The following is a 144179-nucleotide window of genomic DNA, read 5'->3' as shown; positions in this document are numbered from 1 at the left end:
TTAGAGTGAGAGGAAAAACAGCTATGTGAAAAATTAATAGCATTTCATTTTCTTCATTTGTTTGTTTTTGATGCGGAAATTATGAAGAGTAGGAAATTCACTAGATACTTGAGGAATGAAAATATATGACAGAGTACCTCAGAGAAGAGTCTTAGGTAAAAGAGGCTTCTGATGACAGTGGAAAAACAGAATTAATGAATCTGGTCCTATTATCTTAAGGATGCATATCTTTAAAGGCAACAAGGGAAAGCCACAGCACATTAGAACAGACTTAATTCTTCTGTTTACTACATCTAGCTGGTTTGAGGCTCACTTTAGGAATAGACAGAATAGGTTCTGTGCAGCATAGATATTATGGTATATGCTACAGAAAAGCCTTCTTCCATGTCAGCGTTGCTTTGCCAGAAAGAATTTATAAAGTGGAGTCTTTCCATCTTGGCCCTTAATAAGATCTGATGGTCATGATTACATATCTAAAAAAAAAAAAAAACAACCTGAAGTGAATCACAATTTTAAAGAATCTTTATAAAACCCGGGAGACAAAGTCACACCTACATTTTCACTAGACAAATAACACTTACTTTCTTTAAATATTTTCACAGAATCACAGAATCACAGAATTGTATGGGTTGGAAGGGACCTCCAGAGATCATCGAGTTCAACCCCCCTGCCAAAGCAGGTTCCCTACAGCAGGTTGCACAGGTAGGCATCCAGGCAGGTCTTGAACATCTCCAGAGAAGGAGACTCCACCACCTCCCTGGGCAGCCTGTTCCAGTACTCCGTCACCTCACTGTAAAGAAGTTCTTGCACACATTTGTGCAGAACTTCCTATGCTCCAGTTTCTGGCCTTTTCCCCTTGTCCTGTCTCCACTCACCACTGAAAAGAGTCCGCCCTCGCCATTCTGCCCCCCACACCTTAGATATGTATAGACCTGGATCAGGTCCCCTCTCAGCCTTCTTTTCTCAAGGCTGAATGGACCCAGTTCACTCAGCCTTTCCTCATAGGGGAGATGCTCCAGGCCCTTTACCATCTTTGTGGCCCTCCGCTGGACTCTTTCCAAGAGATCCCTGTCTTTTTTGTACTGTAGTCTCTCTATGCTCTTAGATAATTTGTGCATTCTTTCCTCAGAAACTACATTTCCTGGAATATACTTCATAACAGCCATCTCTCTGCACATCTCTTAGGAGAAGTTGGGGAAAAAAAATAATTGGGCTTTATAAAAAATATGCACAATGTTAATATTAATATTAATAATTAATAAATATTATTAATTATAAACAAAAAAATAAACAAAGACATACTGTGAATTCTTGAATTCTTGGAAACTTTTACTCCCATCATTCCTGTATTTCATCCCTACAGGGAGAACTGAACTGAACATAACAGATATAATGTCATCATTTTCAACCTCTATATTTTCTAAATGAACTAAATAAAGAGTGATGTTTATTTCATTAAGAGAGCAAAGAACACAAAGAATAGCATGGTCCTTGCCTCCTTGCCTGTGTTTTTGTTCCACTAAGACCTTTTGATCTAAAGGACAAAAAAAAAAAAAAAAAGAAAAACAACAAAGAAGACCAAATAATATGGCCTCATGGTTATACCCTGGTTGTTTCCATGATGAAAAATCTTCATTTTTTTATTAAATGGACAATTGAATACAACTATTTGGATGGTTTCTTAAAAGGTATAAAGATCCTTTTAGAAAGCAGATTTGAATGGTTATAACAGTGATTATTGTAAGAACTGGTTAACAAAACAAGGGAAAAAGTAGATATATACTAGGAGAAAATATAAACTCAGTACATTTGTGCCAATTTTGTCCCAGCATAAGAGATAAAAGACTATCTGGAAACAAATTGAAACACCTGTTAAGTAATCTAATAAGCTGGAAATACACACACACAAAAATAATAATTGTCAATTATTACTTTGCCAAGTTTGTGTTATGAGACAGTCTCTTCCAAGTCTCTTTTTTGCCTCCATATATTACTGTGTTATAAATACGTTGGAATGCAATGTGTTTTTTAAAAAAATTAGATGCCTCAGAAATCAACCCATGTTATATGAATGGTATCACGTGTATTCTTACATTGCTTGTATGAAAACATATTACTTTCATATTGAAAAATTGCAGTTATTCAATAGGGTGTGACTATGTAACAAGATAATAAAATGTGTTATTATACATTCAATTCCTTGCATAATCTCTTTCTTTTCCAATATGTTGTTTTTCCACCAAGATATTATCACCTTAGAAGTTGTTAAAACTAAGCTTTTAAAAGTAATATTTATTTAGTTTATTGCATGTCTATCTTTTTGTAGTATAAAATAAAATTCCACATGCATTGAAATTCAAAGAAATAGTCATGTCCATTGCTGATTTTTCTGTTCATGTTTAAAATCTCACTGATTTTTCTAAAAAGTTGCTAAGCAGAGATATAGGATTATGAAATAAGGAGACAATTGTTTCACACAGAATTACTTGTACAAATATAACCTGATAACGTAGTATTATATTTTTCTTCATTATTGGAACTCAGACAAGTTTGCATGCAACCTGGATAGAATAATACATTATACCATTATTTATCATAAGTATGAATCTGCAAGGATAAAGCTTGTCTACTCAGCTGAAAGCAATGACAATAGACTGCTGTCCTCAAGCTTTCCAGTCTAGGCTCCCTAAACAATCAATAGACATAAAGAAATTGTTTCAAGGCATGATGCATCTCCCTGCTACAGTAAACAGAATAAGTTTTGAGCTGATTTCTCTAGCCTTTCTCCCAAAAGACATAATGACCTGGAGATAAAATACTAATGATTCTGTTTGCAGTACAGATAGGATCATATTATATTATGTACAAACGGACTCTCGAAGAGATCATCTGACACACTCAAAGCCAATAAGATTCAGCTTATATGAGAAGAGTTTTTTTTTTTTTTTTTTTTCCTGGCAGAATCATAAGTTAACCAGGTTGGCCTGTCAACACCTAGTATGCTAAAAACCTGATTTTATTCCAGAGCATTCTGGTATAACCTGGGCAGCTTTCCCAAGGTGCCAGGTGGAAGAGATTGAGAAACATGGGTGTTGGAAGATTATAAGCCAAATTGTGTCAAATGCTTCTTTTTGTAAATTTTTGTCTGGGGAGCTCTAAAGCTTAAATGGAACTTTCTTGATTTAAAAATAAACAAATAGATGCTGAACACCATGATTTTTCTCTAGGAAGCATATATGTAATTCTTAAAATCTAGTAAACATCAGAGAGTGGAAAACAGACAATATTTCCTGCTGCTTAAATGCTTTCAAATGCTTTTTAATGATGAACTGAAAAATCTCAGTGCTTCTCCTACCTCCATCTAATTCCCAGTCCTCACAAAGTTAACAGATCTAGATCATCAGAGTTACTTTCACATAGATCACTTTTCTATTTGTACTTGAAAACAGAAAACAGGAAAAGATTGCTGTAAAAGTATGAGAGATTGTTGCAAAAGTAATGCCTCCTATTTTATTACGTTGACTCACTATGTCAGAGATGGATGTTGGTACAACAGTAGAGGTTGAACCTTTCCATCAGTATTCTGATACATTTTGTTGCAGTGAAACAAATGGCAGAAAAGGCAGTCTGATTAAATACTGTCTGACATGGAAGTGCATATGAAGCAAAGGAGTGTAACTGAATTCCTCCGTGTAGATATAATTGCACCCACTGACACTCAGCATTTACAGAAGACTTATGGAGGTGAAACAGTGGATGTTAGTGGAGTGAGGTGATGGATTTTGTGTTTCAACAGTGGCAACAGCAACATGGAAGATGTCCATGTTCCGGATGGCAAAGCAGATTTTCACGAATGTGGCATGCAGACTCTTGTTCATCACAGGTGAAAATACAGAGCCATCTCTATTGCTCCAGTGAAATATTATACAAAATATTTAGGTCTTAAAACTTACCATAATATGTGATGTTTAGATATACAGACTGTGAGGACACTGGAAGAAACTGAGCCCACATGAAGCTGATCACACAATGGAATCATAACTAAATAACTGATAAGTGTACCAAATTCAATATCTATAAATAGAGAAGTCTTTCAAATTTTAAATTTATTTCTATTTTTATTGGTAATTTTATTCACTAAATCTCTAATCTGAAATCTACTGAAGTCTAGGACCATGATCTTGTTCAGGTGAAATTGTTTGCATTAAGCCAAAGAATATCTGCCATCTAAAATATTTGCAGATCCCAAAATGAGATCTTAACATAAATATAAAAAGATATCTTTAGATCCTAAATTCTAGAGAAATATTAATTACTGCTTTTGAAACTCTTACACTAAATTCCATTGTCACCTCTGTGAAATTTCCTGTCTTTAATAATTAATTAATATCATATAACCCATATTATTTAAATTTCAGTTTATTACAAAGATAATCTATTTATCATAATATAATAACCTTTTATTCACATTTTTATAAGTGCAGCTAATTAAGTACTCTAACTTTTAATGCAAATATGATCTTATATATTGATCAACTTCATAGTTGCTTTTCAAAAAAATTTTCTTACAATTTTGCATGAACAAATTGCATTTTGTGCAGGGTCTCCATAAATGTGCACCTGCTTGATTAGTAGAGTGAAATGATGAGTATACAAATCTGTACTTACTGGCAGTTATTTATGATTTTTTTAATTTATTTATTTAATTATAAGAAGATTTTTAATGATTTCAATATAATATTCATATGCAAAATAGACTTGACATAATTATCACACTTTTAAACTAGATTAAAAATTAAAATTTATTTATCTGCTGTTAATTTCAGTTATCACTTAGGAGAACTGAGATATATTTTTACTGCAGAGTAAACTAAAATGTAGAAGTTACATTTCAATGTTAACCGACTGTTACATGACAAGTAAACAAGTTTAATCGTGTTATTCACCTCATTGACTTTAATGATTCAATAATAGATGTAATAGGCACCTCAGGACCAGATGGCTTAGGGAGAAAAAGTCCCCATGAACTAGTATTTTTTCATCTCAAGTATCTGATAAATATGTTAACTCCCTGTGCTGTGATGACAGCTGGGATTTCTCACCAGCTGGCCACTGGCTCTGCACAGTGGGCGATATCATCCTCAGCCAAATGTTGAGTACTCAGCTGTGTAGTAAGGTCAAGACTCCTGTTTTGTTGCTGTAGTTTTAAATGAAAACAACACTGTTTCTACTGATTTCATATAAACATAAGAATTGTCAAAAAGAAGAAAAAAGTGAATAAGTTTTTCCCAGGTAGAGGAGTTAAGACTATTCACTGAGGAGCTCTCCTTACAAATGTTCTTGTCAATCACATGCATTAGCAGCATGGTTTGAATGTGCAAAGATATACTGGGGCTGCAGCGATTTACCTCTCATCAAGTTATTTTACTACCCAGTCTTTTGCACAGTAATGTGCCATCTCAGGCAGAGTCTGGATATGATCATGCTTGGCAGACATTTTAAGCATGAAAGCATTGCTTATTTCTAGCCGTCATCTGTGTTGCTATAAGAAAAGTGCCAAAGAACCCCCTTACTTTTCCCAAAAATGTCAACAAAGTGGACAAGTTGATTATCTACAGCTTGTATAAGCCAACACTGTTCAGATCCGAGGCTGCAGATAGACTAAAGTCTACCACTATTCTTTAGTTTCAGCCATGTTTTTTTGTAACATTCTTATTCTTTTATAATTTAATACTCATTTTTTTCTGCCTCTGGCAGTTCAAAAAATAACAATGGTAGAGCCTATCAAGAAAAAAGGATGCCTGTAAGAGATTATTCTTTTACATCATTGTGTCAAAGCTTGCTGGGTACACAGATGAATAAGTCCAAGCAAGTCCTGGGCAAGGGTTGAGAAATCCTTTGTCTGGAGAACACTAATGGAGAAGTCCTGGGCAAAGGTTGCAAAATACTTTGAGGGACACAGATGGACAAGGCCAGGGGCAACAAAAGAGAGAGATAAGCCACAGATTAATGGCCGTGAAGCAGTCTTTTGTGTGGGCTTATCTCGAGGAAGATGGCCATCTCAGGAGTGCTGCACATGACTCTTACCCAAGTGCCCAGGAATGCCACAATGACAGAAGAAGGAGGATAAAAAGCGGACCTACAACCATGAGGTTTAAGTTTTCTGACAACAGATTCCTAGTGAAGAAGAGTGATTTCTGTCATGAGAAGCCTCACGACCTGCCTCTCTCCCTCCTGGACTTGCACTCTACTCTACCAGCATGCTGAAGAAGAACAAAGGTGTCTGCCATCAGATTCCTCACTACAGAATGCCTGCATGCTGACAGACTCTCCTAGGCCTGCTACCCGAGTCCTGCGGCTTCTTCCTGCTACCTGCTTGCTGCCCAAGGCTGGCCATGCTGCTGCTGCTCTCCCCCTGTGCTTTTGCCTCGGACCATTGGGACAGTGTGCAACGGGACCGCTGCTGGATCCTGGTGGTGACTATCCCCATTTTATGCAATTCTTGTTTATTTCCCAACTTCTCTATCGCCCTCCTTTCCTTCTCCATTACCCTAACTCATAATAGTGTCTGTCCTCCCCTTCCTCATGTCCATGATTTAGATTTGTAATAAACTGGTCACACCAATATTTGAACCGTTGTTTCTTAATCTCATGCCGGGTATGCAGATATCAAAAAACCTCCTCTCCCTCCCATAAATTGGAGCAAGACAATGTCTTGTGTGTATTCTGTGTGTGTTTGTATGTGTGTGTTCACAAAACGCTTCTCTTTTTTGTTACCTGATTTATGATCTGTCTTTATAAATAAAAACAATACTTGTTCCTGCCATCCAAAAGTGCGGAGTTTTGGACAGGAAGCTGAAATTTGTATAAGCAAATTTATAAGAAAAAAAGAAAATGACTTGCATTAGCCATCTCATCGGTGAGGAAGTGATTCTGAAAAACAGTGTAATTCTGAAAACCTGCTGTTACTTAATTGCATTTCTATTCAAATATGTCTATTAAACAAGTTGTAATTCCTCAACAACTTTAATTACATCCAAGTTATATTAATGTGCTAAAAAATGAAGAATAAATGACATCAAATAGTACTACAAAACTTTATTTTACTATGTTTTTATACACTCTTTACCTCATTGTCATGATTGTATGATGTTTTGTTATCAGTATTCAACATCATAACATCATGCAGTACACTGGGAGTTGAAGAGTTAATGCTCCAGGTCTGGGTACCCGTCCCAAAAGAGAACGACTACATCCCTCAGAGGACTGTTTGCAGTTCTGTTATCATTTCCACTCAGACGGAAAAGATAAAAGGCCTTCGTAGAACACCTAATGGCCCTCTTTTCAATCATCTGGCTTGTCTCTGTTGAGGGTGCTGTCAATTCTAATTATATTGTATTATAGTGTATTATAGTGTGTTATCTTGCATTCTGATATCTTATTTAGTAAATTAGTTTGTTTCTCCTCAGATTGTTGCCACTGTTGTTTTTTAGGCCCATCTCTCCGTCCTTTTCTCTTTTTTTTTTCCCTTTTCCCTTTTCGGGCTGTGGATCTTTTGATTCCCCTGCCCCGCTAGTCGCGGAACTGGTCTGGACCAGCCCGTAAACCATTGATACTCATTTAAATGCACAATAAGTTGTCATTTAGTTGCTATCATAACAATGAAGAATTTACTCTTTTCCTATCATGATAATGTGTTTGTGACTGACTGTATATGAAGGAACTTACATTCTATCACACTACATTCTATCATTCTGAGATGTATTCACACACAACCATAAAAAAGGATGATGCCAATATTCTTCAGTATAAAAATCTCTAAATAAAGAGAAACAGAATATCATTGAAATTATTCTTTGGGGGTTCTTTGCTGTGGATATTCCTCTGTTTGCATCCATTCTTATGAAGCATATTTGCCAAATATATATTTATATGTATAAATAAGAAAAACATATGCTATTATAACAGGAGCATGCTAAAAAATGATAGTCAATATAATAAAGAACAGAAATATAAAGATGTTGGTATTCTCAATACAGCAAAAATCAATGCAAAGGTACACCTCCTGTAGGAAGAGTTGAAAGGAAAAAAAAAGAAAGCAGAATTAGGAAGAAGAGTAATTTAAAATCTCAAAAACAAAAAGACAATATTAATTTATGCCAGAAAGAAATAAGTGTGAGAAATAGTTACTTTTTTATTATTATTTTACATATATATTTAACTTGAATATCAGAAGCTGGAACAACTAGCTAAGATGTTCAGAAAAAGAAGAATCTTCTGCACCCGCCCTCATTAAAGGAGCAAAAATTACCTCAACTCTGATGTATGAACCAGGGTACAAGTGTAACAATTGACATAACAATTAGTATAACAATTGAAATAACAACCCTAATGAGATGATATCAGGTCATACTGAGAATTTATTCTTTGTATCACTTTATAACTGCAAGCTACACACAAAAGTTAAGTGGTGCAGAACTTCTCCAGAAAAGACTGACATTGTTTACAGCAGTTAGCAGTTAACAGATTTCTACAGCACTGTATTGTGTTTCAGTGGTATCCATATTCAATACTTGTGGGGACTTTGGGGGGTGTCATTTTTTTTCCAGTTCAGAGTGTCTTATAGTAGGGCTAGTTTGTGCAGAATAGGTGGTTGCATGAATATCAGAATAACATTCTTACCAAATTAAATGGTTATATGTATTTTATGCTTGTAAATCATTTGGAGTGTTTGGAGATGCTGGCTCTTCTGGGAAAATATTGGAAAATTGCATAGGATGGTAAATGGACATATAAACTGCAATTTTTTTCCATGTGGTCTTTAGGGGCAACTCCTCAGAAACAATAATTTAGAGAACAACCTCTAGGCTTCATTTATACTGAAATGCAAAAATACTTTATGATGTGTCCTATAACCTAGTCTTCCAAATATCTTGATCAAGCATCACACAAAAATGAATTGTAAATCTTCTCTGAAAACTATCTTGTTTCAAGTCCCTTCTGACACACATTTATAATTTCATTTGGAGAATATCAAGGCACAGACTACAGAAAATGAGGGATGTGAATATCCATGTCTTACCCTGATTTTGACTAAAGACATATCTGTGAATCTAAGTAGATTCTGAAATGTTCTTAAGGACTATGTTAGATATCTCTGTCAATCAAACTTATTTCATAAAAACTTCCACTATGATTAGCACTATGGAGCTCAAGATGTTAGCCTTGCTGCTGCCTCATCTGTCTTTTTTACCCTTTAACTTTTTTTTTTTTTTGGTTACACAATGAACTGGGTCAGGAAATCAATGTGAGTTGAAACTCTGTGTGTGCACTTTAGCCTCAGTGATCATGAAATTGCAATCTCAGGGAATAGGGGGAGCACTGTATGGTTCAAACCCCTTCTATTCCAAATATTTAATTACTTAATAGCAATTTTTTTTTTTAAACTTAATTACGTAAGGTTCAAAACTTTTAATCATGTGTATCATGCATAAATTTTTTGAGACAGAAAAAAAGTAACTCATTCTTATTTCACTCCTGTTTGTATTTTCCTTTGTTTCTTTGCAACTTTTTTATATTTAAATTTCACATTCAAGGTTAAATTTGCAGGGGAGTAATTATTTTCAGTTAAAAGTGGAACCAGCCAATGGGAACTGATTTTTCCAGTTGGTGCATCAAAAAAGAGTAATTAGAAGGCATGTACCATTGCACTTGATAAGTAGAAGTAACTATACTTAGATGAATAAACAATGAAATATAGATGTGCTATGATTGGGTGAATGAACATTTCCACACTTAAAATGTGGAAAATTTTGTTGTCCAGCCTTTTCCAGCTACTTTGTGTATGTGCGTGTGTGTGTTCTATGTATTCAAATGCTATTTTGTAGTTCTTTAAATATTGATCGGCTGTGTTTTGTTGGCAATTAACCTCAAAGACAGAGGTTAATTGGTCAATTGTCTTTGGAGAGTCTGATGGGGGAAGTTAGAGCTTGTGAACAACCAGGAAGTGAAAAAGGGCAACTCTCCAAAGTCAATAAAGGAAGCTTCTATTAACATATTTCAATTTTAATTTGACATTGTATACATTTTCTCCTTGTAAAAATACATGCTCCAAAAGCCAAGCTGCAATATCAGATATTGTAAGTTTATACTAATACGCAATATTTCTAGATAGTTATGAGATAAGCTTTTTTACTGTTTCCAGTCATAGCATGTCTGTTTAAAGGAGGAATTTGTTTAAACTCTTGTGAATATATAGTTATGATTACCAGTGGGAGGGAGGTTTAAATTTGTTTTCAGTAATGGAAAAGCTTTCTAAAAATATATAGTTCTGGGTGGTCAAATGTATTCAATATCTCATTGAGTGGTACTATTTCTATTATAACAAACAGCTGAACAGATTTAACGGAAGATGTCCAGAAAGTCAAATAATAGCTTATCTTCTAATCCAGTAGCATTATGTTTTCTAGGTGATGATAGAAAGATCTATGTAACATGAACATAAAAAAGAAAAAGAAAACATAATTTTTCTTTTTTTTACTAAATTTATTTTATTTTATTTTTTCTGAACACGATTAGATTTAAAAGGGAAGATCATTTTTTATTTATAAGGGAACTGACAAATCCAAATATAGGCTGGAATAGTTTTATCATTTACTTCTAGGCGTTAACTCTATTTATGATTTTATAACTCTATTTATGACTCTATTCAAATTAGCGAATTCAAATGACAGCATTTGCTTTTCATGAATGGGTAGAAATGTAACTGAACTACCTCAAAGATCCTAACATAATTAGTTTTTGTATCTATTGTAATCTTGCCAACTTTAAACATAGTCTGTATTTTCCCAAACTGATTTTCTGTAGTTCTGGCTTTACATCTTGCTGTGATTTTATAGAAAGCTGCTATTTAGTAAGAGATTAATTTGAAATTGTTCATTTCTACTCTATTTTATGGTAGCCAACAGATCTAATAATATTGTTAAAGTGGGTCATCAAAGAGTACACTTTTTTGGTTATATTTAATAATGAAAGTGCATTATCCCAAACCTTTTAATTTTGAGACATATCCACAGCATGTAGAAGCCCAATTTAACCTAGACAGTTGAATTCAAAACCCAGAAAGGTAGGAGACTGTATTCCCAATAAAAATACTTTAGATATTGAAAATAAAGTAGGTTAGACATACTCTGTGGAACATTGCCTCCACTTATTTGCTTGGGCAATGGGATTTTCATTTTAATATTTAGAGTAGCAAGAGAAGATAACAGATATGTGCCACAGTTGCCCACCAGTTATCTTTCTCCCTTCATTCTTCCCTGAAGACAAAAGATGAAGCAAGCTATCATATTTCCATCCCATTTTCCCCAAATCCCCAAATCTTCCCTCTGACCCACACCCAGATTCTGAGAAAATTAATTCAGTGCTTGGATGAGAATCCTTGAGCTAGTCCTATCTGTAACACACTAGAGAGAGTCTTCATCTATTAGTTAATAGTAGTTCAAGTAATTTTCCCAGATGCAATTTTCTTCTACTAAAATGAAATATATACTATGTTTCTACTAAAAAGTCATTTTCTGAAATCTATGGATTAGCTGCAAAGGACAGTGGAGTCTAGAATTCTCATTACAGACTCATCTGTACTGTGTCTCTGAGGCATCTTTCTAGAATACAGAGCGCAATACTATGATTATCAAATTATACAAAAGTCATACGCAGCGAACAGGTGGCAGAAAAACTCTAACTGGAAAGAAAAAAAAGGGAAAAAAAAAGAAGAAAAAGAAAATCAGCGGAAGATTGGGGAAAAATATATTAGACATATTTTTAGTGCACAGAATTTTTGATATATGAAGCAGTATATGCAAGGAACTGCTGTGGTATTATTTTTAATTATTTTAATCATAGTTGCAATTATCTGATTCATATTCAGCTGTGCCTTTCTGCTTAGATTCTACAACTGACTTTGCAGAAATATATATGTTTCACTGAAGAAGTAAGCTCCTTCTTCTGCTGGTCCAGATGCTATTACTTTGGTAGAAGTAATTAATCTTGAAAATATTTACAATGAGCCATTGCTTCTATAGAAGGAGAGCAGCAGTTTTTGTGTTACTGTTAGCAGTATCTTTATATTTAAAATGTAGTAAAAAGAATATGGCATATAATTATGCATGCATGGCTGTGTTATCATTCAATAAGATGTGGACAGATTGGAGAACTGGGCAGAGAGGAACCTGATGAGTTTCTACAAAAGCAAGTGTAGAGTCTTTCATCTTGGAGGAATAACTGCACAAAACAGTACAAGTTAGGGGATGATCTGGAAAAAAACCTCTGTGAAGAAGGACCTGGTTGTTCTTGTGGACTACAGATTGGCCATGAGCCAGAAGTGAGCCCTTGTTGCCAAGAAAGCCAATGGTATGCTGGAGTGCATTACAAAGAGTATAACCAGCAGGTCGAGGGAGGTAATCCTTCCCCCCTACTCTGCCCTGGTGAGACACTATTTAGAATATTGTTTGTGGTTTTGGGCTCCCCAGTTCAGAAAAGGCAGGAATCTCATAGAAGTAGAGTGCCACAAGCATGATAAAGAGCCAGGAGAATCTCCTGTTTGTGGAAAGAACTGAGTCTGTTCAGTCAGGGGAAAAGAAAACTGAGGTAGAATGATTATTATTTATAAATATCTAAAGGGAGACGAATGAGGCCAGGTTCTTCTTGAGGCAATAGGACAAGGAGTAATGGCCTGAGACTTGAACATTAGATGTTTCATATAAACATGCAGAAAAAACTCCTTTACAGTAAGAGTGTTGGAACACTGGAACAGGCTGTCCAGAGAGGTGATGGAGTCTCCTTCTATACAGATAATCAAGACCTGCCAGCACACCTACCTGTGCACTCTATTGAAGGATGCCTCCTTTAGAAGGGGAGTTGGACTCGATGATCTCTTGAGGACCCTTCCAACCTCTGCAATTCTGTGATTCTATGATATTTTCAGGTATATAAATATAGATACATTATATGTATATACAAATACCATACAGGCATAAATGAGTTTTTCTTTAAAAACTGATAGGAATATAATATTTTTAATAGTAAGGCACTATAAAATATATTGTGAGAAAACACAATAATTACAATTGTTTAGAGTAAGATTTATGTGACAGTACAAATAATGTTGGGGAGCTTAGGGTCACTTTTCAGCTGAAAAGTGTATGTGAACTTTCTAGAGCAGAGACAACTTGTATAAATATTCATTTGTTGGGTGTTGTAGTAGGCATAAAGACTTTATCGGGATGCGACGCGTCAGGACCTCCACTGCTCTGTGATGGATTTATGACGCATGCTTTAGGGGCATAGACGAAGCACGTAGGGCATATAAACCGCTGTATAGTTGCAATAAACGCCATTTGCTGAATCCCCATAGTGGTGTCTGTGTTGCTAATGGCCCTAGCCATTCGCTAGTCCTAGGAGGCCTGAACCCTTCGAAACGGGCACAACAGTAGGGACATTAATTCATTTGGTTCCTGACCACCTGTTTCCTATTCTGGGTAGGACATTGAAAGTAATGGAAAGATCCTATCAATAAGCGGCACTGGGCTTGCAGACACCGGATGGGGTTCACCTTTTTCAAAGAGGGAAGAGGGTCATTGGGGAAGAACTATCAGGGCTCATTAGCAGGGCTTTAAACTGGGTTAGAAGGCGGGGAGGGGTAATAGCCTGCCCATGATAAGATGTGGGACAGTACAGCTAGGTTAGAGGGACAGGGTACCAGTGGGGACCCTCAGCCTGCTGCCCTGAGATGCTGAAAATACTTCAGCCTATTTGAAATGACAATGAACCAGAAACTACTGAGGCAATATGAGAAGATAACATGGAAACTCAAAATGCTTCAAAGGAATTAAGGAGTTATCCTCCAAGAAAGTGACAAGTTTGGCTGCCCAGTTTAAATGCCAATGCATGCAGGTTGGAAAACAAACAGGAGGAATTGGAAGTCACTATTTTACTAGAAAACCACAACATTTTTTGCCATCATTGAAGCACACTGGGATGATTCCCAGAATTGGAGGGTGGCTATAAATGACAAGCTATTTACAGGGGACAGGGGAACAAGGAGGGGAGGAGGTTTTGCCTCCTATGTCAAGAAAGAAATAGGATGTGAAGAGCTGTCCCTGAAGAATGGCCATGGGGAAGTTGAAAGTCTATTGATGAAAATTAGAGACCAAGGCAAAAAAAGAAGTAGGGAAACCAGCCGCCTCAAGATATGAAGGAAAACAGCATGGTGAGCTACAGGTAATTCAGGAGGTTTCTGTAATACATCAAGGATAACTCCTTGAGCCAAGTAATAGACATTACCACCAGGGGGGGATGCAATGAGACCAATCACTCACCTGTGCAACTGAACTGATTGATGACATCAGGATTGGAGGCCTGGGCTGTAGTGAAAATGGAACAGCAGAGTTCATACTCTAGAGGGATTTGAAACAGAGGAAGACTAAAATGTTAAGAAATCAAACTTTGAGCTTTTCAGGGAGTTAGTAAAATTTCCCTGGGAATCTGTCCTCAGGGACAAGGGAACATAGCAGAGCTGGCAGATCTTTAAGGAAGATTTCCTTAGGGAAAAAGATCTCATGAGGTTCAACAAATCCAAGTGCACAGTCTTGCACCTTGGTCATGGAAACTCCCATTATCAGTACAAGCTGTGGAATGATAGGACAGATCTGACAAGTAGGACTTGGGAATACTGGTGGATGCCAAACTGGGTGTGAGCCAACATGCCCCTGTACATTAGAAAGCCAAACACATCCTGGGCTGCATCAAAAGAAGTGTGGCTGGCAGGCAGATCAAGGGAGGAGATCCTGCCCTTCTATTCTGAGCTGGTGAGATGTCCTCCCAGAGAATGGCCAAAAAATTATCTAAGGGATGGAAAATCTTTTCTACAATGACAGGCTGAGACAATTGATGCCATTCATTCTGGAGAAGAAAAAGTTTAAAGTGGCATGATATCAGCCTTTCTGTATCTAAAGGGAGGCTCTAAGGAAGAAGGGGACAGACTAGCAGATTCTGTTGTGACAAGAGAAGGGGAAATATTTTCAAACTAAAAGAAGGGAGTTTTAGACTGAATATAAACGTGTTTTTTTTTTACAGTAAGGGTGTCGAAGCACTGGGACAGATTGCCCAGAGATGTGGTGGAAGCCCCATTCCTGGAGACTTTCAAGGTCAAACTGGACCAGTCTCTGGGTAACATGATCTAGCTGTAGGTGTCTTTGTTTATTGCAGGAGAGTTGGACTAAATGACTTTCAAGGGTTCTTCCAAAGGGGACTTACAAATCAATGATTTTATAATTCTATGAAACATTGGCTTTTAATAGAACTTACGAATAGTCCTTTGTCCACAATGAATGCAGCAAGTGTATATTTCTGCCTTTGTATCTCCTGTAGTGAACTTTTGTAGACAAACTTGAAAATGACTCAGTTTACTATCTTCCTGGAAGATGTCAGGAAATTTGAACAGTCTTCAGTAGTTTTGAGTTGGCATGTCTCTACTAAAACTACTGTTATTAAATTTGTGCTATAATTCATTGAGTTTTGTTGAAGTACCTTTCAAAGAAGTATCACAAAGAAAAGGAAAATTGTTTTGGATGATCTCATCTTTGCATGATTGCAAATCGGTGAGGTATCAAAGACTTACTTATGCAAATATTTTTTTTTCCAACACAAACAGATATTTGATGCATACCTTCCTCTCCCCATGAACATCAGAGGTCAAACTGTCACAGAAACCAAACACTTATAGTCTACATTTCAATATTTTAAAATTATATTTTATAACACAATATATCACCATAAGACAATCTATCCACAGCATTAAATACTGTAAATTACTGTTAATGGAAGAATATATCACAAAGGGATTCTAGGACTGTAAATCACTGATATTTCCTATCTCCCAAATAAATGTTCTTTTTCTTGAACTCATGATGTAAGAAGACAATTTTATACATATGTAATTCTTCTAATCCACATAGCTGAGTTTAAATGGTCCTGTTATCCAAAAACAGCAGGTATACATGAACATGAACACACAAATATGCATGTGCCCATCATTTTTTATATGAATAAAAAGTGGTTTTCAACTGATGGAAGTAAATCAAAAAGCATATATTATTATTTATATAAATTGGTCTAGGTCATACCTTAAACTAATGAAGAAAGATGTATGAGTAGTTTTAGTAGGTTTTAATGATTTTGTGCTACACCACTAAGCTGAGCTGATATTATTCTCTTCTCTATCATAACATCGTTATCTAAGATTTAAACATTTTTCCAAAGATGTTGGATTTGTAAAATTTTTCTAAGGCTTCCTGTTCTGTCCCACTGAATTGAGACTAAATTTGTCACTGAAAATAAACAGTTTGACATTACAAAATCCTTAAAAAATGCCTCCAAGTTAAATTGATCTAAGGGTGTTGCCCTATTTCCATTGTCACAGTACTGTTGACTTAAGTCCATGTATACTATACACTGATGTAGGCAGTAGCTGACAACACTGCAAACAGACAGAAGCTTCATCCAGAACTGCTCATCAACTCAGGTCAACAACTGATATTAGTTAGGGAACTAGTGGATTAGAACAAAGTATTTGCAAAATGTCAGATCTGTTTGTGTTCAGATAGCAAGAGCTACCTCTGAGGGGGATTAAAGATCAGCTGAGGTCCCGTGAGGGAACAAAAACAGATAATTCAGTGAAGACTGTGCACTACAAATGTAGAGTAAAATATTTTAAAATCAGCACCATCTCAAAGCATCTCAAATTAAGGCAAAAAAAAAAAAAAAAAATACATATAGTTTTTTGGAAGTCAGGAAAGCATGGGACATACCAATCTGGAGTATACAAACAGAGAATTGGACTACGAAGTCTATGCATTTATGTGAACTTGTTGATCTAGCCTTCAGATTAAGTATTACCTTGTGAAGGGCTATTAAATCCTCAGACTGAAGAAGTATTTCTAGCAAGGTGCCTAACTTTCCAAGGCTAAGAATTAACAGGTGAATCTGAACCTTATGACCATCTGCTAACTGTATGACTATCAGGTGATTAATTTCCAGTCCCAGTGGAAATGTATCGTACCATCCTGCGCTTGAAATAACATGCTAGACTGTTCAAATAAACATAAATTAGACATTTCAACAAATTCTTCCACCTTAATCTAGCATAGATGAAATCTCAGCTGAGTAACTTTGAACTTTGAGTCAGATATTGGTCTTCACATTTAAACAAAGTTTTGGAATGATGAAAGAATAATTATATAGAATTCTAGAATTACATAGAATTCTAGAAAATTACTCTGTTCAAGAGAAGTCTGAGGAATTTAGCTAGATTAATCTCAAGAGCAGAGATCCAAAGAGAGACAAACTAACAGCTTTCAAATATACAGAGGATTATTGCAAAACAGAAGAAATAAATCCTTCTTCAAGGGGAAAGGAAAAAGGAAATGAATAAAATATCACTGAAAGTGATCTAAAATAGACATCAGGAAAAAAGCTTTCTAGCTGTGAGTCTACTTAAGCAACATAATAGATTGCTCTGGCAGGATGTGGACTATCTTTAGAGGCTTATAAGAACAGGTTAGATAAACATCTGTCAGGAATAATTAAGATATAGTAACCCTCTATTCAGCAGGTTATGCAATAAACAAATTCCCGAAGTGATTGGGAAGTTTTTCAGCTTTATTTTCTATTACTCCATACATCTCAAAAAAGTATGTGTAATTAACTTACAAATTAATTTACAAACAACAGCAAAACACATGGATCTATTATTCAGTCATTAGTTGCATTCTTTTTAGAGGGTTTTTTTTTTCCCCTTCTCTCTGCTTCTTATGGCCAGATAATCCTCCCCTTGTTTAACAAATACCACCTTCAAGAGGCAAAGAGATGCACATAACTGTAAGACAGAACAAGGACCAACTATTTGCAGATGGTAATTCTCAATTATTATTGTATAGTACAGTTATTTCAAATTGGAAGAGGGAAAGGGTATCACTGACAAAAAAAAAAAATTAACCTTAATCCAATCAATGGAATAGCTGAAATTTTTAAAAGGTACAGAAGTTTAAGAATATTTGAAATATTTGATATCATTGTAATCCTATGTGTTCCAGGTTTATTCATATAGTAAAAGCCTGGACTATCTGCCTTATAAATTATTCTTGTTAATTTATATCCTGTTTAAATGTGTGGTTACGCTAGAATATTGGGTGAAGAAGCCATACTTTTATGACTAATGCTAACTAAGAACACATACAAAAATATTTATCAACAGATCTGCTTTGACACTTGATAAGGTCTACTCATCTTTTTTTTTTTTTTTCCTAATGTATATTTGTATAAACATACTTTAATTTATAAAATATGGCAGTTCTGCATAGCCTTGAAAATGAAAAAGGTATTTTATTCAGCTGATGAGGAATGGTTTCTTTTCCCAAAAGAGAATGTTATTTATACATAATGTTCTCCATTTCCAAATCTAAGTATTCAAAAAAGAAAAGTGAAAAAATAAAAGACAGAGATTTTTTTCTTGATGTTCAGAAGTGTTTTTTGTAAGATATATATATATGTATAATTTAAGCACAGTTTAACTAGTAAGTTATTCTCATCATAGTACTCTACAAAAAAAATCACCAGCAAAGGAAAGCTAAAGATAAATTTATCTTTCAAACAGTAGCAGGTCTATTACTGTCTTTACAGTAAAAGTTTCATGCAGTAAAACCCATAGCTATTATTCTTAAATACTTCTGTATTAATCAGTAAAAGTAAACCAGTCAGAATGATTTCAAAATTCTCTCTGGGCTGGAAGACAAATGTTTATAATTGGTCATCTTATTATGCATTTTTCCAATTGTTTCTCCAGAGGAGTTAGTTGAGATTCTTTGGTTTTAGGCAAGGAAAATTCAAGTCTGAATGATGTTCCACGTTTTACAAAGCATTTCTATTACAACATTGTCTTAACAAGAAGTTTGTGGAGTCTGGAGAAAAGGGCAGTTCAGTATAGAAAACAGCAACAATCAACAGCTACAATGCTGGTTAGATGAATGTTGAATAATATTTTATTCTGAAAAGAAAGTTGAGGAGTAGCTTACACGGAGACTGCTTTCTCCTTAGTAGCAGTGACATTTTACAATTTACAATTTTCCAGGATTAACTACTATATTCATCAGCACTTGTCTTATGATTTTACAAACATTCTTGTAAGATTATTCAAATGTACCAAAAAAAAAAAAAAAAAAAAAAGTAAGAAAGTAAGAAATCCATGGAAAATGAATGGTAGTATGGTGATTACTTTTTGTGTCAGTTACTTAGCAATTTCACTCCTTGACAAAAACAAAACTAAAATTATATAAGATTACCAGAATATTTCATGATAAAGTCAAAATAAGCCTCAACAGAGTATTTTAATTTTCTAATTGTAGTTGAATAAAACCATTAAACAAACACAGACTTTCCTGCTTCAAAAAAAAAAAAAAAAAAAATTAACTAAAAACAATAAATAAGTATTAAATATATAAAAGTTTTAGTAGTTATTCTTCTGAAAAAAAAATACAAATTTTAAGGATAGAATTAAGTTAGGGACTGCTTTTGATGTTTTTTACATTGCATTAAAGTGTTTTTTTGTTTGTTTGTTTGTTTGTTTTTACTTCACATTAGTCTAGGGAAAATTTTAAAATAAAAATAACAAAACCACTTTCTACATACCTACCTATGAAGAACATTAGTTGTCCTGCGTATGTAAAACAATGCAAGGATAAGCCAAAAATAGGGCACTTTTTTTTCGCAGTTTTATCTAACAGTGTTATCTACATTTTTCTGGAGAAGTCAAGTGTGCTAGTCATGTTAAGAAGTCAAGTTATATATTTATTATAATTGGTCCAAAAAGTCCCATGAAAATATTTTTACAGAATATTAGATTTCAGATCCAGATTTTAGGTATTCACACCCAAAAATATCTGAAGTGTTTCAGTTTCCTACAGGAAATGTTAACTCTTTTAAGATGGAAAATTTTCATCTACAAAAATATGGATATTTCATGAGTATTTTAGCTTATTGTTACTGTATCTGTCAAACTGAAAAAAACAGTGCTTTTTCATAGTGCTTAATTTTGTCTACTGACTTGTAACAGCAACTTGTTTATCTAATCAGAATTCATATTGTGGTACCTGAACCACTTATGAGTCCTAATAATCTAAATATGTAAGGATATTCACATGGATGTATTCTAAACTTATTAAGCTCAATGCATTCCAATCATGTAAGATACAACATGTGGGTTTCTTTTCTCTAACCTTATGAACACTTGCACATGTTCAGGAAAGCCCACTGGATAAAATTTATGTATTGTTAATGTTTTTTATTAGTGTGACCTGAAGTGGTGGCAAAATGCCCAGAAATTAGAAAGAATCCTGGTGTTGCTTAGAAGTCAGAACAAGGAGCCATAAAAATAGAAAGGGCTAGATGGAAGTTTGAATGCATTCTAACTAAGTAGAACTGAAGCAGTCTGTTTTATGTAGCCTTTTGTCATCCCACCTAAGGCATTTTTTGCAGAAGTTATCCTAACTCCACTTATTAAACAATTAGGTAAATATTTTTCAGTTCAAATCATCCCTTAATTTCTTGGGGGAGCTGAAGAGGAAGATCCATATTAGCCTAAACTGAGAAGGAAGTAAAAAACCTATAGCTCCACTGTATTTATTTCTTCCTGTGAGAGCATTTGGAAATCTCTTCACTGGAACTCACTATCTTAAGTATGTTAAAAGTTGGGACAGGAAGCATACTGTTGGAATTGAGGAAAGACAGCTTTCTGCAACATAGTCAGCACTGGGTGACTGACGAAACTATGCAGGTGTTTGTTCAAAAGTTAATATTGCTTCAAAAAGCAGAAAACATTAAATTTTCCTTTCTGCACTTGCAGCTGTACAGCTGAGAAGGAAGAGTCAACTAACAGTAGCCTGTTTTCTATAAAAGCTAATCTGACAATGGGATGAAACCAGTAGCTATGTGAAGGCACCAAAGAACCTTTGTAGTCTCTAAAGACCCACAGACCCATAGTGAAAAGTTAGTATCTTTTTCCCCTTTTCCTGGATAACATCATATTTTTTTTCTGGAAAATTTTTCTGACCCTCCAATGGAGTACGAGGAGAAAGACAGGCATATTTCCCTGGCAGCAATAAGTAAATCTCAGTGATAAAATCCCAAGGATAAAATCACTGAATCACTGAATCATAAAGTCATCTAGGTAGGAAAAGATCGTTAAGATCATCAACCTGACCTACCCAATCTCACTACTATATCATGACCCTTGCTGCTACATCCACAAATCTCTTAAATATCTCCCAGACTGTAACTCTACTTCTTCTCTTGTTCAGTCCATTTCAGAGCTTCACCACCCTCTCCATAAAAGAATTCTTTCTAATATAAACAGTTCCTTGTCACAACTTAAGGACCAGTCCTTACTTCCTATCATTTGTGACCTGAGAAAGAGAGACTGACAACTTCCTTGCTGCAACTACTTTTCAGGTGGTTTAGAATATGATGAGGTCTCCCCTCAGCCTCCTTTTTTTCCAGACTAAGTAATCCCAGTTCTATCAGTTACTCCTCATAGGTCATGTTTCACGGTCCCTTCATCAGTTTCAACGTTCATTGCACATGCTTAGGCAACTCAATATCCTTCTTGTAGTGTGGGATCCAAATCTGAACAGTATTCAAGGTGTAGTCACAGTAGTGCCATATCCAAAGGAGAAATTATTTCCCTAGTCATGCTGGTCACATTTTTTCAGACACAGGCCAAGATACCACTGGCCTTCTTGGACACCTGGGCACGTTGTTGGCTTATGTTCAGGAAAATTCAAAATTCATATAGAAACAAACAAATAAACAAACAAGCAAACAAAAAAACCCACAACCATAAAGAATCTCCATCATCCTTCGAGAGTCCTGGTAACTCAGGATGTCCTGGTGGACTGGAGACTGGCAAATGTGAAGTCTGTCTTCAAAAAGGGCCAGAAAGATGATCCTGCTAGTTTCAGATCTATCAGTCTCACATCAGTGCCAGAGAAAGTTATGGAATGGATAATCTCAGGAGTCATCATGTTTCAATTAAAGGTCCGTCAAGGGATCAGTCCAGGTCAGCATAGATTTATGAATGGTAGATTCTGTTTGGCAAACCTGACTTCATTCTATGAAGTCACAAGGTGACTTGCTTAGTGGATGAAAGTAAGGCTGTCTATGTTGTCTACCTGAGCTTTGGTAATGACTTTGACACTGTCTCCCAAAAGATCCTTGTGGAGAAGCTGGCTGCCCATGTTTTGGATGGGTATACACTCTGCTGAGTGAAACACTGGCTGGATCACAGAATCACAGAATCACAGAATCACAGAATTGTAGAGGTTGGAAGGGACCTCCAGAGATCATCGAGTCCAACCCCCCTGCCAAAGCATGGATGGCTGAGCCCAAAGAGTTTTGGTCAGTGGAGTTAAATCCAGTTGGCAGCCAGTCATGAGTTGTGCCCCCCAGGGTTTGGTACTGGGCCCACTCTTATTTAACATCTCTATCAGTGATCTTGATGACTCTCAGTAAGTCTGTAGAGAACAGCAAGTCGGGAGGGAGTGTTGATCTGCCTGAGGGGGAAAGGCACTACAGAGGGACCTGGATAGACTGGATTGATGGCCCAAGGTTAACTGTATGAATTTCAATAGGGCCAAGTGTTGGGTGCTGCATTTTGGTCGAAACAGTCCCAGGCAACCCTACAGGCTCAGGGAAGAGTGGCTAGAAAGCTGCTTGATGGAAAGGGACCTTGGTGTACTGGTGGACAGTCAGCTGAATATGAGCCAGCAGTGTGCTCAAGTGGCCAAGAAGGCCAATGGCATCTTGGTTTGTATCAGGTATGATTGTTATGGCTTTATGATTTTTGGTTATCAGTATTCCACATCATAACATCATGCAGTGCACAGGGAGTTGAAGTGTTCATGCTCCAGTTCCGGGCACCTGTCCAGAAGAGAAGAAGAACTACATTCCCCAGGGGACTTTGCAGTCACAGAGAGGAGATAGAACTCTTGGCAAGGTCACCTGATGGGCTCTTCCTCGTCTCCCTGCTGCTCATCCAGACTGCGCATCTCACCTCAGTGTTATGGTGAGGCCTATCCACCTTTTGGACACTCTCATTATATTTGTTTTATTGGCTTCAATTCTAATTATATTGTATTATGGTGTGTTATCTTGCATTCCGGAACCATATTTAGTAAATTAGTTTGTTTCTCCTCAGATTGTTGCTGCTTTTTTTTATTATTTTGGGGTCCCCTGTTTCCCTTTTCTGGAGGTGCAGATCTGTGGATCCCTCCGCTCCACTAGTTATGGAACTGGGCAGAACCAGCCTGTAAACCGTTGACAATGATGTGATGCATAGGACTAGGGAAGTAATCCTGCCCCTGTACTCAGCATTGGTGAGGCCTCACCTCAAGTACTGCATTCCCTTTTGGGGACCTCAATACTGAAAGGACATTGAGGTGCTGTAACAGGTCCAAAGAAAGGCAACAGGGCTTGTGAATGGCTTGGAGAATATGTCATACAAGGAGAGACTGAAGAAACTGGGGCTTTTCATTCTGGCGAAGAGGAGGCTGAGGCAAGAGCTTATTGCTCTCTTGAAATACCTTAAATGTGCTTACAATGAAAGCAGAGTTGGTCTCTTCTCTCTTGAAATACTTCTCTCTTGAAATACTTCTCACAGGACAAGTGGAAATGGCCTCAAGTTGCACCAGGGTAAGTTTAGGTTGGCTATCAAGAAAATCTTCCTACAGAAAGGGTTATTGAGCACTGGAGTAGGTTCCCCAGGGAGGTGGTTGAGTCAGCATCCCTGAATGTATTTAAAAACCTTCGGGATGTGGTACTCAGGGATGCAATTTAGTGGAGGGTTGTTAGATTCAGGGTAGTATGGTTAGGTTGTAGTTGGACTTGATGATCTTTAAGGTCTTTTCCAACCTGAGTAATTTTATGATTCTGTTAAAGATAAATAGGAAGGCATCATCAGAAAAAATAGATAAATAATAAGTTTGCTAGGCAAATCTATAAAAATAATCCAGTCTTAAGCCAGACATACATATTTAAAAGAGATTTTTTTTTTTTTCTGTAATACATGAGGAAGAGATTTTATTTAATTGCATTTCAAAGATAAGGAAAGACTGAAGAGTCAGGTGACATCTATACTGTCTACATGTACCACAAAATAGACTAAAAAAATTGGATATTTGCAATGTGGTTTCTTTTGTTTGTTCGTTTTGTTTTTGTTTTTGTTTTTTACATAAAAGGGAGTTGCATTCTTACTTCACAGTGGAAATGCTGTATAGGTTCACAGAAACATACATATTCTATGTTCTAGTATTACAAGTGAAATAAAAATATTTTCCTTTAATAATGGTTTCTTTTTCATCTGTACAAGTAGTAGTGGATTTCATTACTGCAGAAAGTGTGAGTATATACTGCTCAGTCCTTAATTTTCTTTATAAGAAGTCAAGAGTACACAACTCATTTAATCAATTATAAAACTTGTATTTAGAAAGAAAATGAACTGCAAGTCAGATGTTCTTGTTTCTAACTATTGTTATGAAAATAATCCTTAGATTTCTAACTTGATGATTCTAACAGCTCCAAACGTAACTACGATTTCAGTATTCATAATTCTCAGCATTTTAGACTAAATTATTTTTATAAAAAATGCAATAATTTTCCATTTAAAATGAAACAATTACAGTTTGTGTATGATACATTACTGTGAAATTAAAATGAAAAGTAATTCTTTATAGCTTGAAGAAATTGTAGACAATAATTAAATTTGGCTCAATGTTATTTCATTCAACACTTTGATATAAAGAAAGCAATGGAAGAAGAATTAATATTATCTTAGAAAATGTACTTATTTAGAAGGGTATATTAAATATTTTTAGGCAGAGATCACATCTGCTCAACCATTAAATCCAATATATAAAGCTATAAGAATAATGTGAAAGATCAAAAAGGTTCTTCAGAGTATAAAGATCTTTAAACTAAGTTTTGGCTTGTATCATGGGCTCTTAATAAAACAATAATAATTATCAATATAATTATTATTAAATACCATTTATATTAATTAATATTAATAAAATCCCTCTAAGATTATTAAATTCTATTATTTACAGACTTAAATATATCAGTATAATATGAGCTTGAAACAAAGATAACAGTAAGTGGCAAGACAAGAACTAATTTTGGTATTCAAATACACAGTTAGAGATCCTGGAGTTTATGTTTGTGATATTACTTCCCTTTTTAGCATGCTGCCTTGTTCCTAGATCATAATTTTAGCTACTTGGTTCCTATTAACACTTATTTAAATCTGACACACTTGTTTTATTTTATGTTTATGTAATTTTCCTCAAGTGTTTATTCTGTCTGATCTTTTTCATATAATACGAATATTTTTTTTTCTCTTTAGTTTCTTTTAAAGAGAAGAAAGATATTTGCAAAACTGAATTTTTAGTCAATTCACCTGTTAAAATACTTGGTTCTCTCATTGCTGTCCCTTTTTATTTCTTTCTCCAGCAGACTTTTGTCTAAATTTGATGAAATTTCTAATAGTTTAGCAACAAGACCTTTCCCATGGTTTTATTCACAACATAAATCAATTAAAATGATGACAGAATAGTCACAGATAAATACAGTGAAGAAAATAGGCATGGTATTTATCCCAATAGAAAAGTGTGCTCCTGAGAATTGGAAAAGATCACTCTGCTTGTTTCAGTAAAACATACAGAGTCGTCATGATCTGAGTACAGCTTAAGGAAGTGTCTTGATTTACTTCAACAGTTATTCAAGAAAAAAGAAAAACGTGTTTTAAATACAAATTGCCTTCTTTCAGACTTTGAAGTTATACAGTCTAACTATGATAGATAATATGATATTTTTATTAGAAGTACTGGACCATATATAATTATTTGGTATAGTAAGGGGCATACTGAGAGGTATACTTAGCAATTTTTTTTATTAATTGCATCTTTTTACTTTGAAAAAAAGACGGAATTCTCCTGGGAAAATTAAAAGTTGTCAAAATTAAGTCATTGTAATATACTAATAAAGAATCATTACAACGTCATTCTTGGCTTCTTCATCCTTTCTCAGAAAATTTCCAGCTTACCAGAAAAGATAAAAATATGCAAAAAGCTATAGACAGTGGAATATTAAATAGATTTTGGAAGAAAGAAAAAAAAAAGGAAGGGAGGAAAGAAGAAAGGAGGAAAAGGAGGGAGGACAGAAGGAAGGACAAAGGCAAGAAAGGGAGGAAGGATGGAAAGAATTCAAGCATTTTGGTTATATTCAAATGGTAAATACTTGTATTTAAAATGATATAGTTATGTTTACATTATGCATAAATACTGTGTAATCAAAATTTATTTTAATATCTTTTTTGTGCATGCAGTGGAGGGATGGAGATACCTACTTCTAAACTTACAAAAAAAATAAAAGAAAAAAACCACTTTATTTTGAAGTTCACAATCTTTTTCCTTCTCCTCCTTATATGGATCAGCTGTCCATTTCCGTTAGAGTTCTAGTACAGAAAATTGTATGTAGAATCACAGTTCCATAGAGTTTGTAGTGTTAAGTTCACCTAGGTTAAAAAAAATAATAATAAATTTAAAAATACAGCCAATGTATTGGTAATCAGCAATATAGGGGCAGATGTTGGATATGGTAGTAGAGGTTGCACATCCCCACCAATATTCCATTAAATTTTGTTGCAGTGTGATAGATAGCAGCATAGGGACAGTCTGACAAAATAGAATAGACACGGAAGTGAGTATGAAGCAAAGGTATGACAATGAAATTCCTCCATGTGGAAGAAGTAGCATCCACTGACATTCATCAGCTCTTGCTGAAGACGAAACAGTGAAAATGAGCGCAGAGAGGCAGTGGGTGGACTATTTCAGCAGTGGCAACAGCAATGTGAAAGACAAGCTATGTTCTGAACGACCATGTACAGCTATTACATAATGAATTGAACATCTGAGCTTTTCTCCTGCATGACAGAACTTGATGTCAATTTTCTTGATCTGAAGCAGGGTAGAAGAAAAAATATCTTACACATGTCCATGTCTTGAAAATTTTTGAGTAGATTCAGATCAAATAGTGTAAAACTGGTACACTAAATTGAGAGCCTGAGGGACTGGACATTTCCCAACTATGAATAATAATTTGCTAATTTTAATTTGTATGCGTAGATGACCACTATCCTTGCAAAATATTGATAACTTGTCATTCATGTGCAATGTTCCTGCAAGCTAGCTTTAGCCTATCAATATTATTCACTTTCTGGATAAAAGGATCTGAAATAATGTGTTTGGTACTGCTGTCTAATTATACTGTAGATATATTTGTTTTTGTTTTTGTTTTTTTTATTTACCTTCTGGATATCACATACTTATTGAACACAAAGCTTTCATGGCACTGAAGATGTCATATACAGTTTCTAGCTACAGGCAGGGGCACATTTTAAATGTTGTAAAGAATTTTCCCCTACATCATCAAACAGTAAGATTATGACCAGACCAGGAAGTTACAATTTTAGAGTCTTTTTTATCTGCTTGAGATATTTAAAGGATCAGAATTTTACTATTGTACAGGGGGCTGTCAATGATTAGGAAACTAAATCCACTAAGATATTTCACTCCTCAAGATCTGGGGAAAAAAAATAAAAATAGAAAAAGTAGAAATAGGGAGATTCTCCCTTTAACAAAAATCTTTTTGATTGAGATTACTACTAGGTAAGTTTTTCTTTACGGTATCTCCTTATCAGGCTGCTTTATACATTCTCTAATGGCTCTCATCATGAGGAAACACAAGCAGGCAGTTGACCAAATATGGTGACATGAAGGAAGATTTGCTCACAAAAACAAACAAAACAAAACAAAAAAACATTGAGGTAATATAGTCTTAAAGTGTATTAAAGTATAAAGGTATTAGAGTATTAAAGGTGGCTTTAATAAAGAATTCTCTTTATACTGGAGAATATTTTTTCAGATTTATGTCCTGTATACTACGATGACAACTCAATAATGATTGCACCAGACCCTTTTAGTAATAAGATTTAATATGGCGATGTTTCCAGAAATGTGTTTTTTGAAATGTTATGAGTCAAAGACTGGTCTTCTGAAGCTGAATCTTGTCTCGTTTATGAGCTTGAATTCAAATAATTATATATGGTATGCAAGAAAAGAAGAAAAAAAAAGTAAATTGGTGAACTAGTTATTACATAGAGCAGATATACGATCACTATGCCCTATTCATGCTAGGGAAGTAGATTATTGGAAAAAAAAAAACCCTCCTTTTATAAATCTTTTGAAGTTTGCACTTGTGTGTGTGTGTTAAGAACAATAAAATCTATTCTGTGTGCAGATGTATTACATTGTAAATGTCTGAAGTTTTGCCTTGAAGTACCAACTATTCTAGAAATGATTGCAAAGCTAGAAAATTCTAAATTGGCATTTACATAATTGTTCATTACCACTTAGAATCTTAGGATGGGAAGTACTGTTTATTTTGCTAAACACAATAGGAACAGAATTGATTATTTTTAACTTGTGTTCATCAAAAAGCTTAAAAAATAGTTTGAGAATTGTATACAAGAAATATTTTTATATTATTATTCAGTTTTTATTGTCATGTTATACAATTAATTAATTAAACAATTAATTTGCAAGGACAAAAGTATTATTCTGGTTGTGGAAAAAGGTTAATTCATTATAACTTGTCAGCACCAATTCACAACTTGAAATGCACAAAGTGTTCAAAAAAACAAGCCTGGAATCTAAACTCACAGCTCTATTGGATAGTAAAACAGGGTTTCACACAACAGAATATCTTTAAAGCACAGTATTCTCTCTCTCTTTTTCTTTTTTTTTTTTTCTCCCATATCCATCTTCAGCGGAAAAAATATCACAAATGAGATAAAACCTAGACAGTTGTATCTTTCCTTACCAATATTTCTTTCTACTCCACTGTAGTATCCTCTTATGTTGAATAAATTGGCACAATTAAACTTAGAACTATTATTCTTAATTTGTATTTAGATAGTATATTGTCAATTCCATTTCAGATCTAAATAAATGCTCTCAAAATTAAAAAGAAATAAAAATTTAAAAAAAAAGTCAATTTTTCTAGTAGCATCAGGTTTTCTAATCAAAGATGTCAATTTTTCGTAACTTTAATTTTATTTGGAAAACAAGTAGAGCTATAAACACCATTAATTTCCCCGTACTGCATGTATAGAGCATTAATAAGAGCCTTTGTGAAAATGAACAAGCAAACAAACAAACAAACAAACAAGCAAAAACAGCATAAATGATTCAATTGGCACACCAATTGAACACTCAGAAAACAGAATCTTAGAATCATAGAATCACCAAGGTTGGAAAAGACCCACAAGATCACTCAGTCCAACCATCCACCTATCACCAACAGTTCTCACTAAACCATGTCCCTCAACACAAAATCCAAACATTTCTTAAACATTTCCAGGGTCAATGACTCCACCACCCCCTGGGCAGCCCATTCCAGTGCCTGACCACTCATTCAGAGAAGTAGTATTTCCTAACATCCAGCCTGATCCTTTCCTGGCACAGCTTGAAGAAATTCCCTCTAGTCCGATCACTAGATAAACAAGAGAAGAGGCCAACCCACAGCTCACTACAACCTGCCTTCAGGTGTAGATATATAGATGTATATAGGTATATATAGAGAGAGCAATAAGGTCTCCCATGAGCCTCCTCTTCTTCAGACTGAACATTCCCAGCTCCTTCAGCCACTCATCATAAAGACCTGTGCTCCAGACCCCTCACCAGCTTTGTTGCCCTTCTTTGAACACACTCCAGGGCTTCAATGTCTTTCTTGCAGTGAGGGGCCCAAAACTGGATGCAGTACTCGAAGGGCAGCCTTACCAGTGAGGAGTACAGGGGGACAATTACTTCCCTGTTCCTGCTGGCAACGCTGTTTCTGATGCAAGCCAGGATGCCATTGGCCTTCTTGGACACCTGGGCACACTGTCGGCTCATGTTCAGCTGAGCATCAATCAGTACCCCCAGGTCCATTTCCTCTACACAATCTTCCAGCCACTCTGCCCCAAGTCAGTAGTGTTACCTGATATAGAAGTGCATACGTACATGTTTTTGCGTCTAAATAGAACTGTTTCCCATTTTCCTAACACAGAAGCATGCTCAAATGTTTGTTTGTTTGTTTGTTTTAAGATATTTTCTGTATGTAAAAGTAGAAATAGTGATTACTGGTTATTAGTTGTCACGGTTTTGTGGTTTGTTCTACATCATAATACCATATAATGCACTGGGAGTTAAAGAGTTAATGCTGCAACTCTGGCTTTGTTGATAGTTCCGGTTACCTGGTCCCAAAAAAGAATAACAAACTACAACTCCGAGAAGACTTCATTGTTCCATTTCCATTTTCCTGTTGGAGGGAATGATAAAACTTACTGGGATTCATGAGACTACCTCATTTTGCCCATTTTGCTCTATGTGCTCCCTGACCATCTCACCCCCAGCATTAGAGTAAGAACTTCAGTTTTGGACCCGCTCATTTTATTTGATTTATTAACTTCAGTTCCAATTATATTTTATTACCTCATATTCTGCTATTATATTCAATAAGTTTTTTTCCTTAAGCTCACCGCCGCTGTTTTTCTCATTTGGAACCATCTCTCTACCATTTCCCTTCCCCCCTTTTTCCTTCCCCAGGGTGTAAGAACCCCACTTAAGTGCCTGTACACTTATACATGGAGCATGAGGAGCAAACAAGAAGAGTTACAGGTGTGCATGTGCCTACTTGGCTATGATGTCATTGACATTGTTGAGACATGGTGGGTTGGCTGTCAAGACTGGAATGTAGGAATAGACAGGTACAAACATTAGGAAAGACAGGCAGGGTAGAAGGATATATGTATGGCCTTCTAGATTAATAGCTAGCTGGAATCCATGGAGGTTCATTCAGGAATGGATGAGCGACTGACTGAGAGCTTTAGGTGAGGGTTAAAGACAAGGCAGGGGAAAGAGACATCATAGCAGGGGTATTCTACAGGCTGCCAGACATGGAAGACTGAGTGGATAAGGGCCTCTACAAACAGATAGGAGCAGTTTCACATTCACAAAAAATGGTCCTCATGGCGCCTTCAACCACTAAAAAATCTGCTAGGACAAGAGAACAGGTTGACCAGAAAGGCTGTGGATGCGCCATTCCTGGAGGTATTCAAGGCAAGGTTGGTTGTGGCTCTGGGCAGCCTGGTCTAGTGGTTGTCAACCCTACCCACATCAGGCTGTTTGAAACTAGATGATCTCCAAATCTATTTTCAAACCAAGCCATTCTATGATTCTATGATTCTACAACAACAGCAGGACACCAGCAATTAAAGAGGTTCCTGAAATGTGTTGATGGTGACTTCCTCTTCCAAGTGACATAGGAACCCATGAGAGAAGGTGATATGCCGGTCTTTCTCCTCGCCAATGGGAAAGGAGGGGATAATAAGTAAGGAGAAGCTCAAGTCAGCCTTTGCTGCAGTGAACATGAAAAGGTGGAATTCAAGATCCTTAGGGTGTCAAAAAGGGTGCACAGCAAGCTTGCTATTCTGGGCTTCAGGAGAGAAAATGTTGACCTCTTCAGGGAAGTGTTAAGCAGTGTGACATGGAATAAAGTGATGGAGGGAAGAGGGGCTCGAGAAAGCCAGTATTTAAGGACTATCTACTCCAAGTCCAGGAGCAACATGTCCTGAGAAAAAAGGAAAGCAAGCAGGAATGCCAGGTGGCCTCTATGGATCAACAAGTTGTTCATGGACTTATGTAGGTATGAAAATAAATTCATAGAAAGAAATATCAGGACTGGAAGCAGGAATGGGTTACTGAGGACTAAAGAAGTTGTCCGAGCAAACAGGGATCAGGTTAGGAAAGCTAAAACCCAGACTGAATTAAATCTATCCAGGAACATAAAAGGGAACAAGCAAAAAATTCTACAGATATATCAGTGATAATAAGAAGGTCAGGGAGGATGTGAGCCCACACTGGAAAGAAACTGGAGACAGGGTCACAAAGGGATAAGGAGAAAGCTGAAGTGCTCAATGACTTCTTCATCTCCTTCTTCACCAATAAGGGCTCTAGCCACATTGTCCAAGCTGCAGAAAGCTAAAGTAAGAACATGTAGAAGGTAAACATGCCTGCTGCAAGTGAAGGTCTGTTTTCAGACCATCTAAAAGAATGTGAAGATGCACAAGTCCATGGGACCTGACAAGATCCATTCACAGGTTCTGAGGAAAATGGTGGATGAAGTTGCCAAGCTACTACCAATCAAATTTGAAAGGTCATGTCAGTCTGGTGAAGTTCCCACTGCTTGAAAAAGGGAACAGATAACCCCCATTTTCAAGAAGGGAAAAAAGAATGTCTAGGGAACTACAGCCCAGTCAGTCTCACCTTTGTGCCTGGCAAGATGATAGAGAAGGTCCTGCTGAAGGCCCTACTAAGACACATGGAAAATAAAGATCAGATGATAACAAACATAGTTTCACCAATGGTAAGTCATGCTGACAAACTTGGTGGTTTTGTATGATGGAGTTACAGCATCATTGGATAAAAGAAGAGCAAATGATATCACCTACCTGGACTCACGCAAAGTTTTGACACTGTCTAGCATGACATCCTGGTCCCCAAATTGGAGAATAACGGATTTGATGGATGGACCTCTTGCAAGATAAGGAGCTGAATGGATGGTTACACTGCAAGAGTTGTGGTCAATGGCTCAATGTCCAAGTGGAGACCAGTGATGAGTGGCATTTTTCAGGGATCAGTGTTGGAACCAGTGTTATTCAACATCTCTGTAGGTGACATGGAAAGTGGGATTGAGTGCAGCCCAGAAGGCCAACCATATCCTGGGTTGCTTCTAGAGAAGTGTGACCAGCAGGTGAAGGGACTGGCCACTCTACTCCACTCTCATGAGATTCCACTTGGAGTACTGCATCCAGTTCTGGGATTTTTGACACAAGGAGGGCATGGAGCTGTTGGAGCAGGTCCAGAGGAGGGCCATAAAGATCATCAGGGGACTATAGTTCATCCCCCATGGGGACAGTCTGAGACAGTTGGTGCATTTCAGCCTGGAGAAGAGAAAGCTCTGGGAGGATCTTATAGAAGCCTTCCAGTACCCGAAGAATCATAGAATCATAGAATCACCAAGGTTGGAAAAGACCTAAAAGATCATCCAGTCCAACCGTTCACCTATTCCCAATAGCTCCCACTAAACCATGTCCCTCAACACAACATCCAGTCTTTCCTTGAACACCCCCAGGGTCGGTGACTTCCTGGGCAGTCCATTCCAGTGCCTGACCACCCTTTCTGAAAAGTAATACTTCCTAATGTCCAGCCTGAATCTCCCCTGCCGTAGCTTGAAACCATTCCCTCTGGTCCTATCACTAATGACACGAGAGAAGAGGCCGACCCCTAGCTCACTACAACCTCCCTTCAGGAAGTTATAGAGAGCAATGAGGTCTCCCCTGAGCCTCCTCTTCTCCAGGCTGAACATTCCCAGCTCCTTCAGCCTCTCCTCATATGGCCTGTGTTCCAGACCCCTCACCAGCTTTGTTGCCCTCCTTTGAACACGTTCAAAGAAGACCTGCATGAAAGCTTGGGAGGCACCTTCTATATGGGTGTGTAGTGACAGAACAAGCAGAAATAGTTTTAAACTAGAAGAGGGTAGATTTGGACTAGATATTATAAAGAAATTCTTCACTGTGAGGGTGGTGAGATGATGGTACAGGTTGCCCATAGGGGTTGTGGATGCCCCCTCCCTGGAGGCATTCAAGGCCAGGCTGGACAGGTTTTGAGCAACCTGGTCAAGCGGGAGGTGTCCCCGCCTATTAGAGGGGGTTGGAATTAGTTGATCCCTTCCAACCCATACTATTCCATGATTCTGTGATTCTCCTTGGCTCTCTTATTGTGAAGATACTTCTGAAAACCTCTTTTTTATCTTTTACAATGGTAGCCAGTTTAAATTCTATCTGGTCTTTCACTTTTCTGATTTTCTCTCTGCATATTATGGAAATGTCTTTGCTCTCTTCTCATATGCTTGCCCCTTCTTCCAAAGACAGCAAAGTAGCAAAGATAGGGTTTTCTTAGTTATTGTATTGTATTGAACTGTATTGTATTGTATTTATTTATTTATTTTAACCTCAGGTCTCAGAAAAATCTTCCTATTCATTCAGGCTGGTATTTTTCCCTGTTAGGTCTTCTTTCCTTTCTTGCCTTTCAAGAATCTCTCCCAAGCGACTCTTCCAGCCAATGTTCCAAATAGTTCAAATCTGCCCTCTGGTATTCCAAGGTAGCAATTTTACTTATTCCAGTTCTGACTTCAATAAGAATTGAGAACTCTCAGATTTTGTGGTCACTGTACTGAAAACAGCTCATGATCACTCCTCCGATTCCTCACCTTCCTCCTCAAGGTGACCTAACACCAACTCCCGAGCCCTCCTCCAACATTGCTCCTCCATTCCCACTGCTTTAAGAGCTCTTTCTAAACTTCCCAAGGTAGCAGCGATATCCACCGCTCCTTTTGTTTCCAGCTTAACCTCCTCCCACAACTCCTCTGCAGCCTTATCTAAATTCCTATGGGATATGCACTCCGTAGGAGTATTCCCATAACCACGGTGCTGAACCCAATTAATCAACACCGTGAGGGATTTTGATGATAGCAAAACCCCTGCCTGCTTTCTCAGCACCTTCAGCATACTTACACTTACTGCACAGAAGCCATAATGTGAGCTGCTATCCCCTCATCTGTGTGCGTACACCTGATCACGTCGGGGTCACCAATTGTTGCAAACCTCCACGCAATTCCAGCCCAGTCCACAACACCGTATCAATACCTGTCCCATCTGCACCCCTACCCGGCATAGGGACATGAGAGACACACGCCATAGGGTGTAGCTCAAGTGCCAATTTAATGCTGTGCAACAACTACCTATATACCGTGACACGTGACTACCTTGTGAACCTGTGACCCGTTAAGTATTACCCAGAACCACCCCCTGTAACTACCACCCACCGTAGCCCAAGTACCACCCACACCGAGTACCGCCCACACCTGCCATCCACCCAGCCAGTGATAATATCGTAGAAGGCTACTAGGTTGGTCAAGCATGACCTCCCCCTGGTGAACCCGTGCTGACTACTCCTGATAACCTCCTTCTCTTCCAGTTGTCTGGAGATGGCATCCAGCACAAGCTGTTCCATCACCTCTCCAGGGACAGAGGTGAGGCTGACTGGCCTGTAATTACCTGGATCTTCCTTCTTGTCCTTTTTGAAGACTGGAGTGACATTGGCTATCCTCCAGGCTTCAGGCACCTCCCCCATTCTCCAAGACATCTCAAAGATGACAGCAGTTCAGCAATCACTTCCACCAGCTCCCTCAGGCCCTATGGATTTATAAACACTGGTGTTGCCTAGGTGCTCTCGGACTTCCTTTTCTCTGACTAAAGAGAAGTCTTCCATTCCCCAGATCCTTTCACTAACCTCCAGGGTCCAGGATTCCCAAGGGAGAGCTTTTTCACTGAAAACAGAAGCAAAAGAAGGCATTCAGTATCTCCACCTTCTCAGCGTCCCCTGTTACCAGAACACCCCCCTCACTTAGTAGGGCAGCCACATTCTCCCCAGTCTTCCTTTTACTGTTAACATACTTTAAAAAGCCTTTTTTTATTATCCTTTATCACTTTAGCCAGATTCAATTCCAGGCGGGCTTTAGCTTTCCTCGTTGCATCCCTGCAGGTCCTGACAACATTTCTATATTCTTCCCAAGTGGTCAGACTCTTTTTCCATGGTCCATTTCATGGACCTTCTTCCCTTTGAGTTTATGCACGAGCTCCTTGCTCATCCATACAGGTCTCCTGCCACCCTTTCCTGATTTGTTGCTCACAGGGATGCACTGATCCTGAGCTTGGAAGAAGAGCTGTTTAAATACTGACCAGCTCTCACAGGCTCCCTTGCCTTCTAACACCTAGGCCATGGGATAGCTCCAAGCAGGTCCCAGAAGAGATCAAAGTTGGCTCTCCTAAAGTCCAGGGTAGCAATCCTACTTTTTGCTTTGCTTCTTCCACTCAGGATCTTGAACTTCACCATCTCGTGGTCACTACAATCCAAGCTGCCCCCAGCCTTTACTTCCTCAGCAACGTCCCTCCCCTCATCAGTTCCTCCACCACAAGTGGAGGAACACCCCCACAAGTGTCAAGCCATACCAGCCCGCCCCTTGATTCTCACCCACAAGTTCTCCACTGCTACACCACTCTCACCCAATTGGATTTCAATACATTCTAGCTGCTCTCTCACATAAAGAGCAACTCCACCACCCTGTCTCGCCAGCCGATCTTTCCTAAAAAGCACATAGCCCTCCATGACAACAGTGGCCCACACTTTATCCCCTTCCCCCTTCTTACCTAGTTTAAAGACCTTTCAGTGAGTCCTGCCAATTCCTGGGCTAGGATCCTTTTACCCTTTGCAGACAGGTGAGTTCCATCTGCAGCTGTAATGCCAGGAGTTGAGTAAATTGCCCCATGGTCAACAAAAACAAAATTCTTGTGCCTGCACCAACCTCTAAGTCATTTATTTATGAGGAGGGCTTTTTTATCCTCTCAGTGTCCTTCCCCACCTCTGAAGGGATAGAAGAGAAAACCACCTGCACACCTGCTGCATCAAGTACGCTCCCCAGTACCTTGAAATCATTTTTTATAGCCCTCAGGCTTCTCTCAGCAGCATCATCACTGCCGACCTGAACTACCAATAAGGGATAGTAATCAGATGGGCGAATAAGCCCAGGAAGCTTTCTAGAGATATCCCTGACCCGTGCTCTAGGGGGGCAGCACGCTTCCCTCTGGCTGGGGTCAGGCTGACATATCGGGCCCTCAGTTCCTTTTAGAAGGGAGTCACCTATGACTATTACCCTTTCTTTTCTTTCTTTACTGGAGGAGGCAGTCTTCAAGTGTGGAGCTGACCACTTCTCATTAGAAAAGCTTGGAGGCTGTCCCTCCACCTCATTCAAAGCCACCTCACCCTCCAGTTTCAGGGCTTCAAACCTATTACTTAGAGACACCTGAGGAACAGAAGTAGGTTGGGATGGGCACTGCCTGTGTCGCTGAGGTGTGACCTGCTGCCATGTGAGAGCACTGGAACTGACCAGCCTAATCAACCACAGGAGGAACCACAATTGATGTCAGTTGCCCCTGTAAGATGATGGAAAATGAAATGAATCTTGATTCAGTTAGAACAGAAGAAAAAGGAGGAAGAGAAAGTAGAGGAAGCAGTCCCTGTAAGAGAAGAGGAGGAAAGAAGTCCAGAGGAGTGGTTCTGAGATCCAGGAAAAGATATTCCGAGTCCAGGGGAGGGGTCCTCAATAAAATTGCCATCACCAATGCCTAGGAGGGCAACAAGGAGTCCTGAAAGAGTAAGAGGTGAGCAAGATATCATTACCCTTGTTGATCGATCTCTGAAAATGAATGAATTTCGAAGTCTGAGAAAAGACTTCTCACGTCACCCAAATGAGCCTATTGCTACTTGGTTACTTCGATGCTGGGACAATGGGGCCAACAGTGTGTGGCTAGATAGTAGAGATGCTTGCCAACTGGGTGGCATTGCTAAAGACTCTGCTATTGACAACAGCATTAATACTTGACAGAACAAGGCCTTCACCCTCTGGAAGCAGATGTTGTTAGCTGTAAAAGAAAGATACCACTTCAAAGATGATCTGATGCCTGAGAAAAAGAAATGGACTCATATGGAAAAAGGCATCCATTGTTTGAGAGAATATGCTGTGGTGGAAATGCTACGTAGCCCCGATTTCATTCCTGATGAGCCAGACCAAGAACATGATCCTGAGAGAGTCAGGTGTACACCAAATATTCACATTCACAAAGACTGCGCCAGAAAGGTACGCCAGTACATTTGCAGCAATGTATGGCAGAGGGGAAAGAAGACTTCTTATAAATAAACTGATTAAAAAACTTCAAGACTTTGAGTTACACTTAAACCCTGTATGAGCTTGTGTTTCAGCCATTGCAAAAATAGCTGAAAAGCTGAACAGAATGGAGAGCAAACAAGAAGATATAATAGACAAACTGTCTACCATACTTAATGCTGGTGGAACCATGGTGGTATCAGAAGCATCCAATGGGGACCAGAATTTCCAAAACAGCCTACTGGAGGGGCTGATCAACTTGGTTTCCTCCCAGCCAGCATCATTCAATGGCTCAACTATCAAAAGAAGACGTCCTCCTGCTCGAGCAAGTGACAAGACTATAATGCATATGGCATTGTGGCATTACTTTCATGACCATGGAGAAGATATGAAGAAGTGGCATAAAAAACCCATTCCTGCGCTTCAAGCTCAGGTAAAAGAATTAGAAGACAAATCAACCACCAAGTTGCCACTGGATTTTTCAATTATTTTTGGGTACCCTATTTCCCTTTTCTGGAGGCATGGATTTTGCGAAATCCCTCTGCCCCGCTAGTCACGGAACTGGGCCGAACCAGCCCGTAAACCATTGACAGGAAATTAAAACAGTTATATATGTAATTTACTTAGCATCATCAAATTGCTCACTCATTGGAACATCTTAAATACATGTGTGTGAACAGTTTATTGCTAATCTTTAATTCACTCATCATAGAACTAAAAATCCAATATCAGCTTCCTTTCTGTGTATTTTTTTTCCTCTAGGGCATACAAAAATGCTTTAAAGAAGCAATTATTTTTTTTTTATAAGTACTGAGAAATCAATTTGTTAATTAATTTTCAGAAATGCACACTTTGTCAAAGATGAGTTTTTTTGCTTGCTTTATTTTATCCCTTACTAGACACAATCTTTAAAAACAGTCTTCTCAAAAAAAATATTTCAGGAAATGCATTACTTCAGAAACTAGTACCAAGGTGGCTCAAATTTTTTGGTTTTTTACAGAAAATATTGCATTGCAGGTACATTTGAATATCTTTTTGTACAGTTGCAGGACAAAAAATATTCAAGAATATATAGCACTCTACATATAGAAAGTGATTACATTGAGTAATTTGTACAGTGCTTCTTATTATTTCAAGGGGCTTAGAATCAAGTCTGTAACAGAAAATTTTGTCTAAGTCTTAGAAAAAGTCATTTTTTGAATCCTTCCTGAAACTCCAGTGATTTGCAGGAAAGCTGAAAATATCATGAAATGTGACCTTGTGTCTGATGATAATCTGAGAAATTATAAAAGGAATTTGATGCATCTGTTTCAACAGATTTTCATGTTTTGTAAAGCATCATTCATAAGATTTCTGCAGCTCCTTTTTTTCTGCATATGTTTAAAATTCTTGTAGCTTCATCCACAAGTCAGAATTAGTCATACTATAATATTAATAGTGATAGATAGAAAACAACTTCTGATAGACACATGGCTCCAAAATTGGTTTTTGTGTTAATAATACCAGTCCAATATACAGGCACTGAAAACTCAGTATCAATATTTCTTTCTGCTTGTAACTTCACTTTTTTTCTCCCTCCATAGAATCAAAGAATGGCCTGGGTTGAAAAGGACTTCAAAGATCACCCAGTTTCAACCCCCCTGCCCTGGGCGGGGTCGCCAATCACTAGATCAGCCTGCTAGGAGCCACATCCAGCCCTATCTTGAATGCCTCCAGGGATGGGGCATCCACAACTTCTCTGGGCAGCCTGCTCCAACATTTTCCATTTTCTAAATGTTTTCTGAATATTTTCTTTAAAACATATTGGAAATTATTTGCCTAAACATTAGGCACTTATTTTAGGCATCTTATGATGTTCAGCATAGACTGCAGAGAGCCACTGTGTACCCCTAAAGGATATGGAACAGCTATTTGTAACTGATAGCATAGTCTGGAATAAAAACAGAGTACACTGTGGTAGGGAAAAAAAAAAAAATAGTATGAGGAAAAAATATTTAGGGAATTAATCCCCACTTTTTTTTTTTTAAATCCAATATAATTTTATTTTTGAGGGGTTAAAAGAAAAAGAAAAGAAAGGCGAGGCAAGGCAAGGCAAGGCAAGGCAAGGCAAGGCAAGGCAAGGAAAGGAAAGGAAAGAGTAAAAGAGACTGTAAGAGGTTGCCTTTGCTTAACTGAAAATAAAGTAGGATCTGTCAAACTTGTTTCAGTCTGAGAGTATGAGAACGTTTGACTTTGATCCACTGGCTGTCATGCAGAGGGCTGCAGCTGCAGCTGAGAGCCCAACCCAGAACGTGGGGCTGAGCCCCGGGATCATCAACATCTTATTTTTTGTTTTCTTTTACAACTTTGACAATGTATCCATAAATTTTAGATATCATTCTACATGTGTGTTTTAAGCTGATAATACCATGTTAACGTTCAAATAGCACTTAGTTCAACAAGAAGCTGGAACTTCATGCTAGTAATAATCCCACAGAATAATTTTTTCTTATCCTTAAAGAATAGGGTATAGAATAGCTATGTACTTCTCTGTAAAGAATTTCCTTCTTAAATTGGTACTATCTCTACTCGGAAGAATGACCAAGTTTGAGACCTATAGCAAACTAATGCAGTAGATCATATATGATCTTGCATTGCTCTATTGGATGAGGAATGATTTTTCACCATACAAAGTAGAAAAAGCTGTAATATTTGAACAGTTCTACCTCTTCACCATTCAGCATTGAAGCTAAAGCTGCTTTGTTCCCCATCAGCCATCATGCTAATGCACACAAATTCAGTCTATGAAATACACCCCACTGCTGTAAAAAGGGCTTTGAAAAGATGAATGAATCTTCAAAATTTCAGAATAAATCTTAAACATTACGTATTTTAAACTTAGATAAATTGCATACTCCAGGTAAGGATGGGTTGCATGTTTTATTTATTAATTAATGACAGAGCATCCTGAATAAGATATAACATTTTAACATTTAATATATTGCATTTTCTCACTTTGATATTCATACTTCTTTATTCAAATCAAAAGTTATATTTAATAATTGCTAAGGCTCAAAAAAAAAAAAAAAGAAAGAGATTGGTAAATATGACAGGAATACAAGTTCTCTTAAATGTGGAATGCATCTGTGGACAAGGGTGATACACTCTGAGTCGTAACACAGCTCATTTAAGAGATAGAATGCGTTATTACAGTGGAAAACGTTTACTTGAAATGATGTGTTTTGGAGTAATTTATAAAAAAATTCAGATAAGTGGGCAATGAGGGTGTGAAACAAGAGTTCAGAACTACTAAAGAAATGATTTTCCTCTTACATCTGAAGAGACTGAAGGAAAGCCAGTAAAGCACTGGTTCATCTTCAGGTTGTCCTTTCTATAATAAAATGGATACTCCATAGAAGACAAAAGGAAAGCTTAGCAGATAAATTTTTGAAGTTTCAGATGACAGGGAGCGAATCCCTAACCTTGACCAATAATGGATTATATAATGGATGAACAAATGAATTAAAAAATGGAAGGTGGTATAAGAGAGAAGGCACTTTTAATTATTTTGTGATTTACTTTAATTTAAATCAAACTTTAATTTGTTGTCATAGATTAAAGGTTGTCAAGCAATTATAATGAATTCAAGGTGTTTCACAAAAGCTTAACCTGGATTTATTGTTGACATGTGTTTTATTCATCTCCTTGGGTAAGGCTTTTTCTTTTCGTATTTTTTTTCCTTCCCAGAGAAATCAGCAATTTAAAGCAAATTAATAAGAAATAAATAAAAATGAAGCAAACCCCATCTTGACTAGAAGGTTTGTGTTTGTGAGGCTATTTTGAAATAATGCTACGAGCAGCTGTGTCTTATTCCACTTTATTTACTTTTTTTTCTAAATGAGAGAAGAGAAAAACTGTTCTCTACCATAACTCTGATTTGGTCCTAATCTGGAATAACCTTTCTATTAATATCATACTAAAGCTCAGGAAATGATGTCATAGGCCACATATTAGTGCCAAAATACATATGAAGTCAGTTGATTCTATTTATTAAGACCATACAAGGTCTCTGACCCCCTTACAGTAAGCAAACATTAGGCCAGCTGGCTCACAGATATTCTTTTATACTAAATCTGTACACTCGTATCTGTTAGCAACTTTTCATTTCATCACGGCAAAAGGAGTACCAGGACTGTAGCAGTGGTTTATATGGTTATATTTAGACTGCATGACTGGCCAGTAGAAGTACATACTGTGTCATTTTCATGTGTTCATTAGCAGTGGCTGATAACAACCATACTGCTTCTTTCAGGTAGATAAATCATATTAAACTGAGAACCTGGAAATGATCAGATTAGTTAGCTCCGAACACACATCTCACTCTACAGAACAGAAATATTTAGCTTGGCAAGAATTTATCACTGGAAAACTGAGTGTGAAAGCATTTAAGAAAGCATTTGCAAAAGTTTGTATAGGCACAAATCCCTTTTTGAGATGCAAGTATGGGTTAGAGGTGTTACAGATTTCCAAAGAGATTATCTGAATCTGTAATGGAATGGTGCAAAGTAATTTTATTTAGTAGACAGAATCTACATTTCCTGAGCCCATCAGGCTCTGCAAACTGCAAACAAATGCAATCTGTTTATTTTATGAATAGACTGGCTGTTCAAAAGCTCCAAATCTCAAAGTAGACCTAATTCAAAACATTTTGTCACCATTCACATTCCTCCACTAATTCACCAAGCCCACATAAAAAGGCATAGTGTTCCATACTGGGATTGAGTACATATTCCATAGTTATAGTTATGCATTTCCTTTTTATATTGGGTGTAAAAGTCAGGGTTCTAGTAACTGGTCACTGCAGGAGTGCAAGAAGGCAGTGAATTGCCTTGTGCTTATCCTGGTTGGTTCCCAAAGACTCTGAAATGGAACAAAACAATTCATTCCATGGTGGAACTTCAACCCATCAGAGGACTTTATAGTACCTATACTCAAACATATACAAGTAAGAACCGCAGCCTTAAGGGGCAGGAGGCAGCTGGTAACATCACTTTGATGTCATATAGCATGGAATATCCTTGATCCCTGTTTGCTTGGACAACTTCTTTATAGTCCTCAGTAACCCATGCCTGTTTCCAGTCCTGATAGAACAACTTGTTGATCTGCAGAGGCCATCCGGCATTCTTGCTTACTTTCCCTTTTTCTCAGGGCACATTGCTCCTCTGCTTGGAGTAGACGGTCCTTGAATTCTGACCAGCTTTCTTGGGCCCTTCTTCCCACAATGGCTTTCTTCAACATTTATTGGATTCAGTGGAGAGCATTATCACTAATGACGGGAAAAGTCTGAGGAATTCACTGTCATCTGTTTTTCTGTCTTTAATGTTCAGATCAGTTATCCTCAGGATATTCATTATCCAGAGAAGGAGGACTGGATTGAGGAGCAGTTTAAACCCTTCTCACATAATTCAGGAGGAAAACACTAGCAAGCTGTTTTTCAGCATGTATTATCAAAAGTGTACGGAACATGATAGGATCCACCTGAGGGCACTGAGAGAGCTAGTGGAAGTGCTCACCATACATTTTACATCAATTATGAGCAATCCTGGGGAAGCATCTGGGATGGTATGAGACGACTGAAGTCTTGCCAATATGACATCCATCTAAAAGAATGAATGGAAGGAGGATCCAGAAAACTAGAGGCCTGTCAACCTGTTCTAAGTTTTTGGAAAGGTTATAGATCAGATCATCTTGAGTGTGATGAAACAACATAGGCAGGACAATCAGAGGACTGGGTCCAACCACCACAGATTCATGAAAGGCAGCTTATGCCCGACCAACCTCATCTCCTTCTGTGACCAGAAGACCCACCTAGCGGATGAGGGAAAAGATGTTAATGTAGTCTACCTAGGTTTTAATAATGTCAACCCCCCTGATATGTGCAGGTTTGTCAACCATTAGACCGGCTGCCCAGAGCCACATCCAGCCTGGTCTTGAATGCTTCCAGGAATGGGATGTCCACAACCTCTCTGGGTAACCTCTCTGTTCCAGCACCTCAACATTCTGTGTGAAAAACTTCCTCCTAATATCTAACCTAAACCTCCTGTTTAAGACCATTCACCCTTGTCCTATCACTATCAATCCATATAAACAGTCATTCCCCCTCCTGTTTATATGCTCCCTTTAAGTATTGGAAGGCCTGAAGCCTCTCCCTGAAGCCTTCTCTTTTCCAAGCTAAGCAAATTCAGTTCCCTCAGCCTTTCTTCATAGGAGAGGTGCTACAGCCCTCTGATCATCTTAGTGGTCCTCCTCTGGACCTGTTCCAAGATCTCCATGTTTTTCTTGAGCTGGGGGCCACAGGCCTGAACGCAGTGCTCCAGATGGAGCCTCACAAGAACTTTGTAGATATACCCACAGGCATACAGATATAAGCAGCTGCAAAATGCTCTTAATTATCCTATTCTCAGACTGTGATAGGCCGGAAATATAAAATATGTGAAATTCTACAATGCTGGTGCAAAGAATAGAGTGGTATCTACCACTGAAACTTTTTTTCATGCTACAAAGGAAAGGCTGTCCTCCTGACTTGATTCACATTTTTTTTTGGTGTTATACCTTGTGACCACATGTACCATACAGGAAATCTCCCAGTTCTAGAAGAACACAGCATTCTTCAGGTCTGATCCCAATATTTATGAGATGTTTCAGCCTGACTATTAGAAACAGATCATAGAATTATAGAATTATAGAATTGTAGAATCATAGAATCGCTCAGGTTGGAAAAGACCTTAAAGATCATCAAGTCCAACTACAACCTAACCATACTACCCTAAATCGAACAACCCTCCACTAAATTGCATCCCTGAGTACCACATCCCGAAGGTTTTTAAATACATTCGGGGATGCTGACTCAACCACCTCCCTGGGGAACCTACTACAGTGCTCAATAACCCTTTCTTTAGGAAGATTTTCTTGATAGCCAACCTAAACTTACCCTGGTGCAACTTGAGGCCATTTCCACTTGTTCTGTGAGAAGTATTTCAAGAAATAAGTATTTCAAGTGAGAAGAGACCAACTCTGCTTTCATTGTAAGCACATTTAAGGTATTTCAAGAGAGCAATAAGCTCTTGCCTCAGCCTCCTCTTCGCCAGAATGAAAAGCCCCAGTTTCTTCAGTCTCTCCTTGTATGGCATATTCTCCAAGCCCTTCACAAGCCCTGTTGCCTTTCTTTGGACCTGTTACAGCACCTCAATGTCCTTTCAGTATTGAGGTCCCCAAAAGGGAATGCAGTACTTGAGGTGAGACCTCACCATTGCTGAGTACAGGGGCAGGATTACTTCCCTCATCCTGCCCACCACACCATCCCTGATACAAACCAGGATGTCATTGGCCTTCTTGGCCACCTAGGCACACTGCTGGGTCATATTCAGATGACTGTCCATCAGCATACCAAGGTCCCATTCCATCAAGACGCTTTCTAGCCACTCTTCCCTAAGCCTGTAGGATTGCCTGAGGTTGTTGTGACCAAAATGCAGGATCCAACACTTGGCCCTGTTGAAACTCATAGAGTTAACCTTGGGCCATCAATCCAGTCTATCCAGGTCCGTCTGTAGTTGTCTCGCTCCAATTTATAGGAGGGAGATGAGGTTCTTTTAATATCCATATACCCGGCGTGAGATTAAGAAACAACGGTTCATATGTTGTTCCGACCAGTTTATTACAAAACCTAATCAGGGAGACGGGGAAGGGAAGGAAGGCGATAGAAAAGATGGGAAAGAAGCAAGAGTTGTGTAAAGCGGGGAGAGTCACCAGCAGGATCCAGCAACGTCCTGTTGCGCAGCGTTTGAAGGTCCAAGGCAGACACAGCAGGGGGCGAGGAGCAGCAGCAGCGTGGCCGGCCTTGGGCAGCAAGCAGGTAGTGGAGGAAATCGCGGAGCCAATCCTTGAGGAAGCAGCAGCGCTCAGGCAGCAGGCACAGGAGAGTTCGACAACATGCAGGTGTCACCTCACGAGGAATCTGATCGTCACGAATCCTTGATCTTCTTCATGAGGAATCTGTTGCCAGAAACCTCTGTTCTGCTTCATGAGGAATCTGTTGCCAGAAACCTATCCTCATGGTTTTCAGTTCCTCTTTTATCCTCCTTGTTCTCCTGCCTATATGACAAGGATGGGCCTTGAGCAAGAGTCATTCAGTACCCCCTGAGATGGCCATCATCCTGAGATAAGTCCACACAAAGGAGCACTTCTCAGCTATTTAGCTGCAGCTTTTCTTGCTCTTGTTGCCCCTGGCCTTGTCCATCTGCGTCCCCCAGACAAAGGATTTCACAGTCTTTGCCCAGGACTTGCCTGGACTTGTACAAGTCCATCTGTGTCCCCAGCAAGCTTTGAGACACAGATGTTAACAGAATAATTTCTTACAGTAGTGCCTTTCCTCCTCAGGCAGATCAACACTCCCTCCCAACTTGGGGTTGTCTGCAAACTTAATGAGGGTGCACTCGATCCCCTCATCAAGATAATTACTAAAGATGTTAATAGAAGCAGCCTCGGTATCAAGCCCTGAGGAACAACACTCGTGACTGGCTTCCAGCTGTATTTAACTCCAGTGACCACAACTCTGATGTGACGATGAGAAGTCAGCCATCTTATATCACAGAGAGGAACAAAACAGCCCATTGAGCTCTTTTGTGCGGCAGCTGGCTTCACAACAGGATGTCTCCTCATGTAGAGGTACTTCTTGAGGTTATGTCTGCTGCAGAGATCACTTATACATTGATATCAAGAGACTTCTTGCTGATGCAGATCCTTGCTAAGTGACTAACAGTGGGTTAAGCTTTGCAAGCTTCAGTAAGATTATATCTTAGATTGATTGTGCACATATAGTCCTTCAGATATAAACTGTTGTTCAAGTCTGTGCTTATGAGTGGATTCATTCACACCTACAGTGCTCTGAGAAGGAGTTTAGAAGGAAAGTGGATTCATTCTAAACCTCATGAATCAACAGGAGGCTCTTCTTATGAAGTGTCCTCTATGCAGTAATAACCAAGTGTATCTTGTCATCTTGAATCTTGTTAAGTATCAGTCTTGGTTACAGTTAAGCTTTTGAGAAAATTATTTTATATCAATAAATGTATTCTTTCTTCTCTCTTACAAGCAAAGTGTGTAATTCCATCCATGGCACATGCAACTGCTCACTCAATCCTTCCAAGGTGTATGTGGGACAGAATGAATACAGGACAAGAACTTATGGATTCAGGTAAGGACAGATTACATGGTAAAGAAAAAGCTGCATGCAGGTCCTTGGTTAAAATATATATATATAAAATCAACTACTTCCCACTGGAAGGTAGATGTTCAACTACTTCAAGGAGAGCAGGGTAGCAGGGTTCATCATGTCTAATGCTTTCTTGGGAAGACTTGTCACTCCAACTCAGATTGTATTGCTGAGAATGACACTATGTGGTATGAGATGTCCATTTTGTCCATTTCAATCAGCTGGCTTGGCTGTGACCAGGCTGCAACCCCAGCCTCCTCACTGACAAGGCAGTATGAGAAGCAAAAAAGTCCTTGACTCTGTGTAATCCCTGCTCAGCAACAGCTAAATGCCTACTCAGCAATCACCACTATCAAAAATCAAATAAGCAAATAAATGTATCAATCTAAAACACAGTATCATATATGTGCAAAGAAAGTTAACTCTAATCCAGGTAAAACACTTGCCTTTTCAAACATCATCGTCCACACATAAGGGTTATTAGACTATATTATTTTTGAATAAATTGATCTGGCTCTCTCTATTAAAAAAGTAGTAGTTCTTTTCACAGATACAGGCCACAGTAGACAATGACTGAATACATGGAAGCCCTCAAAACCTTCACACTATTAAGATATGTAAAGCAAAGTCATGGATGCTTTTGGCAGGTTTTTTTGTTTGTTTGTTTGTTTGTTTTTCTGCAAAAATAGTAAATACAGTATTATCATTATCCAATAAGAATGTTTTTGCAAGGGATTTATTCTCCAGGCCAAAATGATGACTGGATGACGGTGGATGATGATAACACTCAAACAAACTGAATCAGAAGCCATATAAATGGCTTGTTAACACTCTTGATCCATACCAGCTCTATTCTCTCTCAAGTGGTTTGCAGACTGTATATTAAAATGTTTCCAGTCATGTTCTCTTCCCTGTGGGAGTTACTAACTTGTTATTTATTGATATGGAATATCATACAGTCTCATAAGTGTTTCCCATCCAAATTTATCCTCACAGCTTCATATTTTTATATCAAGATATATTTTCCAGAATCAGATGCTTAATAGAGGAAAGGAGGATGGAGGCCTAGAACATCTCATCCCAATGCTTCTTAGTTCATCTAATACCTTTAAAGAGGCAGAGCTGGTCTGGAGAAATTCCTCTGGCTGCTGCTTAAAATTTGGTTTGGCTGAATGACAATAATTGTAAGAAGACAAGAAACCTGTGCTTGAATACTAATTTCAGTATGAAAGCTGAGTTATCAAGAAAGCCCTTCAAAGAGTGCACAAAAGGGTGGTTGTGTGAACACTGACAAGAAAAGACAAATGCCGTTAATATAATAGAAAAAAACATAGCTAGGTTCAGAAGTGATGTCAGTTTAAAGAGCTACAGACACTCCCATGAGTCTGTAGTTGATGAAACTTGTGAAAGGTAGAGATGAACAAAGGTATCACATACAATCACCTAAGTAAGTTGAAATTCAAAGCCAGATTCATTCTACATATCTTACTTCACTTCATCATTATACACCTTGTCACTATAAATTCTCCCAGTTTCCATAGTTTGCTCTTAAACTCTTGACAAATATCTAAGTACTGGAAGCAGAAATATTAGTTTTGAACATAAAATTATATTTAATAATAAATCAAATAAACATAAAATTAAGAAGTTTGGAAGAGGCTCCTGAATGTCATCTTTTCCACCCTCCCTGCTCAAGTAGTGGTTTTACTCTAGCAGGGAGCTCAACATCACATACCTACTTGCTCAATCCCCCTAGTCATCAACTTGTGCGTTGAGGTTTATTAGGTAAATAAAAGTTCATTAGGTAAATAAAGAACTTTGAATGAAAGCAAAGCAAAACAAGAAAATTATTTAAAAGTTTCCATCAGCAGACAGTTCAGTCACCTCCAGGAAATGATTGAAAGAAAAAGAAAGAAGGAATATCATTGACCTGCATTGATAAGAATTTACTATGACTTCATAGTTCAAAATACATGATACCATGTGTAAAAACTAATGGACTGTCTAATAGATCCTGTTATCTAGGAACATAAAAGAATGACATCAGAAAAGTCATCATAGAATGATGAATGTTCATCACAGAGTAATGAAAAGGCAGATTTGACCTTAAAATGTTTCAGGGAAAGTTTCTGCAGAAGACAGAAGTAGTACTGTTTGCTCATAATACACGTATGAAGTTTCTTCTGGAATACATGTTTTTAGGTCCCTTCTATTCAGAAAACTCAGAGGTAGATATAACTAAAGACATTAGAACGTGGATATTAATAAAGAACTTACATAGTCTGGTTATGCTAAGAATGGCTAGAGATATAAACAGAGATTTAAAAATCTACTTGACATAAGAAAAATATTTGGCTGAGAATAAGCTAGTATGCATTGGTTGTGAACATATTTATGACAGACATTTCAGGTAATTGGAATTATAGGGTTCAGACATGGATTTTCTGTGGGAAGACTGGAGTCAGAAATCTATCTTGTTTGAAGAAAGATCATGATTTCTGTAGTGGAAGGAATATACAGTGTAATTATTCATGGAAAAGAAGCTTGCATCATGAATCATAGAAATTACAAGTTTGGAAAGGACCCACAAGATCATCCAGTCCAACCGTTCACCTACCACCAATAGTTCTCACTTAAGCATGTCTCTTAACATGTCTAATTGTTCCTTGAACATCTCCAGGGTCGGTGACTCCACTACCCCCCTGGGCAGCCCATTCCAGTGCCTTACCACTCTTTCAGAAAAGTATTGTTTCCAAGCATTCAACTCAAATCTCCCCTGGTGCAACTTGAGGCCATTCCCTCTCATCCTTTCACTAATTACACGAGAGAAGCTCACTACAGTCTCCCTTCAGGTAGTTATGAAGAACAGTAAGTCACCCATGAGCCTCCTCTTCTCCAAACTGAACATTCCCAGCTCCTTCAGCCATTCCTCATAAGGCCTGTGCTCCAGACCCCTCATAAGCTTCATTGTCCTTCTCTGGACACACTCTAGGGCCTCAGTGTCTTTCTTGAAGTGAGTGACCCAAAATTGAACACAGTGCTCAAGGTGTGGCTTCACCAGTGCTGAGTACAAAGGGACAATTACTTGCCTGTTCCTGCTGGCAACACTATTTCAGGCACAAGCCAGAATGTCATTGGCCTTCTTGGCCACCTGGACACACCACGGGCTCATGTTCAGCTGAGTATTGATCAATACCACCAGGTCTATTTTCTCTACACAGTCTTCCAGCCACTCTGCCCCAAGCCTGTAGCATTGCCTGGGGTTTTTGTGGCCAAAGTTCAGGACCTGGCAATTCAACTGGCATTCAAATTATGCCAGTAAGCCAGGAGTTTACTTTAAAACACAGCTTTCTAGTCTGAAGTATGACACAAATTTAAAGCATCCTATTATTGTAAAACTGTCTTCTGATGTCATCTTTATTTCCAAACTTCCCCAATTGCTTCGGCAGCATTATAATAGGTTATTCTCCCTGTAAACGAGATTCAAAACCCTAAAAAGTTGTCAATTCTTGAAATGCTTATGAAGGACTTTGCTGAATTAAAAAATAGCACTGTTTCATCATTAAAATTCAGAATCAAGTGACACTTCACACTTTATTCTGTTAATTTTCACAGAATCATGCTGTTATCTTTAAATGTGCAGAACAGAGAATTTTGCACATTCTACAGAAACAAGTATGAGACATCTTAAGCAGGTCTAATCATCTATGATAATCTATCTGCACTTTAATTTTCTTAACATGATATACTGGAATAATTGGTGCTATCATGGAAAATCTACATACACTTCTCTTAAAAAAACTTATTGATATATCCATCGTTCTTCTAAAATCTACTCATCATGAACACGCTAAAACAACGTTGCACTAACAAATTTGCTAAATAAAATAACATTAACCAGAGACTTTGCATATTTCTCGGCTCTTAAAATATCTAATCAGGAGAACTACTAATACATTTTGGCACTAAAGTTATAAATTATGCATAACACAGCATAACATTAAAGCATTTACATAATTTAACAATACCAATCTATCAGTTTCTAAGTCAGATAAATAAAAGTGCTATATCTGAATGTCTTGACTTGATTCCCCTGTTTGCATGTTTATCATTTATAGCAGTAAGAATGTATCTTCACTAATATGGATTTTGACACCTATTATACAGTACAGTTAGTCTAAAACTGGCTGTTTAAGATAGATAATAACACCTAACATCATTTTGATCTTTTTGTTAGTTTATAAATACATGTAACAACTAACATCATCAAAGATACTTCAAATAGTTTAGCAAATGTTCACAAGAAGAAAAGATAGCTTTTATCCACATGACTGTCACTCTCATCATTGAAATCTCAGCTGATTTATTTTTTTTTCCTTTTCAGGTTTCAAGCCAATAATATGGAAAAGGATGTAAACTTAGTGGTTTCCTTGTAGACTTGGAAAGATAGAACTGGCATTAACAAAAGAAATTGTGAACATTCATCTGATCTGTAATATTTACTTATTTTGTGGTGTGATCTAATTTAATCATTAGTTACAAATACAGCACTGGGAAAGACCCTTCTGTTAAATACGTAGACAAGCAAATATGTGCATTACAGGGGTAAGTGATCTCTCAGGGTGTGCAATATCACCTTACAGTGCTATGCTTTTAGACAGAGAACCAGAACAACTGTTATAGTGAAAACAACACAGCATAACAATAAAACAAACAAACAAACTTCCTCTTTTTAAAAATGATAATTAAATGATTTTACTGAAAAGTTCCTTGCTACTGCATGATTGCTTATAATTTTGATGTTATGTGGTGGCAGTGTTCTGTTTTGATGTACGAAGCATATAAAAAAATAAAGCAACAATGTCCAAAATAATCTAAATAAAACTCACTTGATCACATGTGACTTACCATCATTTTCATATCTTTCTACACTTATTTTCTTTTTAAATGAAGGAGAAAACAAAGAGAAAGCCTAAACATTCATAACAGCATTACAATTTGGCTCTTCTTTAACATATTTTACAAAGACAAGAAAAAACAATAAAAAGGTTAGCAGACATCAATTTCTACCAAGATTTTCCTGGAGAAAGCAAATAAAATCATGAACCATATGCAACCAGACTAAGTACTTGCAGTTAACAACTCTGATTTTCATAATCACCGAGAACTTTCAGTTTGCCCACACTGAAGAGTGTAAATTTCAACTTAGCTTCTGCTTGTAGTTCTCTTGGGCACATAATACTCTCTTAAGAGTCTGTCTATAAAAATAATTCAATATTCTTCTATGGGAGTGATTATTTAGCATAACAAAAGGTACTCTCATCAGAGGTACTTTTACCAAATAAGTTCATATTCTTGCTCTAAAGCATTTCAGTATCTTTCATTTAAAACTTTTTTTTTTTTTTAATTCAAGACTGAAGAAAAAGTCTGGTAGAATGTCCACATCAGTATCTGTCATGGTTTCATGATTTTGGTTATGGTATTTCACATCATAACATCATGTAATGCACTGGGGGTTTGACTGCTGATGCTCAAGTTCCGGGTGCCTGTCCAGAGGAGAAGAACTGCATTTCCCCAGGGGGCTTTGCGGTCAGCGAGGAGATATAACTCCTGGCAAGGTCACCTGATTCTCTCTTCTTAGCCTGTGCTTCTCTGTCTGCTCTTCTCCATCTGCTTTTCTTCATTGGCTCAACTGGACTGCACTTCTCACCTCAGCACTGTAGTGAGGCCTATCCACCTTTCAGACACACTCTCTCATTATATTTTGCTGATACTATATTTAGTAAATTAGCTTGTTTCACCTCAGATCATTGCTGCTGTTTTCAATTATTCTGGGGTCCAGTCCCCTATTTCCCTTTTCTGGAGGTCCGGATCTGCGGATACCTCTTGCCCGCTAGTCATGGAACCAGCCCAAACCAGCCCATAAACCGTTGACAGTATCTAATGGTCTTGCTCCTTCCTATTATTGTTTTATGTTGAGTTTGTGACTTTTATATCATTAATAGCATGGTGGGCTAGCTTTTGCAGAAGAGCAACTAAAGGTCTATGCTATGACTCAGATGATGGGTATCAATTTCTTCAAGCAGACGAGGGCACTGAACACAAATCTAACTTGTTGGACAAGTAGTGTAACTCTTGTTACATTATACAACGTAGGCAACACTAGCAGTAAATATGACCACAGAAAATTCTAAATTAAGAATCTCAAGTTCCATTCCAGAGTACTTTTAAAGAAATGGAAACAATCCTCAGGTTCAAAATTTAAGTGTTGAGAATGAAAAGAAATATGTATTTTAGAAAGTAGCTGATTCTCTACACACAGAAAAGATCATGAGTGTCAGTGAAGATGAGGGTGTAGACATATATTTAAGGGGTATAACACAATCCAGAATGAAATGATTTATGGCTGCAAAGTAACATTATTTAATTCTATAATTTTCAAATTTTTGACTACTTTGCTTTCATATATGAAGTTCTAATGAATAAATATAACTAAATATACTTGCACACCAAGATACCAAAGACTTCTGTAAAACTTGCTTACTTACCCTACTGCAAATGCTTCTAATAATAAACTTATTCTTATGATGTTGACTTTCACCCTTGATAAAAAGTCTTTTTTTATTTCCTTGTCAATGAATCAAAGAATATTTAATTAAATTATGAGCTACTGAATTACTGTAAAGGAGGCTTCAAAATGGGCTACTGAATGGAGCATTAGTACAATAAATTTATATCCCTGAAAATAGTTTTCTAGTCATTTATTCATGTCTCCTTTGTATAAAAACTTTGCACAGTGGTATTAATAAGTCATTCAATTGCATTCTCACACCATCTTTTCTCTTTTTAACTTAACTTCTAACTTTATATTCCATTGTAGATTGGGCACAGAAAATACACAAATACTATCAGAGAATTAAATTTGTTTAAATATCCACTATTTCTGAACTGTATTTATTTGTCCTAGTGACTTGTAACAGACAAAAGTTGATCTAACATTGAGTTATAATCAGCTCAGGCTATAGGAAATGAAAGACTCAACAATTAAATAAATTGACGTAGGGACTTATCTCTACTATTTCTGTCATGGTGGCAGTTTCCAATATAACTTGACATATAGTGTATGAAAGCAATTCCAAATATAGTTACATGATTTGGAGTACACTGCTGGGACACTGCAATTCCTATATCTGCCATAGACACCTTTTTGCCTTTTTGTGACCTTTTTGTGTCTTTTTTTTTTTTTTTTTTGATAGCAATGCAATGACCTCTAGTTACACAAATTTTCAATTTCAGTAGTAACTGTATTGATACTAGAGGAACTCCTTTAATATGTAGGAAGGAAGTACCTATCATTGTTCACAGACAGCAAATTACTAAAAAGTCTTAGCTAAGAAAGAACACTGAGACTTGTGTAATCTAAAGCTAAAGTAAAGAGATTTATGGAAAAGGGGAACTGAGAAACTGAAACTGAATAAAATAATCTGTTCCAGTAACCTTCCTACAGACTTCTTTGAGCACTGAAATGAGCTCTCTACTATAGATGTGTTTCAGATACTAGAAGAGTTGAATACATGTACATGTTTTCAGAACTCTTTCAAATCTGATTTACATATATAAGACATGCTGTCATTAATGAAATAAGGTGCATCCTCCTCCTATGCATCCACACTTTAAGAAATAGCTATGAATATTCATGTAAGATTTTTTACAGCTTCATATAAGAATATTGAAATGAGTGAAGGGAAGTAAAATACTAATTAGCACTCTTTCATATCTAGAATTTGATATATGATAATAGAGATCTGAAAATCCTTTCTAACGCTACTACTAATAAATATGTATTTGTAGTAGATATTAAAATAAAATTAGAGAAAAAATAGTGGAAGAAGAACTTCCACAGTTACCATTCTGGTAACTATACCTTCTCATGAAACATTGGCAGCAGTAGCACTACATTAGATGGAAATTAGATTGTGTGAGATTAGATTGTATGAGCATTAGGAAAATGCTCATACAAAATATCATAAATTGTGCCTCAGAATTGAAGTCCCTTACCCCTCATGACGTGCAACCTCATTTTTGTTTTTTTAGTTGCATCTAATATTTTATAGTTTGTTTGACTTTGTGAAAACAGTCAGGTTGCTAATGTGAGAAGTGGGCCAGTATTTGTAGTGATAACTGTCATTCATGGAATTTGAAGTTTCTGAGAGTACTCTTATCTGGAATATTAACTTCTAACAGCCTAAAGGTATAGCCTTCAGGTAATTTTTTTTACAAGATAATTATTCAAGTGTCGTTTGGGTCACTTTCTTAATTTTCTTTGACTTCCTGTGTGCTTTGCAAGTTTTTTGAACATCTCTGTGAAGTTCTTCTCAATGAGAAAATGACATATGTGTAACTTTTGGTTACATTTTACAATAAACTCACGTATATTAAATAGCCATAGTTCCAGTAAAACCAGTCTACCATAGCAGGAAATATTTTCTCAGGTGATACAGCTTTAGATTTTCTAGATCAGCTTTTAAAGCCAGTGGTATATAAAAAAACCACGGCAGGGTTTTGATGCAACATGCCTTTTTAATTTTTAAATCCTAATAACTTCACCTTTGCTGCCCATCAATATTCTGTTATATTTTGTTGCTGTGCGACAGATGGCACCAGCCGGGCAGTCTGACAAAATGCCCTCTGACACAAAAGCAGACATATATGAATACTTACACGTGAAAAAATGGCACCCACTGAAATTGGTGAATGTTTATGAAAAATGAGCAGTGGGTCTGAGCCCAGTGAGGTAGTGGGTGACACGTGATAGTGATAGTGACAGTGAGTCATCTTCACTAGTGCATAGCAGCATGTGAGCTTTTGTTGATCACTGGTGAAAATCATAGAATCATCGAATCATGGAATCACAACGTTGGAAAAGACTTACAAGATCATCTAGTCCAACCATCCTCCCATCACCATTACTACTACAAGCTACTAAATCATATCTTGTAGCTCCTCATCCAGATGCCTCTTGAACACTGCCAGGGATGGCAACTCCATCACCTCCCTGGGCAGGCCATGCCAGTGCCTGACCACTCTCTGAGAGAAAAAGTTTTCCCTTATGTCTAATCTAAATCTTCTCTGGCCATTTCCTTGGGTCCTGTTTGTTACCTGGGAGAAGAGGCCAAACCCCTCTCCTCATCACAACCTCCCGTAAGTAAGTCGTAGAGTCCAATGAGGTCTCCTCTATACTGCATAGCTAGTGGTGGTAACTGTAGTGAAAGAGTGTTTTGTAGCTGACAATTTGCTGTATCAAACACTGTTATTGAGTTCTTTGTAGTTTCTGTGGAAATAAATAGGAGACATTATTTTTTGAGAAATGTATGCATTTAGCATTATTTTGGTTTTGGTTCTTTAATGTCTCATAGTTTACAAGTTTTCTCTATAATTACTTACCTTTTAAGATATGGAACAGTTTTGTAGCCACTGACCTCCAAAACCAGAAACAATTATTTCCAGGTTCAAAACTAATTTGATTTTTTTTTTTTCTCATATACAATCTACCTCAGTCACAAAGTTGTTTTTTTTTGCTTCCTTGTGAAAATTCTATTATATACCTTTTTGTGGAAATATATGTAGATCACTACATGTCATGTCCTCTATTTATTTCTATGGAAATGACAAGAGATAAAAAGAGCACAATAATACCATTTGATAAAGTAAATTCTTAGCTACAAAACAATTTTTCAGTGTAGCCACCACCATTAGATATGTATTTTTGCAAGTAATGAAGTAGAGCCTTCATGCTGTTCTTGTAAATGTTTGAATCAGAAGATGTGACCAACTATATCACAGCTGCTATGATGGCATCATTAATAAGAAAAAGTTGCTCATACACTCTATCTTTCGACAGCTTGAACAGATGGAAGTCAGAAGATGCCAAATCTAGACTGTATGGTGGGTGTGGTAGGACAGTCCAGCCAAGATTAGCAATGTGAACCAGTCTTGTAACTGGTACATGGCCAGGTATTATTATGTTAAAAAGCAGTCTTCTTTGGCCTGACTTTCAAGGATCAAGCTCAATCAGTGTTGTGACGGAATGATAAGAGTTGATGGTTTGTCTGGGTTCTAGGAAATACAGAAGTATCACCTCTTTCCTATCCCAAAAGACAATATTCATCACTTTACGCGCTGAGGGCTACATTCGCCCCGTTCTTAAAGCATCTTCAAGCATAGTGCTGATAGCATTTGCTGAGTATTTTCCTTTTGGGCATGCAAGTAGTTACTACTCTCCTGATTTTGATTTGTTCCAATATTGGGAAAGGAAAAGTTATCCTAAAGGAGGCATTTCTTTCAGAAAAACAATAAGTAAAAATGGTATTTTCAATTATATTGGTGCAGAGTAGAATTAAATCCTTGTTAAATTGAGGGAATTAAATCTAAATTTACATTACAATACTAGAGATAAGTATTTGGCCCAAAATTTCCTGAATCACATCCAGAAATTTGTTTGGCTTCTGAATGTACTATTCAGATAATCCAGATTTCATTGATGAATTATGTTGATGGAAGATGCTAGTAAATTGTTCAGAAAGATAAGCTGAGATATATCCATATGCATTTCACATGTGACACGTAAGACAGCAGAATAGATATTTTATATAATAATAATGTATTTGAAAATAAACATACATTTTATTTCCTGACCTTGATGGGTCAAAAATATTGCTGGCATAATTTCTCCTCTACACTTAATCTTCTGTTCTCAGCTGAAATAATCTCTGAAAAATCTGAAATAAAAAGTAAATAAATAAATGCAAATTATATAATTACCTCAGCAAGTTTTTCATGTTGAGTTAAGTTTCTTTTTCTTTGGTTAGTTGGTATTTAAAACCACATAATATCAGTCACGTATCTGGTAGGTTTGCCTTTTTACTTGAACTTCTGGAACTTTTAAAATCTTATTTTTTGCTTAAACTTTTTTAAACTCTCTCGTTTCTTTCTTTATTATTATTATTATTATTATTATTATTTTGAGAGAGAGAAATATCAGTACCTGTCACATCATACTGTGACATACTGTCACATACTGAAAATATGCATACTGTCCGGGCTCGCAGACTTATACATGTTCTCTCTGGCCAGATGTTCTTGAACTTATTTTGCTTTACCAAGTAGGTATGATTTTACTCCCCCAGCGCCTACCTAGAAGTTCAGGGATGTGAGATATGTGGGAAGCCTGACTGCCAGTGAAGAATGAGGCAAAAATTTTGTTGAGTAACTACACCTTCTCAACTTCTGTTGTTGCCACTTTCCCTTCTCATTTATCTGAGCATGTACGTTCTCTTTGGCCTTTTTTTTCCCTGACCAATGTGCCTGTAGGTATTTTTCACATACCTCACCAAATTCTATGTATACTTTGGCTTTGCTGATCCTATCTCTGCACACTTGGACAACAACTCTGTATTCCGGCCTTGAACATCTCCAGAGAGGAGTCAAGCTTTTTCAGCAGATTAATTCACATGTAATTGCCATTCTTCCTTATGACTGTCTTTTAGATTTCTAAGTTTTCTGGGAAAAACAAACTAACTAACTAAAAAAAATCTAAATAAAACAAAACAATAAAACAAAATAATAATAATAAAAAAAAAACAAAATATAAATTAATAAATAAAAACTCAATAAGATATAGGATTTATTTTATAATTTCTCCGATGTTATTAAGCTATATATGGAAATGCTTTCAAAAACATTTACTTCAGCATTATATCAGGACTTCAATCTGCATTTCAGAATAGCCCCTTCAGCACTACAAAAACAAATTTATTTTATTCCTAAAACTCTAATTTCCATAGCAGGTAATAAATAGCAACCTTGAAATCTAACTGCTATGTTAAGAATTACAGTGAAGTACAGAAAGATAAGTTATTTCCTACGTTATAGTTTAAATGAAGATGTGCAACCACAATATTGCCAAGAAATGCCCGTACAGCTGGACTGATCCAAACTGACATCAGTAGTAGAAGACTCCAATATAATCATTCAAAAAACTAGACATTCTTGGCAATAAAACTAAAACTTGACTAGATATACTAGTTCTGATATAAAATTGGCAATCTTTTCAAAATTTTTAAAGGCATGATCAGCTGAAAGCAATCCAAGTGATGATATGCAAAAAGAGCACCTGCTTTTCTTTGATGAACACATACTGCTAAATATGCAAGTTCCTGGTCTAAGACACACACGTGCTTCTGTAATAGATGTCTGTTTAAGTAATGTCTGGGAAAATAAAGTAATGAATAATCAGGTCAACATTGCTACATTAAAAAGACACTTTCATGCTGAAAATGTATTGAAAGAATATTTTGTCTTGCTATTTTAATCATTGTCAACAATAGCTGTTTCTGAAAGGCTTTCTTCTTCACCTCAACTGCCCCTTGTTCTGTACTATACAACAAGGCTTGATTTGTAAATACTAAAATGATTTGACACTAAACAGATCTATTTATGAAATAAAAATAGAAAACGTTAGCAGTCACATAAATAAAATACTTCTGCATTATATTAACTACATTCCTCTGCCTAGCATGGCCAATTAGATCCTAGACTGAAATAATACCTAAGTATCTAGACTATTAAACAGAATTTGCTATTCAAACTGAGTGAAAAGATTGCACACATTGTAAAAGTTGTCTAGATTTTTTCTGTTCATGAAAAATTCACAAACAATTGAATTTCTGAATCCTATTAAATACATATTGAATATTGAATCACAGAATCACAGTATATGTTAAGATGGAATAGATCCACAAGCGTCGTTGAGTTCAACTCCTGCTCCACACAAAACTACTCAAAGCTCAAACCATATTTCTGAGAGTATTGTCCAAATACTTCTTGAACTCTAGATAAATATTCACTAAAAATACATGAAATGCAATTTCACAAAAAAATACTACTCTTCACAACTGAATCTATTGTGAATATTCACATCTTTTCTGAATATTTTGAACACAGACTTCAAAAATGAAGAAAGGGTGATTAAAAAAATGAAAAAAATATTAATTACACCTTAAAATATTAGCTGAATTTCAATAAATAAACCTAATTTAAAAGAGATAAAATCACAAAAGAGGCAGATATTCTAGAATGGAAAATATGACATTCAAAAAAGCTGTGGTTTAGTATTTGTCAAGTTATCAGTTTTCAATGAACTTGACACAAAAAGGACAAAGAGGTGATTTATGAAAATTCAAAATAAAAATTCAGACCATTAAAATATCTACAGTATTTTCAGTCACTCTGAAAGTAACTCTTCCTACTTATTTCCATGGAAACTACAACAGATACAAAGAGCACAATGACGCTATTTGATAGAACAAATTCTCAATTACAAAACGTTCCTTTTCAACATAGCCACCACAATTAGCCATTAGCCAGTGTGGATGAGCTGATCGTAACTCCCTTTACTCCATGGTATGGCAGCTGTGCATTGCTGTCCAGAACATGACTTGCCTCTTGACTGTCACTACTGCTGAAACACACCACCATCAATGTCACTGGGCTAACAACCACTGTTTGGTCTGCATAAATTTTCAGCAAGTGTTAGGTGTTGCACACCTTAGCTTCATATGCACTTCTCTGTCAGATGCTGTTTTGTGAGATTGCCCTTCTGCTGCCATTTGTCACTCAGCAACAAAATTTAATGGAATATTGGTGGTAAGGTTCAGTCTCTACTATCCTACCACCAACATCTTCTGATGTTATGGGCCAACATAAATAAATAAATTACTTAATAAATAAAGGCATTACTTTCAGAGCAGCCCCCATATAACATCAAAATATCACTATAATATTTATTACAACATCTGGATTGATTAAATGCCTGGATTTAATTATTGTAATATCTTGAATATGGCCATCTTGGTTGTTCATACGCTAAAATATTTAGAAAATGATTTTCAATGCCATTAAAATATTCATTCCTTTCAGTAAAGGGAACTTCAAATGACACATTCTGCTTTTCTATTCTCTTAAAATATAAGTGCAGCCATCACCCATCCATTACCAGTCACTGCCAGACTGTTACTTATAGTTCCTTTTCAAGCAAGTGGAGGTGAACTTAATGAGATTCATCAAAGCCAAGTGCAAAATGTTACACTTGTATTGGGGCATGACTGTGAGAAGAACTCCTTGAGATTAGCTTTGCTGAGAAAGACTCTACTGGTAAAGACTTCACATGCACCAGAAGTATGCACTTGCACAGTATTCTGGGCTGCATCAAAAGAAGGCTGGACAGCAGGGAGAGGGAGATGATTGTCTCCCTCTACTCTGCTCTTGTGAGGCTTCATCTGGAGTTCTGTGTCCAGGTCTGAGGCTCCCTACACAGGAAGGACGTAAAACTTTTAGAGAGAATTCAGAAGAGGACCATGAAGATGATAGATGAATGCAAGCTGAAGGAGCTTGGCTTGTTCAGTGTGGAAAAGAGAAGGCTCAGGGAAGACTTCATTGCAGCCTTCCGTTATTTAAAAAGAAATAAACAGTTGGGAAACCAACTTTTTACATGCATAGATAGTAATAGGATATGGGAGAATAGGTTTTAACCTAATGGAAGGAAGATTTAGATTAGATGTCAGGAGGAAGTTTTTCACATAGAGGGTGGTGAGGCACTGGAACAAGCTGCCCAGAGCTGTTGTCCCGGTACCTGGAGATGTTCAAGGTCAGGCTGGAAGGGGCCCTGAGCAGCCTAATCTAGAGCTTGAACAAGCAGTGTGCATCCCTGCCCATGGCAGGGGTTTGGAACAAGGTGATTTTTGAGATCCCTTCAAAGACAAGCCATTCTATGATTCAGTGACTCTATGATTCTATGATCTTGTATTGTGCTTACTTAGCCAAAAGTCATAGTCTACTTATCTGTAACTTACACCATTCTTTAGGTAATAAGCCTCCTTATGTCACTTACAATAATACCCTCTAGAGTAAATAAAACCAGCATTTTCATAATTATATCTTGCTCCAATTCTTTTCTCTCTCTCCCACACAAACAACAAAATAATAAATAAAAATAAAAAATCGAAGTTCTACTATGTTTCAATAAATAATATTCAGTTGAATATTATTTCAGTTGAAGAAATATTATAGTTTTATAGAAATTAATTCTACTGTGTCTAATCTTATTTTCTACATCATGTCTTTATGTGTGCTAATTCTGTTTGATGCATAACCATCTTGCCAGTTCCAGTTTGCAAACTGATCACAGAAAAGGAATAGCAGAGGGCATGATTGATTCACATTGTCAGTACTGAAAATTTTCTATAGTTTTCTTATGTTCTTATGCACTTTTTCTACATCTTCTCCTTGTCCATCTACATGCTCTCTTATTTTGACTAATGTAGATAAATTTTTAGAAGATATTTATTAGCTATTCCTTTTTTTCCAAAATCTTAATATTCATTAAAATTATCAAGTTGTTACCATAGGCACTATATTATGAAACAAGGATTAAGGTTGTAAGCTGAGTTTGGAAAGTAATCTTTCATTTGAAATGTATTTCTTTTCTTACTCGGGAAGAAAGGAAAAGAAAAGAAAAGAAAAGAAAAGAAAAGAAAAGAAAAGAAAAGAAAAGAAAAGAAAAGAAAAGAAAAGAAAAGAAAAGAAAAGAAAAGAAAAGAAAAGAAAAGAAAAGAAAAGGAATTATAGATTCTAGATTTCCATTTCTTCAGTTTCTACTTCTAAGCTAGTATTTAGACACAGAGTTTCTAATTTAACTTTACCACGTTTTTCTCCTAGGGAAAAAAAAAAAAAAAAGCATCAGATTCCCTTAACTGAACATCAAGATGGACTTTCTAAAAGTCTGAAGTGATTATATTAACTGTTCTCTTTTTCACAGTACAGTACTATTGCTGACAAGCAGAAGATTCCAATGCGGAGGTTGTCAAATGCTTTTGATTGAATATGCTATTTGGGAGCCAAAACACATCATAAATACATATTTCTTTCTTTTTTTTTTTTTTTTTTTTCTTTTTCCTATCCTCTTCCTTTCCTCTCAGAAGGCAGATTTTTCAACACATTTCCATTCAACATATATTTATAGACATGGATAAGTGTTGCAAAGTTGAATTATTTTATTCTTAGTCATTGTATCTAGTGGATTAGAAAGGTACAGAATTATTTTTCTGTGATCCAAAGGAGCTTTTTCACTAACCTCTCTTTTTCTTTTAAACAATACAGTTAGAGGCATTCTTTAGTTTTCCCAATATATAAAGAGATTATTCCAGTCCTATGAAGCAGCAGAGCACACTATCATCACTCCTGTACTCTTCCTAAATAGGAATCTTTTGTACATCAGAGACAAGAACTTCCCCATATTTAGTTTAGTTTAGGTTTTTTTTTTTTTTTTTTTAAGATATCCGCTATTTTTTACCAAACCTTTGCATACACCTCTACAAGATTCTAAGTTAAAATCTGATTACGAAGGAAATGGTTTTGATTTTATTTTTTTTACTATGAATGCCATTTTATATGTTATATAATTGATCATAATACAGAGCAACAATGAAAATTTATCCTTTAAAGTTTTGTTAAATGGTAGACACAACAAGAAATCCACCTTTTCTCATGGAAATTTTGAAGGAAAGTGGTTTGAGGGATCATCCTGCAATATCAACACTCAAACATGGCTAGGTAGAGAAGAAGACGATTAAGAATTATAAGGTTCAGCTCCTGAAAAGCTTGACAGCTCATGTTGTAAAGATGATCTTACTGGTTTTTACAAATTTTATGTATTCATTATATAACACATAAGAAATTTAGAACTGCCTCTTGTCATCAAATAGAGAAAGGTAATACAATCAAATCTAGTTTAATTTTACCTTCTGTATCAGAGTAGCAGGCTATCTTGAGAATTATTCTGTAAAATTTATTGCAGCATTTTCAGCAATCTCTTGTTCAGTTCAACCTTGGAAAATAAATTGAAAGAGTTTAGTATTTAAGAAATCAGGGAAGTATGTATTTTTCAAAACAGGTAAGTGGAATGAGTTCAGATAGCTATGGGCAGATGAAGAAATCCTCATATTATTTTACTTTATTTTTTTCCCTGTATAAAAGAAATCAGAAAGATTTCTTTAAAATCACATACAATTTAATCTCTTGCAATCAGAAAATGAAAACATTTCTTTATTTAAAAAAAATTATTAGTTCATTATCAAATAAGTTATTTATACAGCCCTTTTTGCCCTTTTTTGTCAGAAAAAAAGCCTCTGAAAAGTACAGAGATTTGGATATAATATTTTTCAGAGAGCCACAAACAAAAGATAAGAACAAAAAATTGCTGTAATTCTAACAACAATTTGTTGTAATAAAAATAAAATAGTAAAAATGCACAAAAAAAATCAAATGCTGAGATCTAATTTCAGTATTATGATGAGATACATTTGTATTTCCACTTAGTAAAAAAAAAATGCTTAGTATTTAGTTATGCTACTGCTACAGAGCTGATATATGGTCTGTTGCTTGTGATGCTCTCCTTTGAGCACTTTTCTTTTGGTTAAACATTGTTTTGATATCATTTTAAGGTTTTCAGCGTATATTTCAGTGGATTATTTTTAAAAATTCTGGTGGTAAACTAATAAGAAGAATTAGAGATAATAATATAAATATGAGGATTATGAATTGCTACCACAGATGTTCAAAATATTTATGATAGAAAAAATATGCAAGTGATCATTAAAATGAAAAACCTGAAAGGATAGCTCAGTATCACCATGAAGGACACTGATTTTATCAATGGAACATGCACTAAATAATGCTTTCATCTAAGATCTTTCCATCACTGATATAAGATTGATACTGACCTACTTTATAGTGGGCATAAAACAGGAAAGCCATTTCTACTTTTTAACTAATGCCAAAGATTAAAGAGGTGATTTATCTACCTGGACTGTATCTCTGGAGGACACTAGTTTCAGAATATGGGATATTTATTTATGGACAGTATTATAGAATTCACAAGCCATGTAAATAATTAATACTCACTGCATTAATTGATATTTTTATTATTTTTAAGTTTTTAAATAGCCACAGACTTTTGGGACTGTCCTGCTACGTTCATGTTGCAGTTTTGAAAACTTCCTCTTTTGAGTTTTCAGTGATGACAATGAAGGATTTGCTCAGTGCAAAAGCAATCATTTCAGGAGAGGACAGAGATACAAAACATTTATCAGCCCCACAGGAATTATTTTTGAACAAAAGAAACAGATTAAACTACTCTTTTTCCCACCATTTGTATTGAGTGCTAACTCTACTGTCTTTTTGTATTCCCCTCACTATTAAAATTTCTCCCCAATGGCAATCAACTAAATAACTGCAGCCTTCTACATCAGTTCTGCCAAGTCTTTTATGAATATTTCCTCATTTCAACAAAAGGAAATGCAGCTCTTTCTCAGTCCAGAAATATCCCCAATCTTATGTTGCTTATTCAGAATCTATAATAATTGTTAGGAAAAAAAGTACATAGATAGGAGTTCAACAGTTAATTTTAAAAAATACATTTATAAATTAAAAAAAAAAACAGAAAGCTTATTTAGTATCAAGTTTAAACACAACTGTGACTTTACACAGCAACTGCAACTTGAAAAATATTCAAAAATTATTGATATTTTATTTAAAGAGTAAATATTGAAATAAAGAGAAAAATGCTAAGTAGAGATGGCAATATTTCTCTGTTCCTTAAATTACATTAATGTTAGATGTTTGAGTGGAAATAGTTGCTAATGAAGCACACCTGTAATATACTGGCAGATTCAGATTTCTGAGTTGTTATGCCAGATTCATTTCACATATGTCAGTTTTACATTAAATAGAAATTGCTAAGGAAAGTTCGGTAAGGCCTAATGATAAAGACAGAGGGCTCGAAATATAATACAAGTCTTATAAAGGTTAGCTATCTTGATTTCATTTGCCTTATCAAATGAGAGTAAGAGTATACTTTGTATCAATTCAACTTCATTATTATGACTTTCCTTGGATCTTTAAATTTTTTTTAGAGCTTATCAGTACTATGCAAGGACATGTCACGAACAATATGATGTCTCAAAACTATATTTCTGTTTTATCTTCACATCATAACAGTGGGCAATTCTGAGGTATATTCTGAGACATCCAGAATGTATTTACTATAAGAAGGACAATCAATACATATCAGCTACAGACGTAGGAATACTTGTAATATGCTGACAGCAGTCTTCAGTATTGCTTAGCAAGTCCACTACCTCTCAAGTAATAGCACTACTATTTAATGGCTCAAATACCTTACCTCAAGTCAGCACTGTGTAAGCCATGAAGTGATGTTAAACTTCAATGCGGACTTTATCATTATATGTTCAATAGTTCATAGAGTGATTTTGAACAGCAATATGCTGTACTACATATACTTTCAACTTGCTGTGTTGTTTCTTGGATGCTAATCTGTTCTAGCGTTTCTTTCAGATCCTAGGAGCAACTGTTGAAAACACATATATTTAATACAAAATATTATTTAGCAGATTTGAAGGCTGGATCATTCAGTGGATTAAGAGTTGTTTAGATGGTAGTTGCCAGTGGACTGTGGTCAACAGATCTATGTCCAGGTGGAAGCAAGTCACAAGTGGCATCCCTGAGAGCTCCATCTTGGGACTGGCTTCAAAAATGGGCCCATGTGAACCAAGTGAGGATTGTCAAGGCCAAATGCAAGGTGTTGCACTTGGGTCAGGGTAATCACAGATATGTGTATGCAGAATTCATTGAGAGCAGCCTTTCAGAGTAGGACTTGAGGTTTCTGGTGGACAAAAAGCCAGACATAAACCAGCAGTGTGCACTTGCAGACCAGAAGGCCAGTGTAACCTGAGCTGCAACAAAAGAAGTGTAGCCAGAAGGGAGAGGGAGGTGATTCTTTCCTCTCTAGTCTGTCCTTGTGAGGCCTCATCTGGAGTACTGCATCCAGGTCTGACGCTCCCAACACAGGAAAGATGTGAAACTGAAATTGAAGAGAGTCCAGATGATCAGAGGGCTGGAGCACCTCTTGCACGAAGAAAAGTTGAGGAAGCTGGATTTGTTCAGTCTGGAGAAGAGAAAGGTCCAGGGAGACCTTATTGCAGCCTTTCAGTAGTTGAAAGGAGCTTATAAATAGGAAGGATACCAAGATTTTACAAGATCCGATAGTGATAGAACAAGGAGGAACCATTTTAAATGGCCACCATAACAAAAGAGAAGGTATTACTTTCAGAATGCTGTCTTTGATGAACAGGCACAATTGGAAGCTGTTGCCATCAAAACCTGTCCTCTTTATAATTAAGGCATCAGGAAAAGCTTTGCTGTGTAGCCATGGCTAAGAAGTAAGTGACATCATGAAACATGTCTTATAGTAACAAATTGTAAATTAAGTGCCTGGTGTTAAATATTAAAATCAAATTGTGCATATCCAATCCAGCTTGTGAAATTAGTTTTATGGCTGTATTTCCCTTCTTTTTATGTCAATTTTAGACCTAGAATTTTAGTTCTAGGAGCTGAGCATATTACAATTAAATATATTTTTTTATTATTGTTTAAGTATATTCTCTTATTGTGTAGGTGATTCTCAAAAAAAAAAAAAATCAATTGGAAATAAAAAATACTGAAAGTGTCACAAAAGTAGCTATCAGGTATAATTCACTTGTACAAGGTGATGGAGGAGGAAAAAAATAATGGAAAACATATGAAGAATTTCCGAGGGATTTGAAACAATAGCATGAACAAAAGTGTTTAAATTACTCTTGATGAAGACATAGATTATTCCCACTCCTAAATGTAGCTTACAAAAATGAGGCATTTTCATTAATTATTCTCAAAATAAAAACTGTCACTAGATAATTGAGGACAAAGATGAATTCGAATTTCAAATATTTTCTACTAAGTTTGTTGTAGGACAAGAAAAGAAATTGGGTTGCTAGTTTTGTGAAGTTGATTAAATATCTTTTGGTATTACTTTCTAATATAATGTTCCTATAGGCCCTAAAGTCTTAATTAAGAAATCTTTTTATAATTAGAATCGTTCTTAAGCTGGACTTTATTTTAAGTCATTTCTACTGATCCTGACATACAATTTGAAAGGTTGAACATGCAGACATCTGAATGTATGAAATCCTGTATGAGAAAGAACATATTTACAAAATATTGATGGTCAAGAAAAAGAGACATTGGACTCAAAGTTGTACTTAATTATGTACAGATGATGAACTGTCGTTGAATAAAACACTGTCAACAGTTTATGGGCTGGTTCGGCCCGGTTCTGTGACTAGGGGGGCGGAGGGATCCTCTGGAAAAGGGAAACAGGGGACCCTAAAATAATTAAAGACAGTGGCAATGATCTGAGGAGAAACAAACTAATTTACTAAATATAGTATCAGAATGCAAGATAACACACCATAATACAATAGAATCAGAATTGAAGCTAATGAATCAAATATAATGAGAGAGAGAATGTCCATAAAGGTGGATAGGTCTCACCACATCACTGAGGTGAGATGTGCAGTCCAGTTGAACAGCAGGGAGATGGGAGGAGAGCCGACAAAGAAGAGGTGATGAAGAAGAGCCAGTGAAGAAGAACACATGAAGTAGCACAGATGAAGAAGCACAGACGAAGAGGAGAGTATCAGGTGACCTTGACAGGAGTTCTATCTACTCTCTGTGACTGCAAAATCCCCTGGGGAATGTAGTTTTTCTTCTCTTCCAGACAGGTACCCGGAACTTGAGCATTAACAGTTAAACTCCCAGTGCACTATATGATGTTATGATGTGGAGTACCGATAACTAAAAATCATAAAACCATGAGAAACACCTATCACCAAAATGGCAAAAATCATATGGAAAAATTTGCCACCAGGGCTGAAATAACAAATGTTGTCAATTAGGTAAAAGAACAGGCCATTTTCTAAAGTGAAAAGTAAATGGAGGTGAAAGTGACCTTTTTACCCTGCTTTTCATTTCAGCTTTTCCACCTTAAGAAATGTGTTTGTTTGTTTGTTTGTTTGCTTGTTCTTTTTCCCCCATAAAATGATACTGTATGCAGTACATCACACCTTGATGTGATCATACTTTGTCAAACTGTGTATCATACTTTCCATATATATCATGGAAATAGTATAGATAGACTTCTTTATTCTTTCCGAATGTATTACATACAAGAAGAACTGTGGGGTTTTATTATAAATAATTAGAACATTTATTTCACTTTTTTTTTCCCATTCTATATTAGAATATATATTACATTATAAATTTCCAAACAATTGCATTTATTCATAGAATAAAATAATCTAAATTGTCAACTTTAATGATCTTTTTTTGTATTAGTAGAGTCATTTTGTTTGCATTGCTTCCTATAAATGTAACAGAAATATCAAATTTCATTTATTCATTTTAAATATTCGATTGCAATCTTTCAAAGCAAATGCGTGCTCAGATTTTCACAACTTCATGTGTCTCAAACAAAGTTCTCTTCATTGTTTCTTTTTCTTTTGACCCTTCTATATCCATCTATTTGTATCAACAAATACCTACACAAATACAGATAGATAAATAGATACATTGATAGGTATGATGAGTAAAATCATACTTTAATTATTTCAATGTATCACAGTACATAAATCCTACTGCAGCAGTTATGCATACGATTTCTCTTATTAGCAAGATCTTAAATAAACTGGGGAGAGCTGGTTGGCATTGCACCTAATTAGGAAGAGATGGGTATATGTGAAATATTTTTTCATATACTTCCTCTATGTAAAATCTCATTACTCCCACAGACAGCCACTGTACAAAAACAAGATCTGAGGTTTTTATTTGATGCTAAAATACAATCCACAGCATGTCATAAAAATCTTATTCACTTGGAATATTTTTTTCTATATCCCTATCCAAACAGCTTCGTATTTCTGATACAGAATTCTTGTAACCAAGAATACTTTCACAACTTTTATGTATATTTTAGAAAAACATTCATTTGCGCAATCTACTTCCTGGAAACTTTCTTTCAGTGCAATACAGTTTGATATTGAGGCATAATACCAGAGATCTTGTATGACAGACAACTTATTCTCCTAACAGGCCTTTTTTGTCTCTAATCTCTATGAATCTATGATAGTCAAACTGTTTCAGCACTGTTCTTGCTCTCTTCTGTTATCTTTTCATTTGCATGTATCTATGTATAGATGACGTTTTGCCTAAAACATACCTTGTTTCAACATTTTTACTTGAAACTATGTAATGTTTAGTATTCTGATATTCCGTTCACCCAAAAATTATTCTGCGCATAGACCTTCACATTATAATCATCTTGATACTTCAAATGTTGTCTATTTATTCTTTATTATCTTATCCCTAACTCATACTTGCTTATGTACATGATAAAAAAAACATAAACCTCAAAAAATAAGAATTGCTGCATTTTGAAAAGTGGCAGCAGCTCTAAATAAGTTAATATTCATCTAATGATGAGATATATACATCGAGATAAATGTTAAATATCCTTCTGTTATTAAAATTGACACGGTGGAAATGAAAAAAAATAAACCTATTTATTTATTTATATACATTGGGCTACACAGTTAACAGAATGCTTGTTTAAAACCAAAGAACCCTTCACTACTGTTTACTTTTCTGCTCATTCATCTTATATTTTATCAGCACAAATCAGTTTTCCCTATGGAAAAGGAAGAACAAAAATTAAAAAAGACAAAAACAGGAAAACAACTCAGTCTTCTATCACCCAGATGATACACAAGAAAAACCTCCATATTGTTGGGAAACTCTTATCTGTGACGTACAGAAGCACATAAAATATCAAAATAGAAATGCATCAACATCAATGTCACTGAGAAGTGAAGCACGATCTGCCATTTTAATTAAGAGATGACATGACAAAACTCCTTCCTGAGTGCAGAGAACAAATAAATAACTTTGGCAAAGAAGCAGAGTTGCTGTTTTCTCAAGTAACAATTATAAATTGCTTTGTAATCTTCATTGCACCTCACTCTAATTACACTACAACATATAAAACTGAAGGCTACACTCCTTTATTTATATTTTCTTCATATCAAGTGTACCAGATTTGTTTCAACATAGAAGTGAAGTTAGCTTTCTCCAACTGCTTATGCTCTTCAACTACTTTAGAAAATATATGTGTCGTTTGAAATAATGGACTTGCCAGAACTAGCACGATCATTTTTTGTTTGTCTTCTTCCTTGTTTTATGAAATAATCTGGTACACTCAAATGAGAGATTTCTCCTGTCAGAGTGAGTACTAGTCAGGAACAGAATATGTACTTGAAAACAATGCAAAATCACTGTATTTACACTATTCTTTTAGTATCTTGTCCTTAAAAAAACAGAATTATAAGCCTGTATTATGGTTGTTTATCAATAATAAGAAATAAGGAGAAATGTCAGCAAAACAATACTGTCAGGGAGAGGTAGTCTAGGCCAGTGCCATGGGAAGGAAGCACAGTCCAGATGTCTTTATATTCAACTATTACAAATGATTTAGTATTCTACCCACCTCATCATTTAGTTAGTCCAAGATATTTATTGTTTTCGATAAAATAATTCCCTTAAAACTTAATGAATTATTTTGTTCTTTTGTTCCTACTGCATTTTTCAATAGTTTTGCTTGTTTGTTTGTTGAAAATTGTGCCAATAAAGAACATAGAGGAACAAAATCACTGACAGCTGAGGGATCCAAATATAGGATCAGCACTGGGTACTAGCTGGTGCTGATTGCTAACTGCTCATTATATCATGATCTTGTCATATTTTAAATATGTTTTGCTTCTGGTAAGGAGAGAAACAAGCCATTCATGATTTAATTGTACTTTCCAAAAGTCATGAAACCTAATCCTTTCCTAATTTGTAGTCTTTAAAAATGATATAAAAACTGCCTTTTCTCTTTCCATTCAAAACTGATTGAAAAAAAAACTTGTGACACCTGAGGAGCCCAGCCTGAGTACCCTAACTGGTTTTGCTGCTCTACACATAATAAAAGTCTGCAATAAGGCCTATAAAGAACATGTGGACAATTACCATAGGGATAATTGGATAAATAAAAACATTATACTGCCATTCTTAAAAGGTTTTGAGTAATCTAGTCTTGAAATTGCATGGAATTTATTTTTCAATATATAATTTTATGGAATGCAATGTTTCTCTCTTTTGACTTTATGCTGTAAGATTATTTTCTTACTCATAATTTCTGAAATCTGTTTGGTAGTATGTAATGGCTTAAGACGTTTTTTTTCTTTTCTTTTTCCTTTTAGATGTACGTGTCCTTCCAGTTTATTAACAATTAGTAACTTTGTATTAAAACTCAGTCCCTTAAATATTCATACCTTTTGGTAATTCAACTCTTAATATATTTTACAAGTGTTGAGTGCTACCAGTAATTATATACTGTCTAATGGGCTTTGTGATTGTAGTAATGCCTTAGAGAAACTTGTAAAGTCTGAAATTCTAAAACTATAACTTGAATTCTTCTAAATGTACATACATATGTAATAAACAAAATGGAGAAAACTAAGAGCTTGGAACACCACAGGATAAAATGTAAGGAAATTAATTATTAAGATTCACTGTTATAATTTTCAGTATAATTTTCAACACGAAAAAAGAACAGAGATGAAGAGCAAAATATATCACAAACGTTTTAATTATGGGTAGCAGAACTGGACACAGTACACAATATATATTGAAAACAGCAAAGGATTAATAAATAAATAAATAAATAACGAAATCAAATTTTGGAATATATTGCCATAAAAATGTATTAGTATTAACAGGTTCTAAAATGGGTTATTATGTATAGCAGATACATAAACAGATGTTTAAGTGAGTGCACGAGAAGGAACCTTATATCATCACTATTTTACCAGTTGTAGCTAACAGAGTTTACAAGGGGAATGGATTGTAGTAGCCAGACTGCTACTATGCTGTTCTGAAATGGCATTTCCCACTACCATTATTGGAAGCAGGACTAAGTGGGTAGTTACTCTGATCCCAAGAACATTCTTATTTTAATGTATTTCTATGCAGATCAAGAGTCCATTTTCTTAATGGTTGTATTCTGTAAGTTTGCGATTGAAAGTCATCCTTCTGCAGTTCTTCACGTGAAGACAGACATTTTCACACAATTCACTATCATACCAATAGTAAAAAAAACATTATGGTCTGAGATTGTATCCAGCTCTCACAGAATCACAGAATCATAGGGGTTGGAAGGGACCTCCAGAGATCATCGAGTCTAACCCCCCTGCCAAAGCAGGTTCCCTACATCAGGTTGCACAAGTAGGTGTCCAGACGGGTCTTGAACATCTCCAGAGAAGGAGACTCCACAACCTCCCTGGGCAGCCTGTTCCAGTGCTCTGTCACCCTCACTGTAAAGAAGTTCCTTTGCACATTTGTGTGGAACTTCCTATGCTGCAGTTTCCGGCCATTTCCCCTTGTCCTGTCTCCACTCACCACTGAAAAGAGTCCAGCCTCGCCATTCTGCCCCCCACACCTCAGATATTTATACACCTGGATCAGGTCCCCTCTCAGTCTTCTTTTCTCAAGGCTAAACAGACCCAGTTCACTCAGCCTTTTGTCATGGTTTTGTGATTTTTGGTTTTCTGTATTCCACATCATAACATCTTGTGGGGCACTGGGAGATTAACGATTAATGCTCAAGTTCTGGGTACCTGTCCGAAAGAAAAGAAGAACTACATCATAGACAAAATCATAGAAGGCATCAAAAGAAGACAACATCATAGAAGGCTACCAGGTTGGTCAAGTACAACCTCCCCCTGGTGAACCCATGCTGACTACTCCTGATAACGTCCTTCTCTTCCAGTTGTCTGGAGATATCATCCAGCACTAGCTGTTCCATCACCTTTCCAGGGTCAGAGGTGAGGTTGACTGGCCTGTAATTACCTGGATCTTCCTTCTTGCCCTTTTTGAAGAATGGAGTGACATTGGCTATTTCAGGTTTTCAGCTTCTAGTACTATCCTGTAAGCATGGTGGGCTGGGGAGAAACAAGGAGGTGGAAGGGGACAGAGCCAGGACAACTAGTCCAAACTGTCCAAAGGGATATTCCATGCCATACAACATTGTGTGGAAACAGCAAAACAACAACAACAAAAACTATAAAACTGAGGGGAGCTGGCTAGGGAGTTGGCTAGGTGCTGACCGGTGGGTGGTAAGCAATTACCTTGTGCATCACTTATCATTAGAAGCATGAATAAAATATTAGATCAGGAAATACTGCTAGAACCACAGCCTTAAAATTTAACATTAAAAGCATTTTAGGCATTTTTTAGAAAATACACAGACACAGTCAATAGACCTTGTACTGTTAGAAGATTTTTTAAAGCCAGTGAGTAGATCCATCCATTTTGGTCTCATTGTTTAAAGAAAGCTCTGATGCTACGTTTAATGGTTTCAGAAAATATTATTTCCTTAGAGAATGCAAAGAAACTACTTACTGTTCACCATTTCTATTGTAGAACACATTCCCTTGAGAAAAATATGAATTTATAATATTACTTATATTATTAAAAAATGACTTACAAAGGTTGTTCTTCCATAACCTTGGACAAAAACACAATTTTGTCTTAGAGGGAAAGACATCCAGCAATTCATGAAACTTGCTAATTAGCAAATAAAATAAATAAAGAAACTATTGGAAAAAACATATTTCATTCAGAATATGGCTTGTATGGCATTGCTCATCCCAGCGTTTGATGCATTATTTCAAAACAGGATTGAGTACAATGTTGAGCTATCTAATAATAGGTAGGCTATTTTTAGTCCAGATATGAAGAAAAAATAATGAATATATCTGCTTTCTACCCATAAAAATAGGACTAGAAAAACAAGTTCTGATGTAATATTTTTGGTGATTTAGAACTTAAGATGCCTATCTGAAGATCATCCTCGTGTTCTCTATAGGTGTCATTAAAAGCAAATGACAGATCATTTTTAACTAAGTGCATCATTAATATCTGCAAATATTATACATTTAAAAAGCAGTTGTAGATGGTCAGACATTGATATACAAATCAACTGGTTTTTATTTTCATAGAATCACAGAGTCCTTAGAGATGGAAGGGACCACTGAATCCATTTAGTCCAACTCCCCTGCAGTGAACAGGGACATCAACAGCTAGATCAGGTTGCCTTACCCAGCTTTGCCTTGAAAGTCTCCAAGGGATGAGGCATCAACCACATCACTGAGCAACTTGTTGCAGTGCCTAATCACCCTCACTAGAAAATACTTTCTCCTTATGTCTAACTTAAATCTACCCTCTTTGATCTTGAAACTGTTTCTTCTTGTTCTATAACAACAGCCCCTGCTTAAGAGTTTCTCCCCTTCTTTCCTGTAGCTCCCCTCGAGATACTGAAAGGGCACTCTTAGGTCACCTTGCAGCCTTCTCTTCTCCAGGCTGAGCAGCCCCAGCTCTCTCAGCCTGTACTCATAGGAGAGATGCTCCATTTCATGGATCATTTTTGTGTCCCTCCTCTGGACATGCTCCAACAGGTCTATGTCTCTCCTGTACTCAGGACTCCACATCTGGGAGTAGTAGTCCAGGTGAGACCTCACCAGTGCAGAGTAGAGGGACAGCATCACTTCCCATGACCTTCTGGCCATACTTCTTTTGATGCAGGTCAGGATGCGGGCCTAAAAACTGAAGGGCAATCAGCTCTTTGAAAGAGTTGATAACTGCAGGACAAGGGGAAATGGTTTTAAGTTGAAGGAGGGAAGATTTAGGTTGGATGTCAGGGGGAAATTCTTTACAGAGACAGTGGTGAGGTGCAGGAACAGGCTGCTCAGAGAGGTTGTGGATGCCCCGTTCCTGGAGGTATTCAAGACCAGATTGGATGGGGCCCTGGGCAGCCTGGTCCAGTATTAAATGGGGAGGTTGGTGGCCCTGCCTGTGTCAGGGGGGTTGGTAATTCATGATCCTTGAGGTCCCTTCCAACCCTGGCCATTCTGTAATTCTGTAACACATAATGGATAATGTTTTTCTAGTGTCTGGCTGGAGTTTTCCTTTAGTCAATCGCTTTTTCTCCAAGTAGGATGCATCCCTAGAGAGCCTGGCTCTATTTTTTCAGTATGTTTCCGTTAAGTATCTGAAGTTAAATTAAAATATCTGCTTCTTCTACTCTTCTACAGGTGAAAAAAAAACACCAGCTTTCTTAGTCTCTACTGAGGAAATCCACCACATATTACCGATCTCACAAGTCACCTTGGTTGCCCTCCACTAGACTTCCATGGATGCCAATGTTTTTTTGGGAGCTATAGCCCCAGAACGGGCACGACACTCCAGATGTGATCTCAAAATTGTTGAAGAAAGAAAATTAATCAGTACCTTCACCCTACTGATAACACATGCTGAAATAGACACAGCCGATCTTCTTTGCTGCCAGAACACGCTGTTGAGTCGCATTCATACTGTCCACCAAGACCACAACACTCTGCAGAAGTGCTATCTAGTCAGCCAACTTGGGGTTTCTACATCCCAGATGCAGGACTTTGCATTTTTCTGGGCTAAAGTTAATGATGTCTGCATCAATTCATTTCTTCAGATTTCAGCCCTTAGAATAAGAATTCTAATCCTGTGCACTCCATCGTCTATGTCCATAATAAAAACGTTAAATATTATTCATCTCGGTACCGATCCCAGTGAATACCCATCGTATCCTTTGGAAAGTTGTATCTTTTACTGCTGACCACAACACTGAGCTGTTACTCCTGTTAACAGTCTATGCAGTTCATTTTTCACTCGTTGAAGAGTGCTTTGAACTTAGGTGTATAGGGTCTGGCTGGGATGGAGTTAACTGTGAGAAACCAGTGTATTAGGTTTCTCACTTCTTTGAAAATTTCGTTATGTGCACATACATTGCTCATACACAACAGAATATAATAGATTCAATGTATCTATTTAATGTAATAATATCTATATTTAAAAATAGTTATCATAACCTTCTTCTGGGGGACTGAAGCAAGCTTATCATCCTTTTTGATACCCAACCCATTATCAATGTAGAACAGTATCTTGCTTTTTGAGGTAGGATATCTCATGAAACATATGTATGAGTTTTAGGCTCGTTAATTGCCTCTCACATCTTTTGGCTTAAAGAACATGCATGCATGAAGGTTTTTTATTGTAATGATTTAGCATTGCTAATAGTAGTACCAATCAATGTCTAGATTAAAAAATGAACAATCTCCAAGTTAAAGTTGCAACAAAGACTTCTTTGTTTTGATTATAAAATTATGAAGTAAAACAGTTTGGAAAAAAAAAAACAACACACACACAAAAAAAAAACCCAAAAAAAAAACCAAACCAGACAGGTTAACTCAGCTCCCTTTTAGAAAGAAATACATGAATCTGTGAGAATTCCAGGCTCAAATATATTCCTTAATAGATGAGAAATATGACTTTTCTCATAACTTAGTTGCAAAGTGACTATCTAATAATTTATCAGCCGGAACTAATGAACTCCCACACAGTGTACCATTTCATTCAGGCTAGAAAAATATACACTAAATTCAAAGTCATCTGAACAGTCTATATTCAAAGCACAAGTGAAAGCTTAAATATGAAGCTTATATACAATCTTAACAAACTACATATTTCAATAAGCTGATTATTATAAAGCAGACTGAAAAACACTGAAATTACCACTTCCTTACAGTATTCCATTTGCTTTAATACATTGTCTCAGTACTTCATTGATATAAAGATGTTTGAAAATGATGCATGTAATCTACATTTTTGATCTGTTTAAAGAGCTGCTGGCTTCAGCAGAACATTAATGCAAATCTAATGTACCTGCTGGTATGATTAGCTGAATCAAATGATGGCATTTAAGTAACACCTAAATAATCTTAATTAGAATCTTCAGTTCATCTTAGCACTTGGAACTCTACAGATGGATAGTCTTAATTATCAGCCTTTTGATTAGGATAACAGCTCTAATCAAGATGATGTGGTTCTGATAGACAGCGTATCAGTAAATTAATGACTGTTGTTAAGAGGAAAACATAAGTGAAAAACAAGAGCAGTCTGCTCTCTGGAACATGGTAAAAGAATAAAGTCTACTGTATGTGAAGAAATTAATGTTTTGTAGGAAGAACATAAGTATTCACATTTGGTATGTATGGAATTGAGCCAATAATAATGCCTACTCCCAGTTTTCTCCATTCTACTCCCCCACATCAAATATGGCTATATAAGTTCTCGCACAGTCACAAATCATGAGTAATGAAAATCAGTTTATAAACATTCCTTTTTGACACCCTGTGATTTTATGAAAGTTTAATGGACACAGGGCATTTGAACTAGTGCCAGTGAAAAGGTTTCATACATAAGTAAAATTAACAAATGACTTGTTAGTGGGTGCTGTTCATTTGAAAGGGAGGCTATAAATTTAAAAGTATTGCTAGATCACAAGAAATACAAAACCATATATGAAAATGCAACACTTTCTTGAAGCCAAGCTACAGAGTGTAACTTCCGTTTCTGAGATATTTCATCATTCACTACTGGAAAAAATTATGTAAATGTTGGACTAATTAAGATACCATGATGGAATATAGCAAAGCGTTTGCTATCCAAAATCCAGATATTACAATATGAGTCAAGTGTTTCCAGAAAATGGTTTAATTAATCCTGATGAAGACAATCATATATTTTATTTATATATCATGAACTACATAGACTGCTCTGAAACTAATGCCTCAGATACAAATAGAGATACAGAAACAAAGAGCAAAATAATGCTATTTGATAGAGCAGATTCTCAACTATAAAATTACCTACAAGATCCTGCATAACATGTTCATAAAAATCTGCACCAACAGAGGTGACCCACTGCCTCACTGTCACCACAACTGAAATGCAGCACCAACAGCTTCACTGTGATTAAATCCACTGTTAGGTCTCCATAAACATTCAGCATGCATCAATGAATGTCAGTGGCTGCAATTTTTTCTGCACGGAGGAATTCAATTCAATTACAAACCTTTGCTTCATACGCATTTCCATGTCCGATACTATTTTATCAGACTGTCCCTCTGCTGCCATCTGTTTCATGGCAACAAAATGTATCAGAATAATGGCAGGAGAGTTGCACTTCTACTCTGATACTACAATTAAAATATAGGCCAATTCAATAAAATAGGAGACTTTATTTTCAGAGCTCCTGTATTTCTAGGAGTTATTTTGTATTAGCAAATGAGTAATATTAAATGTCAGCTCTTATGCCTAGTCCAAATAATTATATTGGATGATGTTTCATTTCCTGATGAGTGAGACCTAAGGTGGAAAAAAAATAAAGTTTTCTCTTTAAATGAGAATCTTGGTCTTCTCTTTCAGATGCCTTTCAGTTTCCTTGCGAAATAAACAAACATCAACATTATAGCTTTGGGGGGAAGCAAAAGTGAAATCACAACAAAAGCAAATGTGCACTGAGGGAAAAGTCAAAATGAAAGTGGAATTTATTATCTTGAAATGAGAGATATGTTCTGAGGGAGGAAATAAGGAGGACAAGAAAACTACTTGACTCAAATAGCAAAATTTGTGACAGTGCCTTATATGTGCTGACTTATCAATGTATTATTTTTAGTATTCAAAGTATGTGGTAGTGAGAGAATACTTAGGGATTTGTACTTTTATAGTTTATATTCAGGGAACATTGATAAACCCATTCTACTATGAATTTTGAACAGAAAACAAATACTGTACAGGGAATTACCTATCTTCTGTAATCAAGCTAACATGGCATATCATGACATTTAATGTATTTATCTATAAGATTAAATGACCTGAAAAATACCCAGTTTGGACATATTAAGGGAAAGGCTTTCAGGGGTGACAGTCAAAAATGTGTTTGTGTGTCTCTCAAAGACACTTTAAGGAATTTGAAATTACACTAGCATCAGATGGCACTCTTCCTTAAGTAACCTTTGGAAGAAGTAATAATGAAGACTTATCATGTTCTTGATCAAATGAATCAAACAGTGGAAGACTCCTGCTGAAAATGTAGGAAAGCAATTAGACTAACATAAGAATTCTTAAAGAATGTGAACAATTGTTAAAGAATATAAATGTTTGCTATTGATGTAAGATTGGCATGTTAAATAAACCAAGACTTGACAGAGTTACATGAAACATCAAGTAAAAGAGCTTCATACAAATTGTATACAACTTATTAATTTTATTTACTTTAGATAACTTTATATATATATATGTACATATAATAGTGTGGGTAATTTCATGCACCTGTCCCTCCTCCCTCATAGTACTTTCCCATCCAATCCACAGGGGCTGAAGAGAAACAATGAAAAATAAACATATTTATTCTGTAAGATGGAACACAATCAGAAGTATGTAGTAAACTTCTGACACATACAAACATACTGCAGTTAGTAACTAATTAAAAGGAGCATGAAAGGAAACAAAACTTTTAACCACAGAATACACACATAGGATTTCAGTACAAGAAGTTTTAACTCACTGTTGCAAAACAATTCCTTTCTACTGTCTGCCCATCTGATTATAAGCATGGTACTTTGAACCAGTGCATATATTTTCTAACATTTAAAGTCACAGAGCTGTAAAATCATCTATGTTGGAAAAGATCTTAAAGATCATCAAGTCCTACTATCAGACCTACAAAGTCTCATCACTAAACCATGTCCCTTAGTGTCACATCCACACATCTCTTAAACATCTCCACAGATAGCAACTCTACCACTTTGTTGGGCAGCCAGTTCCAATAACATGCCACCTCTTTTATGACAAAATTCTTTCTTATGTCCAAACTAAACCTATCCTTGCACAATTTCAGGTTTATTTTCCTTGATTTCTATAATTTCCCACCCGAGAAAAGAGACTGACACCATACTGCCTGCAGACTTGATTCAGCTATTTGTTGAGTGCTGAGATCTTCCCACAGCCTTCTCTCTAGACTAAACAAATTCAGTTCCCTCAGTTGCTCCTCACAAGTCATGTTTCCCTTCAACAGTTTCTATGTTCTTCTCTTCACAAGCTCAAGAAACTCAACATCATTTTTTTAGTCAGTAGTCCAAAACGGAACATAATATTCAAGGTGCGGTCTCACTATTGCTGCACACAGAGGAACTATCACCTCCCTAATCCTGCTGGCAACATTATTTCTGTTTGTTGTGGTTTAACACAGCAGGCAGATAAGCATCACACAGTTGCTCACTCCCCCAACTCCCAGTGGAATGGAGTAGAGAACTAAAAAGAAAATAAAGTTGGGGGTTGAGGTAAAACCTATTTACTAAGACAGTAGAGGAAAGGAGAAATAACAGTAATAAAGATTACATGTACATATGTTTACAAAACAAATGATGCATAACACAACTTCTCACCATCAGCCATCTGATGCTCATCCAGTCCCCTAGAAGTGGATGCCTCCCTTCCAACTTCCCAAAGCATTGTAGATTTTACATGATGTCATAAGGCTTTGAATATCCTTCTGGCCAGTTTAGGTCAGGTATCCTGGTTCTATCCTCTCCCAGTTCTGTATATCTCTAGTCTCCTCACTTGGAGGACAGGACAAGAAACTGAAACATCCTTGGCTCTGTGCAGTATTGTTCAATAACAACTAAAATGTAGGTGTGCTGTCAATATTGTTTTTCTCCTAAAGTGAAAACATAACATCACACCAGACACTATGAGGAAAATCAGCTCTGACGCAGATTAAGCCATCATAGTGGTGCAAGAGTGGCCTTCTTGTCCATTTGGGCACACTGGTATCTTGAGTTGGCTGTCGAACAACACCTCAAGTTCTTTTCTTCTGGGAAATTTTCCACTGACTCTTCCACAGTCCTATACCATTGTATGAGGTTGCTATGAATCAAGAGCAGGACCTGACATTAACCCTTGTTGAATATCATACAGGTGGCCCAGGGCCCCATCCAATCTAGCCTGGAACTTACCCAGGGGCATCCACAGCTTCTCTGGGAAACCTGTTCCAGTGTTTCGCCCTCAGAGTAAAGATCTTCCACCTAACATTTAACATAAATCTCTTCTTTTAATTTTAAGTTTCTCCTTGTTCTATCACCGTCTCCTCATGTAAAATGTTGGCTCCCTCCTGTTTATAAGCCCCTCTCTGATACTGAAAGGTATGTCATCTTGTCATAAAAGGAAATCAGTTTAGTCAGGCAGAATCTAACCTTCATAAACTCATGCTGGCTGCATCTGATTACTTAGCTGTCTCATATGTGCCATGTGGTGGGACCACTCAATAAGACCTGATCCAATAACCTTCCCTGGGACAGTTTTCATAATGAAAAGCTCATAATTCATAATTCAGTACTGCTGGTAAATTACTGAAAGCAGCCTGATGAGCACTTCCACTGACTCCTTCAATAAATACCCTCCAGTGAATCCTACCCAGCTCCGTAGATTTGTGAACGTCCAAAGCATGAAGGAGCTCACCGTTTCCCACTGCATTATAAGAGTTTCATCTTGTTCCTTGATCGAGGTCCCCTGAGAGCAAATGATCATGCTAATAAAGAATTAAACAAAAAATGGCATTAAGTACCTAAGCCTAATCCTCAATTTTTCTTATTATATTGAACCTCACATAAAATTTAGTCTTCAGCTTTTAGAAAAAAAAGAATAGAGGAAACAAAAGGATTGTAGTTACCATTTCCTCTTTTTCTTAGGTACATACTTTTATATATATACGTTATATAAAATTAAAATGGGTTATAACCAAGTGAAGAGTATTGAATATACACATTCCTAAAGGGGGTAAGTTAGTAGTTTAAAAATTGAAAATATTTAAGTTAGTTTAGGATTATTTTTTTAAAATAGTTAATAATGTTTTTTAATATCTTGAACAGAATAATCAGAAATCATAGCATTGTACAGATTTAACTCTGCTAGTGATAATATTGGAATAAATATTAATGTCATATTTTTATATGTTATTAAGGTATTTCATAATGTCTTTTCCTAGAAAATAAGTATACTGTAACTATAATACATGGAAGATTTGCTTAAAACTTCTGTACTCGATGATCCAGTATCTTCTTCTAAGCACCCTTAAACACATGGGTCTGGAATATGCTTAAATGAACATTCAAAATATTCTGATCCCAAGACTGCAAGAAAAAAACAAAGTCTGAATATACATTAAAATTCCATGTTGGCTAAATTTCATCAAACTCCTGCTGATTCGCTGCTTTCCTGATACATCTGCTTATCTTTTTTGCTTTGTCTTTTAGGAAGGATGTAAGGATGAATACTAGATACACTGAGAAATTAGTTCAAATTGAAGAGTTTCTCTTCAAGAGCTCAAATAGGCACCAGGCAATTTTTCATGCATCAGTGAGAAAGATTTGTGGTGTTTCCCAGTATGACACACAGTCACATGTTCCTTTGCTATAACTACATACTATGTTATGTAATAATATGTTGTTTTAACATTATGTTGCAACATTATATATGGGCACTGCAATCAGTAGCAACCTTAGGTATGACACTGTAATATTCATGCTATCTTTAGACAGTCGTTTCAGTGTATATCTGGCCAGAAACAATTTTATTTCAGAAGACAAAAATATAATAAAATTTCAAATATTTTTTTCCTTTTTAGCAAAACTAGGTCCTTAATTTAATTTTCTATACATACGCATTACAAGATTATATATAAAAGTTGCTCTTTAATTCCATGGAAACAAAAACAGATACCAAAAGCAAAATAATACTATTTGATAAAGCAAATCTCAGCCACAAAACATTATTTTCCCACATAGTCACCACCATTACCTATGCATGTTTGTCAGTCATTAACAAGAGTTTGTATGGCACACTCAAAAACACGCATGGCCATGTGGAATGTGACTTCTCTTCCACATCTCTGACACCATTGCTGAAATGCACAACTCACCACCTCACTGTGTTCACTTCTACTCTTTGGGCTCCATAAATGTTCAACAAGCATCAATGAAAGTCAAAGGATGTAATTTTTTCTCTTCATAATATGCACTTCTATGATAGGTGCTATTTCATCAGATTGACTTATTCAATTCCTGTGAAACTGAAGTTGCTGGTTTCAATTAATCACCCTTTTCAAACAAAGAAACACTCATAAAACTATGTTAATAAAAATTCATGGATATTGTAACATAGAAAATTTTGTACCTTTAAGAATCGAAGATTCATTAATAATCTCTAATAATAAGTCAAACTACTCATCCAAAACTAATTATAAAATCAACTATTTCATTATAGTTAGAATAATGAGGATAGGCATGATGACTATTGACTTTACATTTGAAAACTAGGAACAGTAATCCTATTCATAAAATTTCAAATTAATAAAATATTTTGTAAAATATATATAGAAAATGTTTTGGTACCCTCAGGGAGACGACATACAATAAAAAAAGACTTTTTTTTTTCCTGTGTCTTTTAACTTGAAATGTAAGAAGTGCCAGTTATATCAGTTTTTATTTAATTTCTCAATTTAAGATCAGTTATATATATATTTATGTTGCCTGCTGTTGTGGTTGATGCCCTGTCCCAGGAGAATTTCAAGGTGAGGCTAAATAAGGCCCTGGACAACTTGATTTCACTGTGGATATCCCTATTCATTGTAGGGAAGTTGGACAATGTGACCTTCAACTGCCTCTTCCAAGTTTAGTATTCTATGATTCTATAGAACTTCTCAGTTTTGACTAAGAAGTCAACTGACTGTTGAACTAGTTTACCAAATTTTTAGCTTGTACAGTGAAAATCAGGTGCTGATTAATTTATAATTAAACCAGAAGAGAAATTAAAAAAAAAAAAGCACAAAAAATAACAACAACAACAACACTTATTTAATACTGAAGAAAGTTTCAGAATAAAATGATTCTGAATTTTAGACATTAGAATATTAATCTTGAGCACATAAGCCTTCACACTTATTGATTACAATGTCTGTGATAACAAACCATTAACAGGGTGGATTTAGAGTGTCAATCATCAAGCAGTCAGTTATTATCAACAACTAAAGGATTCTTCAAGTAAGCTATAGAAGATAATCTGAAGAGGGTTCAGGTTCATTGTTTGCTCGGCTTTTTTGGGGGGAGAACAGAAGAAAGAAGAAGGGAGGCATGTATAGAAAGACATACTAATTGTAAAAAAAAATAAGCTCACATTATTAAAGCCAGGGATTTTATTGTCATTGAATGAAAGCCCACAGCTAATATCAGATACTAAGATGTATGCTTAATATCAAAGAAAGGAGTTAGATAAGTCATTCAGAGACTGGGAGAAATGGAAGCGTAACCTTTCCTGTCTGCAGATGTTCAAAATCAAAAGACTTGAAAGAATGAACAAAACACCAGAAATTACACCTTGTTCTAGAGCCAGCAAGTCACAGCCTGTGGGCCACATGAAGCCCTGGGCAGATAGTGGCCCCATAAGATTGTAAACTTTTAACATTACTATGTGATTTTTAGCAATATTTTTAAGGTGTCATTTTTTACATTGATTCAGGTATGTATGTGACAACAGATCACTATGAAAAGGAGGGCCCACTTTTCTCTCTCTGACTCTCATATCCACCACACATATTCAGTCAAATTAAAACCCATGTGTATTATGTATTACATGTGTTTTTGCTATTTGGTGAGAAAAATACAGTGTTTACCTCTATTTAAATCTACCTACACGTGTGTGCCTGTGAAGATGTGCTTTTAGTTATTAAGCAGACATGTAAGTTTTCTTATGTAATTATTAAACTTGGGCTTGTGTTACTTCATAAAACAATTTACTAAATTAACACAGTCACCGTGGAAGAAATACCCAGAATATTTTTTCAGTGTTGTCAAATTTTGTAATTTTCAGCATCTCAAAATCTGGCAAAGAGTAAAAAATAATTTTCTAATTTAAGAGAGTTAAACAGGCATCTTCAAGGTGAAAATCAGCTTAACTGCTATTTTTTAAACCATAGCAGTGTTTGAAATGAAACTTAATTTATGACAAGCTTAAGTTATGACAAATAATTTTATGCATTTTGATTTGTTGGTTAACCACATTCTTGTGATTAGTGAAAAATACACTTCTTTTTTTTTTTTCCATTTTAATAAAGTGAAATAAAATAAAAAGTAAAATAAAATTAAATTAAAAATTTGAGAGTAGGTTTCAAGATTTCCGAAAAAATGATCAATTGTGTGTGTGTGTGTGTAATTGCATCTCCAATTATGGTTGACATAAATATGTTATCTGCAGATTTTCAAATGGAATGTATAGACTTGTAGTCAGACATTCAATTCAAAGGAAAATTTTGTCATGCCTCTTTATTAGATTTTCATAGGACCTATCTTATTGGAGAAAGATATCCCTTGATTCACAATCATGCCTAATTCTTATTGTCACTTTTTTGGCAGTATGTACCTCTGTGGAAATTTTTTTCAAGGATGAAGCAGAGTAAGCAGAGAAGAGTAATACTAGATTAAAAAATATATCTGATGTGCATTTTGAGAACTCACTAAGAATTACAGCCAATTCCAAAGAAGACACTGAGGTTTCACAGAAACAAGGTCAAATATCCCACTACTTTTTTTGTTCGTTTTTGTTGTCCATATATTTATGAGCATGTATTAAAAAATAAGTTTTGCTTATTAACTATATTTTTTATGTTATACGTGGCCCATAACAATTCCTTTTTACGCAATGCAGCCCAGGCAAGACAAAAGGTTAGACATCCATGGTCTTGAGAGCTACATGGATGCTCAATAAATACAATAGGAGAATACAATGCTTAGGAGAATGAAGAGTAGAATTTTAACTTCCTTTTAGAAAAGAGAGCTTAAGCCACAGTTCTTCCACTAAGGCTAATAAGTACTAGATCTTCTAATCACTTAGGAAAGGAAATCCCATCCCTTCCAGTAATTCATATATTTTGTTATGAGTCCTGTTAGGAGTCTGTGTTAGGAATCTGGCTATAATATTCTGGACATGCTGGTTGTTCTCTTTGTTGCGTTAATGCTCTTCAGAGATGTAGACTGCCCCTTCTGCCACCTGTCTCGTGGCAACAAAATATAATGGAATATTGGTGGGTAGGTTCAGCCTCTTCTGCCATACTACCATCTGCCTCTGGCACTATGGACATGCACAGTCATTACACCACAAAATGAAGAGCATCTCAATAAGCTCATCTGAGCAAGTCACCTAATAGTGGTGACTATGTTGAAAAAGAGTGTTTTGTAGCTGAGAATATACTCTATGAGATCATGTTACTTTTTACATCTGTTGTACTTTCCATAGAAATAAATAGGAGGCATTATTTTTATAGCAAACTTCTTATAGCATGTTTCTGTTAAATGTAAGAATCTACTTTAAAATCAGCTCGTTATCAGTCAGAAATTTTTTTTCAGTAAAGAGATAAGAGAAATAATTTTTTGTCAAAATTACTCACAGCTTATGACCAAAAAACTGAAATTCACTGGGCAATTTATTAATATTCTCTTATGTTTATACCTGATTTAAATAATCCTTTCTTGTTCAGTCTCCCCATTCTAATTGCTATTTTCTCATTCAGATTACAAATATTTTGTAGACAAGTGTTTTGTAAAAGATATGTATGCATGTATTATAATACACTCTATAACAATAATAACGAGTATCTATTTTCTGTAGTTAATTACCTTGCCAAGCTTGCTTATCCAAAGAGAAGATATTATCTTCACAGTGGCAAAGAAAATGGTCAAGGAAAGTAACTGCAAGTCCTGTAGGGAAAGGAGCATCACTATTAAAGGACAATGCAGTTGCTTTGTAGACAAATATTTAAGAAGCTAGGACTTCCTTCATACCTTCTGAAATGTATCCTTTACTTTTTTTTTGCACTCTATTATTCAGTCAATGAGACTACTGCTATTTTGTACAATAACTGAATCAAGTACTCTTGTGAAAACAATATATCATCAAAACAATGTTGTCAGTTTTTATTACTATTTTTGAAAAGAAATCTATCTGCCTTATAATTTAAATCAATCGACATATTTTTCATTTTTTCATGTCTATGCTTATCACTTTCAATAAATATTAATCAAAATTATTTTGTGGGGCTTTTTTTCTGTGAAACACTTTCCCCATAAGAGTGGATGTAGTCTACCACATGAGCTGGACAGCGTTGTCCAACATTTAATTTAGATCAATTTTGTGATACCTTATCACCAACTGTGCAAGAACTGTTAATATTTTTATTAAGATTTTAGTTGCCACACAGCAAGTGCCCTATAATCATTTAGCCACAAATTTTTAGCAATTCCCCTGAGTTTCATTTGATTAATTTTTGGAAAACTCGTTAGATACATATCTCTCTTCTGTACGTAGACCAATAAATCCATACTAGCTGGCAAAAATGTAGTCCAGAAGTATTCCCGTGTTCTATCCATTAATCAAAACTGTCCACCATAACTATAGTATATAATTTAAAGGAGGATGTGTGAAAGATGCAGAAAGCAGTGCAGAACAAAAAATAAATGACTGAAACTGCTGCCAAAGAAATAGAGCAGTGAACGTAATAGGAGTAGTGCTACATCGTATCCTAAATCAGCTTGAATATATTGCATAATTAACCAGATACTTATAACACAGTCCATTTTTTTTGTGTGTCCATTGAATTGTGTCATACTTCTTGCATTTATAAATGGTATATATTGGAAAAGGAAGACAACTATTCCCTTCTGACGTGATTTGTCAAATGGTAGTAGACAGCAGAATATTTCCAATTTATGATCCAAATTGTTATCAAATTTAATCTGTAAAGCTCAAATCACCTAGGAAATAAAGAATATAAAATGCTTGTCTTTAAAATATCCAATAAATAATATTTACAACAATGTTCTTTTCCAAGGTGTAAATAATTTGATTATTTATTACAGAAAATTATTTTATACATTTGAAATTGTACTACATGTCCATACCAGGGTTTTATAGGTGCAACCTGTTGCTCATGAAATGCAAAGTTTTAGCTTAGACTACTGTCAGGAAAAGTCTGGAAAGAGTACATAGTGTAAAGTATCACAGTGTTTTATTATATCATGACATATCTTTAAGATTACACTTCAAATTATTACTAAAATAGTAAAATGTTCCCTGATAAAAGTAGTTCTTACTCAGAAATACCATTTTTACTGCACATATTTAGCTTGAAATATCAATTAGCTTCTTAGAAGAGTTTGTTGTTTCATGTAGTCATTCATTTTATTTCATGATAATGTTTTATTGATGCAACTATTTACTGCAGGCTACCTATATTCATTTTTCAAATAACCAAGTAAATCCATGAAATTATCATAGTTCTACATCTTACAGTTTAGTCATTTATATAGAACAAAATAACAGAATGATTAGAAGGAATCTTTAGAGACTGTCTAGTCCAATGTCTGGCTCAACAATACCAGATACGACAGGTTGTTCATGACCATGTAGACATGTTTTTTGGAGCTTTTGAAGTCACCCAGGAAGGGAAAATCCAAAACCTCTCTAGGAAACCACTGAAAGGGCTATCACCCTTATGATACAGAATTGCTTCCTGATGTTCGGAGGGAACCTTTCATGTTTTTATGTGTGCTCACTGATTCTTGTCCTGTAATTAAGAATTTCTGAAAAGAGCCTAATTCCAATTTCTTTACCCCCTTATCAGGTATTTATGTGCAATGATAAAATCCCTCTGAGCATCCCTTTCTCCAGGTACCCAGCTCTCTCAACCTCCCCTCATACAGCAGGTGCACCAGTCCCTTCATCATTTTTGTGTTACTTCTTTGGAGTCTGTCCAGTAGTTCCATATTTATCGCACTGGAGCCCTGAACTGAACTGAGCAGTACAGATGTGACATCACCAATACTGCCTAAGTAAGGAGGAAAAAATCACCTCCCTTAACCTGCTACCAAAACTCCTAATGCAGCCTAGGATGCTGTAAGCTTTCATTGTCTCAAAGACACATTGCTGCCTTATAGTCTGCTTTTCTCCATCGGGACAAAAGAGGTCCTTCTCTGAAAATCTGTTTTCCATCCAATTGGGATCCTGTGCTTGTAAATGAGATTATTCCTCCTCATGTCCAGGACTTCAGACTTCCCCTTGCTTAAATTTATGAGATCCTGTAAGGTCTATCCAGGAGCTTATCTAGTTTGTTGAAGTATCTCCAAGCAGCAGAACAGTCTTCTGGTATATTAATCACTCCTCATAGCTTCATCATTTGTAAGTTTTTTCTGAGGGTGCACTCTGTTCCATATTCTAGGACTTCCATGAAGAAAGGTTTTATCCAGTATTAATTATTACTCCTGAAAAGAAATCTTACTAGTAAAAACAGAGGAAAATAAGACATCAAGTATCTTGACCTTTTCCATGCATTTTTCTCCAGGTCTTCTGTCCAGCTTAGCTGTAGACCTACATTTTTCCTTAGGCTACCTTTTGATGATAATGCAAATGCCTGTACATGCCTTTTCTGTTGGCCTTCACATTCCTTGCCATATCCAACTCCAGGTAGATTTGACTTTCCTAATCCTATTCCTACATACTTTGAATACTATCTCTCTATTCACCCAGAGACACCTGCCTCTGCTTCCACATCTTGTACATTTCTTTTTTTATGTCTGAGTTTAGTAAGGAGTTCTTTGCTCATGCATGCAGGATTCCTGATGCCTTTGTTTGTTGTAAACTGATTGGGATTGATCATTCTTGAGCTTGGTGCAGGAGACTCTTGAAAATCAGCCATCTCTCTTTTCTTCAGGGCCACATACCATGTGGTTCTTAGAAGCAAATCAGTAGACAGACCAATGTGCTCCCTTAGAACCATAGAATCATAGAATCACAAGGTTGGAAATGACCTATAAGATCATCTAGCCCAACCATCTTCTCATCACCATTGCTACCACAAGCTACTAAACCATATCGCGCAGCTCCTCATCCAGACACCTATTGAACACTGCCAGGGATGGCAACTCCACCACCTCCCTGGGCAGCCATTCCAGTGCCTGACCACTCTCTGAGAGAAAAGTTCTTCCTCATGTGCAATCTAAACCTCCTCTGGTACAACTTGCAACCATTTCCCTGGGTCCTGTTTGTTGCCTGGGAGAAGAGGCCAAATCCTTCCTCACCACAGCCTCCCTTCAGGAAGTTGTAGAGTGCAATGAGGTCTCCTCTGAGCCTCCTCTTCTCCAGACTGAACAATCCCAGCTCCCTCAGCTGCTCCTCATAAGACTTGTGCTCCAGACTCCTCACAGCTTTGTTGCACTTCTCTGGACACGCCCCAGGGCCTCAACATCTTTCCTGTAGTGAGGGGCCCAAAACTGAATACAAGCCTCAAGGTGCGGCCTCACCAGTGCTGAGTAGAGGGGGATGATCACCTCCCTGCTCCTGCTGCCACACTATTTCTAATGCAGGCCAGGATGCTGCTGGCCCTCTTGGCCACCTGGGCACGCTGTCGGCTCATGTTCAGCCAAGCATCAACCAACACCCCCAGGTCCTTCCCTTCTTCAGACTCATCCAGCCACTCATCCCCAAGCCTATAACGCTGCATGGGGTTGTTGTGCCTGTGCCCAAAGTGCAGGACCCAACACTTGGCCTTGCTGAACCTCATTCCATTCACCTCAGCCCAGTGATCCAGCTAAATCCCTCCAAAGGGCCTCCCTACCATCAGGCAGATCCACACCACTTCCCAGCTTGGTGTCATCTGCAAACTTACTGAGGGTGCACTCTATCCCCTCGTCTAGGTCATCAATAAAGATATTAAACAAGATAGGCCTCAGTACAGACCCCTGGGGGACACCACTTGAAACGAGTTGCCAGCTGGACTTAACTCCATTCACCACTACCCGCTGGGCATGGCCCTCTAGCCAGTTTCTTATGTATACCTGTCCAGACCATGGGCAGCCAATTTCTACAGAAGAAGCCTGTGAGAGACCGTGTCAAAGGCTTTGCTGAAGTCTAGGAAGACTACATCAACAGCCCTTCCCTCATCTACCAGTCTGGTCACCCAGTCATAGAAGGAGATGAGGTTGGTCAAGCACGGCCTGCCTTTCACAAACCTGTGCTGGCTGGGCCTGATCCCCTGGACACCATGCAAGTGCCATGTGATCTCACCCAAGATGATTTACTCCATTACTTTCCCCGGTACTGAGGTCAGACTAACAGGCCTTTAGTTCCCTGGATCCTCCTTATAGCCCTTCTTGAAGATAGGAGTCACATCAGCAAGCCTCCAATCCCCTGGGACCTCTCCAGTTAACCAGGAACACTGATAGATGGCCAAGAGCAGCTCAGCAATCACCCCCGCCAGCTCCCTCAGCACCTGAGGGTGTAGCCCATCCGATCCCATGGACTTGTGACAGTCCAGATGGAGAAGGAGCTCTCTGACTGTCTCCACCTGAATCGCTGGGGGCATATTCTGAGCAGCATCCCAGACTTCCAGATGGAGGCATAAAAAGCCCAGAGGATAACTGGTCTGGATATTAAATGCAGATGTTAAGAAGACATTGAGGACCTCAGCCCTCTCCTTGTCCTCAGTGGTCACATTCCCTGCCGCATCAAGTATAGGATGAAAATTATCCTTGATTCTTCTTTTGCTGTTGATATATTTGTAAAAGGATTTTTTATTGTCTTTTACTGCGGTGGCCAATCTGAGTTCAAGTTGGGCGTTTGTCTTCCTAACTTCCTCCCTGCATACCTTAGCTACTTCTTTGGAATCTCCCCAAATAGCCTGTCCTTTCTTCCAGAGGACGTAGACTCTCTTTTTCTCCCTGAGTCTCAACAGTAGTTCCCAGCTCATCCACACCGGTTGTCCACCCCTACTGCTCGCCTTACGGCACTCAGGGACAGCCTGTTCTTGTGCCTTTAAGATTTCTGTCTTGAGGAGCACCCAGGCTTCCTGGGCCCCTTTACCCTTGACCTTTACCCAAGGGACCCGCGCTATATGCGCCCTGAACAGATCAAAGTCCGCCCTCTGGAAGTTCAAGAAGGTAGTTTTGCTGACCACTCTTTTGACATCTCCCAGAATAGAGAATTCTACAATTCCATGGCCACTCCGCCCAACTTTCACTTCTCCCACCAATCCTTCTCTGTTAGTGAAGACCAGGTCCAGCGGGGCACTGCCCCGGTAGGCTTTCCTACCAGTGGCATAAGGAAGCTATCTTCCACATAGTCTAGAAACCTCCTGGACTGCTTCCTCTGTTCTGTATTATATTTCCAACATATATCAGGGAAGTTGAAGTCTCCCATAAGAACAAGTGATTGTGATTGCATGACTTCCGCAAGCTGCTCATAGAATGCCTCATCCAACTCTTCGTCCTGATTAGGCGCTCTATAACAGACCCCCACCAAGATGGTGCCCCTACAGGCCTTCCCCCTGATCCTTACCCATAGACACTCCACTCCATCATTCCCAACCCCAAGCTCTTCAACCTCTAGACAGTCTTTAATATAAAGGGCCACACCACCACCCTTCTTTCCTCATCTATCCCTTCTGAAGAGCTTGTACCCATCTAGCACAGCACTCCAGTCATGGGAGTGGTCCCACCATGTTTTGGTAATAGCAACAAGGTCATAATTAGTCTGACTCACAATCGCTTCCAACTCTTTCTGCTTGTTGCTCATGCTGCATGCATTGGTATAGATGCACTTCAGTCGAGTCATCTACCTCACCATGAGCTTAAGTATTGTTCCCCTAGGCTCATCTCTTGTGAGGCCTGTTTTGTCCTCTTTCCCCTTCAAAGCTAGTTTAAAGCTCTTTCAATAATCCCTGCTAGCTCCTGTGCTTGTATTCGTTGACCCCTTTGAGATAGGTGGGTTCCATGGACAGACAATAGGCCAGGGGCCGAGTAAACTGACCCATGATCAAAGAACCCAAAGTTTCTGACTTGACCCCAGCCTCTGAGCCAATTATTCATTGCTTGTGCTTTCAGATCCCACTCAGAATCCCTCACTGCCCCCCCTGAAGGTATAGAGCAGAAGATCACTTGAGCTCCTTGAACTGCTCGAACTAAATGCCCTAAACCCCTGAAATCTTTTTTCATAGTTCATAGGCTTGTCTGAGCAATTTCATCGCTGCCCACCTGAACTATGAGTAATGGAAAGCAGTCAGATGACCTAACCAGCTTTGGGAGTTTCCTGGTTATGTCCCTGACCCAAGGCCCAGGAAGGCAGCACACTTTCTGACGTCCCGGGTCATGTCTGCACATGGGGCCCTCTGTTCCTCTGAGAAGAGAGTCACCCACCACGACCATCCTTCTTTCTTTCCTGTCAGAGGCAGTCTCAAGGCGTAGGGGTGACCGCCTTGCCCTAGGCTCTCTCCTAAGCAGATCCTCCATCACCTCTCCAGTCACCTCCCCTTCAACTTCCAGCATCCGGAACCTGTTGCTTAGAGGGAGCTGGGGAAGTGAGCTAGGCAGGCAGGGGTGTCTCCTGTGCCACCAAGCAGGGACTCTCTTCCAACCTTCCTCATCAGTCAGGTCTGTCCGACTGTGACAGGGCAGGGGGTCCACCACCTTTCTGGGGGTATTTTCACAGAACCCTTCCCTATGGTAAGCCAGCGAGTCACTCCACCAGTTGATCTCCCACCAGGCTGAGCAGCTTGTCCACCTGCTCACACCTCACACAGGTGGAGTCCCTGCCACTCTCCCCGGGCAGCAGCAGGCTCAGGCACTCCCTGCAGCCAGAGACCTGAACAGCGACATTTCTCAGCAAGCTCTCCGTCTGGGTTGCCACAGTCTTCTTAGAATGAGCCCGCTGTCTAGCGGAGACCATGTCTCAGCCTGTAGTCTCAGAGACTGCCAAGGAAAGCCAGTCTCCTGAGCAAGGAGGGACTAAAGCTTACAATTCTCATCACTAGAGGGAGCTGGGGAATGTCCCACATGCACAGATGTAGCACCCTATAGGAAGTGTGGGCTATGCTCACTCACTGAACCTCCCCTTTCTCAGTGAGCAGAAACAGTGGTTACTCATCTGGTGTTTTTCGTGAAATTGAAGCTATTTAAAGCTTATTATCAGGTATGAAGGTTAAGGGCAGGTGTTTAAACCATGCCGCCAATGTGCCAGCTCCACCCCTGGTGACTCAGGTGCCTGCCCACAAGCTGCCAGCTCCCAGCACGAACGCAGTGCTGTTGCTAGCCTCAAAAACACCTTAAAAAGAGCTTTTTAATTGGCCTTTTTACACCAGATCCCTTGCCAGCGCAGACTTACCTGCTCAGAAGCTCCACAGTAAAATAATGCTTCTGAAGAGCAGAGTTGTACTCTTGCTTTAGCCCAGGTTTCTCTTTGCAGAGCTTAATAATATGAGCAGTCAGTGCTGCCAAAGGTGCTCCTGATATTCCTGTCCGTTCTTGTTTGTAAATATGGATTACAAAACACCTCTTCTCATTTGTTTCTCAGTCAATTCCATTACCAAGTTTTTGACAGTGCTCTCCTGTAACCTCCTCTCTTGCTTCTGCCCTACTTTGTGGAGCTTCATGCAGCTGTCTGAAAAATGAATTATTTACTTTTTCCTGATCAGGAACTTAACACATTGTCATCCATGTTAGTCTTCTTGATTTCAGTTGTCTAATAACCTATTCCTACATGGAACTTCAGCAATCTCTGCTGCTCTTTTATATAAAAAGCATCTTTGCCTTCTCACCTGTCAATATCTTCTATATCATTGCTTTCATTCATCAAATGCCCTGGTGATTACACTATGTATACTAATCACATTCATCAAAGATTTGTCCTCAGGAAAAAATATTTTCCTCTGATTTTTACATAAATGAAAACATCTTAGATATATCTACTTAATTCAAAAATACCATATTGCCTACAGATCATGAGCAAGAAAATTATTAACTTCATTAATTAATTAAATTACACTAATTAAAAATATAAGCCATATAAATCTCAGAATTTTGAATTAATAGAATTCCTAATTATTCATAATACATGTAATTTTGGCTCAAAGTCCTAGCTGTAAAAACCAAAATAGTAACAATGCAACAGTTACCAAACAGAACTACTCCTGTTCTTATCTTCCTCCTAATTGTTTATTCTGAAATTAGCAGTTGTTTCTAATTGTTATTAGTTTTGTTTCTCATTTATTTTGTTTCATTTTTCCAAAATACTTTTATAATGTGAAAGAACAACATTCTTTTGCTCCATACTGCGTATACACTGTTATTTGTATTTATTTTGTCTCATTTTCCATGTGTTTTCATTCTATACGGCTAGAAGCAACCCTGCTGTTCTTGTTATCTCTCAGATTACAAGAGCATTTTAGATACAGTTATTCAGATCGGTAAATGAAATGTCTGATACTGAGGCCTTAGCAGAAGCAATGTAATTTAGAGTCATTCAACCTTTCCTCTGATATAGCATACTCTTGAGAAGAAAATGTAGGGCCAACTTCCACAGATTTACAACATCTTTGCTGCTTTCAAGACTGAAGATATTTTTATGTTATCAGGCAGCTACTTTGTACTGTCCCAGTTCAGCACGTTAAACTCTTCCAAAAGTGTCCATAATGCACAGGGCTGTTGAGTATAAATTGCATATGCTACTTTAAGAATGCATTAACTTTTCTTCTCATCTGACAAATGCAGATCTTATACAACTAAAAATTTATCTGGTACCTAGAGCATAAAGTAATAACTATTTAAATAAGAAATTTCTTTGGCTTTTGGGAAAAATTCATAATCTCTCATTCGTGGTTAAAAATATTTGAATATAACCAGAATATTTGTATCAACCTACACTTGATTTTGATTGTTTAAAATTGAAAAACACTGCTCCTAGCACAGGGCCTGTTAATGTGAATATTCAAATGGTATTATTTTCTTCTACCAGAACTCAATGATTTTGTGAATTTTTCCCTACTTGGAAATAAAATGGTGTAACACAAGAAACCTTTAAGTGGAGATAATAGAAATTATCTGTTAAATTGTTGTTTTTTGTGTTTTTTGTTTGTTTGGTTGGTTGTTGTTGTTGTTGTTTTGTTTCTTAAGCCTTGAACTACAAGAGTTTGTAGCTTTACATCTGTTAGGTTTTGCATTTTAAAGTTCTTGCCTAAGAAAACTTCCTTTTACAGTGATTCAGTCTTTGCTATGTAATGCAGTAGCAGTGTGGAGAAATAAGCTGGAACAAGAACTGGTAGAATTTTTGGTGAACAGAAAAATAAAGAAGAAATGAAAGAAAAAATGTAATTTAATCAACTCTGCTTTTTTCACATATTTCTTTTTTTTTTTTTTTTAAGCAAAGGTGAATCACATACATTTGGCTACTTTTTGAATGCAGTATCAAAATACCATATCTCTGTTATAAGAAACTTGTAACACAGTGATAAATGCATGATCAAAGAAAAAACACAGTAGAGATATTACTTGCTAAATATTACACAGCTGTCTGCTGGCAGAAACCTCCAACAGAACTTTTTTTCCAGGCTTCCAGAATGCTGTTCCATGTTTCCAATTAGACACTGCTGTATTCTCTATGAAGAAAAGTTATATACTTACAAAATGACACACTCCATAGCATCTTTTTGGATGCTTTCTATTAGTATGAGGAAAATCCATTGACTGAATTTAGTGGTTTTTTTTTTTAGTATAAATGCAGATAATCTAAATCACCCCACCCATTCACCAGCTTGCTTTAGAAATACATTGTAGTAGCTGGAATGATACTTTTTTCTTTGCTAAATCTCTTATATTTTTGCATAGAAAAAAAAATGTTGAAGTATAGAATGCAAACCATATATTTTATTATTTTTATAGAATTTATTGTGGATAATGGAAAGCATCTTGAATAAGTAATGCTACCTTATGTCCTACAAACTACTTCTGGAAACTGAAATAATAAATCTCAGAAATTGTATATTAAAATAGTAAACTGCACATTTCTAAGATATTCTCATTTATTTCCATAAAAATCTCCCAAGAAACAGGAGACTGTTTGCTAAGGAGTCAAGCATGTGAGCCCATAAGTTATTGATTTGTCTACTGCTCACCTAAATAGCATCAAACCTATAAAGAATAAAGCCTTGTACTTTAATGTGTTTTAAGGTTTACATTTAATTCATCCTCAACTACTGAGGCAAAAAGGCGTGTGAAGTCAGCTTGGCGCATTCAATTTTATAGGCGAGTATCTGAAATCCTGTTCTAATGTTCTGATGGCATTATCTACTCAAAACTGGGTCATTTTCTGCTAGTAATTAACAAGGCTATGTATTCACAACAGATTTGTATAAAGGAAATAATAAACTATAAAATAGATGATAATTAAAGAGAGAAATGGAGTCTGCTTGTCATAGCTACTGATTTGTCATAGACCAAAGCAGCAATATTGACCACACAAGCCACTTACGCATCTCTTGAATTTACTTTGTAGTAGAGCAAACTTACAGGCATAATGGATGGGAGGAGGGTGTGGAATTTAGGTTTTGAAATGCATTATCCTACATCTCCAATTGCAAGAATGACAGCCCTATATATGTGATGTCTTACCCCATGAACATTACTGGCCATTGCAGTTGTCATACCGTTAATATTGGACAGAAAATTTGGTTTCAGGTCCTTTCCCTGAGACATATATGAAATTTGAATCCATATTCCTCAAAGGAGTTTGGTAAATGTTGCAGATATGCCATAGGAAGCTTCATGAGACTTATATCTCAGTAACAAGAATAGTTTCTTTACTACTCAATTAACTTCAACTACTTCTTAACCTGGACTCATTAACGTTGAAGCAAGAACCTCTAAAATGGAGAAAAATACATAGCTTCAGGTTTACATTTTGCTTTTACATCACGAGATTCAAGTTAGATGACATTGACAGCTGTAGTACTCTGTATTTTGGAATAATACCTATAAGTTGCATATGATATGCAATACTAAAAATTCCAGATTCCATGGACTACTGAAAATCAAGCAAACTTGATGTTCTATAATAAACAAAACCAGTTATCTTTGGTTTCTCATCTGGCCAAAGTTGTGTTAGTTACAGTAGCTTTTTCTTTCAGGCAAAAAAAAAAAAAAAAAAAAAAAAGCAAAATTAAGTTGATCACAAAACAAAACCATCGGTTACTCTGTATTTAAAGCCCTCCAAGTGTAAAATTCATTTCAGTGTGTTTTGTACTGTAACAGTTTTGTGCAATGTAGAGATAAATATTTTATAACTACTTTACATAATTTTACACTTTTTAGAATTTATTGGGTTTGAAATTAGAAAAATTAGAACATTTGGTTTATTTTCTGCCAAGATTTTCCAGAGGTAATAGATTCAATGTCATAAGGATCAGTGAAAATCAAAGAGAGACTTTTAATATGAGCTACAACATGGTCATCTAAATCATGTTCTTGTGTGGATTTTGGCCCTTATTACAAAAAATTTATTTACACAATGAATTGTGATAGAAGCCATTCTTTGAGCACAAATCTTGGATAAAAACTTGCTAAATAAATATTTGCATCACTTTGTATTTAAGAAAACCAAAATCTTGAGGTTTAAAATGTACATGTAGGTATGTACAACACATACTCATGCAGATACATGCATATGGTACGTTTATATATATACATGTAAATGAGATCTTAACTAACTGTTGAGTTATGGATTCCAAGTAAAATCATTCCTGTTGATGACCTAAGCCATGTCTATAAATTTGAAAGAAAGTGAAACAGAGTTGATGAAAAAGTAATCTCTTACACATTTTTACACTCCTTCAATAATTTTATTTATGACAGTTAAGTAACCCATTTTCAGCAAAGCTTTCCAGACTTCTTCTATGAATGCCCACATACTATGGGAAATGTTGTATTGTGGGGAAGCATCGCAGATGGAAATCTGCTGTGTGGAGCCCCACACAAGTTGCAGAGGCCACTGAAGGGAAAGGAGAATCAAGCCAATTTGCAGAGGTAAAGACTGTCCAGCTGGTCTTAGATGTTGCTGGGCGGGAGAGGTGGCCAATGCTCTATCTTTACACTTACTCATGGATGGCAGCAAATGCCTTATGGGGGTGGTTACAGCAGTAGGAGTAAAATAACTGGCAGTGGAGGGGTAAACCTATTTGGGCTGCTGAACTGTGGAAAGATTTTCTGCCCAAATAAAGCATATGGTTGTAAAGGTGCACCATGCAGATGCTCGTGTACCCAAGAGTTGGGCTACTGAAGAAGAGCAAAATAACCATCAGTTAGACTGAGCTGCCAAAATTGAGGCTCAAATAGACCTGAACTGGCAGAAAAAGGGTGAATTATTTCTAGCTCGGTGTGCCCATGAGACCTCAGGTCATCAAGGGAGAGATGCAACATACAAATGGGCTAGAGACTGAGGGGTGGACTTAACCATGGATGCTATTGCACAGGTTATTCATGACTGTGTAACATGTGCCTTAATTAAATAAGCCAAGAGGATGAAACCTCTCTAGGGGGAAAGGGTGATGGCAAAAGTATAAATATGGGGAGGCATGGCAGGTTGATTATATCACCTTGCCACGATCTCGCAATGGTAAGCATTATGTGCTTACTATGGTGGAGGCAACCACTGGGTGGCTCGAAACATATGCAGTACCCCATGCTACTGCCTGAAACACCATACTGGGTCTCGAGAAACAAGTCCTGTGGCGACATGGCACCCCAGAAAGAATTGAATCAGATAATAGGACTCATTTCAAAAATTCTCTTGTAAATACTTGGGCCAAAGATCATGGCATTGAGTGGATTTATCATATCCCCTATCATGCACTAGCTTCTGATAAAATTGAACACTACAGTGGGTTGTTAAAAACCATGTTGAAAGCAATGGGTAGTGGAACACTTAAGCACTGGGAGAAGCATTTGGCAGAAGCCACCTGGTTAGTCAGTACTAGAGGACTGATCAATCGTGATGGTCCTGCTAGCTCCCTACATGCTGTCAAGGGAGATAAGGTCCTTGTAGTGTATGTAAAGAAAATGTTGGGGAAAGCGGTTTGGGTCTTTCCAGATTTTGGGAAGGGCAAACCTCTTTGTGGAACTGTTTTTGCCCAGGGACCTGGGTCCACTTGGTGGGTGATGCAGGGAAACAGGGATGTTCAACATGTACTACAAGGGAATTTGATGTTGGGGGAGTGCAGCCAGTAATTTCATATATATATATAGGTTTTGTGTGGGCATGTTTAATATTTGGTAATTATTGTTTGTATATATTAAGCATGATGTAGTGATGTAGAATAAGAGGCGGAATGTCATCGTTTTGTGATTTTTGGTTTCCGGTATCCCACATCATAACATCATGTGGGGAATTGGGAGTTTAACTGTTAATGCTCAAGTTCTGAGTACCTGCCTGGAAGAGAAAAACCACATTCCCCAGAGACTTTGCGGTCACAGAGAGGAGATAGAACTCCTGGCAAGGTCACTTGATGGGCTCTTTTTCATCTGCTCTTCTTCATCAGCTCTCCTCCTGTCTCCCTGCTGCTCAGCTGGACTGCACATCTCACCTTAGCTTCATGGTGAGTCCTATCCACCTTTTGGACATTCTCTCTCTAATTATATTTGATTTATTAGCTTCAATTCTAATTATATTGCATTAAGGTGTGTTATCTTGCATTCTGATACTATATTTAGTGAATTAGTTTGTTTCTCCTCAGATCATTGCCACTGTTTTTAATTATTTGGGATCCCCTGTTCCCTTTTCTGGAGGAGCGGATTTTGTGAAATCCCTCCACCCTGCTGGTCACGGAACCAGCCCGTAAACCATTGACAATATTTTTACATTGTTTGCTAATGTTCTCAGCTAAAGAGATAAAATAAGTAAATTGCTATCTGTTTGTCATAAAGGTTAGGTGGAAATGCCCATATCAGTACAACTTCGTAGCTGAAGATTATGTTCCTTTAGAAATGTCTTTTCAGATACATTATCTCACATAGTTCAATTACAGAGAAGGATCTTCAGAAATGCAGTCTCTGACATTGTTGAGTCTTGATCATGTGCACTTGCAATGGAGTAAAAAGAAACAGATTATTAATCAGCTTTTTGTTATCAATAAAAACAGAGAAGTTTCTAGAGCAGAGAAGATATTTGTCACATTCGACATGACTGATGATAAAGAAATGTGGGAACGTGAGCAAAGGACGAGCAGAAAATCTAATTGTTGGATTACTTTCAATAAATAATTGGCCAGTTCTTTCCATGCACTGCAATAACTATGTAGGACTGTTCTTTATACAAGCTATTTATAGCTTGTATATAAAGATATTTCATGTTATTTGTTTATGAGTACCAAAAATATTAGAGTATTTGTTCTGAGCCATACCCATGGCCCCTCTGTCTTAGAGTTACATTTCTAAAAGTGGTCAGTAATGGTAGAGTGACAGGGCTCATTTCCCAGTAAACTATTTCAGCTTGTAGAAAATAGAAACAGAATTAGAGCTGAAAGACTACAGCTCATTTCAGATTTTGAACAAAATCCCTTTGGCTCTGTATCCTGCAAGAAAATGCCTGAGGATTTACACTTCAGATAAGAATTTAAAAGGTGCATTTAAAAGCTTGTACTTGACTATACATTGCAATAATTGTACTACTGTACATTTCCACTAATTTTGGCTATCTATCGATCCAGTCAGGTGATATAAGCAATTGTGTCTGATTTTTTTGACCAGTCACAAATATTATAAATGATATATCCTTGGGATAATTAAATCCAGCCATTTTAAGAATGTAAATGAATATTAGCTGAATTAATTTGCATAATGAATACATTCAGGAAAGTTGTGATCACGAGGATGTAGCAAAAAACAAAAAAACAAAAAAACCAACAAATTAAGTTCATTTAATAAATTATTCATTACTTTTTTTCTCCTAATTATTCATTCAATTCTGAATGTAACAAGTAAGAAAACACATGTTCAGCAATTTTATTTGTGCTGTTAAGTCGGTGAATCTCTTTCTCACTTCTGTGTATTGTTGCCTTTGCAATTCATTGTGGGTAGCTCATGCATTTTACTTAAATCCATTCTCAGTGTTTCCTGATGAGACTTTAGTCCTATTTCAGCCTCCAAAACAATGTTTACAAAGGAAGAAATTAGTTCTTTTTCAGGGAAGCCTGAACACTTTCACTAAAATGTATGTAACAGAATCACATATCAAGTTTGTTCTTATGACTAAAATTGTTTAATTTCAGATTATTCCATTAGACTTTTTATAGTGATATCTTGTGTGTCTTTGAATCTAGTTTTGCCCTTAGAGTTATACTATGTGTTTTGTTATGTGCCTTTGTAACAAACATATATGTATGTGCATATTTACATTTGTTACAAAATACTGTAATTAGGAAGAAAGGAAGAAATAGAACACAAATATTGTAATATTTTGTGGGATCCAAATTCCACTTCCAAATTCCTCTACTTTTTATGCCTTTTCAGCATTAACTTCTATTGAAAAGTTTCCTCGGGCATTATTTTAACAGTTGGTTATGAGATTCTTGCTATAAAGTGAGTTGTTTAAGCAAAAGATAGACATAGAAAACATTTCCAGAAATACATCCGTGTGACATTTGCTGCCATGGTACATACCAGCCTATTTTAACTTATTGTAGCTTAGTTCTAAGGATATAAAATTTTATATATAATTCATCTCTTTTGCAACAGTCTTCATCTAATTTACATTATGATCATTTCTAGACTGTTCACTTGCTACAGTGCACATCCACAAATAATGATGTCTATTCACAGCACTCTAGAATTTATTTCACGTTACAATACATATTGTATTGTATAAATCATGAAGTGCTTCCATTATTCCTCTGGAAGTAGCTACAAGGAGTGGGTCACAGATGCCCAACCTTGTTTGGGCTGCATTGAGTGAAAAGAAATTATTGTTGGCTGTATATAAATGCATAATGTAGTTAAAGTATATAAGTATCAAAACATCATTTTTTATATCTTTATTAAAAGTAATAAAAGAGAGAGCAATAAAACATAAAACTAGTGAGATATCTGACCTTATTTTTGTAAAACATCGATGTACTGTTTGATGGAAGTGATTACAATTCTTAGTAAGTTCTCACAGTGCTTGTGAGAGATTTTTGATGAAATTTTATTCCTCCTGTACTTCAACCTTGAAAACAGCTGTTCACAAATGTACCTACTGCCAAAAAACGATGAGAGGAATAAGGTATGATTGTGAAGTGAGGGTTATTTTTCTCTGTTAAGATAGGTCTTATAAAAATCTAGTAGAGAGTCACAATCATTTTTTTCTTTGAATGGAATGTGTGAATGCAACTCTACATTCCATTTGAAAATGTACAGATAATGTATTTATGTTAACTGAAAATGGAGTTGCAAATACACACACACACACACACAAAAAAAAAATTAAGAAATCTTGAAACTTATTCCCAAGTTTTTTATCAAAGTAGAAAGTAACATTGCATATCTTGAGTTAGCACTGCACTGCACCCTCCCCTTTTCTTCCTTTCAGCCCAGACAGTGCTAATCACACACTGATTATCTGGTTGTTGCTATGTTGAGTGTGTACCTGGGGCTGGGCTGGGCAGAGCACGTTGAGAAGAACTAGTGCCAGGATGATGTGGGGCAGGCTGTAATATGAACTGTGCTTAGATGCATTCCTGCACTTTATCAAATCTTCTGAGGATCACTAATAAGCAATACTTCGAAATTTTTCCAAGACACCTGAGAAAATAATATACTGACTGGGCGCTCTATGAGCTTTCTGTATTTATCTCCAAAAGATAAAGTGGCTTAGCAAAACATGAAAATTTCTTGGATAAAGAAAGTAAATAGATAACATAAATAAAATCAAAGTTATATAGAATGAACTAAAATGTTCCTTTTTAAAAAAATATAATCACTTGTATGTTCTCTTTCTAACTTCCAGATAAGAAATTTATTTAGTTATTTTTTGCTACCAACATCCTATCTAATTTCATAGAATTCTAGTTTCAAGAATTTGTCATCCCTCTCGCTGAATACCAAGGAAGCCAGGGCTAATTCTTAAGTATCTAATTATCACCATGCACTCTAGATATCCTTTCCTTCCTATTAGCTACTCCTGTTATTTATCAATTTCTGCTTGATAATTACAGGTACTGTGTAAGCCTACATACAATGCTTGCGTCCGAAGAAACTTTTTATTTCTTCCACCTCTGCATTTGATTTGCCACTTTTGAATAAGCATTCATCACAGAATTGAATTGATTTGCACAAGCCTTTAAAATTTTTGCAGATGCTATACTTTATTTATAATTTTCTCTCAACCATTTTAACATGAATACACAAGATATCATAAAACATAAATTCAGATTTAGGGAGTTGCAAAAATCCAACTTGCTTTTTTTCTGTCAGATACCTCCCTTCCTTCTGAGTGCCAGATTCTTTCAGAGTGGGATGACAGAAATATGGAAATTGAATTTAGCATAATAGATGCTTCAAGATGTCTCACAAAACCACTGTGAGTGTCTTTATCACTGGTGTTATTGGTTAAGAAGAGAGAAGGAGTAGTGTCAAAGTTGCAGGTGTTTTGCATTCTTTCCTTTAGATTTTAATGAGATCTGGAAGGACTTTTAGGTTTTTTGTTGTTTTGTTTTGTTTTGTTTTGTTTTCCTGTACTGTCTGTATTTCTACTTATGCCTTCCTCATAGGATAGTTTTCTTTGTAATCAGAAATATGACAGACAAAATATATGTTAATGTCTGGCTTGCACTGAAACTGTGAAAAATAAAATTATGCTGAAAGTACAGCAATTTGAATAAAATCCTCAGAGGCTGCAGAGTCAAAATGGGAGTCGGAAGTTGCAAAATCAGACCCAAGTATCAGACTGAAACTGAATTTGAAAATTAACTCTAATAAGTATATAACATTTGGAAAGGCTGCATAGCTTTATTTAAGAAAAAAAAAATCTATTATTCTATACAAGTTACAGATTCATTTCAAAATGATAACACCAGCTCACAAGCAACACAAAGTAGAGTAGAGATTCAAACTGTGGTAATGTTACAAAACTCAGATAAAAAGACACAGTTATAAAAACAACTTCTTCTTGAATCTCAGTTCCTCTGTAAGTTCTTTTTTCAATTGACAGTAAAATTCACAGAAGATTCCCGTCCGTCTTCAAATCTGTATTTTGATTTTCAAGAAATTTGTTTTTATTTTGGCAATAGTAGTCTCCTTTCGACCAGTATCAGTGAAAGGCCTGTCTTAGCCTTCAGTTTGGAAGAAATTAATGTCATTGTAGTCTTACAAGATACTCCTGAATACACACTTCTCATCATACAAATTTATTTAAACATGTGATCATACACACTGACAGCAATTCATCTCACTTGCATTTAAAAGCAATAAAGTCCAATATGCTCAAACAGCCTAAGGACCTGCAAATCTGCAGTTGTTCCATAATGTACCGCATATAAGAAAAGAATCTGAATAGTAGTGAAGATGAAGTTTTGTCTTAGTGATAAAAAAAAAAAAAAAAGTAGAAACACAGATCAGTGCCTATTTCCTCCCTATGAGGCTTAGCTACATAAATAAACATCCCAAATATAGGGTAACCACTTAGGAATTTGAAAACTAATGAAATGTTACGCTGAAGGGCAATAAACAGTTCTCTGAAAGATAAGTTGATTATCAAAATTAGATATCCTTTCTTTAGGTAAACTGGAAGCAGACTATGTCAAGCAATGAGTCTTAGCATTTCTGAAGAGAAGTCAAATGCCATTTTTCCTTACTTGTCAAAAGGAAGAAATTATCCTCCACAGCTACACATTACTATCCACCATCTGTGTGACAGCTTCTCATAATTACTTACATACAGAGTCTTTGATAAGCCTTATTCCTAATAAACAGAAAATAAAATTAACTCTCATATTTGATCAGTCACTGCAAAGACTTGGAATAAATATAGTTGAGTTTTATTTTTCTTTTTTCAGAAACCTGACAAGACATCTGCTGAAACACACACTTAGAAATCTTTCTTTAGAAAGAAATTCTAAATGAAGATACAGTCCTTGAAGACTGAATGTGCTACATGGTCAATTGAAAGGAATTGTTCATTTTTTGCTTTATGAAATTGATCAACAACTAAAAGAATATAAGAAAAAGCAGAATTACATGATAGTCAGGAATGTTTTCTTGCATTTTTTGTCACTGAAATTAAAATCAACACCTTGAATAGGCACTAATAATGCATTCAGAGACTTTATTTTAAAAAAAAAAAAGAAAGATAGAAGGGAATGAAATAGATTTGAATAAAAAAAAATAATTATATGTCCATCAACGCTTGTCTGGAATGCTTTTATAGCTCTAATTATTGACTTTTGGTATGCATGTATATCATTTACTGTGACAAGAAATGAATGTTTTCCCCTCGCCAAAGGAAAAAAAGAGAAAAACTATATCATATGTGTATTTGTATATGTTATAGGCATTAAATATTTTACTGAGGACTAACCAATTAGATTAATAGTTACTATTCAGTCTTCAGTTTTGGACCTGAAGATTAAGTCCCTTCATCATTCATTTTAAATAAGTCTTTAGAAAATTTATGATATATAATTATGACATTTATTTTTCACTGAGTGCAAATTTTTTCCACTGAAACTTTCCTGTTGATTTCCAATATCATTTTTCCAGCAATATAATTTAAGCAATTAGAATAATAATTGGTTTAAAACAGACAAGGCCATGGGCCAGAAGTATGTTCTTGTGGCCAATAAGGCCACTGTTATATCCTGGGGTGCATTAAAAAGAGCAAGACCAGCAGGTTGAGGGAGGTGATCTTCCCTCTCAGCCCATTGAGTCCACGTCTGGAGTGCTTTGTCCAGTCCTGGTTTCTTCACTTCAAAAAAAAAAACAAACCAAACCAAAAACAGAAACAAACCAAAACAAACAAACAAGCAAAAACAACAAAAAAACAGGGACTTCTAGAAAGAGTCCAGCAAAGAGCCACAGAGATGATTAGTGATTAGGAACATCTCCCTTATGAGAAAAGGCTGAGAGGTCTGGGATTGTTCAGCCTGGAGAAGACTGAGAGGGAATCTTATCAACACTTATCTTAAGGGTGGATGTCAAAATATGGAGCCAAGCTCTTTTTTGGTGGTGCTCAGCAGTATCTCCTCCAATGTAGAGAAGATATTTGAAGATATTAAGAAAAGAAGCAGCCTGGGCTGCAATGACAAGCCCTGGTTGGGTTTGTGATCTTGACGAACTTGGGCCTGGCAAAGGGTGGAGTCAGAACCCCTCATACAAGAAAGTCATTGGAGACTCTGGAGTGTGTTCAGAGAAGGGCAACTAAACTGGTGAGGAGTCTGAAGCACAATCTCGTAAGTAGTGGCTGTGGGATCTGGGACTGTTCAGTCCAGAGAAAAGGAGGCTCAGGGCTGACCTTATAGTTCTCTACAACTATCTGAAGGAAGGTTGTGATGAAGTAGGAGTCAGCCTCTTTCCCCATGTGACAAGCAATAGGACGAGAAGGAATGGCTTCAAATTACACCAGGGGAGATTCAGGTTGGGTATTAGGAAAGAATTCTTCTCCAAAAGAGTGGCCAGGCTCTGGAATATTTACTAATTTTGCCTTTATTTGTTTAATACATTAATTTCTTTTTTAATCTCTAATGTAATTTTTGGTACCTTTTATAGTTTATTTCTATATTTTCTGTCTTATTCTATGTCTAGAGAAAAAATATATCAATCAAACAAACAAACAAATGAACAAAACAGGCTCTTATAAAATATTCTTAAAGACTTATCTGTTTTTACATTCAGAACTTTACATGTAAACATTTCTCAGCTTGAGAAGATTCTCATACCTTACGACTGTCAGGTTATTCTGCAAGTAGTTTTCTGAAATAAATGTAATTACTTCTAAAGAGAAATACTACTTTTAGTATTATGAAATTATAAATATTTATTCAGAAGTAGATGTTTGCAAACATGAGAATTCCTTATTTTCCTACTGTGTTATGGTCAGTACAATCTTTAATCTTTCAATTTCTTCATAGAAGGCCACCAGATTGGTCAGACATGATGTGCCCTTGGTGAAGGTTTTTCAGATCACCTCATCTCTCATGTGTCTTAACATCTCTTCCAGGATGATCTGCTTAGTGATCTTTACAAGGAATAGACATGAGGCTCACCTGGGTTTTCCTTTCTACCTTTCTTAAAAATAGGAATGATGCTTCCGTTTTCTCAGTCACTGGGGACTTCACTTGACAGCCATGACTTTGAAAATATGATGGAGAGCAGCTTGGCAACCACGTCAGCCATTTCCTTCAGAACTATAGGATGCACGTTGCCTAGCCCGATGCTGACTTTCATTTAAGACCACTCTCCTTAAGATCAAGGTTGTAACTCTATTCTTCGCTAATCCTTCATTCTTCAAGATAAGAAGGCATAGTCACTACAGCCCAGACCACCTCCAATCTCAAATTCTTTAATAATATCCTCTGCACTGGTGAGCACCAGGTCCAGCAGTGCTTCACTTCTGGTTGGTCTGTCTAATACCCGGACCAGAAAGTTGTTATCAATGAAGTCCAGGAGTCTCCTGGATCTTTTGCAGCTTGCCAAATCACTTTTCCAGCAGATATCAGGTGGTTGAAATCTCCCATGAAGATGAGAGCCTATGAGAGTGACACCTCTTGTAACTGAAGCAAAAAGGCCTTGCCTACATGTTCCACTAGATCAAGCAGTCTATAGTAGACTCCAACCACCAGAAAAAACGACTCATGATTATACTGTATACATTTATCTCCCAAACAGGGGATATTAATCTCAGACTACAACAATTAATACACATTCTGATAAGATGTATTCTCAAATAGGCCCTGAAAACATTTAGTTCCAGTTTTCTTATCTACTCTGAAATAGGAAACAAACCAAAAATTCCTAAATGTTTAATAGATTTAATAAGGGAGAGAAAAAGAAAGTATTGGTTTTCAGCTTCTTTCAGCTGTCTTTTTCGTATCTACTACACTTTCTTATGTTGACTGTATGTTTTTGTCCAATCTCATATGGAATATTTATTTTGTGCAAAAGATTATCATGATGCCAATTTGGTGTTTAGGCATTATGTACACATGAAAATATGTCAGTCTAGATAACAGTTCTAAAATCTGTACAAAAAATGTATATTTTTGATCCCCTTTCTCTCACAGTTTTCAGATAAAATTCCTTTTCAGTAATTCATTCAAGTGAAAATAAAACTTTAAAAAGTCAGTTGAAAGTTTTAGCAGAACAACTACAAGAAGTAAAGCTTGATTTTAACTAATATAAGATTAAAATGTCCTCATGAAGACAAGAAATACAAATTATAAAATACAAATTATTGGGTAAAAGCAACCAACATTTGTGTAAATTTACCAAGATAAAGAAGTTCTTCTATATGACTTTTCTATTTTAGAACATTTGACTTAAAGACAAAACTGCGTAAAATTTGAAACTTATTTGTCCACTTAGCAGTAGAGTTCATGAAAGATATTGAATGGAAATCTGTTTTTAGAAAAGTGTACTATATTTAAAGAAAAATACTAGATTAAATGTCATGAATTAGTTTATCTGAGGAGCTAAAAAAAAGTCCCTAGATATTAGATATTATTGGTAATTACTTTTGACTTCTGTTTTGAGTTGTGTAACAAAGGTTAGTCAAGTTTGAGTTCAGCTGAATCTGAAGGGGTTAAACTTTTCGCTTTTCATAAAAGGTGGTTTGCATATGATTGCAAGATACTTGTCAGAGAGGTCCTGTGATTATTTCTCCTACGACGTTCTTTCTGCTTCATACAAGATACTTCACTGTATTCGCTGAGAAAAGTTCTGATCTGTCTGATCACTCACTGGCAACTTTCAAGTCATTCATTTGTGATGCTATTGTTTTTGCTCAGTGACCAATTTTTTTCCAAAGCAGAATCAAAATTAATAGGAAAGAATAAGGAACAGAGTCAATAATTATACAATGGCCACAGGAGTCATGAGATGAAATTATCTAATACATGTAAGACTTTGATCTCAACTTTCTAGTCTCCTTTACCTGGTGACTTGTACACCACCATGTCCAAGACATGAGTAACCAGTTTCTCTAGGATAATAGTGTGGACAACAGTGTCAAAAATTCTTAGTAAAATCAAGGTATAAAACATCCAGAGGCTGTTCTTCATCCATTCTGCAAGTCATCTTGTAATAGAAGGAGACCAATTTAGTTGGGCAGGATCTACCCTTCATAAGCCCATGTGAGCTGCATCGTGCACTGGATAGGATTTATTTACACCCTTGTAACAAACTTCTTACGCTATCTCTTTTTAGCTTCTGCATTAACTTCTAGACTGGGAGAATTGTCTGTACAGTTTGCATCTTTTATTATCTAAATTTTCTTGAAACATAAGAATAATGTTTTGCTACCCAAGATAACTCAGGCTACAGGAAGGTTATTCAAAGAAACATAGTCCAGTGCCTTTGGCGATCATTTTTCAGTAATGGAAATCAATCTGGGTTTCTTTATCATGAGTAGCTTTTTCCTCTATTTCTAGCTAGCTAGATAACTCTCAGTCAGATGTAGTTTTTTTCTAGACTGGAAGAATAGTCACTGGTTATGTCTACAGCATTTTTGTTGTTGTTGTTTGTTGCAGTACGATTGTTTGAATCGGAACACATGGAGTTTTAGAAAGAAATCATACTGGGGATGGATTAAGTAAGGAACAGCCCTTGGGCCATACTAGCAATGAGTTGGGCAGGAATGATCAGCAAGCCCCAGCAGAAGAGATGGCCAGCAGTATCTAGAGTAGCATCAGCAGAAGTGCCTCCAAGAGATTGAGGAAAATTTTTATCTCCTTCTACGCAGCACTCATAAGTAGTGTATCCAGTTTTTTGTCCTTTGGTACAGAAAAGACATAAACACACTGTAGAAAGCACAATGTACAGGCATTAAGGTGATCAGGGCTGGAGTAGCTGCCCTATCTGGAGAGGCTGAGAGACCAGGACATGTACAAATAGGAGCGAAGAAGTCTTTGAGACACCTCAAATCCACCTCCATTTGTAGGGAGGTGACTGTGAGAACACAGTTTTTCTCTTCACGGTAGTGCATGGAAACAGGGATAAGAGGCCCTCACCTAATTTTCAATAAAATGAATGAAATGAAGGAAGTTCATATTGAATACAATTAGAAAGTTTTCTTGTGAGGGCAGTCAGGCAATGAGATACATAGAGAGGTCATGCATCCTCGAAGATTTTGAAGACTCAGATGGATAAAACCTTCAGGATCTAGACTGACACTGCTGTAAGCAAAAGGGTGCAGAGGGATGCTCTGAAAGTAATGCCTCCTATTTTATTATGTTGATTCACAAAATCAGAGGTGGATGTTGGTGGTATGGCACTAAATGCTGAACCTTCCTGCCAATATTCAATTATATTTTTCTGCTGTACAACAGATGGCAGCAGAGGAACAGCCTAACAAAGTGATGTCTGGAATGGAAGTATGTATGAAGCCAAGTGTGCCGCTGATTTTCTCCATGCAGAAAAAAATTCCACATGTTGTCATTCACTGATGCCTTCTGAATGTTCCTGGAGACAGAACAGTGGATGTGAGCATAGCAGGGCAATGGAAGATGCATTTAATCTGTGGCAAAAGGAACACGAAAGACAAGCCACATTCTGGATGGCCATGCACAAGTGATCACAACTCAAAATGAAGAGCTTCTTGATCAGCTCATCTTTGCAAATCAGTTAATGATGATGACTATGTTGAAAATATTTTATGTAGCTGAAAATTTGCTCTACCAAACAGTTTTGTTGTACTCTTTCCATCTATTGTAGTTCCCATGGAAATAAATAAGATGCACTGCTTTTGGAGTGACCTTCAAATATTAACCTATGCTGCTAATGAAGAGAATACAATTGTGGCCACTGGCTCTTGTAGAATAGATGAGAGTCTATTATACTATGTCCGTATAGATGACCTGTAGATTGAGCTGTACTGTCTTTATCATTATTGTAGAATTTCAATTACTTCTATTCACAAGTTAAAAGGAATCCATATTCCAACAGTGGTTACATTCTTTGAATTTCTTCTTGTAAGAACATTTTCATACCTTAAGCTGTGAGTCTTTAATGAAAACTGTAAAAGCCGTCTATATAGTTCCTGATTTGACAGCCAGCAGCTGCTGTATGAGCTAGTACTATATAAAGTATTTTCTCTCTTGCTTGTTTTGCCTTTGGCATCATCAGTTCTTCATCTTGTGCTGGAGTCAAACTATGCAAAATTATTGCTTATTATAGAAAGCTCTAAAATTTTAATGTTTTGCAACTGGACTTAGGTAATTAAACATATTAAACATTCTTAACATACTATTATATCTGTATAACAGCAAAAGCCCAGAATGAGTATTATCCAGTGAAAGTTACAAATAAAAGTATTTTTACAGATGCCTGCAAATAATTTATAGGCAAGTTTTATGAAACTTTTAATGTTATCTTTAAATCTACCTTTACTGTCTTCTTCCTAACAGATGTTGCCTTTTTAAAAGGTTAGAATTAGCATAACTATGTGCAATTTTAAATAAACAACAGCAGCAACAACAAAAAATAAAAACAAGATACAAGAAATATATTTGGTATTGATAAATTATTGTATCAAATTTGGCATAAAAGAATGCATAAAACTTTAAGATCTAGAAATCTCACAATATAGTGCTAACTTTAAAACCATTATTTGGTTCTAGAACTACTCATCAGTAGCTACCTAGTTTTAAAATTAAAATTAAAAATTATAATTAAAATTAAATTAATTCCAGGTAAGATTAGACAGGTCAGATAAAATATATAAGCTTCCTATTTAAGGAATCTTTTGTAAGGATATTGATCTACCAAAACACATTTTGTGATAGACTTATTTGAGCCATCTATTAATACATGACACAAAGTAAGGGGCCTTCAAAACAATATTGTTCTTTTTCACTTTGGATTGTTAAAACATGAAATGTAACAAGAAGATTGTTAAGTTTTTAAAGGAAAAATCCATTCTGTAGTACTGCAGCAAAATTTAAATTAGCTGTAAATTTTGCTTAGGGGCAAGGAGTTTAAAGAACATCTGGAGATTCTGAAATAACCTGCGTTCATTTATGTTATTTAAGTTGTAAAATCATATTCAATCTTGACCCACTCAGGAAATCTAACATAAACGTCCTGCTGATTTTGACAGTCATACAGCAAAAACACCCTCTAATGAGCATTTAATAGTCACCAAAAGTTCTGCATTAAGTACAAAGCCCTTTTGATTACTTATTCCACTAATTTAAAGTAAATGCTTTTACAGATGGCATCTGTTAGGATGCAGAGCGTGTGCTGCATTTATATGTAGCCATCGAAAATAAATTCCAGCTTTGGTATAAGGATTGTACAAAAAAGATCAAACACGAAACACTGAGTAAACATTTACTGGTGATATTTTTAAAGCTCTTCATGAAATCCTTTCCAATACCTGAATACAATAGTCAAAGTATATGATGTAATTGAGAAATATTTTGGCAAATTAGCACCTAAAGAAAAGTGAATGAGCAAAAGAAATTGAGCTCTTCAGTTTTATTTATTTTCTCCCCTGAGGTGCAAAAAATATTATATTTCAGTGTTCCTTCAAACTATATTGGGATTACAGGAAAAAAAAAAAAAAAAGAGAGGCGGGAACACTATTAGTTACCGTATGTTAATTAGAGAACAAAAGTAGATCAGATTTAAATGAACAAAAAACAGGAAGAAAACAGCAGTTAACTGCTGTTTTTGAAGAAAAAGGACTATCAATTATTCTTGTGTCAGTATCAAGAACATAATCAACAAAAGTTTGTTATTTAAAAGTATGCAAATTAACACCAATTTTTATGAAACGTGTCCCAGATGACCAAACGTTAAAGAGCTTACTGTATTTTGACAGAAACACCTCCTGCATATTTTCAAATACTGAGAAATTGATGGCCTACAGATAAATAGCAAAACACTATTTTTAAAGAGAATATCAATATATTTAAATGCAAAGTATGTAGTTTCTTTTTTTTTTTTCCCCAGTAGTTGCTGTTCAGAGCTTTATTACTACTTGCAAGCTATTAAAATTATCATAGTGTTTTTTCTCGTACAAAACATATAGAAAGTGTATTAATTAAAGAACCAAATTAGAAACTTCAGCGAAAAACTGTCTGATAAAATATCAAGGTCTACTACTGCCTGGAAGAGAGAAAAATTATTTATTCTTATTTAGTCAAACAAGAGTAATAGTCCCAAACTCCGAAACTTTTAAGTTTTGCTTGATCCTCTGTTCCAACACCTAGGGCTGTTTCTTGGCCTTATCTCAACTCAGAGGCAAGTATGCTATGTGCTACATTCCAGGGCCTTTTTCACCTGCTAATGAAGATTGAAGATTTTCCTACTTTTATTCCTTAATGAACAACTAAAATTTCTTCCAATAAAAATGTAAGCAAGAAGAAGAGTGCTTTTTTTTTTTTTTTTGCTTACAGATGTGTGTGCACAGAGAGGTGGTGAGTGGTGCATTTCAGCAGTGGAAACAAAAACATGAAAGACAAGCCATGTTCCAGTCTGCCGTGCAGATTTTTACAAGTATGGCATGCTTCAGCGAAAAATGCATTGGTAATTGTATGTTGAAAAATAATTTTTTGTAGCTAATAATGTTTTTTATCAAATAGTGCTATTGTGATCTTTGTCACTGGTGCCATGACTAATGGGGCGGAGGGACCCTGGGAAATTGAAATCGGTGGATGAGCCTAAAAAGAAAACAGTGGCAATGATCCGAGGAGAAACAAACTAATTTACTAAATAAGATATCAGAATGCAAGTTAACACAATATAATACAATATAATTGGAATCAAGGCTAATAAATCAAATAAAATGAGAGAGAAAGAGTGTCCAAAAATCAAAAGCCTTACTCTAATGCTGAAGGTGAGATGGAAATTAATAGGTAGCATTATTTACAGAGCAACCTACATACAATTGTAACATTGGAGAAGGTCTAAGGGAAAGCAATACAATGCAGAAAATAAATTAATGTTTGCTAACCAGAAAAACAGAAGACTATGAAAAGACATACAAACATTAAGGCTCAAACTCATAAAAAGTTTCTGAAAGGCAAGAAGAAATAATTTTTTTTTTTTATTCCACAAAAGATAACAATGGCGATGAAATCAGGTTAAAACAAAATTTAAACCAAAAAAGGCTTGAACTGGGAGATGTTTTTTTAATTTTTTGCACACTGAGGTGTACTAGAATACATTGCCCACAGATGTAAAGAAATTTTGAGGAACAAACTGGAAAAATAGCTAACATAGCAGCTCAGAAAGTCTGACTCAGAAAACTAGACTATGCATGTCTAGTTTTCTAAAAACTTACTAGTAATAAAACATCTCTAATCTGGAAAATATTTGGCTCAACTGCATGACAATGAAGAATACATTTTTAAACTTAATTGTAGTTGTTTTTCTAGACATTCTCCAAATGACTTATAAAGTCTAGGAAAATAACAGTTGAGAGAAAAAATATTTTCTGTATAAATACAGAAGAACGTAAAAAGCAAAAAAGGATAATAATAATTAAAAAATAACTTAAGGAACAGTGCTCCCTTGACTTTAAGTGTTGTAAACTGACCATGAGATAAATTTGATTGAAACTATACAGTATTTATCCATTGGTAGTGTGTAAAACCTTTTGTTAAAACAGTATAAATAGGTGAAACTGTTCTTTCAGTACTTCAAGTAATTTCAGAATAGTTAGAATTTCACCAAGTTTTGAGTGAGATGTGCCATCTAACATAATGGGAGATGAACATAATATTTTATGAAGCCCATTTTAGTTCAATGTTTTTGTTATTACTCCTTTTCCTTTTTCCATCCCTTCCCTCCTATATTCTTCCTCTCCCCTCCCCTTTCCCAGTATTGTTTGTGAGTTTCACTTCTGCACACAGTTTTATCCTTGAGTGCTCTGCATAAGCAAATGCCCTGCAAGTAACATAAGATTAAGATAGAAATAAAATACATTTTTATATTTTTCTACAGTAAATGATCTACTTACTTCAACCATTTTATATTGATGACTCGCGTATACTTTGTATATGTGTCAGAGGAAGTCATGGATCCCATGATATAACAAATACTGAAAAAGTTCCTGATCTGGAGGAAAATTAAGGGTTTTCATTTATCTTTGATCTGTAAAATAAAAAAAAAAAAATAAAAAAAAACCACCCAAAAACAACAACAAAAGCAAAACAAAACAAAACAAAACTGTATTTTGTAGATTTGTTTTTAAAATAACGCTTTAGAATAGCTGACATTCAGAACAATGTTCTGTACTATTTTTAGTAGAAGGACTTCCATACATAAAAATCTGGGTATACCACCCACTCACCTTGGTGTTTACTTTGCACCATCTCATAAAATACTTAGCTTTTAAGACAAGTGAGTTAAATAATAACTATTTTTTACCTTTAAATTTCTAATTTTGTTTTCAATAAAAATTGGCTAACCCTCCTTTGAAAATGAGACTTGAACTTCTGATGTTTAAGGTCTGTTATTGGAATGCATTTTCTGTACATAAGTTAGAATTACCATTTATTCTATAATAATTAGAAAAGCTAACAGATATCATGGCTTTCAGAATAGACCACAACATGTAAAATACCACAAACTGTTAAGCAAACTCAATATAACAAATGAAAATGTGCAAATGTACAATTTGGTGGTCAAATTTGTGATGTTTTCTGAAATGAAAGTTTTCAAAATCAGAAACCTCTTGAAATTTCATTTAATAAAATAATTATTGAAAAACATTTATTTATTTTTTTTAATGTTAGTTGCATGTACATGATTATAAGCTTCTTAAAAGAAGTTATGGTATTTTTTGTGAAAGGTGACAAGGGCCCCATAAAAGAAAGTGGAAAGGCAAGAAGGCTTCACAGTGAGTAAAAATAGGGGGGTGAAGGAGGATAGTTAGGGATAGTTTATAGAAGTAAGAATGTAGAGGTTATTAGAAAATAAGGGATGCCAGACACTGGGTCTGAGATAGTGAGGGGGATGAAGGCCATGCCGATAAGGTTTGAAAACAACCCAGAGACAATTGGCAGGGGGGTGATTAAATGTCCACAGGGTGAGAAGAAACCGGTTTGGGAGGATGCCACCTGGAAAGGTCAGAAGTTTATACCGAGAAAGGTCAGAAGCCTTTGCAAGGAAAACAACAAATCATTCCACGACCCACTACGCGTGTGCAAGAGGGGAGGGTCTGCATGCTGATGAACTCTCGGGGGTGTAACGAATATATATCTGAATTCTGGGAAAACTATTTATTATGTATTAGTTTGGCCTATATCTGTAGCACGATTTTTTCAGATGGTGTGCAAGTTACGAGGAATGATCCCCCTTGCATCCAGTGTCTGCACAGCACTGATTAAAACATGCCTGCTTTTATAACTGCTTTGCAGTTATAGAGTTTGATTCTGCACATCATTTGCAATAGTCAAAATCATAAATTATAACAAAGCATTTATTTGAATTTGATTATAAGGTTTTCAATTCCGATATGATATTATGTTGTGCTGAAAAATTATCCCAATATTTCTTTCATTAGTGTGGCCATATTATATTTCTTAAACAATTTCAGTAGGAGTGATGGTTTATATATTAATGAAGATTTTTATGAACCTTAAGAAAAAAAAATTAAAATCTGACACATTATAGCACACATACATGTTCAACACTACATTAAATTAAATCTATAAAAAGAACAACAAATAGATTTTCTGAGCAGAACATTTCACTATTTCAATATTTAAATGAATCTCATTCTTGCTTGTAAAATAATCATGTATTGCAAGTTGCTGATGTAATTTCATTTAGTTTTATTAACAAAACTGTCAGTCTTTTTGAGGAATCACGTCCTGTTATAGTCAGAAAGTCTCTCTCAAAAAAAAAAAAAAAAAATCATAGTGAAAAAAATTTATCTCAGATTCAAATTCAACAACAATTTCTCTTAAATTTAAAAAGAAAAAAAGTACAAAAAAAAAAAAAAAAAAAAGATAGGAGGAATATAGTGTGGGGATAAAAAAAATTTCCAGTGAAGAAAGGGTTCTTCAAATAAGTTTGAAACAAGATGGAAATATGGCTGTGTAGGAATACATAAGGAAAAGGAACCACAGGAGGGCATTTGTAATCAGGAAGTAATATTAGTTTTAATGAGGGGAAGCAGCAGACAAGATAGCTTTTTAAGTCACCACCTGGAGGACTTTGAAGGAAGAGGAGAGATCAGAAAAGACATAACATTTTAATTTCTTAATGGATTAAAGGTTCTTGAGAAAACAGTGAGTCTGTGTGTTAATCTGAGGGACATTCCTATTTAAAGTATCTACTGTGAAATCCAGAAGAAGGTGTAATTGAAGAAATAAAGACTGTAATCAGAAGTATTCTTTCTCCAGTTTAGACTGAGAGGTTACTAGTCAAGGAATGTAAGGAAGATAGAATACTAATGACCATTATACTAATGACCATTATATTAATCTCTAATTTACATTTCCCCCCTCCCCTCATCCCACTCCCCCGTTAAATCCATTGTTGTTAGATGTAGCACTGTGGGAATGGAATGTTGTTTCTGCATTTGATATTAAAAAGAGCAATTGGTTTGAAGAAATAGAACATAACGCATTTGTATTCTGTTACTTATCCTTAGAAATAGTTGATCTAAGAAGTAAAAATACTGTATATGCTAGCATGTTTTAGAAACATTATTACTGAATTATGTGATTAATTCTTTCTTGCAAAACTGTAATAGTTGTTAAATGTTTTCAAACAGTGCAAGTATAATGTTAGGGATTAAAAAACATACTGTAGAGTTGTTCTGTTAGTATAAGAAACTCCCAGCAATAGAAAAACAGATTTAGCAAACATCAAAGAAGCTGGGGCCTCTACACAAGACCAAACTGTCTCACTCTATGAGAAGGTTGGGATATGACAGGCAGGCATCAAGATACTCCCATCTGTCCTTCTCCTGAGCTTGTGTTTGTGGAAGGGAGGACAAGCAGATATCTGCAAAACAATGATCAAGTGTGGAATAGGTTAATTGACTAACTACAGATTTATGCTTAGGCAGCAAAGATTTATGTTTGTCCAGTGTTTGCATGTTTAGTGAAGTGTCAAGAAGATTGTGAACCTAAAGTACTCAGCCAATGAGGAACTAGGGAAGAAAGAGATAAGCGTTGGGCAGTAGGGAATAAAAGATGTAACGCTGTTTTCTGCATGCTCTCCTGCTTGCAGGAGGCCCACCATTGCATTTGCAAATAAAATCTGCTTTATCAGAGATACAGTCCTAGAAAATTATTTGCATATTTCCAACAGCACTATTATGCAAATACTGTAACATTCACTATCAGATCAAAGTAAGGGGAGTATACAGTGTAAGTGACATGACTTCTAAAAACAGCAATGGCGAAAATGTGGGAGCAGGAATAGTGACTACAGAATATATTGAAATGTTCAGAAAAATAAAATTTATGTGTTTTATCCCTATTGTTTTATATACTTACGCACTTCACCTTTTAGCAGCATTTAATTCTTGCCTGAGATTTTACATAAGAGCCCTGGTGTACATTGAGCATAAGCCTTACTAAATCAGGGTTCTAACCCTTTCTTCTGGAAAGAACTTAATTTGACATTAACTGCTCTTTGAATAAATTCTTTGTTTTCTACTAAACTGTACATAATTTTTTGAGCTTTTCCTTGCCACGCATTTTGGAATTATAATGACATCACAAATTATGCCCTGAGGAGCAGCTCACTTGCCTCATACATGAATAAATTAATGTTTTAATGCACTTGATTTTATTATTAAAATAAATAAATAAATAAATAAATACATTTCAATCATTTTACCTTTCAAAGTGATTTTCTTTCTTTTTACATCCATAACCTCCTGACACTGCATGTATTTTCTTACCAATAATATTGAAATCAATAGATCTATAGGGAATGAAAAACCCCTCAGTAGAGTTACCATTTGAATAAATTCTTAAATCCAGAAATAAAAAATAAGCATGTACATACTCTGTTATTTCTTAATATACTGAATTTTGATAGTATTAGATTACCAATTTAAATCCTAACCTCTCAACAGTATTCAGTAAATGGTTCAAGGAGATGCATTCATCTTGAAAACACTAGAAGGAAGTTTAGTATAGAAAAAAATGCTATTGGAACTTAGATTTGATTAATATTAACATTTTCATGTTCTCATCTTTTAAAATAATAAGACTTCTCTAAAATATTGAGCAACCAGCAAAGAAAAACTCTCCTTACAAATTTTGGTTTTGGATGGAACATCTGAGTTATATCTTTCTGGATGTATCATCCTTGCCACACCACTGGAAATGACAAGATCAAATAAATTTGTACTTCTGTCAGAGAACAGATTAAATGTAAACAGTTGATGCTGTTTCTAAATAAAACTAACGAAAAAAATCTAATAGAAAAAAGGTTTACAACTATAAATACAGAAGCTCTCAGTCCAGAATTATTCTCTGGATGTAAACTCAAACTAAGTTACTGTGATGTAATACTATTTGAATGAGAAAATTCTGTTTTAACTTTAATTCTAAAATAAGGATTAAAACACCTTGATGGCACACATACACATTGCCAATTAAAGTACACATTCAAGTATGGCACTTTAAAACATTAATTTCTCTTAGACAATTTGGACTTATCCACTGATTTTCCATCGGAATTTGAACTTGATTGTCAATTTCCTTTTTTTCTTATACAAAGAGAAAGTAACTCTGAGCTTCAGTATTTCCTTCAGTACCTCTTGCAAAGGAAATTGCATTTTTATTCAAGTTATTGTAAGGTTGTGAAACTGGAAGCAATCAATTTCCTAACAACTCTTTGTTCTGTCAAACTAAATAACAAGAGTCTATTTGGATCACCCTACACAACAATCATCCCATAAATGTCATCATCTGATAATTTAAACGACTTAAGTGACCAATAATCAGAGACTAAATGACTAAATACAATCATAAGTGTATCATTTGTTTCCTTCAGTTGTTTCTTCTGCAAGAAGAGTCTAAATGAAAATCTAAAGCACCCCATGAAGTTCAAAATAAGTTATCAAACATCTGCAAAGTGGTTTACTTTACTGTCTTTTGGTTCTTCTTTTAGGGTAAGCAAACAGCAGAATAGATCTCTGTGGAATGCTTCTAAAGGAAAAACATTATCCATTAAGGGCAACTGGATTTCACTCAGAGAGCACTGGAGACTCTCTAAGACATTGTATTGCATTCCCTGGGTCATCATTATCAACATTATCAACATCAGCCTCAGAGGACCCATTTTGTACATCATTCACACCAAATAATCTTATCAAAAGTTACCTGCAGAGGCTTCTAGGATTTCAGTTCTGTACGGTAACTTGTAATGTTCTTTACAAACCATGTGAACTTACAGATTTGTTTTACTTAGTTGTTATAATCTACTTTTTGTATATATATATTATAAATATATATATACGTAGTCTCCTCTGCATATATATATTCTCATCTACTAACTGACATATCACTGGAAAGACCTTGAGAGAAACATGCTATCATAGACACGAATATTTCAGGACATTCTATTATCCTTATGTTTCTTTCTACTTCATTTTTGTCAAAGCAAATGTACATCTCATAAACAGAAGTTACTAATCCTTATAGTGCATGGGGAAGATCAAAGGAAACTACTTTTGAAGCAAAGTCACTAAAACAGCATTTCCAGGATTAAACTGAATATTGGAGCTCTGGATGTCTTAATAGATACATTAATACTCCTTCAGTAAATGAAAAGACAGGTTAGGTCTCTTAAGAATTCTCTATCAGGGTTCCAAATATTACTTAAATGTCCAAAGAATATTCATATTCTTTACGTTCTGTCGGATTCAATGCCTTTCTTTTTAATTCTAAGGTGTGAAATACGATAAACTGAAGGAAGCCTTGATCTACAGCAGTAAAATACTATGAAGTCATCAAAATATAACATAGAATTATTTGTTCATCATTTTCTGCTCATAATTTGACATCTTTCAGGAGAAAGGAAAGACTATATTACAAAAAGAGATCTATTTTCTTCTAAATAAGGATAGCTTCTCCTGGTGTCTCTTCCCTGGTGAATCTTTCAGCCTAATACTTTTGGAATAGTCTTATATAATATGAGAATTCAAATTTTATAACCCTTTTGTAGTGTGTATCTGTGCAGTAGTTCTATGGTATGTTCTGTGGAGATTTTAAAACAGTATAATGTTTCTTGTTAGTGGAGGAACAATAATGAAGTGTAAATCTTTTTAAGTAAATAAGTCCTTTCAATTTCAGTGCTTTAGTTTTATTCTGATTTTCTGTGCAATGCTACAATCAGCCCTGGATAGATTATTTCTTTACTCAGGTCTTTTTTTGGACTGAACATCATATGCGCTTCTTCTGTTCAATGATGTTATCACACCATCATAGATAGCCAGCAGACTGCTCAAGCAAGATCCGCCCTTTGTGAAACCATGCTTGTTGTCTCCTCAAGTTCAAGACTTTGCTTTTTGCCAGGCCCATATTCCTTGATATCACAAATTTAGCCCCAGGGCATGGTCACTACATCCCAAACTGTCTCCAGTCTTAGTCTGTTTATCTATCTCATCTAAATTAGTGAGTACCAGGTCCAGTAATGCTTCTCCAGTTAGTTTGTCTAATACCTAGACCAGGAATTTATCATCAGCTCACTCTAGGAGTCTTCTGGATTGCTTGTAGCCCATCAGGTTCATTTCTCAGCAGTGAAACCCCCTATCAAGACAAAAGGAGACTCCCCTTGATCAGACGGCACAAGTAAACCATAAAAACTGGACGTCCTGAGTTGTTACTTCCTACTATATTCCTTTCTTATGAAGATCACATTTTCTTAAATAAAATATTCTTCACATGCAGCAATAAATTAAGTGAAATAAATTGACAAGTTGTAAATAATTTATTTTAATATTTTCTTTCACTTCTAACATCAAATGATAAATACATTTTGGACATCAAAATGTCAGATAATGAATACGTAGATCTTATTCTATGTGCTAATCTGTATACCATATTGAATACTTTTCTAACTTAACTTTAATCATTAAAGACATAAATTTCTTTTTATCAGTATTTCCTTCTTGATTCTTTAATCTTTTGTCCATATAATCCAGCCAAATCATACCATAATGATCTTTTCTTAACTTTGTGTATCTATGATAAAATCAAAGAACAACAAATCTAACAACAAAATAACGTTGTTATTTTGAAAGCATCATTATTTGTGATTCTTTGATGATATTTAAATTTATTTATTAATTATTATTTTTAGGCTTCATACAGCTTCCAACACTCCCCTTCTGTTCCCATTTAACATGCATCAGCATTTGTAACAGAAATAGCATTTCTCTTAGGAAAGATTGTTGCATTTGATGTTGGCCTCTCCTAGTAGCCTGGCAGCTCAGCTGCATGAGAAAAAGTAACTGAATCCTAACTTTGAGAAAACGTTCCAGTTATTTTCTGAACTAACTGACTCATCTTAAACCTACAGAGCAGAATAGCCTAAATGATATTGTGAAGCCACAGTAACTTTATTGCCATGAAGATTCACAAGGGAAACCCTTAACTGTTACCTCCCCGAGGCAGCTGAGTATAGTGGTATAACACAAAGCAAAGCAATCAAATACAGAAAACAGTGACTTTTTCAACTAGAAAATGTGAAAAACAAGTTATGTCTATAGCATAATCATCACTGTCACTGTATTTGTGTCACCACTGTTTTTGTCATCTGTATTTGTCATCACTGTCACTCCACTGTTGTGGAGTCTCCTTCTCTGGAGCTGTTCAAGACCTGCCTGGATGCCTACCTGTGCGACCTGCTGTAGGGAACCTGCTTTGGCAGGGGGGTTGGACTCGATGATCTCTGGAGGTCCTTTCAACCCCTACAATTCTGTGATTCTGTGATTTTTAGGACAAAAAGCAGTCTAATGAAGATTTGTTTACAAAATAAATAAATAAAAAATAATAATAATTAAAAAACCAATCCTATTTTACCAGATGTTGGCTTAATTGAACAAATACTGGCTTTTATGATTACAGTGAAGCATTAACTAAAGTTATAACAGACACTGGCATAGATCATCAGTTGGTATAAATGAATAGAAAACTATTGACTCTAGTATATACAAGCCTATTATTACGAGCAGAGGATTTGCCTTATCATTTCTGTTTTAAAATAAGGGAAGATAAATGAAAAAAAGATTTTTTAAAATCACTTTAAAATAGACTTTTTATGCTTTTTTTTTTTTTTTTTTTTTTTTTTTTTAAGTTTGTTTGGTGGGAGTATTCCTTGGTGATTAGCTCTGAAGGGGTCCAGGACAGCTGAACATTCCTCAAAAAGAAAAATTTCAGTGCCTAGGAAAAGGTTATCTCTCTGTGTCATAGAATGAGCGGGCAGGGAAAAAGCCTGACTGGAAAGGGAGATGTTGCTGAGACTCTGGAAAAAAAAAAGGACAGTTTACCATTTTTTGAAGAATGGTTAGATAACTAAGGAAGAATGCAAGGATGTTGGTAGAATATGCAGAAAGAAAATTAGAAAGGTGAAAGCCCCACAAGAAATAAATCTGGCCATCACTTTTAAATATATTAAAAAAATGTTTTCACAAATATATTAACAGCAAGAGGAGGGCCAAGGGGAATCTCCATTCTTTATTATATGCCACGCAGAATGTTATTACTGAAGATGAGGAAAAGGCAGAGGTATTCAATACCTCCTTTTCTTCTGTCCTTTATAGTCAGGCTATTTATCCTTAGGCCACTCATTTTCCTGAGCTTTAAGACTGGGATGGGGAGGAGAATAATAATTCCTTATCCAGTGAGTGGTCCATCCGTCAAATCCACTTTTCTTGAATGTGATGACCAGAATGTCATGCAAGACAGTGTCAAAAGCTTTGCATAAGTCCAGGCAGATGATGTCAGTTTTTCTTCCTTTATCCACTGACACTATAACTCCATTATGAAAGGCCACTAAATCTGTCAGGCATGACTTGCCCGTGGTGAATCCATGTTGGTTATCACCAATCACCTTGTCTTCATCTTCAAATGCTTGGGGCAGATTGTCTAGAAAACTGTTTCAAGGAAAAAGATCTGAATGTGTTATTTGACGGCTGGCTGAACATGAGACAGCAGTGTGTCCAGGTGGCCAAAAAGGCCAACAGCATCCCGGCTTTTACCAGAGATAGTGAAGTCAACAGGAGCAGAGAGGTGATTGTCCCTCTGTACTCATTGCTGATGAGGTTCCATCTCAAATACTGTATTTGGTTTCACAAGAAACTACAAGAAAGACATTGAAAGCCCTGGAGCATATCCAAAGAAGGGCAACAAAGCTGGCGAGGGGTCTGGAACACAATTCCTATGGGGAGCAGCTGAGGGAATTGGAATTGTTTACTCTGGAGAACAAGAGGCTTAGGGGAGATGTTGCTTTCTAGAGTGACCTGAAAGGAGATAAAAAGCACACGTAGACCTCTCCTCCCAGGTAACTAGAGAAATGGTAATGGCCCCAAGTTGCACCTGGGGAGGTTCAGGAATAAGCTGCCAAAGAAACTGTTTTCAAGTCACCATCCCCGGAGGTTTTCAATAAAAAGGTAGTTGTGACACTGAGTTTGGTGGAAATGGTGGTGATAGACGATTGGATTAGATGATCATAGAGCTCTTTTCCAACATGTGATTCTATGATTCTACATATGTGACTGCTACATATGAATAACATTATCCAACTATAGTTAGAGAATTTTTTTTGTAGTTTTCCACTGGGAATTATCAACTTATCCTTGTTATTAAGTCTGCTGCAGGCTAAATAACATGGAGATCATTTGAAGTATTTTATTTTTTTTTTCACATATAACACAAATGTGGTATCTATGATAAGATTCAGAAGACTATCAAAATTTAAAATTGCAATTCTAGATTTCCAACTAGTGTGGGATTAAAGAGCATCAAAGATGCTATAAATTTTATAAGAAAAAAAAATGTTTAAAAAAATCTTCATCTACAGAAATAATAAATATAGAGATCTTACCTACATGGATTTGCGGAAACACCTAATCTGAAGCCTTTTTCAGAATAAAATCTCACTGAAAGCAATGTTTACAAATACACGTTCAGTAATTACTTAAAAAATAACATTATTAGAAAATGGTGAAATAATAATCTTAATTGCCTCATTGGCAAATCTATGAAAAAAATAATAAAAATCATTGTGTGCAAACAGGAAAATATTGAAAAGTAATGTTGAGAATTTAATGCACAATTTAATAAGGAGATTCATTACTGAATATATGATGCTTTGAAGGGCCCGCTGAGCTTTGATTATCTTATTGTGATCTCTGTGCCTAGAACTAGTTGTCCAAATCAAAAGATTAACCATGAGCATCATATTCCTACTGAAGTCTGATGCAGACTGTTAATAGATTAAGTTGAAGGGCCCTCATGTTGGGTGCATGCATTGTTTCATTCCTTGAAGTACTCCAGCTACAAGACACCAGGCTGATTACATACACTGTAAACAGTTTGTCTTGTTTTGAAATTTGGATGCATTGTAATGAACAATGTAAACACACACAAAACTTCCCACTATGTTATTTTGGAGCTGAAGTTTGGTGCTTATTAAAATTCTTTCTGTCCTCTATCAGGCAATGCCATTCAACTTTAGTGATTTCACCAGAGGTGAAACATCCCTTATTCAGAATGGGAAATTCTAAAGTCCAGAAGTACAATGGCACAAATGTATCAGGCTTTCCCTGTAAACTATTTGTACCACTTATTTCCCAGAAACTGAAGTAGGCATAAAAAAAAATTCCAAATAAAAAAAGAATTATTATTTAAATTATTTTCAACCAAATTTAAATTATTTTAAAATTTAATTTAAAAATTTAAATTTATTTTCAACCAAAATGATGAAAAACAGCCGGAGGAATAAGAATGCTGCTTCAAAAATGGATTATAATTATAATTTTCTATAATTAACTATTCTTGATTTTTTAATAAATTTATCTTTTATCAAAACTCCCATTCTTCATAGAACCCCTCTCTGATTCTTCTGCTCACTTTCTGTGTAAAGCTAGAAGAAAATTAAAAGTTGGCTGTTAAAATAGCTACATAAGTATGGCAAACATCCAAAATTTATGCAGTCAGATCTAGAGTCATCTTTACACTTGTGAAAATGTATGAAAAAGTATTTAGCACTCCAGAAATTCTACTTGGATAAGAGTTTACTCAGTTGAAGATGATTGACAGTAGCTTTTATGTTTCAAGTTTTTAAAGGAGAATGTGTGGTATCTGATCAATGGTGCTCCTCACATTATCCTGCCTAATACTTCTGTCAATGCCTAAGTCTCTAGCAATGCTACCCAGTTGGCGAGCTTCTCTACTACCTAGCCACACACTGTTAGCCCCATTGTCCCAACACTGAAGTAACCAGATGACAATAGGCTCATTTGGGTGGCGTGAGAAGTCTTTTCTCAGACTTCCAATTTCGTTCCTTTTCAGAGATCAATCAACAATGGTAACAATATCTTGCTCACCTCTTACTCTTTCAGGACTTCTTGTTGCCCTCCTGGGCATTGGTGACCGCAACTTTATTGAGGGCTCCTCCCCTGGACTCAGGGGCACTTCCCCTGGATCTTGGATCCACTCCTCTGGACCTCTTTCCTCCTCTTCTCTTACAGGGACTGCTTCCTCTACTCTACCCTCCTCCTCCTTCTTCTGTTCTGAGTCCAGATTTGTTTCATTTTCCATCCTCTTACAGGGACAACTGACATCGATTCTGGTGCCTCCTGTTGTTGATCAAGTTGGTCAGTTTTGATGTTCTCACTCTCCAGCTCAGCTTGAAGTCTGTCTTGTTCGATTATGAGAGTATTTAGTTCAGATTGGAGGGTGTTTTGTTCTGTTCGAAGGCTGTCAAGTTTGGACTGAGGGGAATCTTGCTCAGATTTGAAGGTGTCTTGCTTGGAGATCTCCTTTGGCTTGGAGACTTTCTTTCTCTGCTCAGAGACACTCTTTCCAGGTTTTCAGATTCTCTCTCCTGACTACAAGACTCTCTTTCTCAACATGGAGATTCTTCATCTTGGCTTGGAGACTCTCTCTTTGGATTGGCAGGCTCTTTCTTCACTAGGAGACTCTCTTTCTGGACCTGAAGATTCTCCCTCTTGGCTTGGAGTCTCTCCTGGAAACTCCCCTTTTTGGCTTGGAGGCTTTCACTCATTTTGTATCAAGAGACTCTCCCTTTCGGCTCAGAGACTCTCCTGGAAACTCTTTCTTTCAGCCTGGAGATTCTGTTTCTTGGCAAGAAGACTCTCTCTCTGGAACTGGAGATTTTCCCTTATCAACTCTGAGACACTCTCTTTCAGTTTGGAGACTCAATTTCAGAAACTCTCTCCTACTCTGGGATAGTACTGAGTAAGGCCTGATAAGCATTAGCCAGGCCCCAAATCATTTGTGCCTCCTCAGATCTGCCTGAGCCACAGCATCCCTTTCTCAAATATCTGTTTAAACTCTCAGGGTCTTTCAGGTGTTCAGGAGTAAAGTTCCATGACACCGAAGATGTCCATCACTTCCAAGTCTCTCCCAAGCCTCTGCACATTCCATGCCACTCAATATCCTCTGGCTCCGGGGAAGTGTAGCTTTATGGGCTGGTCTGGCCCAGTTCCGTGACCAGCAGGGCGGAGGGATTTCACAAAATCAGCTCCTTTGGAAAAGGGAAACAGGGGACCCCAAAATAATTAAAAACAGGCAACGATCTGAGGAGAAACAAACTAATTTACTAAATATTGTATCAGGATGCATGATAACACACCATAATAGAGTATAATTAGAACTGAAGCCAGTAAATCAAATAAAATGAGAGAGAGAATGTCCGTAAGGTGGACAGGCTTCACCATAACACTGAGGTGAGATGCGCAGTCTGGTTGAGCAGCAAGGAGACGGGAGGAGAGCCAACAAAGAAGAGTGGATGAAAAAGAGCCCATCAGGTGACTTTGCCAGGAGTTCTATCTCCTCTCTGACCATAAAGTCCCCTAGGGAATGTAGTTCTTCTTCTCTTCCAGACAGGTACCTGGAACTTGAGCATTAACAGTTAAACTCCCAGTGCACTACATGATGTTATGATGTGGAATACCAAAAACCAAAAATCACAAAACCATGACAGGAAGGCTTCCTCAGAATATTATAAATCCAGATACTGAATGAAATAAGTAAAATAACGAACAGTACGTTCAGGAAGATTAACAACATGATCAGATGAGTATTCAAAAAATGCATAAAGGATTCAAAGGAGAGACTGGGAGCCTGCTTAAAAATCACAAGTTCTGTAAAATTAGCTGCAAACAGGTTTAAAAGAGAAAGTAGAATCATTTTTTTCCTCTCTTTTACAGAAGCAAGATAGTAGTGCTCAAAGTTTACAAGTATCCCAGAATACTGGCAGTCCTACTGGACTTTCAAGGCCAAGTTTTTCAGCACAGAAACCTGAAGTGCTGATAAAGTTCCCTAACAAAGCTCTTTAAATGCAGAGAGGGATTCGTTCTAAAAGCTAAAAAGCAGTTTTTGCCCGCATTCTCCACCAAGAATGTCAGCGGTTTACAGGCTGGTTTGGCCCGATTCCATGACTTGTGGCCTGAAGGGATTTCACGGATCTGCACCCCTGGAAAAGGGAAACAGGGGACCCCAAAATAATTAAAAACAGCTGTAATGATCTGAGGAGAAACAAACTAATTTACTAAATATGGTACTGGAATGCAAGATAACACACTATAATACAATATAATTAGAATTGAAGCTAATAAATCAAATATAATGAGAAAAATTGTCCAAAAGGTGGATAAGCCTCACCATAACACTGATGTGAGATGCACAGTCTGATTGAACAGAAGGGAGAAGAGCCTGATGAAGAAAAGCCATCAGATGACCTAACAAAGCCTTATATCTGTTCCCCCTGAGCAGAAATGATAACAACACAGCAAACAGTCTTCTGGGGAATGTGGTTCTTTTTCTCTGCTGGGACAGTTACCTGGAACCGGAGCATGAACAGTTTAACTCCCAGTGCAGTACATGATGTTTTTTCATGGTAAAAATATATTCATGATCATTCTACGTTAGATGTTGGGGAATTTTTTTTTTTTTTTTTTTGTCTTATAAAGGTAAGGCTGTCCTTTTGCACAGGCATATCCCCTACTATGGATTTTCTTAAGCATCCACTGGTACGTATCTTTTCCTAGGGTCTAGTTTATATAATTCACTCAAATATAACTCACTGCATTTTCAGGTTTATTTGAGCTCCTAATTAATATTTCCTCAACAACTCACTGAAATCTGCATCAGGAATTTAGATCTCAAGAATAGTTTTATAAGGTTAACGAATCAGACTACAGATATTTTAAAAGGACTCTCTATAAACTCTACCACTTTGGGATAATGTGCTGCCGTGAAATGTTTTCAGAGTAGAGGTTGCTTTTTTATGAGAATCCTTCTTTGTTTTTTTTGGCTCAAAGCTTGCTTCCTGAGGTATTTCTTGTGATAAGACTCTGATTGATTTGTTGAGGAGGCAAGTGATGGGTGCTACCATGTGACAATCAACATCACTTTGGGGACATTTGAAAACACGTTCCTCCAGAGCTGCTTGCCTCTGGAAGAGAGTGCTCAGGAGTGTTTACTGGTGGAAGATCTGGCCTGAGACTAAACAGCTCCAGCTTGGTATGGGAAAACTGGGAAAAATACCATCTTGTTCTGTGAACAACTGGATGCAGATTGGTATCCCTGCTCTCTCTTATCTGCTGGTAAAGCCCAGAAGATGGGAACAAAGTAGTTTCTATTGAGATCCCAGAGCCAGAAGCTGATACTCCAAGGAGAGCTGACTCAACCACTTTGGATTTGAGCTGTCACTCCAAAGACAGCTGACTCGACCACTTTGGCACCATTGAAAAGTGGCCATCATCACCATGGTCACCGTTGTCCTCGACAGAAAACACTGCCCAATGACCCACCACTACTGAAGATCAGTGGCTGAACTATGAACCACACTGGATCCATGATGGTGACTATCTCCCTCTTGCTTCCTATAAGGACTCCTTGCTTCTTCTTTTCTATCTTTTCTATCACCCTTCTTCCCTTCCCCATTACCCTGATTCATGATAGTGTCCATCCTCCCCTTCCCCATCTCCCTGATTAAGATTTGTAATAAACTGGTCGGACCAACATTTGAACCATTGTTTCTTAATCTCACGCCGGGTATACAGATATTAAAAGAACCTCCTCTCCCTCCTATAAATTGGAGAGAGAGACACCTTTACAGTAATGTCAGTCGAGATCAGCACTTCTGAAGGCCTTGTAATTATTCTTGATTGAAATCCATATATCTGAAATTGCACAGTGGTTCCATTCTCTCCATAAAGTAACTAGGGTTAGATCATGCACTCTTTGTGCAGTCAAACATATATTCAGGTAAATATATAGAAGTCTTTGCCTGGGGCAAAAAAATCAAGAACTGGCCTATAATAACACAAATAACTCTAGCTGGAATTAATTCCCTCTGACACTCCCCGTGCGCACATAAATACAGGTTCACACAAGCACTGTACTCCTGTGAGAAGATCTAAGGATACAGACTTTGTTCAAGGAGTGCCATCAAGCATGGATGGCAAAAAAGCCATTTTCTAAGCCACAGATAAACAAAGAAATCATACTTAGCATTGAGCCTGTGACTTACAATAATGATCACAACTCCATGTCCATCCAAAGACCTTACGCTAAGCAGTACAGAAAATCTAGTACTTGAATGAATTTCATCAACATTTTACATTTGTTGTAAGTCTAGTATGAAATCACATCATAAGAAAAAATAGAATAAAATCTTATGAAATATATGCATCATTAAAAAAATAATAGTAGTAGTGAGGAAGTTCACTTTTTTTATAGTAAATAATAATAACTTAAACATTTATATTTAGAATTCAAAGATGTAATCTAATTCATCACTTTATTGTTGTTATTATTTCTAAGCACACAGGAAAGTAATTCAAAAGCAATGGAGCACTTTTCTGACTGGATTAAAATTGCTTTCCAGTATAAATCCAATGTTCCAACAATTCAAGAGTAATTTTATCTCCCATTTTTCTGTCATTTCACAATATCATTTATTGTCCACCTTCCCCTTCTATTTTTAAAGCTGTTACTTATATAAAACATTACGTGTAAGAAATCACTCATAGCAGAAATAACAATAATAATGATCCCAAATAGCTATTCATCATTGTATTTGCCATTGCACTTTTTCTCCTCCTGCCCTGCACGAACATCTCAATGTGCCTGTGAGACCCAAGGAGAGCATAAAAGTTGTGTGCCATCACCAAAAGGATTTCTACAGTAGACCTAGCAGACATAAAAACATAAACAATGGTTTGTCTTGAGAGAAAAGACCTTGTGTAACTTTTCTGTATGTTTTTTGTGTAGGTCTGGAGAAAAGGTGAAAGGGAAAAATCAGTAAAACAAATGCATTAAAATGTAGCTTTTCACTTAAAAGTGTGAACATCCCTGGCTTCAGTAGTAAGTCAGATGAACACACACTCCATGATTTGAGTAATTTTAATAATTGATAAACACATCCTATGTTGTATCTTTTTAATTTGTAAAGAGTTCATGATTTATTTTTTATTTCTTTATTTCTTTATTTTTTTCAGATTGGGTATCCCTGGTTAAAACTATGTAGTGCATGATGAACAGCTCAGCTGTTCTATGTATTCACACAGTGGTGTTTCAGTGGGCCTTCTCATCATTCTTGTGATGATAACCTTTTAGTTGATTGGAGCAATGCCAGGCTATGACTTAGCATTTTTGTATTTCTGAGAGTTTACACTACTGAAGATGTCATAGAAAAAAATACTTACTTTCTTAATCTTTGCAGAAAATTTGTCAGTGTATTTGCTGATCTTATAAAGGATTATAAATTTGTTAAATGATAAAAATACAGATATGGAAATGCGTTATTTTGTGTGATAGAAGACACATGCTCTAACTCCCCAAACTCTTTATTTGTAATTCTGATGAGAGTGTTTCTAAGTCTTTCAAAATTATTCTCCATCCCATTACAAATGAATCCATTTATCAAACAAACAAGATCAGACTTGGATGTTGATTTTAAGTAAAGATTTTAATTTATTTGTTTGTTTGTTTTTCTGTGACACATTTTCGTAAACTAACTTCAAAGAAACTACAAAAAACCTGACAAGTTTGAGATTTTATTTCTTTTTTTAATAAAAAATATTCTTTTTTAATAAAAAAAAATAATAAAATTATTTTTTAATAAAATGAGTTACTCAAAGAACAAATAATTTGCTTACTTGTCTGCCTGAATGACAAAAAATATTTGTCTCACAAACTGCTACTCTTGAAAATTAAGTATTGGATAATATTTGGTAAGTCAAAAAATATTATTCTCATTGAAAAATAACTTAATTTGAAAGTTTTCTGTACATGTTAATATTATATTGCAGCAATACATACTATATCAAGTTGGAAAAGAGTATCCGGTGACAAAATAAGCACTACAAAACCAAAAGCTGTTTGAAAGTACAGTTGTTCTTAGCCTTTACTACAAAAACACATACACTCTTTGAATTATACATTCCTCACAGGTTCCAGCTGATCCACAGACCTATACTCTACAGTGGTTTGCAACTTTTTGTTTCAGTAACATCAGCATCTATTTTATATGCAAGTCCTAGATCTGTGACTTTATCATAATTGTGCCCTGCCACCAGATACAGAAGCACTTTGTTCTGCCTCTTTTCATGCTAGAGGAGTTTTTCCTAGGGGTTGCTCCTTGTTCTGAAACATGAAAATGTGTGAAGCATAAAACTCCAGCTGTGAATACTTACCTCCCTGCAGTGTTAAAAAGTTCAATATACAAAACACCTGGTTTCAAGCAAAATGTACACTAAGATATATGGCAATGAGACAGATTTAATATACCCCATAGGGCCCTCAAGCAGTTTTTAAATTAAAGAAACAACATAGCTTGTTTTTTTTCTTTTTCTTTTTCTTTTTCTTTTTCTTTTTCTTTTTCTTTTTCTTTTTCTTTTTCTTTTTCTTTTTCTTTTTCTTTTTCTTTTTCTTTTTCTTTTTCTTTTTCTTTTTCTTTTTCTTTTTCTTTTTCTTTTTTTCTTTTTCTTTTTCTTTTTCTTTTTCTTTTTCTTTTTCTTTTTCTTTTTCTTTTTCTTTCTCTTTCTCTTTCTCTTTCTCTTTCTCTTTCTCTTTCTCTTTTTCTTTTTCTTCTTCTTCTTCTTCTTCTTCTTCTTCTTCTTCTTCTTCTTCTTCTTCTTTCTCTTTCTTTCTCTTTCTCTTTCTCTTTCTCTTTCTCTTTCTCTTTCTCTTTCTCTTTCTCTTTCTCTTTCTCTTTCCCTTTCCCTTTCCCTTTCCCTTCCCCTTCCCCTTTCCCTTCCCCTTCCCCTTCCCCTTCCCCTTTCCCTTTCCCTTTCCCTTTCCCTTTCCCTTTCCCTTTCCCTTTCCCTTTCCCTTTCCCTTTCCCTTCCCCTTCCCCTTCCCCTTCCCCTTCCCCTTCCCCTCTTCCTCTTTTTCCTTTTTCTCTTTTTTTCCCTTGTTCTCCTTGTTCTCTTTTTTTTCTCATTTTTTTTTCCCCCTGGGCATGCCTTCCAGCTCTTTTACCAGCTTTGCAGACTTTTTGTGGATGCATTCAAGTAAGCCAATATACTTTATATCACAAAGACCAGAATTGCATGCAACACTTAAGGTGTAGCTGCACCTACATTAAATACACAAGAGAATCTCCTCTTTTGGCTGGATGACTATGCTGTGCTTAATGCACCTGAAAACATGATTTGTCCTCTTCACTACTAGGCACAATGCTGGCTCATACTGGTTCCAGATCACTTTCTTTTGAGTAGCTACCCAACTCCTCATCTGTACTTGTGTCTGGCATATTACTCAATCCCAGATGTAGAACCCAGCATTTACCTTTGTTTAATTTCATGCCACAGGATGTCCAATATTCTAGATCTAATGTCCAATATATCTAGACCACTCTGCAAGGCCTCTTGACCTTCTGGAGTCAACGGCACCTCACAACTTAGTATTATTGATAAACATACTAAGGATTCATTTCACTTTGCATCCAGATAATAGATGAAAATACTGAACGGAAGAGGATCTATGGGAACACCAATAGTGACCAGACACCAGTCAAATGCAGCTCCAGCTAGATGATAAATTTTGAAGCATGTAGGTGAAAATGACTGCCAGGAGACCAGTTAAACTTCATCCAGAAGCAGGGATTCCTCTCTTTGTTGTCCATACGTGGACCAAAGCCAGAATCAGAACTCTCAGAATGCACAGCCTCTGTAGGGAAGTGCAATCACAGCTCAAATGTATTTTTTTTTTTTTTTTCTACCACATCACCATGAATTTAATTATCACATAACTCCTGTAATAGAAGATAGCCTGTCAGATGCCACTTCTGAACTGTAATGAAACTCAGGTATGAATATGGTTAAAGAAAATAATGCAACCATGAAGCTTAAATAATTCACACTCATATCGTAAAGAAACTGGTAACAGAGTCAAGAGTAGAATTCATGCAGATATTTAAATAACAAGTTAAAAATTTTATATTATTTATCCATAGTTTCTATTTTCAGTTTTCAACTTCAGTTTTCAAAAGCAGATTCCAATGTCATCTATATTTGGTAGATTTTTGCACTCTGTTTCTGCTAACACTTGGGATTTGCTAAATGATAGCCATTAAATATTATCATTTCAGTGGTCATCACAAAGAAAAATCAATCAATTAATTTAAAGCTTGTTAATGAATGCATTACCTTTATGTATCTCTTGAGATGGATAAAGAAAGAGTTATTGAAATAGATAAGGAATAGCTGGTGTAAATTTACCAATCCACATAAAAGAACATTTAATATTCCACAATAAATTTTTGCAGTCTTTCACACCGCTTTAAAACCATTCATACAGCTGCCTCAGAACTGCATTCTTTCTTTGTTGTGGTTGCATAAAATATTGTTTGAATTAATGTTTAGAAAATAATATTTTCCCACAAAATAGTATTTAAACCATTTTTTTTGTTATTAACAAGAACACAGTGATTTTGTTGATCATGTTAATATCAGAAAGTTCCAATCAAATTTTATGTAATAGCTACATTTGCAACTTCCTCAAAGGAAAACAGGATCCTGTAGCCTCTCCCTTCTTTCCCCTTCCCATTCTTGTTAATATCAGGTGCACATTTTGAAGGCAATATCAAGTACGGAACATGACAAAAAAACTCCATATGGTAATGTTGTCTTATTTTTCACAGTTTTACTTCCTAAACAACAAAATTATCTGAATTCTTACATGTTTATAAGCAATCAGAACTTTTTTCCCCATAAGATTAACAATTGATTTTCTATCTCAAGTTTGAATCATCAGAACTTATACATATACATGCATCTATATACATGTGCTAATGGAAGAGTCATTTTATTTTGATTGCAAGATTTCCCAGTGCTACTAAAATTTTAATTAAACAAAACAGCTTTCTAGGTTATTTTTAATCTTTCCTGATTCTAAATTAGGAAATTTTCCAAAGAGAATAATTGCTTTCATTTCAAGTTGTTGTGGTCTGCAGCTTGCCTTAGTGCTCTGTTGATCTATAAGCATTCCATAGGAATCCTATGTTCTGTGCAGTCCATTTGATTAAGCAATGGTTAGAAGCAAAGAGAAATAATAAAAACATTTTTTCTCATTTACAATGTGTTTAACAGAAAGAAAAACTACTTAGTGTAGTAAGTACAAGAAGCTAAATTAATGCCAAGAAATATGAAGTTTAAAAGCAATAATCTCCCAAAGATAACAGGAAAATCAGAATTTGTAACATACCAAAATTATAAAAAGTAAAATAAAGAATAATCTTCTTTTCACTGGACATTATACTCCAGTAAACCTCTAAAAGGTTTAACCAGGCTGAGAAGTACTTATCTGATTAAACTTATATCCTGATCTAGATAAATTAGAATTTTTTGGTATTACAGCTTACTGAAATATTCATCATCAGTTATAATTAGATTAAATAATTTCTTTATATGTCTGAATGGTGTTTGCAAGCTGATACTGATTTCAATGAATGTATTGAAATGTCTGTAAAGTTTAATCAAATCATTGACAAAAAAAAAAAAAATTGACAGTGGAATAACTTTGAATACATACACTAATATATCACACATACTTCCAATTAATTATTTAAATAATTATCACTGATCTTTATATGATTACAGATTTTAAAAAGAAAATGTGAGAGCAATGCCCAAGAAATAGCAAATTAGAACAGAAGTACTATGTTACACATGCATGACAGTTCATTCAAATAACACAATCCTTATGGGATTTTAAAATATTTCAATATATTCAGTGCTTTCCAAATATTCACAAATGACATGCTCCGAAAAATAAACCATTTATGACTTGCACATTAAAAGTTCTTGAAAAGGTGTGGGGATTTTATTTGGTTGGTTTTGTCTCTATTATGATTTGCTTTTTTTTTTTTTTTTTTTTTTTTTTTTTTTTTTTTTTTTATAAATACGAATTTTTGAGGATATTATTGAGGATACCTTCTCACAAAATTGCTACCTAACATAAATGATCAGTCATATTTCAAGGTCCCATTGAATCGGAATGGTGTTTTAAAATTATTTGTATTTTTAGGTGTTAAAATGAAAAATCACATTCCTTGCTCCTAGCGAAAATTTTTATAAAAAATGTATCATTTGCTTATGTGTTTGTTAATAAAAGTAAACTTTTCAGTCAGTTCAAATCCTAAATTGACCTTGGGAACAGGATAATCCAACTCAGAATTTCTCGTTCTTATATGCTTGATATGGTAATTTTATTACTTGTATTTCACAGTGACCAATATTAAAAAAAAAAAAAAAAAAAAAAAAAAAAAAAGTTTTTTCTTTGGTAGCTACATTGTTATCTTATTTGTTTTGTTTGTTTTGTTGTGTTGTGGTTTTTTTTTCAAGTTACACAGTATTTTGCTGAAGGAGAAATTCTCATGCATTTTATTTTGGCACTCCAGTATTGAATAAAGACAGAAAATAAATTATTATTTCTCTATCAAGGAATTTTTTCTTCTTTTCTTCTAAGAATGTCCACATGGAACCTGCAGGAGATGATGCTTTTATTTCTGTCATGTGAATTAGGATGATGCTGAAGAGAAATAAATCTGCATTTCTAAAAAATTTACATAAGATTAGGGAAGAATGATATTACGTGTATCCTTTAGGAAAGTATGTTAACACTAATTCTTGATCTTGTCTATCTGTAACAGTCTTATCATTTGATGATAAACTTTTCAAGACATACTGTTTCCTTTGAAAGACTGAAAATGACCTCTGATCTTAGGGTAGCACTGAAAAACAATAAATCTGCAATCATTCTCATCTTTGCAACTTTTTTGTGTGTGTGCATATTCAGAGGAAAAAAAAAATAAATTAAAAAAGCAGTCATATCAACCAACCAGACAAATAATAATAACAAAAAATACAACACAACTCCTGTAGATGTCAACACCATTAAATAGCATATTGAGAGTCCTAAGCATTATATGAAGATCACTTATTTAACAATAAAATAAATTTTAGTAGAGCTTACTATTTTTTACTACCACATATATATATATATGAAATATTTTAATTGTCTTCTTAGATATTTATTTCTGTGGCAGCTGAATTCTATAGTAACACATACTTTCTGAGGCAATATCTGAGAAGTGTTGGCATACAGATATCAAGAGCTTTTCTTACCAGAAGTGTGAATAAGCTCTTTTTGTTTTTGGGTGTAGAGTGGTATTCACATATAGATATGAGCTATGTCATGGCACCCTATTTGTCCCATTGTACTGACATAATTATTTATGATATCAGAAATATTTTGATCACCTTCCTGTAGAATACATTTAGAAAAATTAAAATATTATACATTCCTTTTCTTATAATCTCATTCTGCATATTTTTATTATTATTACTGTTCTTTACCACTTTCATTCTGCATCTTTACATTAGCTTGGTGTCTTCCTCCTACAGAGGTTTTTTTCTGAAGTTGTATTCTAATTAAGTCTGGCTTTTCTACATTTTTGATCTAAGCACTGACATAAAATACTTGCAATAAAAAAATATTTTTTTTCTATTTCCTCACAACTTTACTTTTACTATCAATCTGGTTTACTGTCAACTAGACTCCAGTATTTGACATTACTTCACATGAAAATCAAAAGGAGTCTAGGCATCCACTCTTTTCCTTTCCCTCCCTGGAAAATTAGGGAATGTATAAACAAATACCTTTATTGTCTTTGCTCAAGTACCTCAAACCTTTTTGTCTAGGGACTAGTTTACCCCCACTGTATCATCATGCTTACTTTCACAGACTACCTTCAAACTCTGCTGCAATCAATGGAGGTAATAAGAAGATAACTAAGTCAAATTTCTGATGAAGTTCATAACCTGCTTGCTTCCAGAGAGAAGAAAAAAGTTCATCAATTACTGTTAAGAATTTACAGGACATCATTTCTGCTCTAAGTTGCTTTTAAGGCATCATTGCTCGACGTCAAAATCCGATTCATGCTTGATACTCTGTACATTTCTCTACATCTGAAAATATGTAGCAAAGATATTTGAATAGCATTTGCCATTTCTCCTAAAACATTTAGTTTTAGTTCCTAAACAATTTGGGATGACTTCCACTTCTCCTTTCCTCCTCCAAATGTTTTCTGTAATAGTGGGAAAAAGTTCTAAGTTAAATATTTTTGAAATTTAAATTCTGAAAACAAGACAAATATTACTTTCTTATTCAGTAGTCATTATGCCTACAAGCAAAATGTAATGACCAGAAATAATAATTTGAAATAATCTTTACAGAATCTATTTATCAAAACCTAAGATTTTTCTATTAAAAATGAAATAACATTTTTTTAAACCTAAATTATATTATTGAATCTTCTTGAAAACTTATGAGAAAAGCAGATCTGAACTGATTACCTATATCTTCTAGTTAAGATATATCCATGTCAACTCATTATGTGACATTTTTCTACTTCACATTATATAACTACATGTTGTATTTGTATAGGTAGTGTGCAGATTTATATCCAGACAAGTAATTCTTTTTATAGATTTTGCCATGTTCAATGTCTTCAAAGTTGCCAATAATAAATGATCATTAACTGTAACACATACAGTGATAAAGTAATGCGACATTTGCTGTAAAGAAAGTAGTAGGATGAAGAGAATGTATGACTCAGAATCACACAAGGATACTTACTGATCATTTTTAGGGTATATTTTTTGCACCACCTTAATTTAGGACTCTGAATAAAAAATGTGGTATAGTCCTTTTACAAAACCTAAATGGCAAAATTAATTTCTGAATGCAGTAATGAGCTGATATAAACCATTTTCCAGTCTCTTAGTATAGAAATAATGTGTTTGGAGAAGAAATAAGAAGTACTGTATTATCTGAGTAACTAATGAAATTGCTGAGAGAAAAATAGTCATGGAAGGTATGCTGCTTCTCTTAATGTACTGATGAATAAGCACAAAAGTAAGTGAATGGAAATTCTGGATAAATGCATTAACCTGATTTTCTAAGGTGGGCAAAATTGGAGTACTTTCCTCTAGTAGTTCTGGTTGACAGCAAGTTGTACATGAGTCAGTGGCGTTCCCTGCCAACCAAAAGGACCAACCATGCCATCATGTGCATCAGCCTCTGCACTGACAGCTGATCAAGGGTAAGGACTGTCCTGCTCTTCTCTGTGCTACCGTGGCCTGACTTCAAGAACTGTGCACAGATTTGGAACAATATAACCTAAGAACTATTGGAGAGCATCCATAGGAGGGCTATAAAGACGGTGAAGGGTTTAGACAGCAAGATGTGTGAGGAGCAGCTGAGATCCCTTGGTCCATTCAGCACAGAGCAGAGAAGCTAAGGGGAGGCTTCATGACAGCTGTAACTACTCATAGGGAGCACAGGGGCAGCGCTGAGCTCTGCTCTCTGTGACAGCAATAGGATCCGAGATAACAGTATGGAGCTGTCAGGGGAGGAGCAGCTGGGGTTTAGGAAAAGGGTCTGCACCAGAAGGCATGGAACAGGTTGCCCAGGGCAGTGATCATAACCTCAAGCTGCCAGTGTTCAAGAATTTGGAAAACACTGCCATAGTTGGACTTGTTGATCCTTGTGAATATGTTCCAACTTTGGACATTCTATGATTATATGATTCTATATGTCAGGTGGCTAACCTTAATATTAACTTGTTTTCCACCATATGTTAGCTAAATAATTATCTCTCAACTTTTGATCTATCTCTTTTTGCCTTATATTTATGCCTCTTGTCAAACATTTAAAGATGAAAGTTGTTGACTGAAGGTAAAAATGGCATTCAATCTTTTCTGAGGTTACAGAGGTCACAAGGGCAACCAAGCTGTAATGGTCGTCTGTACTATTCAGTTTGTTCTTTGGTTTTGAGGCAAAACATATATGGTGTTTATTTCTCTGAAAACACATAAATTTTAGAAAAAATCTAGAATAAAGTCTAGATGAGTAAAAGAACTCCTAAATACATAATCACAAAATCAATGGCTTACAAAGGTACCTTAGAATATTATTGTCTTATTTTTCAGGATACTTAGTGTTTGCAACATGAAGTTTTGTTTCTATCCAGCTTTGTAGAAGATAATGAATACTTTATTCTTCTAAAAACAAACTTCTGTTACAAAGTCCCTTCTCACATTAACTGATAATGATATTAATTAACTGATAATTCTGACATTCCTGTACAAAATTCTGCCAAACACTATAAATTATTTTGAATTTAAAACTAGCACTAAGGAAAATAAGATGAATCCTCTGTATGCTCAAGTAGCAAATAAACACAAAGTTATGGCAGACTGGAAAGTGAATGAATATATTTAAAGAAGAAAAAGTAAAATTAACATTTTTCTTTTAGTACATGGGAAATGATATCGTCCTCAGTGATAGAAAATTAATTCAACATACTGTTACACATATTATTGAATGATTTACCAGGAACTTTTTTTTTTTTAATAAATATGAATTTTAATCTCACTGACATTTACATTATAAGGGGGAATGCTTTAGCCACCCAGTTAAGATAAGTATAATAAGTATTTTTCCACAGATGTTTATCATGGTTCTAAGTCTTTGAAAACAGTTAGTACTTTCCATCTGAGTGTCAGCTCAGGATACTCTCTTTCCTAGCTCCATCATGAACTTGCTACTCTACCTTAGGTAGGCATATCCATCTTAGATTGGCCAAATTTGTCCCTTGTTCCCTCATCCTGTACGAGCTGAACTACAAAAATAAACACTGTATTTAGTGTGACAAAAATGTTTGATCTTTAAAAATAACTGCCAAATATGAAAAGGATTGTAACATTTCATACACTGCACAGTTGTATTCTCCTTTCAAATAGTGAAGATAATTAGCCTTGGCACAACAACATATTGACACTGGCACATTGCTTGAGTTGTGTCAAAGTAACTCAGGTATCTCCACAAAATTGTCCTTTTCAATGCAAGCATACACAACAGGAATAGAATTTTCCCTTCCCATATTCTGCTGCTTAGATAAACTGCAATAGTAAGTCACTAATTTAAAAAAAAAAAAAATTCATACTAGAAGACTGCACTTTAGTAGAGAGGAGAAAAAAAACATGAAGACACTAATCTAAAAAATAAAAAGAGGAAAATCATATACCAAAGTCATACTAATCATTTACTGTTCTA

Source organism: Lagopus muta, chromosome 1, assembly GCF_023343835.1.
Source record: "Lagopus muta isolate bLagMut1 chromosome 1, bLagMut1 primary, whole genome shotgun sequence".
NCBI lineage: Eukaryota > Metazoa > Chordata > Aves > Galliformes > Phasianidae > Lagopus > Lagopus muta.
The sequence above is the reverse complement of the archived record's forward strand: the minus strand, read 5'-3'. Positions refer to the sequence as shown.